Below are 110,061 nucleotides of genomic sequence, written 5' to 3' on the forward strand. Positions count from 1 at the left end.
TTCAGTTGGAAATCAAGGTCCCAGAGTCTGGAGGAAGAGTGGAGAGGCACAGAATCCATGTTGCTTGAAGTCCAGAGTGAAGTTTCCACAGTCAGTGATGATTTGGGCTGCCATGTCATCTGCTGGTGTTGGTCCACTGTGTTTTCTGAAGTCCACAGTCAATGCAGCCATCTACCAGGAAATTTTAGAGCACCTCATGCTTCCTTCTGCTGACAAGCTTTATGGAGATGCTGACTTCATTTTCCAGCAGGACTTGGCACCTGCCCACAGTTGGTTCAATGACCATGGTGGTTCTGTGCTTGATTGGCCAGCAAACTCACCTGACCTGAACCCCATAGAGAATCCATGGGGTATTCTCAAGAGGAAGATGAGAGACAGACCCAACAATGCAGATGACCTGAAGGCCGCTATCAAAGCAACCTGGGCTTCCATACCACCTCAGCAGTGCCACAAACTGATCACCTCCATGCCACGACGAATTGAGGCAGTAATTAAAGCAAAAGGAGCCCCTACCAAGTATTGAGTGCATATACAGTAAATTAACATACTTCCCAGAAGGCCAACAATTCACTAAAAATGTTTTTTTTATTGGTCTTATGAAGTATTCTAATTTGTTGAGATTTGGTGGGGTTTTGTTAAATGTGAGCCTAAACCATCACAATTAAAAGAACCAAAGACTTAAACTACTTCAGTCTACGTGCATTGATTTAATTCATACACGAGTTTCACAATTTGAGTTAAATTACTGAAATAAACTTTTCCACAACTTTCTAATTTATTGAGATGCACCTGTACTTTCCCTCCATGCAATTCGAAATACTTCTAGTTTTGTTTTCTTCCAGCTGCTCTCCATTTTCCAGTTGGCGCATTATACCATGGTGTCAGACTGATTTTCCTTAATCATCTTTAAGCGTAAAGGAGCTACTGTGCAGATGCAACTACAGTTACAATTTATTCACAAATTACAAAGTCTTTTGGAAACAAATGATTGCTTTTTGTGAGAAATAGACACAAAACGATCACTGTCTCCATCCACCTCAATGCTCATATCACAAGCACATTCACAAATTGCTGCCTGAAGAAGATTTGATTGTGAAATGCCATTGGTTCTAGTTTGTCTTGTGACCAATTAGGTCATGCTAAAGATTTATCTTTCAAATAAGATATGAATTTGTTAATGGACCAAGATCATTTTCAGTAATTTCACTCGGTTACTCACGTAAACATATTGCACGGCTTCAGAAGACCTGGAATGATGTTTGTAATAAATTGTTAATAAATACTTAAATGGAGGAACCCTGGTCATCTTTCTGCTGCTGTTTTTCAGTGCTAGTAGAAAGGTCTCTTTAGAAATCAGAATCAGAATCAGAAAGAGATTTTATTGCCAAGTGTGTTTGCACACACAAGGAATTTGTCTTGGTGTTATGAGCTTCCAGTACAGAAAGTACAAACATAGTGCAGACAACATATAATTAAGGTGATAAAGAACACTAATGAAGAGAATATACAATAATTAAGAATAACAATAGTAATAAAAATAAAAATATACAGAAAAGAGACTTGACCATAGACAGAACTGTGAATGTGCATGTGTCCTATGTACAGATGAAGGTTTGATGAGTTATTTACAGATGTACAGTACCGGGGTGTGTTATGTGTTGTTCAGGTGGGATACGGCCTGGGGGAAAAAACTGTTCTTGTGTCTGGCTGTTCTGGTGCTCAGTGATCTGTAGCGCCGGCCAGAGGGCAACAGTACAAAGAGAGAGTGAGCTGGGTGTGAGGGGTCCAGAGTGACTTTCTTAGCCCTTTTCCTCACTCTGGAGGTGTAAAGTTCTTGGAGGCTGGGCAGAGGGGCACCGATAATTCTCTCAGCAGTCCTAACTGTCCGTTGTAGTCTTCTGATGTCTGTTTTGGTAGCTGAACCAAACCAAACAGTTATAGAAGAACATAGGACAGACTCGATGATTGCAGAGTAGAACTGTTTCAGCAGCTCCTGAGGCAGGTTGAACTTCCTTAGCTGGCGGAGGAAATACAGCCTCTGCTGGGCCTTTTTCGCAATAGAGTCAATGTGATTGTCCCACTTCAGGTCCTGAGAGATGGTGGTGCCCAGGAATCTGAATGACTCCACTGCAGTCACAGTGCTGTTCATGATGGTGAGTGGGGGGAGAGCAGGGGGGTTTCTCCTGAAGTCCACTATCATCTCCACAGTTTTGAGTGTGTTCAGCTCCAGGTTGTTAAGACTGCACCAGACAGCCAGCTGCTCAACTTCCTGTCTGTAAGCAGACTCGTCACCGTCCTTGATGAGGCCTATGACTGTAGTGTCGTCCGCAAACTTCAGGAGCTTGACAGAGGGGTCCTTTGATGTGCAGTCATTCGTGTAGAGGGAGAAGAGCAGTGGGGAGAGAACGCAACCCTGAGGGGCGCCAGTGCTGATGGTGAGAGTCCTGGATGTGAGTTTGCCCAGCCTCACTAGCTGCTGCCTGTCTGTCAGGAAGCTGGTGATCCACTGACAGATGGAGGAGGGCACAGAGAGCTGTCTCAGTTTGTCTGAGAGAAGGTCAGGTATGATGGTATTGAAGGCCGAGCTGAAGTCCACAAATAAGATCCTTGCATAATTCCCAGGTTTGTCGAGGTGTTGCAGGATGTAATGCAGTCCCATATTGACAGCGTCATCCACAGACCTGTTTGCTCTATAGGCAAACTGAAGAGGATCTAGCAGGGGTCTAGTGATGTCCTTCAGGTAGGCCAGGACCAGTCTCTCAAGTGACTTCATGACCACAGACGTGAGTGCGACAGGTCTGTAGTCATTAAGTCCAGTGATTTTGGGCTTTTTGGGGACGGGAATGATGGTGGAGCGTTTGAAGCAGCGGGGAACTTCACACAGCTCCAGAGATCTGTTGAAGATTTGTGTAAAGATGGGGGCCAATTGGTCAGCACAGACTTTTAGACAGGCAGGTGAAATACCGTCTGGTCCTGAAGCTTTCCTAGATTTCTGTTTTCTGAAGACCCGGTTCACATCCTCTACACAGTCTTTAAACGCAGGTAGAATGGTGGGGGAGGGAGTAAGGGGGGTTGCAGGGGGGGAAGGTGAATGTGTGAAGTGCAGATCAGAGCGGGTGCCGGGTGTCAGTCTGGCCTTTTCAAATCTGCAGTAAAACACATTGAGATCGTCAGCCAGTTGTTGATTCTCTGCAGACTGTGGGGGTGGTGTCTTGTACATGGTGATGTTCCTCAGACCAGTCCATACCGACGCCGGATCGTTGGCTGAAAGTTCTTTTTTCAACTTCTCAGAGTAGTTCTTTTTAGCCACTCTGATCTCCTTTGTTAGTCTGTTCCTGGCCTGGTTATACAAGATTTTATCCCCACTTCTGTAAGCGTCTTCTTTGGCCTGACGAAGCTGTTTGAGTTTCCCAGTAAACCACGGTTTATCATTATTGAATAATAAGAATGTCCTGGTGGGGATGCATATATCCTCACAGAAACTGATATATGATGTTACAGTCTCTGTGAGTTCATCAAGATCGGTGGCAGCGGCTTCAAAAACAGTCCAATCAGTGAGGTCAAAACAAGCTTTTAAATCTTGCTCTGCTTCATTAGTCCATCTTTTAACAGTTCTTAATACGGGCTTAGAAGATTTGAGTTTTTGCCTATAGGTCGGTATGAGATGAACCAAACAGTGATCAGAGAGCCCCAGAGCTGCCCGTGGGACAGAGTGATATGCATCTTTAATTATTGTGTAACAATGATCCAATATATTACTGTCTCTGGTGGGACATGTAACGTGCTGTCTGTATTTTGGCAGTTCGCGGGAGAGATTTGCTTTATTAAAATCTCCAAGAATGATTAAAAAAGAGTCCGGGTACCTTTGCTCTGTTTCAGATATTTGTTCAGCCAGCTGTTGCATCGCGGCGCTCACGCACGCGTCCGGAGGCACGTACACATTCACGAGAATGAAGGAGGAAAACTCTCGGGGCGAATAGAATGGCTTACAGTTTATGAAGAAGGCCTCCAAATTAGGAGAACACATCTTCTTCAGAGTTGTTACATCTGAACACCAACCTTCATTTATGTAGAAACATAGTCGACCACCTCTCGTTTTCCCCGTTAGCTCCGTGATGCGGTCTGATCTGAACAGCTGATATCCCGGCAAATGAAGCATGTTATCCGGGATGTTTTCACTCAGCCAGGTTTCAGTGAAGCACAATGCAGCAGAGTTTGAAAAGTCCTTATTTGTGTGGGTGAGGAGAAGTAGTTCATCCATTTTGTTAGGAAGGGATCGGAGATTCGCTAGATGAATGCTTGGGAGCGCAGTTCGGAAGCCGCGTTCGCGGAGTTTAACCAGCACGCCGGCGCGCTTCCCTCTTTTCCGTCTGAGCGCGCATTTGACTAGGACCGCTGCCCCTCCGACCAAAACATCCAACAAAGCGTCTGAATAATCAAAAACCGGAAAAAAAATTGTCCGGTGTGTGTTGCCTTATGTCCAGTAGTTCGTCTCTGGTAAAACTGACAGTAGGAGAATGACTAAACACAGAACAAACAAACAAAAACAACAAAAGTACGGGAGCGTTCCACACCACAGCAGCCATACTCGGCGCCATCTTGAGAGAAGGAAAAAAAAAAAAACTGTCCCAAGTTATTGTAGCTGTGACATAAATTGCCTATTGCCTTTAAGCTGTTAGTGTCTTAAGGACTGTTCCACAGGTGCATGTGCAATAATTGTTTATGGTTCATTGAAAAAGCATTAAAAAGATTGTTTAAACCTTTACAAAACGATCTTTAAATACACGATCCTGAAAAAGGGTCTTTTTAAAAAAAAAAAAAAAAAAAGAAAGAAATTCTGTGGAGAATCATAATGAATGAAGAGTTATTTACATTATTTTATGTATTTCAACCATTTTAAATGTAACCAAGGTGATGGCTATAACTGCCCATAATGTCCTTAATTTCTTTTATGTTTATTGTAGACATCTGTGGAGAATGAATAATCTCACCAGCAACGCTAAGAGAGACTGTCCGACAACCAATTATATCAGGTCATAAGGAATTATGCTTTTCAGGGCTTCTTGTAGAGACTTTTAAGGGCTTGAGTTCACACATTGCCAGACCCAGATGATACAGTGAGACTAATTTGCGAGAATAAATTAGGGAGTTGCAGAGTATGATAAAGCGATATCAGTCATTTCTGCCCTGAATCAGAGGTATTATGTTCATGTCCTAAGGGAAAGCACATCTCACCATATTGTGGAGATATTACATATACATTACATTTACATTTCATTTAGCAGACGCTTTAATCCAAAGCGATTTACAAATGAGGACAATGGAAGCAATACAAATCAACAAAAGAGCAATGATACGCAAGAGCTATGACAAGTCTAAGTTAGCCTAACACAGTACACGTAGCAAGGTCTTTTTTATATATATATAATAAATAAAACAAAAACAGCAAGCTAATGTTAGAGGCCTTTTTTGCTTTTGTTAATTGTATAATAAATAAAAAGAAAACAAATAGAATACAAAAAGATTAGAAAAGCTAGTGTTGGTATTTTTCTTAGAATAGAATTAGAATAGAGAATTCTAGAGTTAGAGGGTCAAATAAAGATGGAAGAGATGTGTTTTTAGCCGATTCTTGAAGATGGCTAAGGACTCAGCTGCTTGGATTGAGTTGGGCAGGTCATTCCACCAGGAGGGAACATTTAATGTAAAATTCTGTGAAAGTGATTTTGTGCCTCTTTGGGATGAACAATAAAGCGTTGTTCACTTGCAGAACGCAAGCTTCTAGAGGGCACATAAGTCTGAAGTAATGAATTTAGGTAAAGGGGTGCAGAGCCAGTGGTGGTTTTGTAGGCAAACATCAATTCCTTGAATTTTATGCGAGCAGCTATTGATAGCCAGTGTAAATTGTGACGTGCAGTCTTTTTGGCTAATTAAAAATTAATCTTGCTGCCGCGTTCTGGATTAACTGTAAAGGTTTGTTAGAACTGGCTGGAAGACCTATCAAGAGAGCATTTCAATAAACCAGCCTGGACAGAACAAGAGCTTGAACAAGGAGTTGTGAAGCATGTTCTGAAAGAAAGGGCCTGATCTTTTTGTTGTTGAATAACACAAATCTGCAGGACCGGGCAGTCTTAGCAATGTGGTCTGAGAAAGTCAGCTGATCATCAATCATAACTCCAAGGTTTCTGGCTGTTTTTGAAGGAGTTATGGTGGATGTGCCTAACTATATATATCATAATATATATTATGAAATATGACAGGTTGGTGAATGATTTTACAGAAGAATTTGAAGGGGTGCTGCATGCTAGGAATCAGTCTGACCACTATCAGAGTGGTTTTGTCATTTCTTTATTAAAAGGGACATCCTTGGATGAGTTAGTGACTTTTTTGAGCGCTTCAGATAAGCATTTCAAGATTCAAGATTTTTATTCATACACAATTATGCAGAGTATAACCAGCAGTGAAATGTAAGTCAAGTCCACTCCAAAGACAGTGCAATTATATAGTATACAAATATTAAGAAAAAGAAAAGTAGAAAAAATTAAAGAATAAAACAAAATAAAAGATAAACAATATAAATATAAATGTGCAGGTCAGTATGTTGTTGACTTAAATAGTAATATAACAGGATTGTGCAAAAAAGTTGTACAGGGTATTTAAATAGCAGCAATATGAGGTAGAGAAAAATTATGAATAGCTTATTGATATAGTCATATTTACATGGAGTCAAGTGATGTTATGACACAGAGTTAGAGTTTAGGAGCCTGATGGCCTGGGGGAAGAAGCTCCTCCTAAGTCTCTCAGTTTTTGCCATCAGGCTACGGAAGCGCTTACCAGATGGAAGCAAAGTGAATAGACGGTTACCAGGGTGATTTGAGTCCTTGATGATTTTAACAGCTCTGTTTTTGCAGCGTTTGAGGTAGATGTCCTGCAGAGGGGGGAGAGCAGACCCTGAGATGCGCTCAGCTAAGCGCACAACTCTCTGTAGTGCTTTGCAGTCCTGATTGGAGCTGTTTCCATACCACACTGAGATGCACTGAGTCAATACACTTTCTATGGTCCCTGAATAGAAAGTTTTCAGGATTGCTGGTGAGACCCTGAATTTCCTCAGCTGTCGCAGATGGTACAGTCTTTGCCTGGCTTTCTTAACCTGTGTTTGGATATGTGTAGTCCAAGTCAGGTTCTCAGAGATGTTTACACCGAGCTACTTGAAGCTACTCACCCTCTCCACAGGGGTCCCACTGATCATAAGAGGAGTGTAGGGCTGCTGCTGTCTCTTCCTAAAGTCCATGATCAGCTCTTTAGTTTTGCTCACATTCAAAGAGAGACAGTTGTCCTGGCACCAAGATGTGAGTCTCTCTACCTGGTCCAAGTATGCGGTCTCATCATTGTTGGAGATGAGGCCCAGAACCACAGTATCATCAGCGAATTTGATAATAGATGTGGAGCTGTGAGAGGACACGCAGTCATGCGTGTAGAGAGAGTAAAGCAGGGGACTCAGGACACAGCCCTGTGGGGCTCCTACGTTCAGAATGATGAGTTTAAGATGAACTGGCCAACTTTCACCACTTGAGGTCTGCCGGTGAGGAAGTCTTGAATCCAGTCACAGAGTGAGGAGTTTAGGCCGAGGTCTGTGAGTTTAGATGCCAGCTCGATGGGGACTATAGTGTTGAAAGCTGAGCTATAGTCAATGAATGGCAGCCTTACATAATTCCCATTGTTGCTGTCCAAGTGTGTGAGGGAAGAGTGGAGAACGTGAGAGATGGCATCGTCAGAGGATCTGTTTGGGCGATAGGCAAACTGAAGAGGGTCCAAAGTATCAGGGATGGAGGAGCAGATGTGGCTCTTTACAAGTCTCTCAAAAACCTTCATGACTATTGATGTGAGGGCAACAGGGCGATAGTCATTCAGGCAAGAGGGTTTATTGTTCTTTGGCACAGGGATAATGACGGATTTTTTAAATGAGGTGGGAACCACGGAGGTAGCAAGGGACTCATTAAAGATGGAAGTGAACAAACCAGCGAGCTGATCAGCGCAGGACCTCAGAACACGGCTGGTTATCCCATCAGGTCCGGCTGCTTTCCTGACGTTCACTTTCTTTAGCGCCCTCCGAACCTCATCCTCCGACACGGTGATTACAGGATCATCGCTGCTCTGCCTGCTGCTTCCTGACGCGCTGGGCGGCAGAGACGCGCCGCCGCCGTTGCAATCGAAGCGGCTGTAGAAGATGTTTAACTTGTCGGCCAGCAACAGATCTGCTCTCACCTCCGCGGAGGATTTGTTTCCGAAGTCACAGATGGTCCTCAGTCCCTGCCACATCCGTCGAGAGTCATTGAGCTGGAAATGAGACTCAATTCTCTCTCTGTATCTGTGTTTAGCGGCTCTTACTGCGCGTCGGAGAGCATAGCACGATGCTTTGTACTCGCTCATATTCCCGGTCAGAAGAGCCTCATTGTAAGCGGCAGTGCGTGTGTTAACCGCAGCACAGATTGTTCTGTCCACCCACGGTTTCTGGTTGGAGAATGTCCTTATAGTTATTGTTTCTGTAGCTTGCTCGGTTAGCGTGTTTAAAAAGCTTAATGCTACATCCGTGAACTCGCTGACGTCAGAAGAACTCGCCTGGAACATGTCCCAGTCGACGTCATCAAGAGCCGCCTGCAGCATAGCCTCTCAGTGGGAGGACCAGCGCGTCACTACTCTCTGCACCGGGGGATCCTGAACGAGCCTTTGTTTACATTCCGGTGTGAGGAAAATGGCGGCATAGTCCGATTTGCCAAAAGCCGGTAGTGAGCGGGCTTTGTAGGCATCCTTGAACTGAGTGTAGCAGTGATCCAGTGTATTAGGTCCTCTAGTTGGACAGGATACATGTTGATGAAAGTTCGGCATGACCTGCCTGAGGTTAGCTTTGTTAAAGTCTCCCGCGATGATAAAGGCAGCGTCAGGATGTTTGTTAATGTGAAGCTTAGACAAAGCCAAGCCGGTGTCTGCCTGTGGTGGAATGTGCACAGCAGTAACAATGATCGATGAAAACCCCCGGGGCAGATAAAATGGGCGGCAAGTAATGGAAAGATGTTCCAGATGAGCAGAGCAGGAATGCGACAGACAGTTCCTGGGATCACACCATTTCTTGTTAATCATGAAACACACTCCTCCACCCCTGGATTTACCGGCCTCTGTTGTTCTGTCCATCCGTAAAACAGAGAAGTTATCACTTGGCATAACATCAGTGTCCGGGACCGAGGACGAAAGCCATGTTTCGGACAAACAAAGGATATTACAGTCCCTTATGTACTGTTGGAAACTAATCCTGGCTCTAAGATCGTTCATCTTATTCCCCAAGGATTGGACATTTGCGAGCAGAATGCTCGGAAGAGGAGGACTGTGAGCCCTTTTCCTGAGTCTCGAATCCCAGCGCGTTTCCCACAGTGTTTCTTGATCCGTCGCCTCAGGGGGTTATTGTGTATCTCCGCGGTCCGAAGAATCTCCAGGGGCCACGATGGATTCGTGGATGAAGTGTCCTGGAACAGGTTGGTATAGCGTTTTCCACTGTCCAAAAGTGTTTCTATGTTATAGGTGATCAGTGCCGACGTGAAATGTGTAAAAAGAGAAAGTAAAAGTAAGTAAAAAAGTAAATTAAAGCTAAATCTGAGCGGAGCGACCTGGACGGCATCAGAACACAGCGGTGCCATCTTGTTATGTGTCAAGATGTTATTTAGAGTCAAGCACAGCACACCTCAGCTTCTACACAGTTCCTACAGTAGAAAACAACAGGGTGAAAACATAAGAGTGTTCTCTCATGCTCTAACACAAGCTCACAGTCTGGTTCTGAAATGTTCCTGTAGCACTGTAGCTATTGGGAAGTGGCCATTAAGCGTTGATTTCATAGAAGTTGTCTGGGATCTTAGTCTTAAGGGGGAACTTCATAAATTTGTATGAAGCCACCCTAGCCTTCAACATGCAAGAACAAAAGGATGCCACCTTAGAAGATGTACTTAAAGTGGTAGCTGGACAAGGCAAAACAATTAGCGAGCTAACTGAAGCAAAAAAATAAATAAATGCTGGCTTGGCTGAGTTTGTGGTGTCACCAACCAATACCTGTTGGATAGTCGGTAGTCAGGTTGCACAATTACGGAGTAGTTATGGTACCATCTTTCTGGTGAAAATGACAATATTCTCTCCATGCCTGGTTGGCTGAGCTCATGACTACCTAGAGTGATGGAGTTTGAGGCAATGGAAAATAAAATTCTGAATTGTGACTTACTAGTTGAAGACATTTCTAGCCTTGAAAAACTGTGGTTTTGGTGTTGATGTGCAGTGCCCTTTTCCTCCAAACAATGCATTGTCCAACCACAAAAAAAAAAAAAAAAATCCAGATGTTTTTTCCAGATTTATTCTTGCCATTGTACTTCCATTAACTACAAGCTCTAAGCAAAAGAAACAAATCCCACATACAAAAAAAGGAAATTCTACTCATAATATTTTGTTCTAGCATTCCTTCAAATCAATGTTTTGTTTTTTTTTTTTTTTTTTTTTTTTACTTCCACTCAAAACAACGCACAAACAAATAATTTGGACTGCAAACAATCACATCAAATTGCACATTGGGAAGGGGTATAAATGGTTTGAGTTTTGTCTATTGCATAATGTCAAATAATCTGCCAGGAGCAAAGGTATTTGGAAATGAAAATAGAGGACACGGTTCGTTATTTAGCATTTTCTTGGTGTGGTGGAGACCCTATTTTTAAAGTGGAGAAGTGCCCACAGTGATACCAGAGGAGAGGGCACAAGTGCAAACTACTGATCCATGATGCTTTTTGCAGTGAGATACCAGAAGCTCATCCTGCAATAGTTCATCCTCCCAATCCATTAACTCAATGTAAGACAAAAATCATTAAGCATGCATTACTATTATTATTTTTTGGCTTTCTTTCATCAACACTGATCGCAATGATTAACCTGATATTAATAGAAATAGAAACTGTAGGACATATTATCATGTATTTTTATTTCATCCTCTGATCAGTTTTTTGTTCAGTCCATTATTTTTTTAAGCCAGTTTATCATTACCACGATATACTGTATATGTACTGGTGCTGAACTGCATTCAGACCTAAACTGACAAGATGATGTGGTATTGTTATATATGTTATATATGTTAAATTTGTCATTAAGACTAGCTTGTTTGAAACATCAAAATGTATAATATTTTATAGTATGCAATTGCACATGTGTAATCAAGTATTCATATTTTTGAGGGCGGGGGGGGGGGGGGGGGTGTAAATATGCATTATAATAAATAAAAATATAATGTTATATTATAAATATAAATAAAATATAATGCCTTTGATTTTAACATCTTTTTATTTTCTGTTTAAAAAAAAAATCTGAATGAAATCGATATCTTAATCCTACACCTGTTGTGGGATTGTGCTGATGTTTGCATAGTTTTGTGTTTTCTAATGTGGGTGGATGTGGCTTGATCACGTGTTTCTGTGATCCAGCAGGAATTTCCGTTAGACCATCACACTCTTGAGACAAAGTTTTCACTAAACATCCAGCACCCATCTGTCAGTATAGTGAAACCAAGAAAATATCAAGAGACTCCACTGTACCATTAATGTGCAGTAAAATGTAGTAAGTAACAGATTAGAGCTATTTAAATCCAGTTCAGTCAAATGCACTCTCTTTGAATTAAACTGCTGCATTTCTACATTTCTTACCCCAACCAAACTTTGACTCTAAACATATCATTTCCATCAATTGTAATATCTCCTTTCTAATGATAGTATTTATATTAATTAGTGGACTGTTCGCAGTGACCTTTTGAGTGCTAATGCTTGACTCTCATAGTGTCACATCTTATAACATCTCCATGTTATGCCACAGGCTCAGGGAGTATAGCTGCAGATAGGATGCAGACTGAACCAAGCATGCATCATCAGAGAAATATATGAAGCGGAAATCTGCGGAATGATGAAGTGCAGATAAAATGTGTAAGGAAATAAACAACTCTGTTTTTAGGGAAATGCAAGCTTTAAAATTAATTTGCAAAAATTAAATGAAATGTTGCTTTATTCCTGGACACACTTAATTAATGCAAAATCATTATTGTATAAAATCATTTTGTTTGGACAACTGATTAATGTACCCAAAAGAGCATGAAATAAAACCTTTTTAGAGAGAAACAAAAAAGAATGGTCCCACTTAATAAAAAAATATTAAGTTATACAATCTATTTGCAGAAGTGCTTTGAGTGTGGAAGTCATTATTTATTGACTAATAATCTTGCTTGACAGCTATAATGATGTTTTACTCTTACTGATTAGACATGATATAATAAACAGCAACTTGTGAAAATGTGTGATTTTTTCATATTTGGGTGACAAGCCCCCACCACAGACCTGTGACAGCACCATCCCCCTGCTGAACGAGCTGAATGCCTTCTTTGCTCGCTTTGAGGCACAAAACAGCACCACTGCACAGAAGACTCCACCTCCTCCCGGCGACCAGGTGATGACACTGTCCCCGGACAGTGTGAGAAGATCCCTCAGCAGGATCAATGCACGCAAAGCTCCGGGTCCAAGATTCAAGATTTTTATTTGTCACATACACAATTATACAGAGTATAACCAGCAGTGAAATGTAGGTCAGGTCCGCTCCAAGGACAGTGCAATTATAAAGTATACAAATATTAAGAAAAAGAAAAGTAGAAAAAATAAGAGAATAAAATAAAATAAAAGATAAAAAATATAAATATAAATGTGCAGGTCAGTACAGGTCAGTATGTTGTTGACTTAAATAGTAATAAGAGGAATGTGCAAAAGTTTGTCCAGGGTATTTAAATAGCAGCAATATGAGGTAGAGAAAAATTATGAATAGCTATTGATATGGTGATATTTACATGGAGTCATGTGATGTTATGACACAGAGTTAGAGTTTAGGAGCCTGATGGCCTGGGGGAAGAAGCTCCTCCTAACTGTGCGTTCACACCGCCGCCGGCGAGAGCGTCAAAAATCGCCCTGGCCGCCCTGACTGCGACGCTGTAGAAAAGATTCGTGGACGCCCTGACGCTCTGACGTAGATCGTATGCTCGTCTTGTATTTAAAGGAGCCGCAAAGGAAACAAGCAGGTTGATCTTGTGCAGACTGACCACAAGTAGGGTATAAGTTAACCTCATGAAATATTTTAAATGTGAAAGTGAGAAATTGATCGATGGAAAGTTAAAACTTAATTGTAGTTACATGTTTGCTAACCAAATAAACCAATTAAAAGCCATTTGTGTGGTGTGGATTTGTGTTCATGGTTAAGTGCTAGTCTAATTTCAACATTATAGGAGACATTTACTAGCCTTGGTCTTTAATTAACATTAATTTGTGTGCAGCCTACATTACAAACTGTCCAGATTGAAGTGTAGCCTTAATGCAATTGGTGTTTTTTTGAGCAAATAAATTGCATTCCCGCTGAAAAACAAACGTTATAGCGGGAAAATGTCCTCTATAATTTTTATTTATGTCCTGTACACAAACAGGGACACGTCAAATATTATCGGGAAACCCGCCACAGCAATAATTAATCTCTCTTCCATTTTGATTGGGAACTAATGTGGTCGGAACCAAAGTTTACAGGACTGCGTTCTCTGGAACCCTCTCAAGCGGAGGACATCTACATTCCGATTGGTTGCCGCCCAACCGCGTCATAGCTCATTACCATAAAGTTGACCTGATTTCAACTCTCCTCGACGCTCTCACCGTCCAAGACTCGCCGCGCCGCTCTCGCCGGAGCTCGCCGCCGGCTCACATTGAAAATGAATGACTTCCGGCCACTTTGACGCTCTCGCCGCCGGCGGTGTGAACGCACAGTTAGTCTCTCAGTTTTTGCCATCAGGCAACGGAAGCGCTTGCCAGATGGAAGCAAAGTGAATAGACGGTTACCAGGGTGATTTGAGTCCTTGATGATTTTGACAGCTCTACTTTTGCAGCGTTTGAGGTAGATGTCCTGCAGAGAGGGGAGAGCAGACCCTGAGATGCGCTCAGCTAAGCGCACAACTCTCTGTAGTGCTTTGCAGTCCTGATTGGAGCTGTTTCCATACCACACTGAGATGCACTGAGTCAATACACTTTCTATGGTCCCTGAATAGAAAGTTTTCAGGATTGCTGGTGAGACCCTGAATTTTCTCAGCTGTCGCAGATGGTACAGTCTTTGCCTGGCTTTCTTAACCTGTGTTTACATGTGTGTAGTCCAAGTCAGGTTCTCGGAGATGTTTACACCGAGGTACTTGAAGTTGCTCACCCTCTCCACAGGGGTCCCACTGATCATAAGAGGAGTGTAGGGCTGCTGCTGTCTCTTCCTAAAGTCCATGATCAGCTCTTTAGTTTTGCTCCCATTCAGAGAGAGACAGTTGTCCTAGCACCAAGATGCGAGTCTCTCTACCTCATCCAAGTATTCGGTCTCATCGTTGTTGGAGATGAGGCCCAGAACCACAGTATCATCAGCGAATTTGATAATAGATGTGGAGCTGTGAGAGGACATGCAGTCATGCGTGTAGAGAGAGTAGAGCAGGGGACTCAGGACACAGCCCTGTGGGGCTCCTACGTTGAGGGTGATGGAATTTGAGGTGAACTGGCCAACTTTCACCACTTGAGGTCTGCCGGTGAGGAAGTCTTGAATCCAGTCACAGAGTGAGGAGTTTAGGCCGAGGTCTGTGAGTTTAGAAGCCAGCTTGATGGGGACTATAGTGTTGAAAGCTGAGCTATAGTCAATGAATAGCAGCCTTACATAATTCCCATTGTTGCTGTCCAAGTGTGTGAGGGAAGAGTGGAGGACGTGAGAAATGGCATCGTCCGTAGATCTGTTTGTGCGATAGGCAAACTGAAGAGGGTCCAAAGTATCAGGTATGGAGGAGCAGATGTGGCTCTTTACAAGTCTCTCAAAAACCTTCATGACTATAGATGTGAGGGCAACTGGGCGATAGTCATTCAGGCAAGAGGGTTTATTGTTCTTTGGCACAGGGATAATGACGGATTTTTTGAATGAGGTGGGAACCACGGAGGTAGCAAGAGACTCATTAAAGATGGATGTGAACAAACCAGCGAGCTGATAGGCGCAGGACCTCAGAACACGGCCGGTTATCCCATCAGGTCTGGCTGCTTTCCTGACGTTCACTTTCTTTAGCGCCCTCCGAACCTCATCCTCCGACATGGTGATTACAGGATCATCGCTGCTCTGCCTGCTGCTTCCTGACGCGCTGGTCGGCAGAGACGCGCCGCCGCCGTTGCAATCGAAGCGGCCGAAGAAGGTGTTTAACTCGTCGGCCAGCAACGGATCTGCTCTCACCTCCGCGGAGGATTTGTTTCCAAAGGAAACAAAGGAAACTCAGTCCCTGCCACATCCGTCGATAGTCATTGAGCTGGAAATGAGACTCAATTCTCTCTCTGTATCTGTGTTTAGCGGCTCTTACTGCGCGTCGGAGAGCATAGCACGATGCTTTGTACTCGCTCATATTCCCGGTCAGAAGAGCCTCATTGTAAGTGGCAGTGCGTGTGTTAACCGCAGCACGGATTATTCTGTCCACCCACGGTTTCTGGTTGGGGAATGTCCTTATCGTTATTGTTTCTGTAGCTTGCTCGGTTAGCGTGTTTACAAAGCTTAATGCTACATCCGTGAACTCGCTGACGTCAGAAGAACTCGCCCAGAACATGTCCCAGTCGATGTCATCAAGAGCATAGCATAGCCTCTGAGTGGGAGGACCAACGCGTCACTACTCTCTGCACCGGAGGTTCCTGAACGAGCCTTTGTTTGTATCCCGGTGTTAGAAAAATGGCGGCATGGTCCGATTTGCCAAAAGCCGGTAGTGAGCGGGCTTTGTAGGCATTCTTAAACTGAGTGTAGCAGTGATCCAGTGTGTTTGGTCCTCTAGTTGGACAGGATACATGTTGATGAAAGTTCGGCATGACCTGCTTGAGGTTGGCTTTGTTAAAGTCCCCCACGATGATGAAGGCAGCATCAGGATGCTTGTTGATGTAGCCGCTGAGCACATCGTGAAGTGAATCCTGTGGTGAAATGTACACAGCAGTAACTATGATCGATGAAAACTCCCGGGGCAGATAAAATGGGTGGCAAATAATGGAAAGATGTTCCAGATGAGGCGAGCAGGAACGCGACAGAATGGAGATATTCCTGGGATCACACCATTTCTTGTTAATCATGAAACACACACCTCCACCCCTGGATTTACCGGCCTCTGCTGTTCTGTCCGTCCGAAAAACAGAGAAGTTCTCACTTGGCATTACAGCAGTGTCCGGGACCATGGACGAAAGCCATGTTTCTGACAAACAAAGGATGTTGCAGTCCCTTATGTCCCGTTGGAAACTAATCCTGGCTCTAAGATCGTCCATCTTATTTTCCAAGGATTGGACATTTGCGAGTAGAATGCTCGGGAGAGGAGGACAGTGAGCCCTTTTCCTGAGTCTCTCTCGAATTCCAGCGCGTTTCCCGTGGTGTTTCTTGATCCGGCGCCTCGGGGGGTTATTGTTCGTCTCCGCGTTCCGAAGAATCTCCAGAGTCCATGAAGGATTCCTGGATAAAGTGTCCTGAAACAGGTTGGTGTAGCGGTTTCCAATGTCCAAAAGTGTTTCTATGTTGTAGATGATCAGTGCCGACGTGAAATGTGTAAAAAGAGAAAGTAAAAGTAAGTAAAAAAGTAAGTTAAAGCAAAATCTCAGCGGAGCGGCCGAACGGCGTCCGAACACAGCGGCGCCATTTTATAACCGGGCAACATTCCTGGGCGTGTACTGAGAGACTGTGCAGTGGAACTCACTGATTTCTTCACAGACATTTTCAAAATCAGGCCATTGTCCCCACATGCTTCAAAGCTACCACCATCATTCCAGTCCCGAAGAAGTCATCTCCAATGACTACCGTCCAGTAGCACTCACTCCTATTCTCATTAAGTGCTTTGAACGGCTAGTCATGCACCACACCAAGTCTGTCCTCCCCCCCTCCTTGGACCCCTTCCAGTTTGCATATAGGTCCAACCGCTCGACTGATGATGCCATTGCCACTGCCCTCCACCCAGCCCTCACACATCTGGAGAAAAAAGACTCATATGTCAGGATGCTGTTCATAGACTTCAGTTCAACATTCAATACAATCATCCCTCAACAGCTCACTCACAAACTGGTCCAGCTGGGGCTCAACACCTCTCTGTGGAACTGGCTGTTGGACTTCCTGACCGGGAGACCTCAGGCAGTACGGGTCGGCATTAACACATCCAGCACGATCACACTGAACACTGGGGCCCCCCAAGGATGTGTGCTGAGCCCCCTCCTCTTCACTCTGCTGACCCATGACTGCACATCGTCACACAACTCCAACCTTTTCATTAAGTTTGCGGATGACACGACTGTGGTGGGTCTCATTAGCAACAGAGATGAGACAAACTACAGGAGTGAGGTGAGCCGCCTGGCCGGGTGGTGCAGTGACAACAATCTCTCTCTGAATGTGGAGAAGACGAAGGAGATTGTTGTTGACTTCAGGAGAGTAGACACTTAGCATGCCCCTCTGACCATCAACGGTGCGACTGTGGAGAAAGTGAGCAGCACCAAGTTCCTGGGTGTGCACATCACAGAGGACCTCTCCTGGACTAACAACACTGTAGCACTGGCCAAGAAAGCACAGCAGCGTCTCTACTTCCTCCGCAAACTTAGAAGAGCCAGAGCCCTGGCCCCCATCATGTGCACCTTCTACAGAGGCACCATCGAGAGCATCCTAACTAGCTGCATCACTGTGTGGTATGGCGCTTGCAACGCATCCTGCCGCAAGTCACTTCAACGCATAATGAGAGCAGCTGAGAAGATCGTTGGTGTCTCTCTCACCCGCACTCTGCCGTCTCACCCGCAAAGCCCTCCGCATTGCAGGTGATCCCACCCACCCGACACACAGCTTCTTCAGTCTGCTGCCATCAGGGAGGAGACTGCGGAGTCTCCTGACCAGCAGACTGAAGGACAGCTTCATACATCAGGCTGTCAGGAAGCTGAAGTCCCTCCCGTCCCCTCTTTTACCCCCCCCTTAAAACTGTGACCAGCACCTGTCACTTGTGCAGCATTGGACTGATCACTACCTCATCCAGCATTGACTGCAAACTACCTCTTCGGATAGTCTGATAAAAAGACTGTTCTCTTGTCACTTTAACAGACTGATAAGCTCTTCTTGCACTTTATATATATTATACACTCTATACATATACACATATATCTGCACAGTTTTGTTTTATTTAACTGGTTTGCACTCTATCTGCCATGTGCCTTATGCCACTTTATCTATCTCTTTCTTTATTTTTCTACAATGTCCTCATTTGTATATCTGTATAGTTGTATGTTCATATGTTTAAACTGTATTTATCTGTATTTGAACGTCTACTGTCAGTGTTTTAAATGTTAACTGTATGCACCAAGGGTTTGAGAGTAACGCAATTTCAATTCTCTGTGTGTATGTGCCGTACATGTGGAAGAATTGACAATAAAGCAGACTTGACTTGACTTGAGCTATTCCTTTAGGTAGTTGTGTGATCTTACAAATCATTAAAAAGACAAGTCGTGTAATGTACATGCACGGCTGTTTGACATTATCTATACCCACCAACATTCACACTTGGCAAGGCAAGGCAAGTTTATTAATATAGCACATTTCATACACAATGGTAATTCAAAGTGATTTACATAAAAGGAAGTCAAATAATCATACAAATATATAATCACAAAAATAAAAACATGGAATTAAATTGATTAAGCTAAGAATAGAAAATGGTTATACATAAAATACAGTGCAATCAGTTCGGATGTGGCACAGTGCTCATTCAGTAAATGCACAGCTAAACAGATGAGTTTTGAGTCTAGACTTCACAGACTTCGAAAGATACACACATCCTATACACGTGTGTGTGATGATTTGCACATATGAGAAGGAAGATTAGGACAGGTCATCACTGGAGGCACAGTGAATCAGAGCTGTGATGTAGTGAGATGCGTTCTATTCCCGTCTGTCATTGTGTTTTACATCTGCACTCACTGATGGGGGGATGACAGAGCTCGGACCACCCCTCCTCCATCCCTGCTGACGTCAGGGCACAGACCAGCAGTCTCTCCGCACCGAAGAAAGCTACACATATGGAAATAAAATATTCTTCAACTATGTGTTAGTTTTGTTCTTATTGTTATGATTTAAAATGTGTTTATTATGTGCAAATTAGATGGGCTCTTGAAATGCATTGTTAGATTAATTAGATGATTCTCTCCTGCATTCTGCAATTGCTTCAGTATCCCTCCTCCATCTCAACTCCACCCTCGAGTCTAGTTATTACTAAATTTGTTCAAGTAAGTCCAAGTCTTCACTTTGAACTCAGGTTGACTTTCAAGCTTGAGTCCTCCATTACAGACAGTAAGAAAAATATGTTTACCTTCTCTTCCAATTCAAGGATAATATATACATGCAAACTTCTGAAATACATACATATATCTGGGATTCAAAATATAAACCTGGAAATTAAAAAATGTAAAGCTTGTACACTGTTTTTAGGTAAATGGATAAAAGTTCAGTCAGGAAACTGAGTGATGTAATCTATGCTAGCAATAATATTGTATACTACATGGTGAAAAAACTGATTGGCTTCTGCTCACTGTGCAGCCAACGAGCTTTCTCAACATTTGAACACTGTGTTATTCAGTGTTCACTATAAATCAGTCAGACCGTGCAAACTCTTCTGAAAAGCGTGGCCATAACACAGTCAAATGATTGTCATGTTATTTAACCTTATTTCACCCTTTTACTATAAAAACCATATGCATTTAATAACCAAATAAAATATAAAATGGCAATATACAAAATAAAATTGTGCATGATTACCACAAATATTATTCCTTTTTTTTAATGTAGAGAGTAAGAGACAAGAGAGTGACAGCCAATAAGAACTGCTCATTATGAATGACGTCATTCTACGGTACTGCATGAACCTTCACCTAACATACTGAAGGGTCAGTAATTCATTCATATTGGTGAAATAAAATCTCTTATTTGCACTGTGGGAGTTTTACATATTCTGGAAAAGGAATGGAGAAAGCACTTTATCTTCAAATCGACTGCAAGGCAATATCAGTTTGATCTCTCATACAGTGTTCTTCTGAAAAGATTACCAATTGGCCTAAAGCAGTATCTGAAGCGAAAAAGTGTGATGGCACTGGCAAGTTGTGTGAGTTACCGGGCACAACACTACATTACGTATGTTATAAAGCACACATAACTAGTGAAAATGTGTTTCATAATGGTCTTTGGGGCAGTGCGTGCATCTTGGTTTTAGATCTTTTGTTTGTGCTCAGCCTTACTGGGGGATATCATATATGTCACGGTTGCCTACTGTGACAATACGAGGAACACGGAGAAGTGGATAAACTCAAAGTAAACGGTCTTAAACAATCCAAAACCGGGTAACACAAGACAGGAAGACTCACATGAAGCACAACATCGACGTTCAATACCGGACGCTGGACAATGGAAAACACAGGGTTAAGTAACAGAAACTAAACGAGGTAATAAATCAAACACAGGTGGAACTGAATTAATTAATTAACTAAATGGGGACAGGAACAGAACCAAATATGGGCATGTACAAGGATGAACTAAGTCAAGGGGAGCACATAGAGACAGAAAACACACACAGACAGTCCTTGGCCGTGACATTACCTCCACCTCCCAGAAGGCGCATCCACGCGCCACATAACATCTACTGGGGGGGGGGGGGGGGGCACTCTGGAGGCCCCTCAGGACAGGTTTACACGGGGAGGGCTGGGCTCTAGAGCAGGACCCGTTCCAGGAGGCCATGGCGGAGCAGGGAGCCATGGCGAAGCAGACAGTTAGGGGAGCCATGGGCGGAACAGGGAGCTCAGGAGGCCATGGCTGGGCGGCCTCCGTGGCCTTGGCCTCATCCTTCGGCCTGGCTGTATAACCACCCCAAAAAAAAAAAAAAATTAACCAGGGAAATCACGGTCTCTGAGGCCCTCTGTGGGCCCTCTGTGGGAACAGGAGCCCTCCTTGGTCTAGACGCAGGAACTGTGGCCCTCCCTGGGCCAGATGTAGGAACCACAGCAGTCTCTGAGCTGAACGTGAGAATAAGGGCCCTCTCGGGGCTAAATTCGGGAACTGGAGTCCTCTCTGGGCTAGATATGGGGACTGGAGTCCTCTCTGGGCTGGTTTCGGGGACTAGAGCCCTCACTGGGCTGGATTCAGGGACTGGAGCCCTCTCTGGGCTAAACTCGGGAACTGGAGCCCCCTCTAGGCTAAATTCGGGGACTGGAGCCCTCTCTGGGCTAGATCCGGGGACTGGAGCCCTCACTGGGCTGGATTTGGGGACTAGAGCCCTCTCTGGGCTGGATTCGGAATCTGAGGCCCTGGAGATCTCTGCGGGCTAGGGCGGAGAAGCGAGCGGTGACTTCCATGCCGTGGGGAAAAGAACAGGAAAACAAAAAACGAGGAAACAAAACCGAGGAGAAGGGGTGACGTGACACTTACAGTTTTAGGTCCGGTATTCTGTCACGGTTGCCTACTGTGACAAGATGAGGAGACGTGGATAAACTCAAAATAAACAGTCTTTAATAAACAATCCAAAACGGGGTAACACAAGACAGGAAGATTCACATGAAGCACAACATCGACGTTCAATACCGGACGCTGGACAATGGAAAACACAGGGCTTAAGTAACAGAAACTGAACGAGGTAATAAATCAAACACAGGTGGAACTGAATTAACTAACTGGGGACAGGAACACAACCAAATATGGGCATGCACAAAGATGAACTAAGTCAAGAGGAAAACACACACAGACAGTCCTTGGGCGTGACAATATATGTCTATCAGGTCTGCCAGAACCTAATTTCTTAACATTTTCGTATGTTTAAACTTTGGGAGTTGACTGAAATGACCTTAAGTTCAGTCAGAAAACTCTTCATGGCAAAAGGTATTTAACATGTAATCTGCTAGTAATCGTATTTTATACTGCACAGCACTTATTGGCCTCTGTTGCATCTGCAGCAAATGAACTCGTTTGTTGCAACATTTAAATAGTAGTTCAGTGTTTAATGTAAGCCAGACCTGCAGCATGCTCTCAGTTGCTCCTCCTTCCCCAGAACCACCAGTCTAGATCTGCTATGGGGATTACGCATATTATGCATGTTTATTTGGGCAGGAGCAGCATATCTAACGTGCTTATTAGAAGCATACCTTTGTATATCTTAGCAGTAGAAAGTCTCTGTGCTTGCTCTGCAGCATCAGCAGGAATAACAATGCTAGCATCAACATGTACAGCCAATAAAGTCCAAAGCCAAATACTGTAAATTAACATTAAAGTGTAAGTAAATGTGTGTCAGTGATAATTTTTGACCAAAGATCAGTTTTCATTGCTTCATTTGAAGCATACTTAGATGCTTGATTCTCAAATCATGCTGGATAATATGGATCACAGAGTGTTTTGTCTCTCTCAGTGAAGTAATAATACAAATCTAAGACAATCATAAAATCATTTTGATTTTTCAAAAACAAATTAGTTTTCTATTTAACTTTTCAATTGTATTTTGCTGATAATATTTGTAATGGACAAAATGGAAAATACAAGCATTTTCTAACTTTTAGTCCCAGCTGTATCTGTTGATGTCAGCTCCTCTATTCTGTGAGAGAAATAGCGCAGAATCTAGAGCACTGGTCCTATTCAGCACTGCGGTCTCTCTCTTGCATGCACATGCACACGCACACACACAGACATGGGTTAAGTGTGACTCGTCAGAGTCCATCACTCCCCATTACAGCCCAGTGGTCTGCTGCGTATGCTGTGTGCATGGCTGGACCCCAAAACAGAAAATGTCAAGTGTGATAAGAGTTATTGTATGTTCATATGCTGTGAAACTCTGCCTGGTCCAATCGCCCTCAGAACGCAACACAGCCTGTGGCCCTTGCTCAACTCTGCGGCTCTTTAGATGAACAGCTCGCTCCAAAACTATGAGCACAACTCCTTCGCAGGTTCTTTACATGCAGTGCCTCGAGCATGTGAAAATCAAGCTCTTTCTTTCTTTTCATTTCATTTATAAATGACACTGATAAAACTGCATTTTAAATACAATAATAGTGTTCAACCAATGAAATTACATTTTTATTAATGTCATATGATAACCCCTTCAGCCAATAAAATAAAAGGTTACACTTTATTCTGAGAGTCCACTTTAGACATTCTACTAACTATAAGTAACTTTGCAACTACATGTCAACTAATTCTCATTAAGTTGCAGCTACATGTCTACTAACTCTCAGATTATACTGTTAGGGTAGGTTTAGGGTTAGTAGAATAAGTTGACATATACTTGCAAAGTTTCTAATACTCAGTATGTTGTATGTTGTGGACCCATCAAAATAAAGTGTTAGAAGATATTAAATAGACAGTCTACTGATACTCTAAGGACTGCTAGTTGACATGTAGCTGCAAAGTTACTTACTGTTAGTAGAATGTCTAAAGTGGACTATCGAAATAAAGTGTTACGAAATAAAAAAAATATTTTTGCCATGGGCTTCACATTTATTTTCAGCAAGGATGTGGGACATGTTAGGCCACATGCTTTCAAGGCACAGAGAGTTCATTTTAGACTAGAAAATATATATAAATTTCAATAATATATATATATATATGTATGTATGTACAATGTATATCTATATACTGTATACAGTATATATATATATGTGTGTGTGTGTGTGTGTGTGTGTGTGTGTGCAAAGTCCTCTTATGGGATGCATATTTTCTGTGTAACTTATTGTTCAGTACTGAAAGGCAGTATAATGCATTTTATGCATGTGTTTTAGCTTGATGTTTGTATGTTTTTTGGAAGACAGAAAGGCAAATTTTTTTATTTGGAATTCCAAGAACAACAAAACAAAAACTTTCTATGCTTTTATAACAATACGACATATTTCATTACTTTCCAGAAGGTAAATTCGACTTTGAATTTGTCAAGTTTTGGACATTTTCTCATGTCAAATTAACAATTGTTCAAATCAAATATAGCAGCACAAAATGAAATAAAATACTAATTAAAAAAATAAAATCTTGGAAACACTAAGATTTAGTTTTATTACTTTTCAGATAGTGAAAATGCATTTGAATGTGTGTAAATTTGATCATTTATTCTTTAAATTGAGCTGCAGTGGATCAGCTGGTGAAAGTGCTCCCTAATGTACTCCCCAGTCTGCTCCCGCTTGTGATCAACAATAATGAAGCTAACTTTACATTATTAGTCCTAGAGTTGCAAATTTTTATATATTTTCTTAATCTAGTACCATTGTTAACATAACTTCATCCTATACATAACTAACCTAGGACCTTTAATCATAGCTTTCTATGTGGCTAACATGCAAAAACTGCATTGGATTGGGATTAAAAATTAATTTATGCAGAGGCGAAGGATGTCGGTTACCTAATTATCACCATGTGGGTGGTAAACAGATGAGATGGAGGCTGCTTCAGTCTCGTTTGCATCATCTCAATATATTTGGAAGTAAAGTCCACAAATATCTAGTGCAGTTGTTTCACTGCATTTTAGTTACATTTTGGTAACTGAATTGAACAAAATTAGCCTATACTTGTTTATGCAACTTTCCAGAGTTTGGGAGCTAGGTTGGAAAAAGATCTACCTCCTTTTGTGTACTCTGATGTTTCCTGTAATATATCAAAATATCAAGGAAAATTTGAATCCCCATTCTTGACCTATTAACAAGTAAAACGCACCCATAACAATCTTCAAAAAAATCTCTTGAATATCGAAAAACTGTTTAATATATTTATATATTCTTCTCTTAGACATCATAGATTAAACTGAGAGCAAATGGAGACTTGTGTTGAGCTCTTTGCTCACATTATTCTATCCAGTGAGGTGATTTCAGTAATCTCAGGCGACTCAAAAGACAGATCAGCATCTCAATCTATGCTCCAATATTCCAGTCTACAGTCAAGAGTTCTCATAGTGAACCCTCAATATGAAATATTTCTCAGCAAATTACCCAAACATTAATATGAGCTATGCTACTCCCATTATTTTTTATACTATATTTGTATCTATTTCTCTTAAGCAATTTTAGAAGAGCCATTTGAGACAAAGTTGATATTTAAAGCATAACTGACAACTGATTTTTTTCAAGTGTTCTTGAGCAATGGAATAGCAAGGCAATACAATTTTCCTATGTAGACATAGGATTCCTAATAAATATTTGGTACATGTATTAAAATTTTACTAATGACTTATGATAAAGATAAGTGATTATCCTTCAAGTATGAAAGTATGAAAGTTGCAATGCAGTTTCCCATGAATCACTTCATTTAGCTGAACCTGTTTTCATGCCATTCGATTGGGCTTATACCTATAAAGTTGTCCTAATGTTCATTTGCATTAACCTAAACAGAGAGTTGATGCCATCACTTTTTCACAGACACAGAGTTCTGCATGAGTTCTCTCTGTCTTTTGTTCTTTTCTTTCTTGTTTGTTGTTTTTTTATCCAGTATGCTTAGAATCGTTTAGTCTACTGGGTTCATTTAGCTAGAGGGGTCATACTCTGCCCAGACAGATATTATTTTAGTCCCCACATGCCTTTGAATGGACAGAAGCACAGACAGCATCTCATACAGCACACAAAAACCTAAATCACAGGCTGTTCCTCCTCGAAAAATGAATATAAATCCATAATAGTTATTTATTATAGTGAAAAATAAATTACAAACTCTTTGTCCTCATTAATTCATTATAATGCCATATCATTACCTTACTGTGCATTAAATGAGCGCACAACACTTTATTAGATGACTCACATTTTCTCAAACTATGTTGAGCACAAATTAAACTGTGCTACAATATACAATATCCTTGCTGTGAGATACTGCATGTGTTTTGAGCACAGCTGGGTGTTTATCTTGTTTGAATGCAGACGAAGCTGACGAGAGCAGAGTGTTCCTGCTGTACTGCGAGTCTTTGATGAGTGAATGGGAGAGTTATGTAACATCTTTAGCACACATGCCCGAGTGTGTGACTGCCAGAAGACGACGCAAAGAGATGTGAGAGGAGAAACATTGCTGCTTAGATTGGCAATGGGTCACTTTTCTTATTAGAAGTGTTCAGCGGAGCAGCACTAAGCAGCCTGCTGAATAGCGAACGTCTCTTAGAGCAGAGCCTGCACTGATCTGCTGATACTCTGACACTGAACATGTCATGTATTATCACAATGTTATCACAATTGCCTGATGGCACCACCAGGTTTCACTTGCATGTATCCTGTCAATGTATCATGTCAAAGGCAGAAGTACGGTGGCCCAGTAGTGCACAACACAACGCAATTAAAAAAGCATACATAAACTCACAACACAACGGAAACGCTCCTGGTCACTAGGGGGCAGTGTTGACAGTTAAACCCTGATAATGTTGCTGCACCAATTTGATCAGCGCTAAAATCTCAGGAGAACGCTTTACAGTGGTGTCACCAGCGATCTGCCTGACCTATCAGTCCTCCAAGTGGCACAAGTAAAATAAAAAATACCACAGTTATTAATATTTTACATAACTATTACACTGTATAAAAGTTTCTCAAATGTACGTGCTTATATTTACACGTTTAGATTATACTAGTGAGCAAGAAACCGTATTAAAGTATTTGCATTTACATTATATTATATTTAATTTACATTTTATATTCTAGTCTGTACAAATAAAACCAAATGAATCCATCCCAAGTGTTTTGTGTAAGGCCAGATCTCTCTGTGGAAGACCGACTGAAAGGTGGACCATGAAGAGCAGGAACTCATCGAAGGGCTGCAGAGACGGACACTGTCAAAATACATTTTAAATAATTATGATACATGCATGTAATGTGTGCATCAAAAAATAAAAATATATATAACATTTTCTTTCTCTGTCACAATATAATATCAATATTTACCATTGCATTGCTTGTTACTCCAACTTCACTCCTCGTTGTAGCTGTCCTTGCTCTGGTCACACGTACCATGCTGTAGGATGCATGTTCAATAACTCTTCAAAAGGTTCTACATCTCAAATCTAGATTGGATGAGACATGTTTTCAGAAAATACACACCACACAGTGTAATAACAATGCCAGTTAGTTTGCCTACACTGAACCTGAAGGTTACTTTCAAAATTGACATGCAAAACATGAACATTATTTAGAACATTTCTGTATGCCAATGAAGAAAGCAAGCCATATGGGTTTACAACGACATAAAGGTGAGTATATGATGACAGCTTTATTTTTATTTTTGGGTGAATCATCTGTTAACTCATTAACACGTGTTGCCCAGACCCACAGAAGAGCTTTTTAAACAAACAGGCACCCACAGCGACAAAGAAATTCACAATAGGCCTACATTGTGCTCGGTAATATAGTAAAGTATATGAGGGTTTAGATCTTACCTGAGTTTAACCACATGCTGTCGTCATTCCTGAAGTATCAGAAGTGATGTTAAAATCCTTACATCTACTAACATTACTCTGAATCCACTTACTGTTTCTTCATCCAGAGAAGTGTGAAAAACGGGACATGGAACTCTTCATTAAACAATTATATTACTCAAATCAAATCAAATCACTTTTATTGTCACATCACCACAGCACATGTGCCTTCGTGAGTGAAATTCTTGAGAGCGTGCTCCAGACAGTGCAGAAACAATTTACATATAGACATTACCATACATACGTACAGACTTATACAGATGACAATGTGTAATATACACATACATATACTCAGTACACACAGTGTACTATTAGACAGACATACAGTTACCGATACACATTATACACAGTATGTAGTACACATTCTACGTTATATACGCACAGTAATATGCAAAGATGCAGCAGATTATATATAAACCGGATGTGCAAATGTCATGAATGTGCATTGGATGGTATCCAGTGCTGGCAAAAAGATTGTTGTATTTGTGCAGTAGTGTACTGGTAGTCCAGTTTGAACTGTATGGAATTAAAGTGCAGTGCGTGGTATACTGTAAAGTTGGAGTGTGCTGTAGGGTGTATTAGTTTTGACTGTTCATTAGCCTGATAGCCTGAGGAAAAAAGCTCTCCCTCAGTCGGCTAGTGCGGGATCGGATGCTGCGGAGACGTCTTCCTGAGGGCAGCAGAGAGAGCAGTCTGTGGGACGGGTGGCTGGAGTCACTGATGATCCTCCGGGCTTTCTTTATACACCGCCTGGTGTAGATGTCCTGGAGGGAGGGAAGCTCACCTCCAACAATGTGACGGGCAGTTCGCACGACCCTTTGCAGAGCTTTGCGGTTGCCAGCAGTGCTGTTTCCAAACCAGGCGGTGATGCAGCCGGTCAGGATGCTCTCCACAGTGCAGGTGTAGAATGATCTGAGGATGCTGGGGCTCATTCCAAACTTCCTCAGCCGTCTCAGGAAGAAGAGGCGCTGGTGTGTCTTCTTCAGCACTGCATCTGTGTGAGCGGACCATGTGAGATCCTCAGTGATGTGAACACCGAGGAATTTGAAGCTGTTTACTCACTCCACAGGTGTCATGTCGATGGTGATGGGTGTGTGTTCTCTGCTCTGTCTCCTGAAATCCACCACCAGCTCCTTGGTCTTATCGATGTTGAGTGAGAGGTGGTTCTCTTGACACCATTTAGTCAGGGTTCTCACCTCCTCTCTGTAGGCCGTCTCATCATTGTCAGTAATCAGGCCTATCACCGTTGTGTCGTCAGCAAATTTGACGATGACGTTGGAGCTGTGTGTTGCTGTACAGTCATGTGTGTACAGGGAGTACAGGAGTGGGCTGAGGACGCAGCCCTGAGGAGCACCAGTGTTGAGGGTCAGCGGGGATGAAGTGTTGTTGCCCATTCTGACCACCTGACATCTGCCTGTCAGGAAGTCCAGGATCCAGCTGCACAGAGATCCGTTTAGTCCCAGAGTCTGGAGCTTCTCAACCAGTGTGGCAGGCACTATGGTATTAAATGCTGAGCTGTAGTTCACAAACAGCATTCTCACATAGGTGTTCTTATTTTCCAGGTGGGAGAGAGCAGTGTGCAGGGTGAAGGCAATAGCATCGTCTGTGGAACGGTTTCTGCGATATGCAAATTGTAGGGGATCCAGTGAGTCAGGCAGCACAGAGCAGATGTAGTCTCTGATGAGTTTCTCAAAGCACTTGCTGAAGATGGGTGTCAGAGCAATGGGCCTCCAGTCATTCAAGCATGTGATTTTATTTTTCTTTGGTATGGGCACAATGGTGGATTTTTTGAAGCATGAGGGAACCACAGACAGAGAGAGGGAAAGGTTAAAAATGTCTGTGAAAACCCCGGCCAGTTGGAATGCGCATGCTCGGAGCACACGGCCTGGGATGCCATCGGGACCCACAGCCTTGCGGATGTTCACCCGTCGGAAGGATCGGGTTACATCTGCGACGGAAAAGGAAAGTGCGCTCGCCTCTTCTGCTACAGCCGCGGGAGCGCGCTCTGTGTGGGCTGTGTTGTGAGCCTCGAAACGAGTATAAAAGTGATTAAGTTCGTCCGGTACAGAGGCGGCAATGTTCACAGTAGCTGGTTTATTCCCTCTGAAATCTGTGATGTTATTGATACCCTGCCACATGCTTCTTGCGTTGTTGGTTTTGAATTGTTCTTCAACTTTGTTTTTATATTGTCGTTTGGCAGCTTTGATTGATTTCCTGAGATCGTAACTGGCTTGTTTGCGATCGTCAGAGTTTCCGGATTTAAAGGCAGATGTCCGCGCTGACAAGGCTGCTCGAACATCGCTGTTAATCCACGGTTTTTGGTTGGGGTAGATGCGGATTGTTTTTGTCGGTACTACATCCTCTACACACTTCCTGATGAAACACGTTACAGTATCTGAGTACGCCTCTATGTCGTCATCAGACGCTGCCCGGAACATGTCCCAGTCCACGTGATCAAAACAGTCCTGTAGTATAGCGTCTGATTGGTCCGACCAGCATTGAATTGTCCTGAGGGCGGGTGCTTCTCGTTTCAGTTTCTGCCTATAAGCAGGCAGGAGCAGAACGGAAGTGTGATCCGATTTGCCGAAAGGTGGGCGGGGGAGCGATTTGTAGGCGTCCCGGAATGGAGAGTAGCAGTGGTCAAGTACACGATCACCACGCGTGTTGATGGTGATGTGTTGAAAGTATTTTGGAGCTATTGTTCTGAAGTTGGCTTTGTTGAAGTCCCCCGTAACAATAAACGCCGCGTCTGGGTACGCGGTTTCCTGCTCGCTTATATTCCCATGCAGTTCCTTGAGTGCCTGGTCTGTGTTGGCTTGAGGGGAAATGTAAACAGCTGTGATTATGATCGCTGTAAATTCCCTCGGTAGCCAGAATGGTCGACACAGAAGCATATGAAATTCCAGATCAGGGGAGCAGGAGGATTTAATAGAGTGTAGGTTCCTTTCATCACACCACGAGTTGTTGATAAAGAAACAGACGCCCCCACCTCTGCTTTTCCCTGTGAGCTCTTTCTGTCCGAGCGGTGCACGGAGAACCCCGTAAGCTCGATGGCTGAGTCTGGAACCACTGCAGACATCCAGGTTTCTGTGAGGCAAATAATGCAGCAGTCCCTTGTTTCCCGTTGGTATGAGATGCGTGCCCGCAGTTCACAGAGTTTGTTGTCCAGTGACTGAACGTTAGCCAGCAAAATAGTTGGGAGAGGAGGTCGGAGGGGACGGCGTCTGAGTCTGACAAGGACGCCGGCTCTCTTCCCCCTTTTCCGGCGGCGTTTCCTCGGTCGCGATCGTGCGGCCCAGACAAAGGGCTCTGATGCGGTGTCTGTAAACAAGGCGCCGGCGTTCAGGAACTCAAAGTCCGGTTTGCGTTGCGCGACGAAGGAACCAATGTTTAAAAGCGTGTGTCTATCGTAGACAGTTATACTGACAACATCTAACACGTGAAACAACAAAATAACAAATATTTGGATATTTGGATATAATATATGGATCCAAGAGTTTTCTTGGAGCTCGCAACACGGCTGCCATGCTCGGCGCCATCTTGGATATCGCCGATGTGCTATACTTACTGTGCTATACTTAATTTGTTATATTATAGCAATACGATGTATAAATGTTATTTTATATTAATTATTCATTGACAAAAGATTGCGGCATCGGAGCCTTTTATGTGCCCTGAGATTTAACCGGAAATACGTAGGCCACGTGACGTGCATAGTCTCCATTGCCCGTTTCTGCAGACCACTGCCCCCTAGTGGTCGGGAGCATTTGCGTTGTGTTGTGGCTAAATGTCGTTGTGTTGTGAGCTTATGTTTGCTTTTTTAATTGCGTTGTGTTGTGCACTACTGGGCCACCGTACAGAAGAATCAGTGAAAAGTTCATTTAATTTGAATTTAAAATGTACGTTTATTAAAAAAAAAAAAAGGTATTTATTATTCATAGGATTATTCATTTTTGGTGCATACACATAATGAGACAGAAGCATCATGCAATTTCAAACAGCAATCGACTGACCGCTGACTTTTATTGTATGGGGAAAAAAACAGAGTTTTCGAAATATCTTTTGTGTTTCACATAAGAACAAAAAATGCATACAGGTTTGGAATAACATGACTGTGAGTAAATGATCATTTTAATTTTTACTTGAACTATCCCTTTAAAAATAATTAAACGTAAAGCACTAAAAGATGATGAAGTTCATAGACACTTTAGTTTAGGGACCAATTTTCACTATTAACTAGCTGCTTTTTAGCATGCATATTACTGTCATATTGGCAGTTTATTATTACTTATAAAGCACATATTAAAACCTTATTCTGTATGAGCATATCTTAGATCCATTAATCCATACCAGGCCTAAACTTAACAAATTCCTTACAAAATATTAAGCAGCAAATTAGGAGTTTATAGAGGCAAAAGTTAATAGTTAAAGTCATAGTTAATAGTTAGTTAATAGATAAAATTGGTCCCCAAAATAAAGTGAGACCATTTCGTAATTATAGAAAGTAACTCAATAAATTCCCCGTATGTCATTTTATTATTGAGTTTTGTTTTGCAGGCATATGGTTTGATTTGGTGATTTTCAGCTATTTTTGTCTGGAGATCCTCTCAAGATCTGTCAGGTTGGATGGGGATCATCGGTAGTGTATCTGCAGAGATACTCGATCAGGGTCAAGTCAGGGCTCTGGCTGGGTCACTCGTCCCGACGCCACCCTTGCACTGTCTTGGATGAGCTTAGGGTCAATGGCCTGTTTAAAACACTTTCTGTCTATCTCTTCATCTCCCCATTTAGCTTTGTTCAGCTTCTCTTCTCTTTTGTAGTCTTTCACAGATGTGCTTAAACACAGTCCTGTCTCTGAGCTCTTCAGGCAGTTCTTCTGACCGCAAGCTTTAATGTGATACACTTTCAGCTGTTAGACTTTATATAGACAGGTATTTGCCTTTCCAAATCATGTTCAATCAAATGTATTTTTTTGTCTTTGTAATAAATTTACAAAGGCTACAGTGTAACAAAATATGAAGAAAAAAACAAATACTTTCTGGAATATACTCTATATATCAAAGGGGATATTTAATGCTTTTGATCTATAGTCCAAAACAGCCCTAGTAAACAAGTAATATATTTAAAATACATTTATTTCATACTAAGTATAGTTAAAATCTATTAACATATTTACTGACACACATTAAGTCTAAAATGTGTTTTAATGTCACTTTTGATTAGAATTGTATGATCTTTGAAAAATATCGGTCTTTAAATGCAAAATATTTAAAGTATACCTGCAATAGTTTCACTTTATCACAATCAAATATCCTAAGCATATCTTTAATCAGACTTCAGCACTACTTCTGCACAATTAAAGTGCATTAAGTACAAAATTAGTTGTTCCAATTTAGACTTTCAGTATACCAATTTAGTACAATCGCAGGGCATTTTATTAAGTACATAAATATAAAAATGTATTTGCAGTATACTTAGCATAAAATAAATATATTTCAAATACGTTTAAGCATATTGATTTCTCAATCAATGCATCTCGTATCAGTAAAATATTGCAGTCTGAGCAAACGGCCACTGCTGAAAGATCTGGCACAAGAGTGGATGGAGAATGACCGATAGGCAGAGACGCCTGGTGAAACCAACCCTGACGCTGAGACGGCCTGACAGCTTCTGTTTGTGTGCATGGCTAGACTGTGATCAGGACTGACCGCGTTGTCTCGTAGAGGTTATGCCATTGCCAGCAGTGCGGCTGACACAATGAATGAAGCTCCAGTTCCTCATCAGGTCAGTCTTCTTGCAAGAAGCCCACAACACGTCCCTGTCTACACCGACAAGGTTTGTGAACCTTTCCTTTTCATTTCTGGCAATGGTGACCAATGCTAGCTGTGGAAATGACGTGTTTAGCAATAGGGCACGGTACGCTGTCATCTGCAGGAGTCTGATCTTGCCAGCATGACTCAAGTTTTCCTGCAGGCCACAGTCCCACATTTGTGCATGTACTGCACTTACTTATAGGATCTATTTTAGACGCGCTTTCCCCTTAGGATGTGGCCACGTCCTCCTCAGAAGGGGGGTGTGCAAAATGCTGGATAATGCTGAAATAATCTACAAGCAATTATGCAAATCCAGGGGCGGTCTCACCCTGGAGATGATTAGATAATAAAGCTTTACATTCAAAACCATAGGCGATGCTCAAATTACAAGCATCATTCTTTTAGAGTAAACAGTGTGCATGATTTATCGCACAACAGTAACGTTTTTTTTCAGTGGTTTGCCACCCTGTATATGTGTGTGTGTGTGTGTGTGTGTTTAATGCATTGTCTAGATTTTATGCTGTATAAAGGCATTGGCCTGAATTTCACTGACCCAAAGTGTTGTTTCTGTTTAAAGCTTGTCTCCCCATGTCCTTTGCAGATATGTGCCAAAACCTGTCCCTTGTAATCTTGTAAAGAATCTTGTAAGGAAGTGAGAAAATGAGCAAATCTGCGGGCAATCCTCAGAGAGCACACTTCACAGGAAGACTTGTTTGGATCAGTTTTGATTCTGGAGCAGCTGAGGTCAGTTGAGTTTTGGGAAAGTGGATGGATGGATGGATGGAAATGAAAGATTTCAAAACTGAAAAAATGTATCAATATTTCAATATGTTTTCATTTTACAATATTTAATAGTAATAGTGACTAAGCATGTATTTTATATTTTATATATATATATATATATACATATACATATGTATATATGTGTGTGTGTATATATATAATATATATATTATATATAATAACATTATATATATGAACCACAAACCATGTAAATTAGCTATTCATTCATTCCATAATGTATAATTAGTAAACACTTTTGGATTTTGACAGAATGATCAAGCTCTGAATGAGGTGACACATCTTTAATATTTTGACAGAAGGAGTCAATACTGTGTCTATACTGACCTCTGCTGGCTCATTCGGGCACTATAGGGTGAATTGTGTAACCCAGTCAAATCTAATACAGGGTGCTTATCATTTCCTATTTGTACAGCCTAGTTTCCTTGTGTTCCTGGTGCTTCCTCTTAAGGCCTGTTTACATTGAATGCAAAACAAAGGGTCTACTCACACCAAGACTGACACAAATAAAAGCTAAACTATTGTATCAAAAAGAAATATACAACAAACGGTATCATGCGGTTTTGAAACCACAACAATGCAGTAGTGTACTTTTGTGCATCAAATTTTCTTTAATGTGAAAATCTCCAACGTCACCATACATTTATAACACGAGGGCAGCTTTTTTTTCTTTCACTCAAGTACATTTATTTATTTTAATTTTTTTACATTTATTCAAGTATGATTTTTACACAGTACTGACACTTTAACTTATAGTGCATTCATAAAGTACTCAGAAGCCTTAATTTTTTCACATTTTGATATGTTGCAGGCTTGTACCAAAATTCTTTGTTGCTTTTAACATCGGTCTACATTCCCTTATAGTGACTGTGAAGTATTCACTCCCTTTGCTATGACACTTTCATTAAATTAGCGCAGGTGCATTGAGTTTCTCTGAATCACCTTTGAGGCACAGCAGCCATAAGGTCTTCAATGGAAGAAGTTAGGAACAGCCAGGGCTGCGTTTCCCAAAAGCATTGTAAGCTTAAGTACATATGCGTCAGGTGGTTCTTTGCCTCTGTCATGACGAGAATACTTAACGATGCATGCATTAAATTACCAATGACAAGAACTCATCCCCCAATCTGCTGGAAAACACCAAGCTAACTGCTAAAAAAATATATATGAAAAATAGGGAACAAGCAATGTTTAAATTTGGTGATGGGAAAGAGATTTTGAGACTGGAGGGAGGCATCAGTACAACAGAATTTATGAGTTTATGATTGGTGTTTGGTGATGAGTTTTTGGCTCAAGGTCTGCATATAAAGTCACACCAGAGGAGTTCAGCTGGGATCAGGACTTGTCTTTCTGCAGACCAGTCAAGTTCTTCCACACTGACTCAATCAATCATGTCTTTCTGAACCGTGTCTTATACACAGAGACACTGTCATGTTAGAATAGAAAAGGTTCTGTCCAAACTGTTGCTATAAGATTAGAAGCACGCAATTCCCTAGAATATCATTATATGCTTTAACATTAAGATTTATACTCATAATGTTAAAGTAATACTTTTGGCAATATGTATTTTCAAGAAATTCTCAATGACGGAGTGCATAACTGGAAAAAATACTCTGTAGGTGCATTTTGAAACGTTTTAACTAATCCTCTTGTAATGAATGTCATTTCAGTTCTACTTTCCGAGTATGAATTATCATAAACTATAAAAGACAACAAAATTATAAGCACTGTAAAACTGCCACAAACCCAACTGACTGGCTTCTCTCCTATATGAATTCATGTGGGTCTCTACAGACCTTAAAGGTTTAATAGTGGGGGATACTGTGTGTAGCCTAATGTGCAATCATCAGGGAGCTGCTCTCAAAATGTGAGATCACGAATGCGTGCTCATGTTCTACTTTTTTTTTTGCACGCAGAGACACAAGAGACAACAGATTTACTAGATTTTTTACTAGGGTGAACGTGGTCATCAATAATTCTGTACTGATAATCTGCAGTCAGCAGCATACTGGTGCCTTCCACCCAAACTCTTCAGTGTCCTCCAGAGGAGTTGGGGTTTGCGGCCTTTCCCAACACCACCCTCACAGGTACAGCACCCTCCCAGCCAATCTTCCATTAAACAATGTAATTTAGTGGGCTTTCACACTGGACAGGTTTGCTACGGTCCGAGCCCCTGCAGCATTGGTTTGGTTTCACAATCACTTGATTTCAATGAAACCTGGGGCATTTGCATTCTTCTTACATCATCACAAACATGCAAAGCAAATTATAGTAAACAGAACAAAGCATAGATAGTAGCATAGATGTTTCATCCGCTGCCTTTGATATCCTATAATCCTGTGCATTCAATTCCATAATTGAATGCACAGGATTATAGACCAGAGGACGCTTGCCACCAGAGAACGCTTCCGCTTCCGGCACACACCCAGACTGAGATCACACATACACACACACACACAGAGGGCCTTGCCCTTTTCGCCTTTTTTGTTTAGTTTTTTTCTCCGTGATCCCGTTTGCCACTGAACCTGCTTTAACGACGACAGTGGGGCTTTGATTGCCTTATTCAAACGGGTTGGCGCGTTTGGTCGGGTTGTTAGTTAGTACGCTATACGGAACCGTTTGCCACTGAACCTGCTTTAACGACGACAGTGGGGCTTCGACTGCCTTATTCAAACGGCTTTTCTATAACATGTGAATATATCCACTATAGCGTTCTATAACAAATCCAATCAGAGCGCCTGTTTATCACTAGTTTTATTCTGATTCTCGAGTCTGCTATTAGCTTATAGCCCGTTAGCATCGGCAGCGTGGCAACCGCTAATCTCGCTTACATTGCAAATCCTCTATTCACACACATTACTATCGTTTCACTGTTACTTGCTTAAATGGCGGATTTGTGTCTACCTCTGAGTGCAGGTGAGGACACGTTCGAGCTGCATTCGGTGCAGCTGGAGCTGGAGGCCGTGGAGAAACAGATCCACGACCTGCTGGAGAAAAAGGCCCATCTGAAGGAACGGAGAGCTGCGCTGGAAACATCCCGGGCTGACGCTCACAAGTCCGGGGTAAGTATACAGCACGCTGCTAACACTCCCACCACCTCTACTCCGTGTGTTTCTCTGCACAGACCCTGTGCACCCAGGACTCGATCTTCCAAGATGTCCTTCACTCTGGCGCCGGGACACCACGGACCCTGGGTGCTGCAGCAGCGGAGGACGCGAGCCAGGCCTCGGGTGACGACTTCTCCCCTGTCTTCGAGATCTCCAGAAGGAACAAATTCGCCCCCCTCCGCGAGACAGAACGCGACGTTGTGATAGTTGGAGACTCCATTGTCCGGCACGTCCGTGCTACGCTAGCTGAAGGTAAAGTACACGCTTCTAACATCCCCACCACCTCTACTCCGTGTGTTTCTCTGCACAGACCCTGTGCACCCAGAACGCGATCTTCCCAGATGTCCTTCATCTCCACCCGGAACCGGTTCGCCCCCCTCTGCGAGACGGAACGCGATGCTGTGGTCGTGGGAAGCTCCATCGTCCGGCACGTCCGTGCTACGTCAGCTCCTCTCGGACAACATCTCCAGGACGCTACGCTCCATCTGACTAGTAAGCCAATTCTCAAATAACTGCTATGACGACTTTTGTTCTACCCACTTAAAAAATAGAAGTAATTGCGTTGTCCAATCTATACAGACTGTGTCTGTTCCCCGAATAGCGAGATCAAAATATAAATTCAATGCAGGATCAAGGAAAAATCTGACCGTGATTAAACCAGAAAAACGCAAAATAAATGAACAAAAAAAAATTTTTAAAACTTGGGCTCTTAAACATTAGATCACTCGCACCCAAAGCAGTTATTGTAAATGAAATGATCACAGATAATCATTTTGATGTACTCTGCCTGACTGAAACCTGGCTTAAACCAAATGAATATTTTGGTCTAAATGAGTCTACTCCACCAAGCTACTGTTATAAACATGAGCCCCGTCAGACTGGCCGTGGCGGCGGTGTGGCAACAATATATAGTGATATTCTCAATGTTACTCAGAAAACAGGATACAGGAGGTTTAACTCATTCGAACTACTTCTGCTTAATGTTACACTGTTAGATATGCAAAATAAATCTCTCCTATCTCTTGCTCTGGCTACTGTGTATAGACCGCCAGGGCCATATACAGATTTCCTAAAAGAATTTGCAGATTTCCTGTCATATCTATTGGTTAATGATGATAAACTGCTAATTGTCGGAGATTTTAACATTCACGTTGATAATACAAATGATGCGTTAGGACTTGCGTTTACTGACCTAATAAACTCTTTTGGAGTCAAGCAAAACGTCACCGGGCCCACTCATCGTTTTAATCATACGTTAGATTTAATTATATCGCATGGACTTGATCTTACCAATATAGATATCGTACTTCAAAGTGACGATGTTACTGATCATTTCCTTGTATCGTGCATGCTGCCTATTACTGATATTAGTTATATGGCTCCGCGTTATCGTCCGGGCAGAACTATTGTTCCAGCCACCAAAGACAGATTCACAAATAACCTGCCTGATTTATCTCAACTGCTCTGTGTACCCATAAATACACATGAACTAGAAGAAATAACTAGCAACATGGGCACTATCTTCTCTAATACATTAGAAGCTGTTGCCCCCCTCAAATTGAAAAAGGTTAGAGAAAAATGTACTGCGCCATGGTACAACAGTTATACCCATTCTCTCAAGAAAGAAACTCGTATTCTTGAGCGCAAATGTAGAAAAACTAAATTAGAAGTTTTTAGAATTACGTGGAAAAACAGTATGTCCAGCTATAGACAGGCTCTAAAAGCTGCCAGGGCAGAGCATATCCGCAAACTCATAGATAATAACCAAAACAATCCAAGGTTCTTATTTAGCACAGTGGCTAGACTAACAAATAAACAGACGCCACCCGATCTAAATATTCCCTCAAAGTTTAATAGTAATGATTTTATGAATTTCTTTACTGATAAAATAGATAACATCAGAAATACAATATCAAATGTAGATTCTACTGCGTCTAGTATTTCAGCTTCACTCATCGCACCCAAATAAAAACTGCAGTGCTTTACAACTATAGGACAGGAAGAGCTAAATAAACTTATCAGTGCATCTAAACCAACAACGTGTTTATTAGATCCTGTACCTACTAAACTACTGAAAGAGTTGTTACCTGTAGCAGAAGAACCGCTTCTCAATATTATTAACTCATCGTTATCTTTAGGTCACGTCCCAAAACCATTCAAGCTGGCGGTTATTAAGCCTCTTATTAAGAAACCACAACTAGATTCAAATGAACTGGCAAATTACAGACCCATTTCAAATCGTCTGTTTATGTCAAAAATGTTAGAAAAAGTTGTGTCTACTCAATTATGCTCCTTTTTGCAAAAAAATGATCTCTATGAAGAATTTCAATCAGGTTTCAGGCCCAATCATAGTACAGAAACTGCACTTGTTAAAATTACGAATGACTTACTACTTGCTTCAGATCAAGGCTGCACCTCATTGCTAGTATTACTTGATCTTAGTGCTGCGTTTGACACTATAGACCATAATATACTCATAGATCGATTACAAAACTATATTGGTATTCAAGGACAGGCTTTAAGATGGTTTAGATCCTACCTGTCCGATCACTACCACTTTGTTCATTTAAATGGGGAGTCATCTCAATTATCACCAGTAAAGTATGGAGTACCACAAGGATCTGTCCTAGGTCCTCTGCTATTTTCAATATACATGTTGCCCCTTGGAAATATTATTAGAAAACACGGGATAAGTTTTCATTGCTATGCTGATGATACTCAATTATATATCTCAACAAGACCAGATGAAACTTCTCAACTATCTAAGCTAATAGATTGTGTAAAAAGTGTAAAAGATTGGATGACCAATAATTTCCTCCTACTAAATTCAGATAAGACAGAGATATTACTTATTGGACCAAAAAACAGTACACAGAATCTCGTGGATTATAATTTGCAACTAGACGGATGTACTGTTACGTCCTCTAAAGTCAAAAATCTGGGTGTTATTTTAGACAGCAGCTTGTCCTTTGAAAATCATATTTCCCATGTTACAAAAACAGCATTCTTCCATCTTAGAAACATTGCCAAGCTTCGAAGCATGCTACCTGTTTCTGATGCAGAAAAGCTAGTTCATGCATTCATGACCTCTAGACTGGACTATTGTAATGCACTGCTAGCTGCTTGTCCTGCATCTTCAATAAACAAGCTACAGATAGTCCAAAATGCAGCGGCTAGAGTCCTTACCAGGTCAAGAAAATATGATCATATTACCCCAATTTTACAGTCTCTGCACTGGCTACCTATTCAGTTCCGTATCATTTACAAATTATTATTACTTGCCTATAAGGCCCTAAATGGTTTAGCACCTGCGTACCTAACCTGTCTTCTACCACGCTATAATCCAACCCGCTCTCTAAGGTCACAAAACTCTGGACTTTTGGTAGTACCTAGGATAGCAAAGTCCACTAAAGGAGGTAGAGCTTTTTCACATTTGGCTCCTAAACTCTGGAATAGCCTTCCTGATAACATTCGGGGTTCAGACACACTCTCTCTGTTTAAATCTAGATTAAAGACACATCTCTTTAGCCAAGCATACACATAATGCATTTTATAATCTTGTACTGCAGTTATATCTGATCAAATGTACATTATTATTATTCTTTAGCTTGGGTTGAGCAATTTATTTTTGCTTAGATGGAACAGAAGCTACGCTAATCATGTCTCTGCTTGTCTCTACGTTCCTGCCACGGGATTAGCATCCCGTGGTAGCCAGGAATTACAGAACTTCAGTCTGGATCCAACCATTACATGATCTGAGATGACCGAACACCTGAGATGGAGGATCAGCGCCGGGAGATGACGTATGTGGCCCTGATCGTAGGCAGAGGCCAAACACCTGGATGAACACCAGAGACAGATCCCCATTGAGGACCCCGCCACTTAGACAGCCATCGGAAAAGACCACTGGAACCAGCTGAGCCCATTCAATCTGACTTGCTGCAGTTTGGAACTGAACTGCTGGTTTGTTTGGTCAGAGGAGAATTGGCCCCCCGACTGAGCCTGGTTTCTCCCAAGGTTTTTTCTCCATTCTGTCTCTGATGGAGTTTTGGTTCCTTGCCGCTGTCGCCTCTGGCTTGCTTAGTTGGGGACGCTTCATTTCCAGCGATATCGCCGACCTTATTGCAAAGACACTATTTAAACTTATTGACACATTATTTTCCTTTTTTTGATATTGTGCAGTTGCTTTGACACAATTTGCATTGTAAAAAGCGCCATATAAATAAAGGTGACTTGACTTGACATAACAGTTGAGCTAAAAAGTCTGAAAGTTGCAACTGGTGGTCGGTTTGTGTGTAAATGTAGTTTTTTTACACATTTCTAGCAACAATTTAATATTAATTAAATATTCACTTAGGTATCACCAAAGCTCTATTTTGTTGCAGATTTTGAAACCATTATGTTGCCCTGAAGTCTGTCCAAAATTTTGTGTTTTGTGAGCAAATGCTTCCAGCAAAGTATTACCTGATAAGGCTTGCCTCACTTTTTGACACAGCCATGGTGTGTTTTTTATTATTATTATTAATTTGTTATTATGCACAGCAAAGTGAGCAATGCCTATGTTTACTGTATGCTCTCTTATGAAGAGAAAGTAGATTGCAAGCCATTCATTTGCCACTCTGAACGCTCACTCTCGTTCATATCCAAGGTAAATCATCAAACCCCTACGGGTGCGTTGTTGAAATAATGACATGGTCATCGACTAACAAGCACGCACAGCTTACGTTACTTCACAAACAAGTGCGCACCCATGTCCAAGTTGCTTTCTCTTGTGCAACTTATGACTACTTTTCATATTACATTCATTTTATTATTACAGCATTTGTGTGGGCTGTTCATGTAACGTTAATAAATGCTTCACCTGCTAAAAAATTACAGTTGGCATTTAAGAAGTTTCATTCATAGGTTATTAATAATACAGTGATGCCTTTAACGTAAACTTGCCTAAATGTAACATTTGTGTGTTATTACAATTCAAAATGCCATCCTATAAGAGGATTCTGTTATTGAGGCTAAATCTAATGTGAGTGCAGAAAAAAGTTCCAGAAAACAATATTATTTATTTTGAGGTGACTTTATTTGATGTAAAAAATATATGAAAATGGTCATTTTAAGAAGAAATAAAGTTACAAATCAAATTACATTAGTTTTTCTCTTTCTTTTTTTTCCAAATAAGTACAGCACTTGAATGTAACGGCACAGCCCGGGCCATTTCAAAATGAGTTATATTACCATTACATTTATTTATTTAAAAAATTTCATATAAATGGAATTTTAACCCATAGGATTAGTCATATTTCATATTAACCCATGTCAAACGGGACACTCATGAGACTTTGTTCAATTCACCACCAAACAGTTTTCAGTTTAGCATAGTAAGATGGCTCAACATATTTGCATGTATTGCATCTAAATGAATATTCGCCAGGTACATTACAAGGAAAAAAGAAGAGCATGCACAAGTTAATGACAGATAGTTTCCTATGATTAACTATATATATATCTATATATTCATCACGCACAGCGTAATGATTGTCATATTTTACATAATGAAAGTTGAACAAAGAGGGGAAAAAAAAGCAAGGAAATGAAATCATTTAGTGTGTATCCTGCATTATGACACCACACACAAACTCCTACCTAATTTAAACTTAGTTCTGGTTATTAAAAGTCGACTAATAATAATAATAACCTACAAATAACTCACTGAATGCAATAAGCTGGAGCACAGAGACAGTGGATACTCATGTTCAGGTCAATGTGCCATTTAATTAAATATATTCATTGGTATTGGTATACGCAAATCAGTGTTCACAGAATCATTTAGTCATGTATGGACCCTTTTTTATACATTTCCACAGCATGGTAGTTAACTATAGCAGGGTAAACCTACATGGGAAACAATAACACATTATTTAATGTTGTTGTTCCAACAGCAAATAAAAAAAAAGTTCCATAAAACTTTCCATAAAAGTGTATAACAAAGAAGTATTATGGCAATCCAAAGAGAGACAGATGCCAAATTTACAGCAGCTGTATTAGTAATCACAGCAGTGTTAACACTCTGCTAGATTTAGTTTTGTTGATCATTGCAGAAATGTGTCATGGCAGTCTGTGAAAAGGGTCCACAGAGCTGAAACTGAATCAAGCCAGATACTGCATGTGTCAGTGCCTTTCCAGAGGCCAAGCCAGCTGCTTACACATCTCATGAAACGGGTTAGAAAAATATAGAACACACTGTCCCAGCAGTTGCTTATCTTGATAATGTCAATGACAAAAATAAAGATAATCTGAGTGAAAATCGAAAACAGATACCAACTGTTACAGTTTTAAAGTCATGCACAGAACCTGGGAAGAGCTCAGGTTCTGTGCGCACATATGAATCATATAAATAGCATGATGTTCTTGACATAAAAAAAGAGTTATTTATAGCTCAATAAGCTGTCAGAAACTCAATGTAATACTCAATTTAGCGTGCACCCCAAGATGGAGCAAGATGCAGACAAGCAACGTATTTATACTTAATTCAGGAGCATATCTAACTGGTCAAATAATACAAACATATATCAAAATTAAGTCTTTAGCATTATTGAACTTAAGAGTCACTTTTAAAGCTTTAATAATGAATCTATGATTAACCCATATTACACAGTTTTTAACACAAATTTTGTAGTATTTATTACTTTAACACTACTGTTAGCTAGACCTATCATAGAAACTTTAAGCAGTGTTTATTTGATTTGTTTCTTTGTTCTGACTGTTTACTTATCTTCATTATTGTGATATACATCTTTATTCTCACTATATCACCCAGCCCTGGTCACGCATGCTTCAACAAGCTGAAACTGAATTCACATGATAGAAATTGTACGAATAGTATGCTGTTTCGAATTCTGAATGAATGGTTCTGGTCTTAAGTACACTTCTGGAGTGAGCTAACCTCACAGGGTTTATGTTTGTGGTTTAGTTTATCATTGACTCTCATGATTTGGTGTTGTACCGCCATTGCCTTTGGCTTTGATCTGTAACCAGGCATCCCCCAGTGCTTTAGTGAAGTGGTCATCAACTGAGCCTGTGATGCACACGGAGTTAGAGGCAGGCGCCGGCTCCTTATAGATCTTCCCAAGACTGCGGTGGAAATGCTCCTCAATCACAGGGTCATCACACACAGCGTTTGCTGATGAAGAGAAAACAAACAGACTCTATGAGTAACGATCATACGGTCATCCAGGCCCACACAGAACCAGTGCCACTGAACTCTGATATCACCAGTGAAGATCACTTGGAATCCACTCTGGAGTTGGTTTATTATTTACATTTTCTTAATGTTTAATGGGTATTTAAAAAAAAAATTTTCTTTTAAAATAATTTATATATTATGATGTTGTTTGGGCTGGGGATAATTTAAATGTGATATGCGATGACGTCACGATCGTGTTGCATTGTGGTCTATGGAGTGGCCTGAAGTGAGCATATGAAGCAAACTCGCTCCCTCTGTCAAAATCGAGGGATCAAGGGTCTGTCCATATAAGCTTCCCTCCTCCACTAAATGAAAATGAGCCTGTAGTTTACTCACCCTCGAGGCATCCTAGGTGTATATGACTTTCCTCTTTCAGACGAATCCAACTGGAGTTATATTAAAAATGGTCCTGGTTCTTCTATGCTCTATCATTGCAGTGAGTGGGTGCTTTTTGCTCTACAGTCCACAAGACGTCAAATAAAGTGCACGCATCTATAATAAAACGAGGCTCACACGGCTCCGGGGCGTGAATAAAGGCCTTCTGTAGCGAATCCATGCGTTTTTGTATGAAAAATAACCATAATGCAAACGTAATAAACACTTACTGCAATGATAGAGCATAGAAGAACCAGAACAATTTTTTATATAACTCCGATTGGATTTAATTTTCATTTTTGGGTGAACTAACCCTTTAACGAACTGGAACGCACTTCAGAATGGCAGCAGGGATTCCCCCGAGTGCGTGTCTAAAGTCACTTGCTTCATTTCGGAAGGAATCAGTTGAAGGAATGAATGACTCACTCAATAAGCTATTAATATTAATTGATATTAATCTATTAATTAATATTAATATTAATTAATCGACACCATGTAATTAATTCGAGTATGAATTTGAATCCCTTGACAGCTTTAATTGTACCATTTAGAAACAAGAATTCAATTTCTCACAAAATATTTCTATTTATTTTTTAATTAAGTAATTTAAAAGTTTTTTTTTTTTTAATAAGTAAGTCTGCCATAGCAATTTCATCAAAAATTCCATCAAACTCCCAACACTTGTAGCCAATCCTTAGTTCTGATAACCAGTTAGGAGCAGCAGATAATCAACCAACTACACACTTCTGATACCTCAAGGTGCTAGATTAGTAGACAGTACCTTTGGTCTTGTTGGTGGATCCAGATGTGCAGCTATTAGGGGACATGTGGCAACTGGAGAGACTGCAAGGGCGGTTGCTGGCAGGGGCACAGGTGATTACCGATGGACGATTCTGATATAAAATGAATGTAACTTATTTTGTTCTGTTTGGAAATATGACAATATATGCCAATGCACTGGAACACATTTAGCAACACATCCTGTATGAGTGAAACCACTGATGTAGTAACAAAGTAAAACAAAAAGGCACATGAATGCCTCAGATCGTATAAGTCTGACCTGCTGGCGACTTGTGCTGGATCCAGGAATTAGAAGCATGCTCCTAGGATCCAAGCTGTGTTTGGTCATCTCAACGGGTTGATCCACCGCAAAAATGGGGAAAGGTGCAAATACATGATGGTTATGAAGACCACTCAGAGATGTGTGACTATAATTCCATAACTCCTGACTTTCAGGGTCTCCATTCGAATTTCTCCTAAAAAATAACACAAGAAAAAAACATGCAAAATACATGTGGTGCGAAAAACTGATTGAACAATTCAAAACATGGGAAACTTTGCTGCACTGCAAATAACAGAACTGTAGCAGACATACAGATGTGATCCTAATAAGCATCTCATTTTGTTCATCTGCTCTTCATCAGAGTCTTTCTGATGATTCAGAGAGTTTTCATGGTGTTTTCTCTTGGTTGGGCTCGTGGGTGTACATCCTGAGTTAAGCACAGGAAGACTAGATGCTCTTGAATCATCTGTCAAGAAACCAGATTCAGATTAAGGCACAGGTATTGCTAATAATGCTAAACAAAGACAAAAGTTCCTCATCATGCTTGAATATGACTAGAATATCAGTGAATGCTTTAATTGGAAACAGACATATATTTTATTGCAAATCTCATACTTCAACATACCGTACTATTAAAATATTTATGACCAATTTACTGTCAATGGCATGATGTTATTTTTTTTCTATCTATTAGACACATTTGTTCTTATAAAGACTAAAAATGACTAAGACTAAATTCCGTATTAAATTCAAGGCATTATAAAAGCACCTGACTCTGCACCCCTTTACCTAAATTCAGTACTTCAGACGTATGCGCCTCTAGAGGCTTTCGTTCTCATTTGTAAGTCAAAAGCATCTGCTAAATAATTCAAATGTAAACTCAGAAATACACCTTTTTTAATGAAAATGTGTATTTTTTTAAGTACATTTTTAAATTTTGAGGGGACATAAAGTCTTGGCATAATATTGAAGAAAATTGTTTAATAATTTGACATTACGGCATACCAAGTTTATATCAGGATGAGAAATATACAGAAATGTACAAAATACATTTTACCCTGAACAAATAAAATGATTAAAATATGTGCTCTTACATGTATTTATTATGCAAGAAAAATGCTTTTACTTTATAAAGTCTTTGTGTGTGTCTAAGAAATGATCATATACTAGATGCAATTTGAACTAAATATTTAATTAATGGCAGCATGTTCGTTACTGTGCAGCATGGTACTGGATGATTAGTATTAATCCATACTCAAGTATTAATGGATGGCATTCCCACGACATTACTTCAGAAACTCAATATTAAATATGTATTGTGTTTAAGAGCTGTGAATGCAGTTACTTACCCTCATATGAATTACAATGCAGCCTGCTGATGTTATCGTTCATTTTATTGATCAAATTATTAATCAAGATATCCATTTTAACACAAGCATTTACATTTAAAGCATAAATCTAATCGGTTACTCCAGCTCGGCTGTTAGTAACGGTGTAAGGCTGGTCTTTCAGATGGGAAAACATAAGCAACATTACAATAGCTGAAAGTAAGATGTGGAAATAAAGATATAAAAAGTGTGCGTTGTTTTTAGCAAGCGGAGCTATTTTAGCTGTTAGCTGCTAGCCTGTCCGTCTAAAGTTTACTTTAGTGACTTAAATCCTAAATATTAAATCATACTCGTCAAGTTGTTTCTATGAATGGTAAATAAAGCAGTCAAACAGGTGGTGAGTAGCTGTTGTGTTACGATTGTAAAAGATAATAAGTAAAATGCTAACTCTGCTCGACAGGAGTCCGTGTGTTTCCCCGCAAGAAAAAAAACTTGATAGAATTATTCCAAACACTCAATATTTACTTATTACATTTACATTTGTCAAAAAGCGTGGTTGACTTATTTATATTTGGAGTTATATCTTACATTTTCTGTCACAATTGTAACACCAATTTCAATGAAAATATTAAAAATTGTTACGCAGTCATCAAAAACGCCTGCTATTGGCCGATCCTGACCAGCGCTGGAAAAAGATGCACGTACCACGTGACCGCGCTCCGAGAACATCTCGCGACATTTACTTGAGGGGCAATGATGAGATGATGTTTATTGTGTTGCTTGCTAGCTTTCGTGTTCATATTGTCATATTCATAATGTTAATTAATGTCTCTGAACTTATACATGAAGGACAGTTAGCCTATACTAATAAAATAGGCCTAACAATTAATGCTCCATTTCTCGCTCTCATTAAAGGCAACATGCCATACATTCTATATTTATAAAATAACTCCACATATTCATAAACAGTTTTGCTGAAGAAAAAAAAGATGGCACATGATGAAAGACATTTCTGATTGTTTTGTAGTTTTCAGGGGATGGTGCTAAAACCCGCACATTTTTTTTAAAGCAGCATATATAGCCCTCTTTATTAAGATGTATTTTGGTCGATGCATCACAAGAACCTCGCTAAATACATGTGTAAATGCAATTCAATTTTGATTGTCCCCTTTCAACCACTGGAGGTAGTAGACATTGACATTGCGTTTGTGGTGTAAACCCTCAAAATGTGTTTAAACAGCTGCAAAGGATCACCTACTCCAGGTGTTTCTAGGAAAACACCTACATTATTGTGGGAAAACGTGCCAAAACATGTATTATATGTTTGCCAATTGGAATCTGAAGAGAAATAAGTGACCAGGTTGGTGCATCATCCCTCAGTCTATCAAGATGTGTTAATAATAAATTAAGGTCACACTAAATATTCATAAGGAAATAAATAATAGTTCAAAAGTACTGCAACAGAAATCTCTTGCCTGCAAGAATCAGGGGTGAGCTGTGGTAAAGAATGCAGTAAATCATGTAGAATACACTGAAAGTTCAAGCAATATCTAGCTATATCTGCCAGAAAAACAAAATAGTAATTCTATAAGGGGAAGCTCATTTGCCCTGCTCAGGATTTTCCCACGCATGCACTGCAGGAATCCTTTTTATTGTGTATACTGTCTTGTCATGAAGGATGCGATCAGGCAGTCTAGCATGGGGGAGGGTAGAGAGAGCAAGCATCTCATGCAGGGATGCAGCAAGCGTCTGATTGGCTGCATATATATACGGCATCAGAGCTGGAGAAAGCAGAGAGGGGAGGAAACACTGCGACGCAAGGAGGGATCCCAGCATCTCACTTCGCTGGGTATTCAGTACTGAGCTTCCTCCGCTGGGCCAAATCCCCTGAATGCAGGCGCTTGACATCTCCACATCTATTTCCAAAGCAGCCCTCCTCCTCTAGTCTCTTTAGCCATGAACTACCTGCGCCGGCGTCTGTCGGACAGCACCTTTATCTCCAACCTGCCTAATGGCTATATGTCAGACCTGCAGAAACCAGATCCTCCTCAGCCTCCCCCTCCTGGACCAGCCTCGGGGCCGGCTCCGGTGTCCCCGGGCCAGGAGAGAAAACCCATCCAACCCCAGCCTCTGGGGACGGGATTCTTCAGCTCCATCACCAGTGTGGTGAAGCAGACAGCCGCCTCAGCAGGGCTGGTGGAGCAAACGGCTGTGCCCGCCTCGTCCAAGAGACACAAGCTCCTGCTGGTCATCGATGAACCACAGCAGGACTGGTAAGAGCAACGATTTTCACTTGAGCTCCTCGATAAGGTTGAGTTTTTTCCTAATCAGGCTGTATTTGGCTTCTCCCCTTGTTTTAATCCTTATCTGTTGAGTTATTTATTTAGTGCTATACGCTTAATCATTTAATTTAGTTTTGGTGCAAATATAAAAACAAGAAGATATAGTAAATGCACACTTTCATAATTGACTTCTTTCATTCACATGCTTCATGCTGTTTTTGGCTGGGAAAAGGCAACGCCATTACTGGATAAATCTTGGGTCTCACTGATCTACATGCCTAAAGTGTGTTTGATTTGTAATGATATTTCACTTACTCTCTTACTCACGCAAGATGACAAAGTACCACATAACACAGATTATTTAGAAAACAATAGTGAATTATTAACATGCATGTAAAGAATATGGGTGAATCTCAGGAATATCTGAAGCATTTCCAGACTTTAGAAAAATCAGGTGGACTCTGCAAATTGATGAAGATAATGCTTACACTCTTAAAAGGTGCTTAAAAGATTCTTCACAGCGATGCCAAGAACCATTTTTGGTTCCACATTCAGTCAAAGGTTCTTTAAAGAACCATCTCTTTCTTTCCTTTTTATAATCTGAAGAACCTTTTTTTGCCACAAAGAAGCTTTTGTGAAACAGAAGGGTTCTTCCGATGTTACAGGTTCTTTATGGAACCATTCAGACAAAAAAGGTTCTTCTATGGCATCGTGAAGCACCTTTATTTTTAAGAGTGTACATACTATTTCATATCTGTTCTATCCTCAATTTCCTTGGTCATTTGTTCAAAGGATTAGTGTGAGGAGTAAATGCATGCTAATTATCCTTTACATCTATATTAGTAATAGCATGCAGAAGAAATGGTCAAATATTGTTTAGTCTTGCAGAGTGCTGTTATTTTGTGCGGTAGAATGAAGATTTTTGTGATACATTATATGTCAAAGATATTATAGATATTACAGCATAATGTCAAAGACAATATGTTCAGAGACAGACAAACTGGCTGACTGATTGTTTTCTAGCTGCTTTGAGATGTCACATATCATATCATATTTTTATGGTTAGTGTAAATAATCCGGTCTGAATCAAAGCTCCCAAACCATGTAATAACATATAATGCAGATACAGATTAAAAAAAATACTATATTAAATACATTTTATGTTTAAATGTCTGTTATTAATATATTAAAAATATGGATTTTATTCAATTAAATCTTGTTGGTATGCGTATAGAAAATTATTTTATTAGAGAAATTGTTGAATAATGTGTAAATAAAATGCATGTGCTTAGTTGAGAATAATTTGGGATTAAATGAGTCACTAATATCCACAATAAGTGACCATTGGTTTACGTGTTTGCTCCACCAGTTTACAGTAATAACTCCTGTCTGAAGGAGGGCTGCTGTGTTATGTTTTTTGTGAAGATTAGACCATTTTAAGCCCTTTAACATCAATGCATTGAAATTAATAGGTGCAGTAAATTAACATTTTGTATTTGACATTATGATAATTAGATTAAACATTAAAATGCTTTCAACTTTCTTATATATTAGGATATAACCTAAACATTCGATCTATATACAGTATAATATACTGTCATTTAAACTGTGATGTTGTTAGCAATATAACCTTCACTACACAGTACCGTTTACTACACATTAATAGCGATTTTGACTTCATATGAGGTACTTGATTTAGTTTAAAGGTGGATCAGCAGTGTGCATCTGTTGCAGACCGACAGAGAAGCAATCAGTCGAGATTTCAGTCCGGCTCTGAAACCATAGTATCCGTCAGCAGAGGAACAATAGTGCGCTGCATGATACTGTTGGTGAAATGTGTAATTACTAACAAGACGGTTAAACTGCACTGGTCTGAATTATAGCTCTTCGTGTTACTAGCTCAGCAACCTACATCCAGTTTGGTGGCACTGCAGCTCTGTAATACAGCTAAATCCACCTATTTTCAACATATCTAGCATACCTTGACAGAATTTATTTTGTCATTGAAAATAAATGATCATAATCATTTACATTGTGTGTGTCCTGATATTCCCTACACATGTTGATCAGATGTCCCCACAAGGATAGCAATACCAGGAAATTTTTACCTTTTTTGAGGAAATAGGCTTATCTTGTTTTATGCAAGTGGAAAAATGTGTGTGAGGGGTAGGTTTAGGGTAAGGGGACAGAAAATACAGTTTGTACAGTAGAAAGACCATTATGTCTATAGAGAGTCCTGGTAAAACATGGAAACTAGTGTGTGTCTAACCTCAAATTGAAGAGAAAACATTCACATTGTAACAAGACAATTTAATCGAGGAATTCCTGAAATGTCACACGAACTACTTCAGGTGAAAAAATGAGCAAAAATGTTAATCACCATGGTAACTAGCCTACTGCACAATATGCCATCATCCTCGTGCCAACATTTAGGGCAAAAATACCACCTTCATCACTGGAGTATCCTATAAGAGATATCTTTGTACACTATTTGCCCTTAAAAGGTTCACAGAAGTACCTTAAGCATAGTAGTACTATATGCACCTTTAACGGCCCCAGTGACAAAAGCTTGTTATTTGTAGCACAGTTCTAAAGAGGTTTTTTTTTTTTTACCCAAATTATTGATGAATCTGAGAAAAATAATGAACTCACATATGATAAAGTACATTACTAAGTAATCTTAATTTCACTTAAGTATTTGTGTGAAATATGATTGCATTTCTGTATGATCAAATTTATTTCAATTTGGGTAATACTTTGAACAGAAAAATGTATATTGTAAATATAAATATATATTTAAATATATATCATAAACAGAGCGGGGTAGATTGTAGTCAGTTACTGATTACAGATTACACAATTAAAATTGTAGTTAGTAACGTAATGTAGGTTACTCATTTTAGGTCATGTATTCTGAGTACTTTTTAGATTACTCATAGTTTACTTTTTTACCAAACTTGTTTTGAATTTACCATTAAAAGTACCATATTGATGCAAAAAATAAAAATAAAATATATTCCTTGAAATATTTTTCTTTCTTTCTTTGTTTGTGAATATGGTCAAAGCTGAATGGTTTGACACACAGTAGGATTTTTAGAAAGGAAAATTTAAAAAAGGAAAAAAGAAGAATTAGGGACAATCAGTAAATGAAGAATAATGAGCATTTTAAAATATAAAATAATCTCATTACAAGTACCTAATTGGAATCTGAGTATGCTATCCTGATTACTTGTCATCAGTTACTACCAAGCTCTGATCGATTTTAAATCTTTTTATTCCTTCCCTTTTACTACAGGGCCAAAATCCTTAAAGGAAAAAAACTGAATGGAGATTATGCTATTAAAGTTGAACAGGTGAGGTTATGAAAGTCACAAGACAAATGAGATTAATCAAAGTATTCGTATTAGTTGAGTTCCTGATTGGTTGGTTTTGTTTTTCAGGCTGAGTTTGGAGACATCAGTGTTGTGGCTCATGCTAATGGATCATGTAACGTGGCTGTGCAGGTTCTGCAGAATGAAAACACAGCTGTCAGGTAAACTCACATATAAAAATCACCACAAGCTATTCGAATCGTACCGCTACCTTAATGTGCAATAACTATTGTCTAAAACTGTCAGATCTATCATGTTATTGTATTGTATTGTATAAGACCTGGCACAGCCTTACTTCCTGTTGCATGCACATGCTTTCAAGTGGCCAAGACCGTATGGGGAACAGGTGAGAACAATTAGTCAAACTAGACAAGGACTAAATGAGGGAGCGTGGTAAAGGAAAACAAGGAGGCAGGACAAGGGAAGCACATGGCCCAGAATACAGTGGTTACAATATAAAATACTATATTGAGTACACATTACTAAGAGTAAATTGACACTTAATGGGGCTGTACCTGTCACGGATCTGTCTGTTCTGCTCACTCGCCAATCACAATGCACGCCTGCACCTGGAATCACCTGAGCCTTGATTGAGCACACCTGCACGTCATTCAGACCTCATCATCCACTATAAAGACGCACACCTCACAGCACTCCATTGTCCGATCTCGTTTGTTTACGTTTATTTGAAACGTTGATACGAAGTGGACTGCTTACAATATCTCAGCGATTTACCTGCTACTTACCTCATTGTGTACTTGCCTCCAGTGTTCTCTCCAGCGTGTGTTCCCCAGTCTGTCTGCTCCAGTGTTCTGCTCCAGAATCCGCCTGTGTGAGGTGTGTGTCCTGCTCATAGTTCCAAGTATACCTATCATCAAGACAAGGATATTGAATCACTCCCTCGGCGCACTCCAAGCTGGTCTATCAAAGTATCTACTCACCGTATCAGTCAGCTTTGCTCCACTGTTTTGTAAATAAACATCTGTTATTGAACTAATCCTCTGTTTGAGTCTACTTCCGTAACAGAAGATCGGACCTATACCGAAGATGAGGTTGGAGATAGCCTCCATTAATGTGTGGCCCAGGGAAGAGGACAATCTTTCTGGAGGATGCACAATATTCCTCACGCTAATGGAGGGTTTCAGAGTCGGGCTGAATGAGGAATTCCAGATGTTGATGCCGTCAGGTGACCCCAGCTGGTGTTTGGCACAATATTTGAACTTCGCCCTGTGGATAGCTGTGTCCTCATACCTACTAGGGGAAAGGGAGGACCTACCAGCTCCAGATTCCAGCCCATCAGCCGTTCCTCATTCAAACCCATCTCGTTCAAGCCCTTCACCTTCCGTGATTCCCTCATGCCCGCCACCGTCCGAGGTCACCTCAGTTCAACCGTCGCCCGCGGCGAAGTCTATGCCGCTGTCATCCACGGAGAAACCAAGTCCGTAGGTGAATCAAGGCCTCCGTTCGCGGCACACTCAAGCCTGCCGGCTATCTCTCAAGTACCCCTAGGGTTATAGGTTGAGTATGAGGGGATATTGTGGAATCCTATTTCTGCTCCTCCAGTAACTGTTCTTCCTGTGCCTGCTCCTAGTCCGCGTTCTCCAGTGCCTGCCCCTTGTCAGCTCCCTCTAGTGCCCTACTCTCCAGGGTCAGTTCCCCTAGTGTCCGCGCCTCCAGAGCGCCCACCAGAGCCTTCTCCACCAGAGCGCCCACCAGAGTCTTCTCCTCCTGAGCGGCTCCCAGAGGGGAACTTCCCCAATCATTTTTTTTGGGGGGGGCTATATACCCCTGATCTGGATAACCTTAGTGGCTGTCGGGAAGACCTGGGACGAGGCCACTATGGTTCCTCCGTCTAGGCCTCCTGAAAAAATAATACGGCCATGGCTCCCCGAGTCGCCAGTCCCGTCATGGCCTCCTGAGTCCCCGGATCCGCCTTGGCCTCCCGAGTTTCCTGTCCCGCCTTGGCCTCCCGGGTCTCCTGTCCCGCCATGGCCGTCGGAGTCCCCAGACCGCCCTGGAGGCTTCCCCAGCGTCCCTGCCCTGCACCAGCCTCCAGGGCGCCCACCCCCTCTCCCCGGTGTTACTATTACGATGCGGGACGCGCCTTCCGGGAGGGGGAGGTAATGTCATGGATCTGTCTGTTCTGCTCACTCGCCAATCACAACGCACGCCTGCACCTGGAATCACCTGAGCCTTGATTGAGCACACCTGCACGTCATTCAGACCACATCATCCACTATAAAGACGAACACCTCACAGCACTCCATTGTCCGATCTCGTTTGTTTACGTTTATTTGAAACGTTGATACGAAGTGGACTGCTTACAATATCTCAGCGATTTACCTGCTACTTACCTCATTGTGTACTTGCCTCCAGTGTTCTCTCCAGCGTGTGTTCCCCAGTCTGTCTGCTCCAGTGTTCTGCTCCAGAATCCGCCTGTGTGAGGTGTGTGTCCTGCTCATAGTTCCAAGTATACCTATCATCAAGACAAGGATATTGAATCACTCCCTCAGCGCACTCCAAGCTGGTCTATCAAAGTATCTGCTCACCGTATCCAGTCAGCTTAGCTAACATTTATTTTTTTCATCTATAATAGCAAATAAAGTTATATTATTAAACTGGAAGGACAGAACTAATATCTCTATTACTCAATGGCTCCATTTGTTAGCAGACACTCTTACACTTGAGAAATTAACTTCCTCACTTAGGAATAAAATGCCCACTTTTGAAAAAATTATGGAGCCGCCTGCTAAAGTTTCTGGGCAGTTGAATCTGGTATAATATGAAAACTGCATATAACCAAATATATGGAAAAGTAGGTGTCTTGACACGCACTTTAGGTCCTGGTTAATGTGCATTACAATCATGTGTAGTCCCCTGTCTTGTACATGGTCCGTATGTACACGTTTGTCAGCCTTTCCTTCATGTTCTGTATTACCATCTACATAGGTAAATTTGTAGCAGTGTGAGAGATTTGTGTAATGTTTGTCATATGTTCTGTGTTTGAATCTTGTGCATTGTATCTCTGTCAAGTTGCAATATATGTGTATATATATATATATATATATATATATATATATATATATATATATATATATATATATATAAAAGGGAAGCACATGGCCAACATAAAGACAGAGACATGTGCTCAGACACAAAACAAATACAGAAACATTAAACAAAGACAAAACCGACAGAGCTGTCAGGACAGAGCCTTGACACCTTTGCTCTCTTCTTCTACGATCTGAGCTGATTCCACTTGTGCTACATAACCACTCCATTGAAAATTGGAGTATGAAATGCTTCTCTATTGTGGATAAAACCCACAGAGACACTGGGCACATGCACCAGCTGTCCGTTGGCACAGCGATTGGTCTCCGCTCCTCCTCATTTACTGGTGCCACAGTGGTCTATAGTATATCTCCCTGCTGGGGGGATGGAGAAGAAAACCCCCAGCGCTGCCCTCTGTCCCCTTGAGGTGAACAGCTCCTGTCCCTACAGAGCATAGGACTTTTTTCCCTTCGACCTGAGCTGGTTGGGCAATGACCGCAGTAATCATCCTCTCTTTGACTGCTGCGTGAAGTTTCACATGAGCAGACTGAAAAGGTCTAGCCCCAGTTCCCTCATATATCTTGAATATCCAGATAATCCTTAACAGGTACACTGTGAGATAAGGTTTGTCTCAGTGCCTTCATCTCTACAACACATGCCGGGACAGCTGGAACAAAGTGTTTAATCTGTGTGATGTTTCTAAATTTCTAATGTTTTCAACTGTTAATCATTTTCAAACATTTAAACACATTTATCCTTACAGGAGCACTCAACACCGATTACTATCAGACTTTCAAAATCTTGAATTAAGATTATAGTAACTGAACTTTAAAGCACAGCCACCACAAAATCAGAACTTTGAGATCATTCCGAGGGTAAATACAGATCATTAAAATCATAACAATAAATTGTTTAGTAGCTGTTTTTGAAATCAAATCTTTGCTTAGTTATGACAGGAAACACTGAAATCTGGCAATGCCTTGGGGGGAAAAAAAACAGTTAAACAGTTACACTGAAAACATAAAGCGTCTACATAAACCCAAATAGGAAATAAAACAGTTATCTAATAAGCATGTGTCCAATTCTCTGTCCTACACTCCTGAAACACTGGTGTCTCATATTTTAGAGCACTCAATGCAATTTATGAAAGAAATCAAATCAAATCTCTATGTGTGAAAAAAATCAGATGTAGCCCTCTTTGTAATCTTTAACATTTTCATAAGTAACTGTAATTTAATTTCAGTTTTTTTCTCAGTAAATGTAACTGATTACAGTTGCATTTACTTCGCAATTAAATTACGTAATTCTGTTACATGTCCCCAACACGTCACATTGCAAAGATGACTCAGAAGAATAGCTTTTATCTATGTGTGTGTGTGTGTGTGTGTGTGTGTGTGATCTATGCCCCTACAGGTCATTCAAGCCTGACTTTGTCCTGATCCGACAGCACGCTTACAGCATGACAGAGAATGAGGATTTCCGTAACTTAATCATCGGCCTGCAGTACGCCGGCATTCCCAGCATCAACTCCCTGGAGTCCATTTACAACCTCTGTGACAAGCCCTGGGCAGTAAGTTTGAGAATGGTCAATCTGACATGACATATCATTTGATAGATATCTGCTGCAAACTCATCTCTCCAAACGTATCTGCAGTTTGCATGTCTGATCAGCACATGCAAGAAACTTGGACAGGAGAAATTCCCATTAATTGAACAGACGTTCTATCCCAACTATAAAGAAATGGTAAGAGATCATTGCATGAACATTATCTTCCAATGATGACTGTATCTGCATAATTAAATAAACAAATACTCTGTTTGTGGGAAAACAAACCAGGTGACCATGCCGGCATTTCCAGTTGTGGTGAAAATTGGTCACGCTCACTCTGGTGTGGGGAAGGTAATGATTCAACTGAAACAATGAGCGTAAAAAGAAGCGATGCGTGCTCGTGTAGCTATGCTTGTAATCTAATTACATGTGTTGTTAAGGTGAAAGTGGAGAACCACACAAAGTTTCAGGACATAGCGAGTGTGGTGGCCATCACTCAGACCTACAGCACCTGTGAACCTTTCATCGAAGCCAAATACGACATGAGGATCCAGAAAATCGGAAATGATTACAAAGCTTACATGTGAGTCACAATGCTATTCTGTAGAGTTTCTGAACACATCTCAGATTTAGCTAAATGCTGTTCTTGACAGATGAAGAATGCTCCTCGTTTCATAGGAGGACGTCAGTCTCAGGTAACTGGAAGTCCAACACTGGCACTGCCATGGTGGAGCAGGTGGCTATGACCGACAGGTAACCCACACAACAATAGCACCATTTAAAGCATCTGCTCTCAGGTAAGCAAATATGCTTCAAGCATGACTAAGCAAGTTGCATTATTCTGCAGGTATAAGCTTTGGGTTGACACCTGCAGTGAAATATTTGGAGGCCTCGAAATTTGTGCTGTTAAAGCTATTCATGGAAAAGATGGAAAAGATTACATTACTGAGGTGTGTGCTATGCTTTTGCTAGTTGTATACATGTGACATATAGGGATGTTGTAGAGCTTAGATGTTTTGTAGGTTTTCTTCTACAAATTCAACAAATGTGTTGTATTCTCTATGTAATATTATACTAATAACGGTGGTAATTTCATTAGGTAATGGGTTCGTCTATGCCACTGGAGGGGGAACATCAGGCCGAAGACCAGCAGCTAATAGCAGACATGGTCATTGCCAAAATGAATCATGTTATGGCACAAAATCCCAAAAGACTAATGGCTATTCAACCAAGAAAGGTAGATAATGTATATCACATTGTAAACACACACACAGACCTAACTTAACAAAATAAGGCAGCATTTTACCTTTAATATTTGTTTGATTTTCAAAGCAAGCATGCCAGCAGCTCAGATGGTAAAACTAAATCAATGTTGTGAAGGTCACTATAAGAATGATTTTCTGGTGAATTAATTACTACAAAAACAAACAAACAAATCAAATGTAATTTTTACATAAAATAATTTAGTTCAGGCAAGAACTTAAAACAAAGAGTAAATTCTACAGTCAAACCAAAAATTATTCAGACACCAGATATAATTTTTGATATATTTTTACTAGTGGGTGCAGAACACTGTAGTTCATTTATATAAGTGATGATAGCAAAATAAAGTAAACTGTGACATATTATACCCAAAAAAATCTTCATACACTGGAATACTAGTAAAATTGATTAAAAAACAATTGGCACCAAAAATTATTCAGACACTTTTTTTTTTTTTTTTTGAAGTGTTTTTCTTTAATTGCTAATGTGACCTTTTCACACCACAGACTGAACTAAATGAAGCATTGCTTGGTGATTGGTCGAGCTAAATTGGTTTTATCTAATTGTGTGCTTAAACTTACCAGCTGACAGCTATTCAACCCAATTCATTACATACCTTTCTCTCAAAGTTATCTGACTTTATCAAGATCAATTTGTTCTGACACAGTTTAACTCTGAGTTCTTGTCATATTGTATTACTATTTTCTGTAGCGAATAAACTATGACAATTTGAGAAATGTTGAAGGTATCTGAATAAATGTTGGTTTGACTGTATATTAGTACTCAATTTAACCTTATAGAAATGATAGTTTGAACTTATAAGTATGTCTTACTTGGAATTGTTTGTTATGTTTAAAGGATTCTTTAAGTGAATGTCAAAGTTATGATCTGGTTGTTCCCATCATGCACTGGGGCATGAGTAATCAATTAGCTTAACTTTTTCACTCTTTTCGAGTTGTATTTACACTGTTTAATGGTTGCTTTTGCTGTTTTGTGGCATCTGGAGTTCATTTTCTACTCAAAATGACCCATTCATACTCAGACTGTTCACTGATCGTTACCATCATTGTGTGTTGTGTCCCAAGTATTGAGGACTCGGTGTTCATTTGGGTAATAACTATATTGAGTATATTTATTATTTAAAGAAAGGATAAAAAGCTATCTACCTGCTTACTTACATGTTTGTAGATGAACCACATAGCGTGTTTTTTTTTCTTTTCAGTGCTGAATTTTTTGAGTAAAGTTTATTAACCATGACTGTGAAATGTATTTGAGTATTGCAGATTAAACTTAAAATAATTCAGTAGAAATGAGTCCTTAAACTCTAACTGGCCGTGTTAAATTGACTTATTTCCTTTGCTAGTTTTACCTAATTTAAGTAGATTTTACTTAATTCAATACTTAAATTTGATTTAAAAATATGCATGCACCTGTGTGAGTTTTACTTGTTTTGTTTGTTTGTTGTTGTTGTTTTTTATCATGAGTGTATGAGCAGATGTGCTTGTTTCTTTCAGAATGCTGTTGACAAGGATGCGGTGGTTGAAGTAAAGAACGCCCCACCACAGAAAGCTCCTCCACAAGGCTGCTTGCAGTACATTCTTGACTGTAATGGTGTTGCAGTGGGACCAAAATTAGTGCAGGCAAACTAACATAATCGTGAAAGCTCGAAGCATTTAAGCTCCTGACAGGTTGTGCTCAAACATTCAGACAGTGACCTGAGGTGCAAGGGAACAAATAATCTTAGTTTGGGGCTGATCTGTACTTCAGTCTGTACTGTGTAACTTTCACTGTTCTGCGCTTGTGATGGTTGCTTTGTTTCTATGTGAAGCGGTTGTCTCTTCAGGGTTGTTTTGTGGTGATACAGCAGATTGTGCCTAGTGTTCAGTGCCACTCTTTCCTTGTACTTAGTTTTTTCTTGTCTCATGTCTTGTGTTATGTTTTAGTAAATGGTGTTCAAAGAGTTACAGTGTGTGTGTGTGTGTGAGTGTGTGTGTACCTTGTATTCGCTACATTATGGGGATCAAATGTTCCCACTAGTATAATAATACCAGTACATTTTGTCCTTGTGGGGACATTTTTTGGACCCCATGAGGGAAACAGCTTATAAATAATACACAGCGTTTTTTGAAAAAGTAAAAATGCAGAAAGTTGTGTGTGTGAGGGTTAGGGTAATGGCATAGGAAATACAGTTTGTACAATATAAAAACTATTACGTCTATGGAATGAACCCATAAAACATGAAAACCAGTATGTGTGTATGTGTGTGTGAATGGTTGTATACATACATGAATGGAGACTATAAAATATAAATGAACATTTAATTGCATGATCAAATGTGTGTGTGTCATTGTGTGTTGAAAAGTAAGGTGTGTATTTTCTTTTGTGACATCACTGTTGAAATAATATATACGATACTGTATGCACTTCTAGTATTGTGAATGTGTTATAAAATATGGTGAAATGTATTTGCCACAATGGATGAAAGCTATATTACTAACCATCAATCTTTTTTTTTTTCTTGTTACTAATATTATTGCATAAATGCGATTAAATAAACAATAAGCAATAAAAATAAAACTCTTGAACAAACAATGAAGCAGTTAAGTGAATGTGCTTAACCTTCAGACAATGTTGACTGTCAACCTTAAGAGTTCAAAATAAAATTATATTGTTTAATTTCTCTTCATTTATATTAAATATGCAAACCTTGTCACCAAACTTTGGGATCTAAACCCCCAATTTAAGAAAACTCTTTAAATATCACAAAATAACAAAATGTGTCAAATTTTGAGATGTTTTAATGAATTTACGATATATATAATATTTATGGAAAAAGATGGTAACACTTTATTTTACAAAGTCTTTGTTACACAATCTAAGCAGGATTCAAACCAGGGTCATCCAACATGGGAGACAGGTGCGCTATAGTTGTTGTTCAGCCCTGTTCCTGGAGGAACTTGCAGTCTTGAAGTCTCTTCTAATGAGCTGATGACCTCGATCAGGTGTGTATGATTAAGAAGATATGTGAGATGTGCACTGTTGGGGGACTCCAGGAACTGGGTTGAAAACCCCTGCACTATAAAACCATTTAAACTGAAATTTGAAGATGGGTTTCCCAGGTATCAGAATATCACACTTCATCATCAAGATGTTTCACAACTGTCTACATAGCAAGCACTTGAAACATTAATCGTTAGACATAACGGGATTGTACGGGATTGTACAAGCTCCCTGTCAGAGCCTTTTCAACATGCAAGCATCCATTATCTCTTTAATCATACATTGCAGATCTGCGTGTGTTACAAAAAAATTATTTCTGAAACTGTGGAGGAAATGGAAGTATCCTTCAAGCGTTGTGTTCAAATGTGGTAAAACGCCTAAAGCAGTGGAAATGGCTAAGGATGAAGAACGGTGTATTGTACCGTCAAGGCCATCCTTCACAGGGTGGTGAGCAGTTTCTTCTGCTCTTGCTTCCAGCATCTCTGGAGTCCAGCATGACTATCAGGGAATGGACCCTCATGTCTGAGGAAATAAACAGATGAACTGATGGTGCCAATAATGTGTTTTCGAAATACACATTTAAGGCTGTCTACCTAGGACCAGAAAGCATCTACCGTGGCAAAGGTGCTGGATGAGCGGTTTTACAAGTTTTGTCTTCCCATTCCCATTTGCTCTAAGCAGGAAAGGAACCTTGAATCCACCCTTATTCAACAGTTGTGTGAGTTGTATGGCATTGCATGTGGTCGGATCACCTCAGTCCATCTGAGTGGAAATGGTCAATGCAAAAGGTGTAGCTGCACATCTGCTGCACACTCTACTTTCTTGCTAAATTTGGGCTATATACTTCCTCAAGAGGTTTTCCTATAAGTCCCCACCAGTCTAGTGAATCACCACATTTGGGCAAGATCCACTATTGCCAGTTTACTTTTTCTTGGGCAGAATTGAGTCCACTAGATTTCTGATCATCAAGGCAGACAGGCCCGAAGGTGGAAGAAAAAAATACTGTCTTCAACTGAACTACGTTCTTTACTGGAAATTCTTTGTATTAAGTTTCAATACATACCAAGATGAGGATCATAACCTGTTTAATTTATAGGCCCTCTTATGCTAAAATGGTAGAAGGGAGGCACTCATTAAACATGACTAGCATTATATGTACATATCCGTTCCATCAACAGGAAAAAGCAGATGTGTCTACCACTGAAATGGCTTTAGAGACACTAATGATTTGTTAGCAACTTTTCTATCATTCTTCTTTTTTTTTTTTTTTTTTTCAGAGCCACTTTTGACTCTGTTGATCACTCTCTGTTATTCACCCGTCGTCAAATTGGTGTCCCAGCAACTGCTTTAATTTTGTTCAGATCTTATATATCAAGGCAGTTTGTCTCTCTGGGTGGATATAGATCTGAAATGGGTACAGGTCATTTTGGTGTCCCTCAGGGTTCAATTCTGGGCCCCCTTAGTATGTACATTTTTTTTTTCTTTTTGTCAGCTTTTAAAATCACTCTTTCTTAATTACCATTTTTTTATGCAATGACACTAAGATTTACATTAATTAGAAATTTTACATTAATTAGAAATTTGAAACCACACACATTGGTATTGGTGGTTTATTGGGACTCTCCATAGGCGTAATGGGTTTTTATACTGTATAAACTGTATTTGCTATCACCCTACACCTAAACCTACCCCTTACAGAAAACTTTATGCATTTTTAGATTTTCAAAAAAACAAAAAAAACAATTTAGTATGTTTCTTTAAGCCTTCTTAATTACAGGGACATGGGCAGTGTCCTCATAAACACATTCACATTGTAATACCTCTGTCATACCCATGTCATTATACAAATTTGTGTCCTCATAAACCACATAAACATGCACACACACACACACACACACACACACACAAAAGCTCTAAGCACCCATTCTAATTCTGAAAGGCTATATTCATGGAGTAGAGAAGAATTGTGCCAGATTAAGCCTGCTTTTTTGGGGGGGCAGATTCATGTTAAAATAAAAACCTACACTAACTGGATCACATATTACAAATTTAAAAGCTAATTCAACTCAAGTAGCTCATTCAGTGGGTGCCCAAGGCTCGTTGATGCATATGGGGAGCAAAGGTTAGCCTGTCTGATCTGATCACACAGAAGACCTAGCCTACTGTAGATAAAATGGATGAAAAACTTGCAACATACATTTAATGCTGGCCACATAGAAAGATGCCAAAACACAGTGCATCACAGTTTTCTGTGTATGGGGCTGCCTAACTACAGACCAGTCAGAGTCCCATGATGACCCTGTCCACCATTGGGCACATGAGCATCATAACTGGACCACAGAACTATGGAAGAAGTTTTCTTTTAGATCAAGTGGATTGTCGGGCGCATGTGTTGTTTACCCAAGCTGAATCTAACATTCGTCTTGTACATTCTTTACATCACTGCATCCACAGATCTGTTCATAGTTTTAACCAAATATGTTGCTTACAACAGAACATCTAGTGTTGATATTCATTATAATATTTTCTGACTTTACACAAAATATGCTGTTTACACCCTTAATTAGTGGCTGTTTGCAGTCTTTTGTGCTTGTCCTAAGCAGCTACTAAATGTTGACAAATATCCTCCAAGTCCAGTAATTAAAAAAATATATATATGTTTGCTCACATTTCCTCCGTTTTTACTCACAGTGGTTGTATGATAATGATCTTTGACCACTTCACATGCTACTCTCAAAACTCTGACAGCAGTCGTTTATGCTCTAGGAAATAACATGCGTTATAAAGAATCAGTGGTACATAAACCTTTGAAAAAGATAATTATGTACAGTAACAGTCATTATTTTGTAATGTGTAATACAGTGCCTTGCAAAAGTATTCATACCCCTTCATTTTTTTCCATGTATTCTTATGTTGCAGCTTTATGCTAAACTGCATTATATTACTTTTCAATACTCATCAATCTACATTTCATACACCATAATGACAATTAGTATTTGGATACTTGGAATTGAGGTTCATCAGACCAGAAAATCTTGTTTCTCACAGTCTGAGAGTGAAATTGGAATGCTACTGAGCTAAACTGTGTCACAGAAAAGGGTATGAATACTCAAGCAATTATTAAATATTTTGCTTTGTCATTATGGTGTATGAAGTGTAGACTGATGTGGGGGAAAAATATAATTTAAAGCAGTTTAACATAACGCAACACAACATAATGTAAAAAAAAAATGAAGGGGTACGAATACTTTTGCAAGGCACTGTATTTTATGTTGTGTTTCTTTAAGGCAGCACTAGAAAAAAAACTTAAATTGTACAATTAACACAGCAAAGGAAGACACACAATGATAGCACAGGGTATTTAACTTAATTTTATTAAAATAGTTGATTAACAATATGTACTCAGTCAATAACACCTTCAAAGTACTTGACATCACAAAATAGAGCTCAAATTGTGTAAGACTATGTGGCATCTTAATAATGAACAGCGTTCAGTGACAGCTCAATACTGACTAAATCATGAAGCTCTTTTTGTGTATATTTACACACTATCACCTTTTTAGCATTGACGGCAATATCTCTTCAGACACATAAAACTGAGGGCTTGTTTACTTATTATCTCATTATCAAAGTGCATCTGTCACTGGCTTGCAAACACAGGAAACAGCCTTCATTTCTGAGATCAACATCAGCTATGAATGGAGCTCTTCAGCTGAAATTTCAAGAGATCCCTTCTTATTCTGGTTTCCAACTGGTTTCAGTCATTCAGTTTATCAGACACAAATTCTATAAATGGCCTTGTAGCAGCACAAAACAGTAGTATTTGGCTTCTAAAAGACGGGCAGCTTCATGGAGTTGAGCGTGAAGGAGTTGATGTCTTCACTCTGTGACGCTCTGTGCAGCGAGGGTTCAGAGGCGCTGCGGTTGATTTTGGGCAGCGAATGCTGCAGCAGCTCAATGGAGGACAGGATCTGTGGACACAGACGAGAAGTGAAGTGTGTGTTATTACTCCATCTGCCAGGGCTCTCTTATTTACATTTTCTGTAGCCAATCAGAATTCAACAGTGCTGTGATAAACCATTTTAATGCATTAAGTGGAGGTAAAGAAACACCCAATGTGAACAGAGTGCATTAAAATCGTGTATTAAAATTTGACTGGACGGACAAAAGGAAGTTAATTTATAGTTAGTTACTTTATCTAAGTGTCCCTAGATGTAGAATTCTAAATAAAGTAGTGCAGTAATATTGCATAATTTTAATACATTTAAACGAATGAGAAAAAGAAAGATATTGGGTGTATGTGTGTGCGCGTAAAATACCTATCTATACTAATAAGCTTAGTCCAAATCCTATTTGTATGCATATCTGATTGGAATCCAATCACATTTAGCAAGTGTGAATGGTTAAATATTTTTACAAATACATTTAAATAAATTACATGCTGAAAAACATAAGCAGCAACTCTATAACATCACTGATTCCCTTCCAGGAACTTCGAGCTGCGTCGAAACGCATATGGGAACGCCTTCAGCGTGACCAGGCTCTGAATATGATGTGTAATCAGTCAAACAAGGGCGAGGCGTCACAGGTGGGGTGACGTCACGACCAGGAAGTATAAAAGCACGTGCGGCGTCAGCTTTTTGTCATTCAGCGAAGCGCTCTGTGTTTGTCAGTCTTATTTACTGTTGTTTGTCCTAGTTTTAAGTGGAAAGCATTCAGTATCATGCCAAAGCCAAGGGCAAGCTTAGGGGTGAAGCTTTCAGACCACGTTTTAAGTCATGTGTGCATCCTTGCCCTCGCTATATCACGAGCGAGGACACACACGATTTGTGCGTGGTCTGGCTGGGTGCGGAGCACGCAGAATCGGTCTCCGCACCCGGAGGGCTCTCTTCGAGAAGGGAGCCTTCGCGAGCTCCCCACGCGGTGCCGGTCCCGCTCCTGCCGAGGCAGAGCGGCGGCTGCACTCGTGGGGCTCGCAGGCTGATCTGGCTGGCGAGTGTGAGACAGGCATGTCCTTATCTCCTCCCGTATCCGCCAGATCTGGCGCCCCGTCTCTCGGTGTGGAAGCGGTCTCTTCCCCCGGGACGAGGGCTCAATGCTTCGTCTCTCTTCCTCTGAGGAGGTTTCACCGCCTCTGTCACCCCAATATGATATAACTATGAGCTTTGTAAGCTGCAGTGTTTGCACAAGCACAAAGAGACAAACAAGCCGGTACCGCTTCTGCCGTAAAAAAGAGAGAAAAAAAGGCAGAGCGGCGGCAGCGCTCGCGGGGCTTGCAGAGAGAGAAAAAAAATAAAGAAAAAGGCTGATCTGGCTGGCGAGAGTCAGACGGGCATGTCCCTATCTCCTCCCGCGCCTGATCTGGCGCCCCGTCTCTCGGTTTGGAAGTGGTCTCTTCCCCCCGAGACGAGGGCTCAACGCTTCGTCTCTCTTCCTCCAAGGAGGTTGACGTGACGAGCGTTGACGAGGTTTCGCCGCCTCTCTCGCCCCAGTGTGAGGAGCTACTTCTACACAGGAGCCTTCCGTTTTCCCCGATCTCCTCACCGAGGTGTCGAGATCACGGGTGAAATCTTTTCGTCCCGGCCATTCGTTCCCGCGGGAACTGAATGAGCGCGGGAATGCGGCGATGCCGCGGGTTGAACAGACGCTTGCGAGCTATCTGTCTCCCTCTATGGCATCGCCTTTGAAGGCTCTTGCTCTGCTTACAACATCTTTGGTGGGCAGAGGGTATGCGCGCTCTCTAAACTCAGGTGGCTGCTGGGCGGGCGCAGCCTCCTCCGCATACCAGCTCCTCGCGCAAAAGGTCCTGACGGGCGAGCCCCAGGACCGTGGAGGGCGACCCCTACCCGCTTCTCTGAACCCAGAGGTCAGTCTCGAGAGACTGATTCCCTTAGAAGATCATTGGGCAGCGAGCTGCCGAATGTGTCTCTTTGGGTCCTGCCTTGCAGGGTCTGGTTCGTTCAGAGGTCGTGACGGGTGAGCCCCAGGACTACGGAGGACGACCCCTACTGGGGTGGAGCGGCTTACACTGCGGCACACGGTGACCGTCTCCCCTTGGTGCCCTCCGGGGATTTGTCTGTCAACCCTGCAGTTCCAGGGCACAGCAGGTCCCAGCAAGTATTACTCTCAGGTTCTTCCGCCTGTGATTTCAGCGGGCCTGAGAAACTCGCCTCGGCCACCAGATTACGTGTCTCCTGCCGGTGCGCCGCAGCGAGGCAGCGGTCTGGCCGCTTCTCTAACACCAGAGGTCAGTCTCGAGAGACCGATTCCCTTAGTAGATCGTTTGGCAGCCTGGCAGCGACTGCCGAATGTGTCTCTTTGGGTCCTGCGGACGGTAGAGGCTGGCTATTCCATCCAGTTCGATGGGCCACCTCCGCTGTTTAACGGGGTCTGTGTGACTACGGTCCGCCCCGAGCAGGCTCTGGTCTTGGAACAGGAAGTCGATACTTTGCTGAGGAAGGAAGCCATCGAGTTGGTTCCTCCTCACGAAGTCCACGCCGGCTGCTACAGCCTGTACTTCCTTGTTCCAAAGAAGGATGGGGGGCTGAGGCCCATACTGGATTTGAGTTTTCTAAACCGCTCAGCCAGAAAGCTGAAGTTCAAGATGCTCACTGTCAGGCAGATCGTGTCTCAAATCAGGTCCGAGGACTGATTTGTCACGACAGACCTCAAAGATGTCTATTTCCATGTACCCATCCTCCTCACAGGGAGTTCCTGAGGTTCGCTTTCGGGGGCAAAGCGTATCAGTATCGGGTTCTTCCCCTCGGCCTAGCACTCTCACCCCGCACTTTCACCAAGTGTGTGGATGCGGCACTGGTCCCGTTGCGACTGCAGGGCATCCGCATACTCAATTATATCGACGATTGGTCGATCCTCGCTCAATTAGAGCGGGCGGCGATTCGGCATCGAGGTGTCGTTCTCGCCCACATGAAAGATTTGGGGGGGTTAAGACTAAACGCCAAGGAAAGTGTGCTTTCTCCAGCTCAGAGAACCACTTATCCAGGTGTAGTGTGGGATTCGACCACGATGCAGGCTCGTTTGACCCCTGCTCGGATCGAGTCGACCCTCACGGCAGTCGAGAGAGTGTGAGAAGGCCAGCCATTCACTGTCAAGCAGTTTCAGAGACTGCTTGGGCTCATGGCAGCTGCGTCCAGCGTGATTCCTTCTGGCCTGCTGTACATGAGGCCCCTACAGTGGTGGCTCAAGACCAAGGGGGTCTCCCTGAGGGAAGACTCGCTCCGCGCTGTCAAAGTGTCACGCCGCTGTCCGTGCCTTAGACATGTGAAGGAATCCTTGGTTCTTGTCCCGGGGCCCGGTGCTGGGAGCTCCTTGTCGCCGCGTCTCGCTAGCGACGGACGCTTCCCTCACCGGTTGGGGTGCGGTCATGAGTGGCCACCCTGCCCGCGGTGTGTGGAGTGGTCGCCACCTGACGTGGCATATCAACCAGCTAGAGATCCTAGCTGTGTTCCGTGCGCTCAAGCACTTCCTCCCAGACCTAAGAGATCACCACGTGCGGGTGCGCACCGACAGCACAGCAGTGGTCTCTTACATCAACCACCAAGGAGGTCTGCGGTCGCGCCCCTTGTATAAGCTGGCACACCAGATCCTTGTGTGGTCCCAGGGCAAGCTCCTATCACTGAGAGCTGTGCACATTCCTGGGCATCTTTATGTGGGAGCAGGCGTCCTGTCGAGACAGGGGCCGAGGCCCGGGGTATGGATGCTTCACCCTGAGGGGTGAAGCAGATGTGGAAGGTTTTGGCCAGGCACAGGTGGACCTCTTCGCCACTCGAGAGTCAGCGCAATGTCCCCTCTGGTTCCTCCAGCTCCTCCGGAACTGGACGCTATGGTACAGACGTGGCCGAGGCTCCGTCTGTACGCCTTCCCCCCGATCGCTCTGCTCCCGGGAGTTCTGGCGAGAGTGCGCCGGGACGAGGTCTTCATGCTTGATGCTTTTATACTTCCTGGTCGTGACGTCACCCCGCCCGTGATGCCTCGCCCCTTGTTTGCCTGATTACAAATCATATTCAGAGCCTGGTCACGCTGAAGGCGCTCCCATATGCGTTTTGACGCAGCGTCTCGTTCCCTTCAGGGAACCATGGTTAAATACGTAACCTGAGACGTTTTGCTTCATGTATGTTCAGTTAGATAATCTGTTAAAGGAAAGCAAACACACCTGTGGGAAAAGCGGCCTCTCGTCCTTGGACTTCTTGATACTATCAGACACCAGTCTCTTCATGGCTTTAGGACAACTCTTATAGAGCTTACTGAGGTCAGGAGACAGATATCCCCGACCAACCATGTAAATGATCTGAATGAAACAGATAAAAGGTTAAGAAAGCACAGGGAACCACTGTAAATACATGCAATTAAATATTTAGTATTAACTACACAACAGCGCAAGTCTTTTATAGTGGGACTTGTTTAAATAATAGCTAACTGTCTTCAATAGACTAAACTTTCTCATAATCTTAACATAATAATGATGAATCACAAAATCTGCCAAAAGCACACCCAGGTCACATTTGGATCAAAAACCAAACAAAATAATTATAATAATGATAAGAAGAAGCATAATTCTATTCATTGATTATATTCTATTTTGTTTATTTATTTATTTTCATGACAATAGGAGCTGGAGATTTTCGTGAGATTCACCCAACTACTGAGGCGAAATGACACAGAATGAACACACCTACCCACACACACACACCCACACACACACACCCACCCACACACACACACACACACACACACCCAACCACACACACACACCCAACCACACACACACACACACACACACCCACACACACACCCAACCACACACACACACACACACACACACCACACACATACACAGGCTTTTGCTTCACTATCTTAGTGAAGAGATTTCATAGACTTTCATTGATTTTCTATCAAGTTAATGATATTTTCTCTATCATCTCTATATTTTCTTCATTTAACCCTAAACACACTCCTCACAGAAACGTGTAGAAGACTAGATTTAAAAAACAAACATCTTTTGGCTGATTTATAAGCCTTTTAACTTAGGGGGGGGCCAGTCAAATGCCCTCACTAGCGGGTTGGCAAAGTATTTCACAATATATGCAAGGACATTTGGTCCTCAGAAGTATAGTCATATACAAGTAGACTCACACTCACACACAGGGCAGAGGTTAGGGGGTGAGTCCAGAGCGTGGTCTGGAGTCTCTGGGGCCCGGATTAGTTTATGTGTCTAAATTTAGTCCCGAGGCGCTACAAAACACGCCTGGGGTCAGACTGGGAGAGATACAGCATGCATGTTCACAAATACAGTTTGTCATGCTGGATAAACCATTAGCCTCAGATTAGCCTCTTGCTTACTGAAAGGCTTGTCATGCATTCGCTATATGTTGCCCACTACAACTGCAGATAAATGTAATATATTTCAAGTGAACTATTAAAATCCTAGTATAGCATTAATAATTTGGGTAAACCATGTGCCTTGACTAAGAGCAGCTTGTTTTGCAGCCCTTCAGGTTTTGTGTTACCTGATCTCGGTTCGCTATCTGTGAGTAGGGCAGCTCCCCTGTCATTAATTCAAACAGCACAATACCATAAGAATACACATCTGATTGGAAACTGTACGGGTTGTTGTCCTGCATCCGGATCACCTCAGGAGCCTGAGGGGTTAAGAGCATAAATGTGGGTAAAGCTCAATGACAGATGCTTGTTCAGAATGAAGCGGGGTTTTGAGCAATGCACTAACCATCCATAAAATAGATCCCGAGGTTTGCTCCACCTGTTGAGAACCGCTCCACCTGGCCTTCACAGTGGCCAATCCAAAATCTCCGATCTTCACTGTCAGGCCTTCATGTAAGAAGATGTCTGTGCTTGAGTTAAAGTCCAGCAAGGACCTGTCAACTGTGCTGCTCCTTCTAGCCAAAAATAGCTCACTTAGACAGCAAGATGAAAGCAGCTTATATTTTCATGCATAAAGACTCTTTTATACTGGCTGCAAGAAATATCAGGCATGATACAACAAGGAATGTTATTTCCCAAATTAAATGGCTGTTAGATTCACTGCAGTTCAAATTCAAAATCTTGTTTCTCCCGCATCCTCCTCCTTAGACTCGACGCTCACACGGGTTGTCAGATTGAAGACACAAAACATGAATGAACGCAACTGACAATGGAAGAAGACGAGCCTTACACCTTAAATTGATGAGTTGATTTATCCGCATTTTAATAAGCCTCTGTTCATAGCGCTTTTCAGGCTTTTTAGGTTGGGTAGAATCAGGGGTGTCATGCACTCATGATTTTTGAAGGGGCACGTGTGTGTGTGTGTGTGTGTGGGGGGGGGGGGGGGGGGGGTCGAGCTTGTCATGTGACACACAGCAGCCACAATAGCACTGTATAGGCTTATGTTTTTGTTTTGTTTTTATTCGAAATATTTCCAAACGTGTTGATTATATCAGGAATTATCTTGATTCTCAAATATGTGTAAGTACATGCGTTTTGCACCTTTATAGATTGTTATTTGATCAATAGCCTAAATGGTGATGAGCAAAGTAGACTAATAGTGTAATCTATTAACTACCCATAAAAACCCAACTTTTTACTTAAGTACCAGATATGGTTGTCATGCCATAACATATTTTTAATACGACCGACTTTGTATTTAATGTGAATTTAATAACAATATTGTAAGTTACTAATTATAACACTTTCATTTTACAGAGAGCAACGAACATTTACATCATCAAAGAACATTTTCATTCAGTCTAGCCAGAGTTCAGGCACTCTCAAAAACTCCCATTATAATCACTGAAGCTGTTTACACTGTGAAATGAATATCTTACTTACATTCATATGCACATCTGCACTTTGTTGTTTCTGATGAGAGAATTCGCCAGATAATTCAGTCAGTGAGCAAGTGAACAAAACACCGCGTTTCAGTGATGACTCATCTGAACGTCTCTGATTGGCTATTGCATTCATAAGCACAATGCAGTGTCTGTCTTTGGCTCAGTGCCAGCCAGCAAACAAAGATTTGAATTTAGCAGCTGATGCTGTGAACGATCTAATAACGCCAGTGTGATTGTATCAAATATAACAAATATTATTTGGCTATTTTTTGTCTACTTGGGTCAGAAATCTGAGGGGGCTCACTTTGAATGGCCATGACACCTCTGGGTAGAATCAGTGATCTCTGGCCCAGATTGTTTGATGGCTTTCATGGCTGCAATATGCTCTGTTTTTCAACAAACAGAGTCAGTAATGGAAGTAATGTTCATCTGCAAGTGACTCAATCATTATTTTTATACATGTATAGAAATTAGAAATAAGGGCCTTCCTTAAACTGTTGCACAGAACTCTATGCATTAAGATTTATCTCCACTGGAATTACTGGAAGCTTTTACCATTACGGTGTACAATAGGCATCAGATGTTTCATGAATGGATAGTGGACAGAGACTAAATGCTAACGGCTAAACCTATCCCATCTGCCTTTAAACCTCTAAACAACAGAATGAAATTAGAGGTCTCATAAAAGGATACTGTTTGATTTCATGTCGCGGTGGATGATGTTTTTTGCGTGCAGATAGCTGTGAGAAAAAAAACATGATAAATTATTATTGAGACATATACAATAAAGTTATACACACTGAATGAAAACACCTCCATCAGTCGCAGGATGTGAAACTCACTCCATGCCCTGAGCGGTCTGTCTGGCGATATCTATCAGCTGAAGCATCTGGAAGTTGGTCTCTTGCACATGGAGGTGTTTGTAGAGACTGCTGCCTTCACACCACTGCGTCACAATCGCAAGATTCTCTTTTGTCATGTAGCCCATGAACAACAGGATGTTGACATGTCTGGTTTTCCTGTTGGCAGCAAAAAGACAACAAAAATTCAGATGCATCAAGCGCAAACATACTACTCATGCAGGGCAACAGGGGTGGGCGATATGACCGAAATCTTAAAGGGATAGTTCACCCAAAAATGGAAATTTTGTGTTTATCTGCTTACCCCCAGGGCATCCAAGATGTAGGTGACGTTGTTTCTTCAGTAGAACACAAACAAAGATTTTTAACTCAAACCGTTGCAGTCTGTCAGTCAATGGGACTCACGGCTTTGAGAGAAAAAAAAATATACACAGACAAAACCAAATTAAACCCTGAGGCTCCTGACGATACACTGAGGTCTAAAGACACGAATAGATTGATCTGTGCAAGAAACTGAACAGTATTTATATGTTTTTTTTACCTCTGATCCACCACACGGTCCAACTGTCCTGAGCGCGTTCACAACAGCCGGTGCCTGATGCGTCTTCTTCTTCTTCTTGCTTTACGGCGGATCGTGGACTTATAAGTGCATTACTGCCACCTATTTCTCAAATGGACCACTGACACTCTATCTACAATCTCAATTAGGAGTGTCAATGGTCCATTTGAGAGGTGGCGGTAAAGCAAGAAGAATAAGAAGACGCGTCAGGCACCGGCTGTTGTGAACGCGCTCAGGACAGTTGGACCGTGTGGTGAATCGGAGGTAAAATGATATAAATACTATTCAGTTTCTTGCACAGACCGATCGTTTCGTGTCTTTAGATCTCAATGTATCATCAAGAGCCGCAGGGTTTAATTTGATTTTGTCTGTGTATGTTTTTTTTTTTCTCTCAAAGCTGTGGGTACCATTGACTGCCATTATATGACTGACAGACTGCAACGGTTTGAGTTAAAAATCTTCGTTTGTGTTCTACTGAAGAAACAACGTCACCTACATCTTAGATGCCCTGTGGGTAAGCAGATAAACATAAAATTAACATTTTTGGGTGAACTATCCCTTTAAATCATAGTACAGATGTGGCCTTTTTATGTGCTTAAAAGACACTTTTCTCCAGTGCATAGCTACATGTTAGTGTTATTTTAAACACTCTGTTAATGTTACAAATTTAATGTCACATGTCATATTTCCATTTCGCAAAACAGTGACAACAGCAACCAAGTCATTGTTAAATTTTAAAGACGTGTGCAGCTCTCTTGTAAATGATCTGATTCCCCCTGGGTAATCATTAGCTAGCTAACCAGCATAATGTATTTTAAATATATTATAAAAAAAAAAAAAAGACAAATAAACTCTCAACTGTGATTTAAAAAGTCTGAATTACAGGATATAAACTCAATGGCCAAAGTCTAATTCTGAGGAAAAAAGACTGACTTCTGAAAGAAAGACTGACTGGTAATTCTGACTGTATTTCTCTCTGACTTTATAACTTGCAGTTGTGATTTTATATCTCACAATTCTGAGATAAAATTCAGAATTGCAAGACAAAGTCACAGTTAACTGTGATATATTTCATTCAGTGGCAGAAATGGGCTTCCATACATATGCACTTAGAAGCATATATAAAATAACGCAATCACTGAACAGCATATAAATGAAAACTGCCTAATGTTACTGAATGAAATATTAGACAAGGAAGTGGTTTAGGACTGTGATGGTGGAGGTGTTGATGGACTCGATCCATTAAATTTTTCTGAAAATAGTCAAAAGGGCCTTTCGCACTGCTTTAGTTCCAGAACTAAAAGTACAGTACTAAAGTACTGGGACGATTTTGCGCGAACTATTTCCCAGTACCATTTAAAGGGTTGCATTCGCACCGACAGTGGGTACTAAGAAGTGACGTAAGCCGGTCGACAGCGACGTCATTTGTACGCGGCGTTCAACAATGTAAACAAAGAAGAACAACGTTAACAACAGGAGGCCAGAGGATGCTGTGATCAGAGCTGTGTTTTTGTTGTCTCGTGGGTTTCACAATAATGGACAGGGAATTTCGACATATACGTCAAGTGACTGAAAGAACGGAAAGGAGGACTAGACAATGACATCTCTGAATTCAATAACGAAATGCCTTTAACTGAAAATTGAGTGTTTAATCTTATTATTATACATTACTGACACTCTATCCTCCAATTTGATACTGTTAAGTGCTTTGACACAATCTGTATTGTTAAAAGAGCTATATAAATAAAGCTGACTTGACTTGACTAAGAATCTCCAACGACAATTTGCAGTGTTACATTTCATTGAGGCTGATAGAAGCACAAAACGCCGTAAATAAAGTCTTCAGGTAAATGCCATTTATAAATGTTCTCAGTATGATACAATGTCTACACAGTATATATTTACACCGTGTTTTAAATCATGGCGAGTGAGGGCGTTTTCATACGCGTTTAGCCAATAAGCATACACTTACGTCACGGATAAGTAAAGTAAAGTCGTGACGTATTGTCAAGTATGGTGACCCATACTCGAAATTGGTGCTCTGCCTTTAACCCATCCAAGTGCACACACACAGCAGTGAGTAGTGAACAAATCCACACACACACACACACACACACACACACACCGTGAACACACACCCGGAGCAGTGGGCAGCCATGCTGCAGCGCCCGGGGAGCAGTTGGGGGTTCGGTGTCTTGCTCAAGGGCACCTCAGTCGTGGTATTGAGGGTGGAGAGAGCGCTGGACATTCACTCCCCCCACCTACAATTCCTGCCGGCCGGGGGCTCGAACTCGCAACCTTTCGATTACGAGTCCGACTCTCTAACCATTAGGCCAGACTTCCCAGGATAGTTCCTAGAACTGTTTTAGACCTTACTCTGAAGTAGGGGCTTCTTCTTCTTCTTCTTCTTCTTGGTTTTTAACGGCGGCTGGCAACCAACGAAAATAGGTGCATTACCGCCACTGAAGTAGGAGCTAATTTAGTTCCTCCAAACGCAGCTCCTGGAACTAAAACCGTTCCTAGTTCCCGCAGTGCGAACACGCCAAAAAGTGGGTAGTTTCCACAATTAGTTTGGGTACTATGAAAAGGTTCCTGCGGTGCGAAAGGCCCTGAAAATGTTAGCGGTGTCTGGCAAATAAAAAACAAAAAAAAACACAGGTGGCAAAAGATTTAAGGGCCTATACTGCAACTGTTAATACTGTGATTGTAAATATTGTTCTCTTTAATAAATACATTTTCTTTAATTAGACTCATCTAGTTCAGCGTATTTCAGGCAGACCACGGCGTGCCTGAAGCATCAGCTGACGCTCAGCTGATCGTAACTCCTCCCACTATAATTAAATAAGATATATAAGTGAATCCGTACTCACACTTGCCAGAGTCTGTCGCACAGACATATGCCTACCCTCCTCCATCCCCAGCTCCTCCTTATGCAGATACATGATCATCACTTAACTGCTCACCCAAGGAGATATATCATCTATCCAGCTCACCATGCTCAATTTGCCCAAATTTATTCACAGTACTATATTACTTTGCATGGAATACATACTGTAACTATTGCATATAAAAATATGTGGCAATTGCTTAGACTTCAGGGGGGTTCAAACCTCAGTAAGGTTTGCCTGTGGATAGCTCAAAATCTGAACCTCTCAAGCCTGCTGCCAAAAATAATGTTCAGGACCTCTACACTAATCTTAATCAGAGTGGTCCTGACTGAATAATGGTTTAGGTTGTATTGGAATATATGAAGCTAAAAAAAGCCTGGCTTTATCCTAATATTAGATTCAGAGAACCACACTCAATTCGTGCATGGTAGCCTAATGTTTGCTCCTTATCTGTCTAGTCTTTTCACTCCATTATTTGTTGATTTCTGGTCTTTGTTTTCACCATATATCAGTGATCAAATGCACATGAAACACATGTAAAATATTATTTAGCACTAAATCATGAACATGCACTTGCTGGAGATCTTTCCCTTCCACGCACATTCTCAAAGGCCACATCTGTACAAGCAATTTTATACATCATATATGACTGTATAATTTTTCGTAAAAATGTTATCCTAAAAATGGTCATATGTTGCCTAACCACATAGCATTATATATTTTTCTATTTAAATGAAATGTTGTTTATTAATATTTTGGAAGTCGATGGACAATTACTCTCCTGTGTGTGACAGTAAGTAACATTGTTCTGGCATTAAATTCAATTCACTTAACTGGATAGTCATTAAACCACTAAATGAGTACATTGGGACAGTATATTAATTGCTGGGTGAATTACTGTAATATGACAGGCTGCAATATTGCTTGGAAAATATAAAAATGTATATTCTGCCTACACTAGATCCACGCAGCATGCCTCTGCAGGTAAAAAAAAAATTGTTGCCCATCAACAAACAAATCCGGCAACAAACTGCTCTAAAACATCACCCCTTTTAAACTGGGGACAGTGGCCTGTTGACAATCAGTCTCAACATCTCACCTAAGAACCGCCACCTCATTGCGGAAGGCTTCAAACTGCTCCGGTGTTGGGTTGGTGACTTTTAATATCTTCACAGCCACATCACCTACAGCGTGTTAAAGCACAAGTTAACCGGGTCATAACTTGTTATCAGTGACAGCTAGGTTTAACTGAAGCTGGCAGGGTTAACCACTACTTACCATGCCATTTCCCTTTGTATACGGTTCCAAAGGAGCCCGAGCCAATCCTGTTCAGCAGCATGACCTCGTTAGCTTCAATCTCCCAGTAATAGCTTGAGTCTCTCTTATCCCTTGGCCGCTAAAAAACAGTAACTAATGTTAAGCACCTAATGATGTGGGTGAACAAATCAAAAAACCTTTCAAGACCATTATTTTTATTGTTATTAACATTCTTTCACAACAATTGCACACATTTTCTGGTAACACTTTACAATAAGGTCCCATTAGTTACTATCAGTTAATGCACTACATTACATTAACAAAGAGCAATAGATTTGTTACAGCTAATGTCTTTGCTAATGTAATGATAGTTAATAAAAGTACAACAGTTCATTTTTAGTTCAAGTTATCTCAGGTCCATAATATTAATACATCCATAATCCATAATATTAATAAATACAACTTTTGATTTTATGAACACATTAGTAAATGTTGAAATTTACACTGACTAAGATTAATAAACACTTTATCCCCGGTTTCACAGACAAGGCTTAAGCCTAGTCCTAGACTAAAATGTAAGGCTGAGCTGTTTCAACTGAAATAAACTTGCAATGACCGATCATAAAATATATCAATGCCTTTGTCCCAGCGCGACGACAAAAAAACAATAAAACCCATTATAAACGAGGCATTTGTTGCATCCAGTGGGGACATAATTACTGATTATAATGACTCATACTGTCTTTTTACAGGCATTACCATGTCTGCATTTGTGATCGGAGAAACGACAAACAACAAGCGCTACTCTACACTGCTCAAAACTGGCATTTGAATCATCAGTGGCAAATTCTTTAAATATGAAAACGTACAGGCTCAGAAGCGTCAGACTGTCCTTTCAGTTGTAATTGTCCCACTTTATAGAAACAGTCTTTGTGTAAGCCAGCATTGTAGACTACTCTTCCAGCTGCAGGAAATAGTCCTCCGTAAAATGCGCTGCACACACTCCAATATTTGGGTTGAACTGTTCTGGAACAGTGTTGTAAATACAACTTAACCACTGATTTCTAGTTGTGTGCTCTTTTGGAAGCCCAAACAAAGTACTTTCACTCTCACAACGAAACACAGCGTCTCCAGGACAAGGCGCCGGCGGCAGCAACAATACCACAGCATGATTAATAGTCCCGCCTTCTTTTTTTGCGTAAACTTTCGGGCGGTGTTATAAAAAATCTCTCCACACTCCACAGTGTTTAAATGAGCTGTTTTAGGAAGGCGTGCATAAGTCTTAACTTTTATAAAGAATATCTCTTTGGGTTTGAGAATTTAGTCTTTGTAACTTCAGGAATCTTATCTATGCACAAACAGCTTGTAACACTCCAAAGAGAAAGGAAAACTTGAAATCGCATCATATGACCCCTTTAATGTTGTGTCCTGAATGCTTTGTCTTCTATTCTAAAGATTGCTCCCTAAAATGTATAGACACCCTAACTACAATGTTTCAATGCCTTTAGTTAGACTTGATGACTGCAGCACAACAACAGCACATTCTCAATAACGAGTCCTGCTGAAGACGGACTCGATTCTCCTGGGCTTAGCATCCGAGTCTCCTACAATACTGCTTTACTAATGACCAAACAGAATTAGGACGGAGCTTCACAAAGCTTACAATTTTGAATTTCTCCTGAGGGTTAAGGGATGGTGCCCGCTCTCTCTGGGCCGGGGTGGGTATGTATGGTTGATTCCAGCCTGTAGGGCTCTGATTTGGAGAACTGCTAGCTGTAGAGAGATGGTTAAAAAAAAACATTAACCTGATCCATATGGACTGTATGCCCTAATTAAACTACAGCAAACACATTTTTTTATTGCATCCACATGAATATGTTTTGATGATTTATTCTTACCTGAGCTGTGAATACGTATGGCGTCCTACATGAAAAGCAAACAGAAAAAAAATTAAGAAATTACAGAATTGCTCATCAATCTTTTCACTCTAAGGCACACTGCAAGACAGAAGCACATTTTGCACATTTTATACTAGTGCTGTCAAATGATTAATCATGATTAATCATTTGAAAAAAAAAGTTTTTGTTTGCATAATGTACAAATGTATCTCACAATAGTGAGTACACCCCTCATATTTCGGCAATCATTTTAGTATATCTTTTCAAGGGACAATACTATAGAAATGCAACTTGGATATATTTTAGAGTAGTCAATGTGAAACTTGTATAGCAGTATTCAACATGGCACCTCATGGCAAAGAACTCTCTGAGGATTTGAGAATTAGAATTGTTGCTCTCCCCAAAGATGGCCTAGGCTATAAGAAGTCCGGTAATAGCCTGGAACTGAGTTACAGTACAGTGGCCACTGTCATACAGAGGCTTTCCAAGACGGGTTTCACTCAGAACAGGCCTCGCAAGGGTCGATCGAAGAAGTTGAGTCCTTGTGCTGTACTTCAGGTGCAGAAGCTGGCTAAAAAAAACAGACGCATGAGTGCAGTCAGCATTGCTTTAGAGGTTGCAGAAGTGGAAGTTCAGCTTGTCAGTGCTCAGACCATACGCCACACACTGCAACAAGACGGTTTGCATGGCCATCGTCCCAGAAGGAAGCCTCTTCTGAAGCTGGCTCACAAAAAAGCCTGCAAACAGTTTGCTGAAGACAACCTGGCCATGAGCATGAATTACTGGAACCATGTCCAGTGGTCTGATGAGTCTAAGGTAAACTCGTTTGGCTCAGATGGTGTCCAGCATGTGTGGCAATGCCCTGGTGAGGAGTACCAAGAAAATTTTGCCTTGCCTACAGTCAAGCATGGTGGTGGTAGCATCATGGTCTAGGGCTGCATGAGTGCTGCTGGTACAGGGGAGCTGCGGTTCCTTGAGGGACACATGGATTCCAACATGTACTGTGACTTTCTGAAGCAGAAGATGATGCCCTCCCTTCAGAAACTGTTTTCCAACATAACCACCACAAACACACCGTCAAGATGACACTGCCTTGCTGATGAAGCTGAAGGTGAAGGTGATGGAGTGGCCAAGTATATCTCCAGACCTGAACTCTAATGAGCACATGTGGGGCATCCTCAAGCAGAAGGTGGAGAAGCACCATGTGTCTAACATCCAGCAGCTCCGTGATGGAGGAGTGGAAGAGGATGCCAGCAACAACCTGTACAGCTCTGGTGAACTCCATGAAGGATTAAGGCAGTGCTAGATAACAATGGTGTCCCTACAAAATATTGACACTTGGATACAGTTTTGACAAGTTCATTTGAACAATAATGGCTATATGTTGAGTTATTTTTAGAAGACAGTAAATTTGTACTTCTATACAAGCTGCACATTGACTACTCTAAAATATATGCAAGTTTCATTTGTGTGGTATTGTTCTTTGAGAAGATATACTAAAATTTGCGCTGAAATGTGAGGACTCACTTTTGTGAGATACTGTATGTGTGTTCTGTGTATATTTATTATGTATGTATACAGTGGTGTGAAAAAGTGTTGGCCCCTTTCCTGATTTTTTATTTTTTTGCATGTTTGTCACACTTTAATGTTTCAGATCATCAAACAAATTTAAATATTAATCCAAATATTAATCAAAGATAACACAAGTAATCCCCCCCCGTTAAAACATGACTGTGGTTCATCACACCTGAGTTCTTTAGCCACACCTGTTCGCAATCAAGAAATCACTTAAACAGGACCTGCCTGACAAAGTGAAGTAGACCAAAAGATCCTCAAAAGCTACACATCATGTTGAGATCCAAAGAAATTCAGGAACAAATGAGAAAGAAAGTAATTGAGATCTATCAGTCTGGAAAAGATTATAAAGCCATTTCTAAAGCTTTGGGACTCCAGCGAACCACAGTGAGAACCATTATCCACAAATGGAGAAAACATGAAACAGTGGTGAACCTTCCCAGGAGTGGCCGGCCGACCAAAATTACCCCAAGAGCACAGCGACGACTCATCCAAGAGGTCACAAAAGACCCCACAACAACATCTAAAGAACTGCAGGCCTCACTTGCCTCAGTTAAGGTCAGTGTTCATGACTCCACCATAAGAAAGAGACTGGGCAAAAATGGCCTGCATGGCAGAGTTCCAAGAAGAAAACCGCTGCTGAGCAAAAAGAGCATAAAGGCTCTTCTTAGTTTTGCCAGAAAACATCTTGATGATCCCCAAGACTTTTGGGAAAATACTATGTGTACTGATGAGACAAAAGTTGAACTTTTTGGAAGGTGTGTGTCCCATTACATCTGGTGTAAAAGTAACACAGCATTTCAGAAAAAGAACATCATAGCAACAGTAAAATATGGTGGTGGTAGTGTGATGGTCTGGGGCTGTTTTGCTGCTTCAGGACCTGGAAGACTTGCTGTGATAAATTAACCATGAATTCAGCTGTCTACCAAAAAATCCTGAAGGATGTCCGGCCATCTGTTCGTGACCTCAAGCTGAAGCGAACTTGGGTTCTGCAGCAGGACAATGATCCAAAACACACCAGCAAATCCACCTCTGAATGGCTGAAGAAAAATAAAATGAAGACGTTGGCGTGACCTAGTCAAAGTCCTGACCTGAATCATATTGAGATGCTGTGACATGACCTTAAAAAGGCGGTTCATGCTCGAAAACCCTCCAATGTGGCTGAATTACAACAATTCTGCCAAGATGAGTGGCCAAAATTCCTCCACAGCGCTGTAACGGACTCATTGCAAGTTATCACAAACGCTTGATTGCAGTTGTTGCTGCTAAGGGTGGCCCAACCAGTTATTAGGTTTAGGGGGCAAACACTTTTTCACACAGGGCCATGTGGGTTTGGATTTTGTTTTCCCTTCATAATAAAAAACTTCATTCAAAAACTGCATGTTATCTTTGATTAATATTTAAATTAGTTTGATGATCTGAAACATTAAAGTGTGACAAACATGCAAAAAAAATAAAAATCAGGAAGGGCGCCAACACTTTTTCACATCACTGTAAATACACATGCAGTATATATTTAGAAAATATTTATATTCATATAATTTATATTATAAAAAATATATTTAATACATTAACTATTTTTTTTCTAAAATATATACATGCATATGTGTGTATTTATATACACATAATAAATATACACATTACACACACATATATCATGTAAACAAAAACGTTTATTTTGGATGCAATTAATTGTTTTAAAGCACTATTTTATACAATTTTCTGTAGTCTTGCTTATGTTATGATGTGCACTGTACACAACTAATCACAAACTAGACCATTCTCTACTGTATTTACGATCCTGTAATTCCTATCTTAATGTTCCAGAGAGTTGATTCTTGACAACAAGCAACACCAAGAAAGGGCTTGTGGTCATACACGCACAGAACAGAAGCATGAGGAGAAAGTTTAAGAGTTTGCTTAGACACAAACCACTTTGATGGTTTGACTGATCGGTTTCTTTTTAGATCCCACTTCCCATTGTCTCACACTCTTTCCTCTCACAGTGTCATAGGATGTTGCTCATAGCTGCTGTCTTGCTGATCAAGATTGAAACACTTAAAAAATGAGTCCACTAAATTTCAAACAAGTTTAAAATTTAGAGCAACGTAACGTAATTTATTGAAGTGCTGTGAGGGGCACATACAGTGACTTTTGTATGGTCTATAGTGCACTGTAAAAAAAAGATTGTGATTTTAACAGTAAAAGACTTATACAGTAAAAACCTTTAAATTGGTTAATGGTAAGCTCCCCGACTATAAACCGTGAAAAACTGTATTTGACATTACATGTAATTTTACGACAGTACACATTGTGTCTACTGGACCTACAAAAACTGCACAAAATAGGGAAATGTAAAGGTTCCAAAACTATATTTAAAAAAAATTAAGTTTATTTAAACTTGTTTGCTGCTTTTGAATTAAAGGTTTCTCTTTTTACCTAATTTTCATTTTTAATGCATGCAAATAATAAATGCATCTACAAAATGTAAACATGTTCATGTTTTATATTAGTTATTTCTATTATCACATTTTAGTGATAGGATTTTAAAATAAAAATATATATATATATTTTAAAATAAAAACGAAAAATTGTACAACCATCCCGATCTCAGACTTAGTGGAACAGTTCAAATAAAGGCTCATCGTTTACCCCCATGTCATTCTCAATCTGTATGCATTTTAAGGAACATCAGAACCCACTGACGTTTAGCACACGGAAACACTGAGACATTTTTAAAACTTCCTTCTTCTGTGGAACACAAAATTAGATACATACAAGGGTGACTAAATAATGCTTGGGTGAACTGTCCCTTGTAAATTTGAAAGAGTAACAAGCTTTGAATTGAAGAGTAGGCTTTATTGCAACATGGAAAAAACTAATAATTAAGCACAGCAGCTTATAGACTGGCTCAGCCCCTCCACACCAAATGCAGGCTGCATCCACACACGTGCAAACTGCTGTCCTCTCAGGCAGTGAAGAAAAGTATCTATATGTAAAGCCACTACCTTACACCTGGGCAGCGAGGCAACAAGACAGCTGCACTCTGTTTTAAGCACAGCCTCACTGAAGAGAACAATACCTACTCTTCTCTTCAGACCAATCTGCTGAGGGCACCAGGAGCTCGGAGACGTGTCGAGCTACTCCCCGGCGTGGTACAACAACATGGCAGTGAAGAGAAAAAGGAACAAGGGGAATGACAGAGAGAGGAGAACGGCAAATCTGACAGTTTATAAAATGTATTTTATGAAGCTTGTGGAGATCAGATAGACTACAAGTAAGTAAGATTTGAAAGAATTCTCTTCTGCTCCCCAAGCCTGCATTTATTTGATCCAAAATACAGCAAAAGCAGTAATAATGTGAAACATGTTTACTATTTAAAATAACTGTTTTCTATTCGAATATGAAATGTAATTTATTTCTGTGATCAAAGCTGTATTTTCAGCATCATTTCTCCAGTCTTCAGTGTCACATGATGCTTCAGAAATCATAATAATATACTGATTTACTGCTCAACAAACATTTATTATTAATATTATTATTATCAATATTTAAAACAGTTTTTTTTCAGGATTCTTTGATGAACAGAGAGACCCAAGATCAGCATTTACATACCATTCAGCTTTCAACATAATAATGAATATTTTTGAGCAGCAAGTCAGAATAAGAATGATTTCTGAAGCATCATGTGACACTGAAGAGTGGAGTAATGATGCTGGAAATACAGCTTTGATCACAGGAATAAATTACATTTCATATTCGAATAGAAAACAGTTATTTTAAATAGTGACAATATTCTAAATTTGTACTGCTTTTGCTGTATTTTGGATCAAATAAATGAAGGCTTGGTGAACAGAAGGGAATTCTTGAAAAAAAACAAAAAAATCTGACTTCAAAAACGTTTGACTGGCAGTGTAAGTGGAGATCAAGAAAGGATAGGATAGAGAATGTCAAGACTAAATGTCTTCATGACTGAAATAAGCGAGAGGAGCAGGGGATTGTTAGGTGGAGTTTACCTGGATCTGGCTGCAGTCGACAGCCACTGTGGTGCAGACGTTGGGAGTGGAGGTGGAGCGCAGTCTCTGCGTCAGAGCCGCTCCAGACGGGGGGTAAGCGCTGGTGAAATTGAAGACGTGAGGGTTTGAATGTCTGTGCACACAGCTAATGGAAACATGTGACAAATGAACACATCTCAGACTACAGCATATAAACTGACAATTTTATGTAAAAAAAGACTTGCTGTATCTAGAGACTAGATTTGGGGGTGGTGGGGGGACTTGTATAATAATCTGAAACTGCATTTCTTGCCCATTTTGTGATGATTTTATATACAGAAAGCGATCAAAGATTCCCAGCGTCCCAATCTGCATACTATCAACCCTTTCTGCCCTAAATAGTATTGAAAATTACTAATATCACATAGATAATTTCTGGAGCAGTCAGTTCAAGATCAGAGCGAATCTATCAGTAATTTAATTTCTGCATTTTTGCCAAAACTCTCGTTATAATCAATGACACAGTTTACACTGCACTCTTAAAAATAAAGGCTCCAAAGGGTGTTTGCAGTCATGCCATTGAGACATTTTTGGTTCCCCAAAGAACCTTTCAGTGAACAGTTCCTAAAAGAACCAGTTTGAAGAACATTTTAAAAATCTAAACAACCTTTTTCGACTATAAAGAAACTTTTCTGCATTTGACAGGTTCCATGGATGTTCAAGGTTCTTCAGAGAACCATTGATGCCAATAAAGAACCTTTATATTTAAGAGTGTGCTCAATGAGTCTCGTATCTACGTCATGTTTTCACTGTGTTAGTTATGATGATACTATTGGTGTGAGATTGCAGAAATCTTGTCAGCAGACATGGGTTTCTATGGGAGTGGGGCTACAGTGCAGCATAAGTATATAAGTTCTCAAGAGAGTTCCACATGCAGTGCTTGTTTCATATGCAAAGATGTTAGCAATGGGCGTTTCCATTGAAGTCACAAATCAGACTTGTAACAGAGCGTTCAAATCAGGCTAAATTCAGGTTAGAGAGAGCTCAGGTCCCTTCTTCAAAGTAAGTCTATTGTACATTTTTCCGTTTTAATTTTCCTATCCATCAGACAAAAACATCAATCTGGTTGCCTGTGGAAGTAATAGGACATCTCTCAAACAAGTATTATTAAACAAAGTATTATGGATGTATGCAACCGAGCAAACAATGTGTTTGTAAATCCAGAAGAGTGTTTTTGGTCCATTACACATTTACAGAAAGCAGCTGATACCTGCTAGGGATCCTCGTCAGGGATTCCCTCATTCTCCGAGAGGTAAGTGCAGGTAGAGATGGAGTCCCACCTTCACCAGGAGTCGGAAACAATCTGTCAAATGCATAGCAGTCAGCCTTTCACATCAAGCATGCATTCTGGAATAATCCTGCTCACTTCGTTTTTTCCCACCATATGAAATATTCAAGCTTGAAACACTACCTGAATGTGAAGTATTTTTGTTAGTCCACAGTCAGTGAACCACCAACCAACTACACTTACTGAGAGCAGGCTGCACATTATGAGTCCGTCAGTCTATTTAATGGTTTATTCATCCGTTACTATGATGAAAAATCTGAATTATTAACACTGGGCCTTTTGCAGCGAATACTAATGTGACAATTTGCAGTTGATCTGATCTGATCATTTGTGACCCTGGACCACAAAACCAGTCATAAGGGTCAATTTTTTGAAATTGAGATTTATACATCATCTGAAAGCTGAATAAATAAGCTTTTCCATTGATGTATGGTTTGTTTTGGACAGGACGAGATACAACTATTTGAAAATCTGGAATCTGAGGGTGCAAAAAAATCTAAATATTGAGAAAATCACCTTTAAAGTTGTTCAAATGAAGTTCTTAGCAATGCATATTACTCATCAAATATGAAGTTTTGATATATTTACGGAAGAAAATTTACAAAATATCTTCATGGAACATGATCTTTACTTAATATCCTAATTATTTTTGGCATAAAAGAAAAATTGATAATTTTGACCCATGCCATGTATTGTTGGCTATTGCTACAAATATACCCCAGAGACTTCAGACTGGTTTTGTGCTCCAGGGTCACATATTATGTAAATAATTAGAATTAGTTTTTTTGATTGTGCAAACCCTATTTTTAAGTTGTCAGATATATTCAGTGACTATAAGAAACACTCACAGAAGTTGTCTGATGTTGGTCCAGTCGACACACATTGTGGGCACTTTTGTGCTGCAGTGCTCGTGGAACTTGTAGCCACATGTTTGGCAACGGAAACCATTTAACAGGAACTTCTGGCATATGTCGCAGAAAGCCAATTTCAGAAATGTTTTTCTAACCTGAAAATTAAATAAATACCAGATTCAGGACTCTTTTGATGTTAACTGTGAAAAGAAATGTTCAAGATAGCAGCACTTACAAAATTGTGTGTAGTTAAGGGAACATGGTCCAAAACCTCCACTAGAAGTTCCTCCCCAATGAGTGAGGAAGAGTCTGTGTTCCAGTCCATACGAGACTTCTTGCTGCAAACATAAACGTAAGTTAGCTCAGGACATCAAGCAAAAACTGTGTGAGCAGCACTCTGTACTCGCCCACTGAGTGCTTGTTTCTGCCCCACTCTGAAGGCCAATATATACGGTATTACATCAGTGCTAAGGTATGTACACTGGGAGAAAAAGCTGAGAAAACTTCAGCAGATTTTTGAGTCTTCTCAACTTATTTTTTAGCAGATTTTTGAGTTCTCAACTTTTTGTTGTATAAACTGAATACAACAAGTTGAGAAAACTCAAAAATCTGCGGAAGCTGGTTGCCTTAAGTTTTCTCAGCTTTTTTTTTTTTTACAGTGTATATATGCAGTGAGAGTGATGCAAATTACATCATCAGCACATTCCGTACCATTTAATACAATTGCAATGTAAAGTAGATCTTGTTAAGTTAATTGGAATCAATATCATGTTAATATCGTATTGGACATATCTTCGGTCAACCTCTAATTCTTCATTGATTGTTAAAAGTCAATGTGATTCTGATGCTGCATTTAGTGAGAGCCAGCAAATGTGTGTGACAGCGTTTGTTTTCTCCAGTAAATACTAGGGGTGTAACAATACATGATTCGGTTTTCTGATCTCACGATGCAATACTCTAATGCTTTAAACTTATAGCCATAATAAAGATGTTGTAGTTGTGTTATAATAATAAAACATGATATAAGTGTTAAAAATGCTAAATTGGTATTACATCAGTGGTACACTTGATCCTGATCCCCAGTGCACAGGGCAATGGAGACAGCAGCATGACACAGAGTCCTATCTGCTTAAATGGGGAAATCCTGTAATCCCAAAAACTGCTTGCCACACTCAGTTAAATAACATATCTCAAATCTGCAACAGAATGTGACATAAACAGTCCTATACATTTTATTAGATTTTTTTCTTATTCTCAAATAGTTTTCCATTGATGTATGGTTTGGTAGGATAGGACAATATTTGGCTGAGATACAACTATTTGAAAATCTGGAAGTTAAAGTTGTTCAAATGAAGTTCTTAGCAATGCATATTACTCGTCAAAAATAAAGTTTTGATATATTTATGGTAAGAAACTTGGAACATGGAAAAAGGAACATGATCTTTACTTAATATCCAAATGATTTTTGGCATAAAAGAAAAATGGATCATTTTGACCCATACAATGTATTGTTGGCTATTGCTACAAATATACCTGTGCTACTTATTTTTTGTGCTCCAGGGTCACATATATGTGTGCATCTTAGTATTTCTGAAGTCTTTGTTTTGCATGCACTGAAGAAAGATCTGTGCTCTGTTCGTACGGATGATTTTGCATGTTTTCTGTGTGATCCGACCTTCTCTGTCCCGGATGGAGACTGAAGACAGCGCAGCACTCCGGCTGGAGCCCTCGAACCTTCAGCGCTTTGATCAGACAGCTGTGGAGCGTCATGCCTGGCCGCACATTCACCTTCAGGACGAGCGTGCACATCATTTCAAAGAGCAACAACACACCAGACAATCAATGGTTTAAACCACATTTCATTTTCACTTCCTTTAGACAATAATATTTGCGAGATTCTTCTGTAAAGCAAACTTGACTGCCTGCTATAATGAGCTCTTCCAAAGAAAGAAGTGGTCGGCAGTCTACAACATTCATTCCAACAAACTCTGAATATTACTTATGTTTGTTTGAGACAGATTACAGTTGAAAGGAAATTATTACTATGTCTTAAAACGTCATGACTGTAATAACCACAGTTTTGACTGGCAACTCTTTAGTTAAAGGACCAACTCTCACTAGTTGCTTATTAGCATGCATAGTAGCTGTTTATCAGTACTTTCAAGCAGGGGTGCACATAAGTGGTACGTAGATGCGCATACGCCACCAAATAAAGAAAATGCGCTGTGTAAATAAGTTCATTTGCGTACCGACATGGTTGACAGCTGTTAATGCACAATTACCATTTTAGATGCACAAACTGTACTTTATAAGATTTCTATTCGACCTGAAAGCATACATCTAGGCTTTCCGCTGACCTTTCATTCACTGACGCTGTTCAGTCGGCAGCACATAAACTAACTTGCCGGCAACCCACCAAAATAAAAGCTTGCTGATTTTAAGTTTGAAAATGATGAAAATTCATATTTGAATTTTTTTTTTTTCCATATTTATCATTTTATTTTTAACTTTACTATAAAATAATAGCATTTTTACTTAATACTCACCTTATTGTCACACTTTATTATTTTGTTTATTATTTTATAAAAAAAAAAAAACTAAAATAAAGTGGAATAAAATTATTATCACTATTATTAATTTATTTTTATAGTTATATTGAATGGGTCACACTATGTGCAGTGTGAGGACCAAACCAAATCTTATGAGAAAACTTTTAAAGCTTATAAAGCACATATTAATACCTTATTCTGCATGATATAGCTCCTAATAAACTTGAATTGAATTATCATATTTTAGATCCCTTAATCCCATTCACTAAAAAAAAAAGATTTTATGATACTGTTGCGATACAGTTAATTGTACTGTAATATTTAAACAATTAATTTTAATTTAACACCATTGTATTACATTTCTTGTTCAAACACAGTTGCATTGTGGTGAACTGACTTGAAACAGTTATGCTTTGGTTCAACTAAATGTTTTCAGGTTCAAAAGGTCAAAATAGCATTTGGTGCTTGTTCAGTTTACTTAAATCAAGTTAACCTAACACAATCATTTTCAACCACATTACTTAATCCTTTTGAGTTAAGATACATAAATGATTTTAGTTGTGTTGAAGTATCATTATATAATCAGGATTTCCACTTCCCATCATGCTTTGCACGGGGCTGGACAGGGAGAGTAAATGTTCAAATAAAATGTTATTTTATGCATCTTTTCTCAAGATGATACAATTGGGATACATATTAATGTTTAATGCTCTTTTATGTTTGTATTTAAAAGAGTTTCTGGTATGCTAGTGTTTTTGGGGGTTACATCATGGTGAAGTGTAGCACATGTGCTTGGGTTGAGGACCTGCTAACAAGAATTAAAGTTGTTTTAATAATAATAATAATAAACTAGTTGGGGCATGCCATGGATGTACCAACCATCTTCTGGCTAACTCCTAACAATAAGAGAACAATAAGGACAGTTTATTGTGGACTTTAGGATGAACTTGATTGATTCAAGTTATCTGGACATGGTTGTTTACTTAATTCAGTTTAGTTCATCATACATTATGTATTTGAGTAGAGATAACATGTTTCTGTTATGTCGAACCACCTTACTGACTATTAATAAGCAGCCAATTAGCAGTTTATTGAGGCAAAAGTTATAGTTAATAGTGAGAACTGGTATACAAACTAAAGTGAGCTTTTGACCGTACTCTTCTGTGTAGTATTTTTCATTTGCACTACTCAATGTTTAGTACACAGCACCAGTAAGCAGTGGTCTGCTTAGCTTTTCTAAGATTTGTGAAATTTGACTGCAGTTCTTTCTGCTTCTCTACATGAAGTGCAGTCTGGCTCGCTCACCACGGTCCGCTGCTGGTTGGGCAGGAAGACTCGGATGGTGCTGCTGGTTCTGGACTCGTCTGAGGAGCGGCGCACTCCTCGGATCACAGGAGACACACATGAGCTCACGAACACAGACTCCTTCATTCCCAGACCGTTGGTGACGGATCGCCACGCTCCCTGAAGCTGATCCATTATAATAGCCTCTAGCACTCACGTCTGGAAAAACCACAAACAAAGAGGACGGCAGCCTGTACCATGATGCTGGCTGAACAAACTCAGGGTTAGCTTTGAGTTGACAAAACCAAACCAATTCAATCAGGTACTATGACACTGACCATCAGCTTTCTCTGTAAGCTCAAGCTATGATCCTGAGCTTATGGACAAACGTGACATTAGTAGCAGACAATATGGATATACGGATATGTATCCCATAAAAGACCGAGAAACAACGACTCGCTTGAGATTCACCTCTCTCTCCTGATTATGAGATGATGACCGATGATGATGAAGATGTTTGACTGAAAATGCATCTATACAGCAAGAAGACGAGTTATCCATGAGAAAAGGCAACTAAAAGAAAACATCTTGCTATGTAGTGCAAGTGAAAGTTGTGACCGTAGTTTATAGAGTTGATAATATACGTAGGTATACAGAGACTTGTAAATGTAACCTTAAATCTTTTTTCATTTTTGAGTCACTTTTTAAAGCTTTATATTTATTTATAATTTATTTTTTAAAAGCTAATTTTTTAGATTCCACAGGACTAGCCTATTATTTGCGTAATATACTGGGAGAGTGTAAACTGGCTTCATGGTACAGGCCCAAGGATGTTATTCGTAACTATAATACGATAAATCATCTTCAGCATGGCATGACAATACTACTACTAACATTACTCAACTGTTCGAACTGTGTGTAAAAGGCACCAAATAAAAGCATTAGATCTTACACTTCTACATTTGATCAAGTCAATAGTCTGTTAAGCAGCTTTAAAGAACTGGTCCATAAATAACAGTATAACAAGTATGATTAATGCTACGAGGTTGCAAACAATCTTAAAAACCAAGTATTAGTTTTTGGATGATAAAATCGTATTAGTGTCAGTATTTTGAATCTGTGTATTAGGTCTATACCTGATGCTGTTTCTAAACTTAATCAAACAACCACAAAAAGAGAGAATCACTTTTGCAGTTTTTCAGTGCAATTTTAATTAATACAATGAAGACTATGCTGTTTATTTGTTTTTACTACAGCTTCTGTAACATCTCTTAGAAATATCTGAAGTACATTTATTACTACTTATTAATTTTAGTGCTGATTAATCGCATCCAAAATAAGTTTTTGTTTACATATGTGTGTGTACTGTGTGTATTTATTATGTGTACATAAATACATGCACATGCATGTACATATTTCAGAAAAATATGTTGTTTATATATTAAATATATTTATATACATATTTAAATATAATATAAATTATATGAAATATATACATGTACATATTTTCTAAATATATGCTGTATGTGTGTATATTTATTTATATATAGTTAATTATTTACACACACACACATATATATATATATTACATATATCATGTAAACAAGATGTTTATTTTGGATGTGATTAATCGCTTGACAGCACTACTAATGCTATATTTGTTCTTATTTTATTACTGAATCCCTTTAATCATGTTAGCACGTTATATTAGCAGGCTTTGCTGTGCAAAAGAGAAGTGTGAAATTTAGAAAGAGAGCGAGAGAGAGCTGGGTCAAAAACAACCAAATGTATTTAATGAAAGACCATTTTGTTTTCACCCAATTGGGGAATTAACATCCCTTATTCCATTAAAATATCTTACCTGTGCTGTGGGGTTTTACACAACTGTAACCCGTATTGACAGCTTCTCTCAACTATAGAAACTTTCTTGAATTTGGCTAATTGTGTCATAATAATGAAACACACACACACACACAGGCAGTTAATGTAATCCGGAAAACTTAACCTTAGCTGTCAAAATCCAATCGTGAGTTTAGCTGAAGCACGTGTTGCATTGAACAGTAACGGTATTGTTTCTGTCATCAGAGTCTGCTCGCTTAATAAACCGCTCTTCGACTGTATAACGCTTCTGTTTGAAGATCAAAACACACTCAATCCGTCGGTAATGTCACGGGAAAGGGTGTAAACTTCATGGAAAATAACTAAAACTCAAATAACTATCTTTACTATCAGGGAAATCATTTCTTATTGTTATAAACGTATAAAGAGATTGTTTACACTGTTGAGCAGCTAACGTTACTTATTACCTCTGCGGCCCTTATTTCTTTCCTACATTTAAACCTATCAAATCAAGCAGCAAACTCTACAAACACTTCACAAGACAGTTATAATTTTATAATCACCAGACGAAAAACAGAGAAGCATTACAAACACAAAACTCATAACGCATTTCAAGAAGCGATAAGCGCTCACCAGAGAAAGTTTGAAGATTTCAGCTCCGCCATAACCTGAAGAAACGACCGTGACGTCACACTCGCACACACACACACACACACACACAGGGAGAGAGAGAGGGAGAGAGAGAGAGACTCACACACACACACACACACACAGAGAGAGAGAGAGAGAGAGAGAGAGAGAGAGACTCACACACACACACACACACAGAGAGAGAGAGACTCACACACACACAGAGAGAGAGAGAGAGAGAGAGAGACTCACACACACACACACAGAGAGAGAGAGAGAGAGAGAGAGACTCACACACACACACACAGAGAGCGAGAGAGAGACTCCCACACACACAGAGAGAGAGAGAGACTCCCCCCCCCCCACACACACACACAGAGAGAGAGACTCCCACACACACACACACACACAGAGAGAGAGAGAGAGAGAGAGAGACTCACACACACACAGAGAGAGAGAGAGAGAGAGACTCCCACACACACAGAGAGAGAGAGAGACTCCCACACACACACACACACACACACACACACACACACAGAGAGAGAGAGAGACTCCCACTCACACACACACACAGAGAGAGAGAGACTCTCTCACACACACACACACATGTTGGTTTCTGTGGTTTATTGGGACTCTCCATAGGCGTAATGGTTTTTATTCTGAACAAACTGTGTGTGCTATTGCCCTACACCAACCCTACACCTAAACTTAGCCCTCACAGGAGACTTTGTGCATTTTTAGATCTTCAAACAAACACCATTTAGTATGTTTTTTAAGCCTTTTGAATTACGGGGACATAGGCAGTGTCCTCATAAACCACCTTCATATTGTAATACCTCTGTCATACCCATGTCATTATACACATTTGTGTCCTCATAAACCACATAAACATGCACAGCATAAATGGCTGCCCACTGCTCCGGGTGTGTGTGCACGGTGTGTGTGTGTTCACTGCTGTGTGTGTGTGTGCACGGTGTGTGTGTGTTCACTGCTCCGGGTGTGTGTTCACGGTGTGTGTGTGTTCACTGCTGTGTGTGTGCACTTTGGATGGGTTAAATGCAGAGCACGAATATGGGTCACCATACTTGGCAGTAAGTCACTTCACTTCACTAGTTTCCCTGTAGGGGTTGCTCTATGAATTCGTTAACTGAGACGTAGAGATTAGGAGAAGGAAAAAACTACTTATCAGCTGGTACGCACGAGTATGTTCATGGGTTTCAAAAGGATTTCATATTGATGTCGATCGAGAAGTTATTTCTACAAACTCTGACAGTTTTTTTTATTGCCTGATTCCACCCTGTGACATGATCAACTGTGAGCTTTTGTGAGCTATGGCGAGCCAGACCCTGTGATTCTGTGAACGGCCTGCTGCCGATGTTCAACTTGGACCAGTCTGCATCGTGGGATTCTTTTCAATTACAGCTAAGCTGTTACTTCATACACACACTACCCGGGTAGCAGGATAAAACAAGGCCTTATACATACATTCATCTTACATTACACACACACCAACTTGCAAAGGAACCAGGAGGACTTTTGGACATTTTCTTTTTTTTCTTCTTCTCTTTCTTTGCTTCCTCGGACCTGTTATGCACAACCTAGACTAAATATCGAATTTTTTCCCATTTCAGCAGTGTTGTGTTGGGACAATACAGCAAAATATTCATTTGTTCTTCTATTATTAGTTTTTTTTTGTTTTGTTATATGTGCAATAAATGTGCTGGCTGTTAGCTGCTTCATACCATTTGGCCCAAATTTCATTTTTATCCTCCCAAGAGTCGAAGCTAGCCCTCTATCTATTCAGAGTGATATAACACAGTGTTATACTGACAACTTTTGCCGTGTTACAAATATAATAGAGTAATATGGTTTAATATAATCTAGATGTGCTGGAAACATCAGATCAGGGCAGATTGAGTGTTTTCTCTTCTATGGTGACAGGCAGACAAACACACAGCAGTTCTTGTGTTCTCCTAACAGATATAGCAGTTTCTCCTGGTTTGAAAGAGGTTTAAATTAAAGAGTTTAAAATTTAAAGAGTTCTCTCTCTCTCTCGTTCTATCTCTCAATTCAATTCAATTCAGTTAGCTTTATTGGCATGACAAAAGCACGTTATGCATTGCCAAAGCATGCATAGGAGAATAGAACACATACAACAGTGTAATTTGGAACAATATAGCAATTGGAATGACATTTGAACAAGTAATATTAAAATAATGACATTAAAACCTATGGATACATATATGATATAGTAAAGGTTGTGTAACAAGATTATTTATGTATTTATCTAATAGACTGAATAACTGAAATCGGCATTATCTACAGTCATGTGGTTGCTTTGGTGTGAGTTATATATATTTACTGGATATTGGTTTCTTGGCTGTGGCTGTCCCTCAGGAGTTGGCAGGCTGCTATAAATCTTCCCGTTATATTTGCACATTCAGATTTTTCACCAAGAATGAAGGTGAGTTTTTCAGTTGGGGTGCAATTATTAAATTGGGGAAATATTTAGTTTATTTTGGGATAGTAGTGGTTTCTGATGTTTAGGTATTTTGGGCACTCTGTGAGGAAGTGCAGCTCTGCTTCGATCTCTGCCAGACTGCAGTGGAAGCAGATTCTCTCCTCACGGGAGAGCCATATCTGTCTGCACCGGCCCGTCTCTACGGCCCGTCTCTACGGAGTCTGTACATCCTCAATGTTTTCCTGAGTTTCACATCAGTCACTGTGCTCAGGTAGCTTGCCATGGTGTACTCTCGATTTAGAGCTGAATAACACTCTAATTTGTGTTGGGTTTTGATGGTGTTTGTCCAGTGGGTGATGCACTTGTGTTTTGATGATCTGTGTGGGCCGAATGGTTGAGAGTGTGTGTGAGTCCTGAGTCAGTCTCAGCACCAGCTGAAGGAGGGGACTCTTTGTGGGATTCAGCTCTTGGTGTTTCAGGGCTTTATAATGGTATGTGCTGGGGTCGCTTGTTTTTAGGTGTTTACAGAATTTCAGGGCTCTTTTTTGAATGTTTAGAAGAAGAGGGTATTGGCCTAATTCTGCCCTGCATCCATTGTTTGATGTTTTTCTTTGGATTTTGAGTATTCTTTTACAGAAATCTAGATGTAGAGTTTCAACTGGATGTTTATCCCAATTTTCAAAGTCATATTTTATAGATAGACCCCACACCTCACTGCCATATAATGCAATTGGTTCAAATATTGCTTTGAAAAGTTTGAGCCAGATTTGGATTGGGATGTCAATTTTAATTGATCTTTTTATGGCGTAGAAAGCCCTTTGAGCTTTCTCTTTGAATTCCTTCACAGCCAAAGTAAAGTTACCTGTTGAGGTGATTTTTATGCCAGGGTAAGTCTTTGTGGTTTCAGTGGTTCTGTGTGATAGTGTGTGTTAGTCCCTGAGGTCTGGAGCGTTTCTGGAAGATCATGACGTTAGTTTTTTTGGGGTTTGACTGTCAGGGCCCAGGTCTGACAGTAATCCTCCAGCAGATTCAGGCTGTCCTGAAGCCCCTCTTTAGTGGGTGACAGGAGACCCAGGTCGTCTGAATAAAGAAGACACTTTATTTCTGTGTCATGTACAGTGAAACCTTGAGTAGGAGACTGCTCTAGTGTATTGGCCAATTGATTATCCAATCTGATACTGTTAAGTGCTTTGACACAATCTGTATTGTTAAAAGCGCTATATAAATAAAGGTGACTTGATTGATGTAAATGTTGAAGAGAGTGGGGCTTAAACTGCATCCCTGTCTCACTCCACGTCTCTGAAGAAAATATTCTGTTCTTTGGTTTCTAATTTTGACAGCACATTGACTGGTTGTGTACATTGTCTTGATCAAATCCTAGAATTTCCCCCCTATTCCACTGTCAGTTAGTTTCAGATATAATCCATCATGCCAGATTGAGTCAAATGCTTTCTTGAAATCTATAAAACAAGCAAAAATATTTATTTTGTTTTGATGTACATATTTATCAATTAGTGTTTGTAATGTAAAAATGTGATCAGCAGTTTGACATTTTGGAAGGAATCCAATTTGACATTTACTCAAGGCATTGTGTTTCATAAGGAAGTCTAACAGTCTTGCGTTTAAGATGCTACAGAAAACCTTCCCCAGGGTACTGTTTGTCAGTCCTCTGTCGTTTGTGTCATGCGTTCCTGCCTCTTGTGTCCTTATTGTTACAATGAGAGGACAGGACGACAGAATCACAAGTGAAGGTAGGTTTAATGATCAACAGAGGTAATGGTAACTGGTAAGTGATGACAGAATCTGGAGCCGCTGAACGAACAGGTTGTTGATCTTTGGTTTCCTTCTTGCAGGAGAAGAGAGGGATTAGGAGAATGTGACAGACACACACCGCAGACTTGGGGTTTATCCGGAAACGCTCTCGGAACGGATGTCACTGGAGCTGGGTCTGGAGGTTGCCTAGGAGCGAGCAGAACAGGTAAGTTTCTTAGGTAGGTACTGCACTATGACTGAGCGTAGTGAGTTAGTCCTCTTCGTAGAAACGAGACTGGACGACTGGTGTTGGGCGGTGTGTGTCTTTATACTGCGTGGGTAATGAGAAGGGAAATGAGTGACAGGTGTGCATGATCATTATTCTGGTGAGGGTGAGCGCTGTGATTGGGTAGCAGAACCTGGCAGATCTGTAACATTACCCCCCTCTCCACGGCCCGCTCCCGAGGGCCGAAGACCCCGACGCCGTGGCGGTCTACCTCTTCCCCTAGGGGCAGGACGATCTGGGTGGTTAGAGTGGAATTCTTCGAGTAGCACTGGGTCCAGCACATCATCCCTGGGGATCCAGGACCTCTCCTCAGGACCATATCCTTCCCAGTCTATGAGGTACTCTAACCTGCCGCCTCGGCGTCGGGAGTTCAAGATCTCCTTGATCTGATAGACCGTTCCATCCTCCAATACCAGCGGGAGAGGGGGTTCTTCCTCGGGACCAGGTTCTGCAGGGGGAGAAACAGGAGGGTGAAACGGTTTTAGCAGTGACACGTGGAAGACGGGGTGAATTCTATACTGTGAGGGGAGCTGGAGCTGGTAAGTGACTGGATTGATTTGTCTGATTATGGGAAAGGGACCAACAAATCTGGGACTGAGTTTCTTGCAGGGTAGACGTAACCTGATGTCCCTAGTTGACAGCCAGACCTTCTGCCCTGGATGATACACGGGAGCCTTGGAGCGGCGGAGGTCGGCTGTCAACTTACGTCTACTCACTGCGCGCTGGAGGTGGTGATGAGCGTTGTCCCAGACCCTCTCGCTCTCCCGGAACCAGTGATCCACGGCAGGTAAGTCTGAAGGTTCGCCTGACCAGGGAAACATGGGAGGTTGGAAACCAAGTATGCACTGAAATGGGGTTATACCTGTAGTAGGCTGGCGCAGGGAATTCTGGGCATACTCAGCCCAACCGATGAACTGGTTCCAGGAGTTCTGGTGGCCATGGCAGAAGGTTCGGAGGAACCGGGCTACTTCCTGGATCTTCCTCTCCGTCTGCCCGTTCGTCTGTGGATGGTAACCGGAAGACAGACTGATGGTCACACCCAGGAGCTTGAAGAAAGTTCTCCATACACGGGACACGAACTGTGGACCTCTGTCTGAGACTATATCTTCCGGGATCCCAAAATATCTGAACACATGATTAAACATTAGTTCTGCAGTTTCCATGGCTGTCGGAAGGGCCTTAAGTGGGAGTAATCGGCAAGCCTTAGAGAACCGGTCTACAATCACCAAGATACAGGTGTTCCCGTCCGATGGTGGTAAGTCCGTGACAAAGTCAACTCCTAGGTGTGACCACGGTCGGTTGGGAACGGGCAGAGGAAGTAGCTTACCGGCTGGCAGATGTCGGGGAGATTTGGACATGGCACATTCCTTACATCCCTGGACGAATCTACTCACATCCTTGGCCATGTTGGGCCACCAGAAGCGCTCTCGTAGCAGCGAGAGGGTGTTGTTGGTCCCTGGGTGACCAGTGCCAAGGGAAGAGTGAACTGACTGAATGATCTGTGAGCGTTGGTTTCTGGGAACAAATTGTGTACCTGGTGGGCAGCCCGGCGGAATGTTGGAGGAGACATTGGAGGAGGTAAAGCTAGGAGAGGTCCACTGGATGGGGCAGACAAAAAGAGATTCTGGGAGGACTGATTCTGGAACTTCATCGTATTCTTCGTGGGATTCGAATTGTCGGGAAAGAGCGTCTGCCGCTGTATTCTTGGAACTGGGTCTATAGGAAATGGAAAAGTTGAAACGGGTGAAAAACAGAGCCCATCTGGCTTGCCGGGGGTTTAATCTTTTGGCTTCTCTGAGATATTGGAGGTTTTTATGATCGGTGAGGACTAGGAACGGATGTTGGGCTCCCTCCAACCAATGTCTCCACTCCTCCAAAGCGAGCTTGATGGCTAGAAGTTCTCGGTTGCCAATATCATAGTTCCTCTCCGCCGGGCTGAGTTTACGGGAGAAGAAGGCACATGGATGGAGTCGTGGTGGAGTCCCCTGTCTCTGGGACAATATGGCACCCACTCCTGACGTGGAGGCATCGACTTCAACCACAAACTGTTTCTCTGGGTCTGGATGTACGAGGATGGGAGCTCGGGTGAAAGCATCCTTCAATTCTTGGAATGCATTGGTAGCGGCTACTGTCCAGGAGAGGGATTTGGGCTTTCCCTTCAACAGGTTGGTTAGGGGACTGGCTATGGAACTGTAATTGTGAATAAACCGGCGATAGAAATTGGCGAAGCCTAGAAAGCGTTGAAGTCTCTTTACCGTGTCAGGAGTGGGCCATTCTCGGATTGCCGTAACCTTCCCCTCGTCCATCTGAATACCACCGTGGCTGATGTTATAGCCGAGGAATTGCACTGAGGGTCGATGGAACAGACACTTCTCCGCCTTAAGGAACAGGTTGAACTCCCTCAGGCGTTGTAGGACCTCCGCAACGTGGCGACGATGTTCGGCCATACTCAGGGAGTAAATCAGAATATCATCAATGTACACTAGTACAAACTTATGGAGAAACTCCCGGAGCACCTCGTGCATGAAATCTTGGAATACGGAGGGGGCGTTGACGAGCCCATAGGGCATAACGAGATATTCATAGTGGCCTGTGGGCGTGACGAAGGCGGTCTTCCATTCGTCCCCCTCACGTATTCTGACAAGATTGTAGGCGCTGCGGAGGTCTAACTTAGTGAACACGGTGGCACCTCGCAGATGTTCCAGAGCAGCTGGGACGAGGGGAAGCGGATATCTGAACTTGACAGTGATTCGGTTCAAGGCTCGGTAATCAATGCAAGGTCTGAGTCCTCCATCCTTCTTTGCGACAAAGAAGAAACTGGAGGAGGCAGGAGAGGTGGAAGGGCGAATGTATCCCTGCTTTAAGGCTTCCCCGATGTACTCCTCCTTCTGCTCTGGGATGGATAGAGGATATATTTTACCACGAGGCACTGGTTCACCCGGAAGGAGGTCAATGGCGCAATCCCAGGGTCAGTGAGGTGGTAACTGTGCGGCTTTCCGGGGACAGAAGACATCTTTGAATTCATCATAACCAGGAGGAATTTCGGTGGATAGTTTCTCTGGGGGACTCTCTACGGAGGTGGTAAGTAACTTCAGGATCTCTGCGGCTGGTCTTGTTGGTCTAGGTATATGTGGAAAACACTCGGGAAAACATGACTCACCCCACTTAATGATCTCGCCCGTTCTCCATGAAATGATGGGATTGTGTTGAACTAACCAGGGTCGCCCTAAGATGATGTCCGTAGTAGCATCTTCGAGCACCAATAATCTTATATACTCTACATGGAGTAAACCTAATTTAAGGCATACGGGAGTAGACCATCTGTTCACTAACTTACGGCTTACCGCCTTGCCCGTCACCGATTGGATCTGGTAGTTCCTTGGGGTGATGGAGGTAGTGAGGCCGAGTTGTCTGCAGAGACTGCCCGAAATGAAGTTCCCCGCCGACCCTGAGTCGAGGAGGGCAACGACTGGAACGGAGAAAGTGGTACCCATAAGAAGGGCCTCAGTGGTTAAAGGCTTGAGATTAGGGATCTCGGAATTCAAGGCACTCACCAAAAGGCGAGTTGGTCTTACTGGGCAGGTGACTCGGAGGTGCCCCTTCTCTCCACAGTACAGGCAGAGTCCATGGGCATATCGGCGTGCCCTTTCTTGGGAGGAGAGACGAGAATTATCAACATTCATAGGTTCAGGAATGGATTCTGGTGGGTTCGGTGTGACGGGGAAATAGGAGCCATGACCCGGGTTGAGTTCAGACAGACACGTCTTCATGCGTGTGGCACATCGGATGGAGTGTTGAATTAAGCCCTCTAATCCCAGGGCATCATCAAAGGCGGCAAGTTGTAGACGGAGGTGAGGTGCCAAACCTTGCCGGTAGGCGGTTAACAGGGCTCGCTCGTTCCATCCGCTGGCCGCGGCTAGGGTTCTGAACTGTAAGGAATAGTCTTGGATATTGTTATTGCCTTGGCGTAACTGATAAAGTTGATCACAGACAGAGGAATCATAAGCGGGTTTACCGAACACATCTCTGAAGTGTTGGATGAAGGCTTGGGAGGATTGGGTAACACTGCCTCCTTGTGTCCATATGGTGCTAGCCCACTGCAGAGCTCTACCCTGGAGATGCTGGATAATGAACGCAATCTTGGCCTTCTCAGTGGAAAACAAGTGGGGCTGCATCTCGAACGCCAGGTCGCATTGTAGCAGGAAACCATTGCAATCTTCCGCCGAACCAGCGTAGGGCGCTGGTCGGACTGTCGAGTGGTTCGTGGGCAGCGAAGAAGAGATTGCGGAAGCACCTGGGCTGGAAGAGACCGCTGCTGGAGCGAGTGTTTGTTTTAAAATGTCAACCAGGTCCTGGAATGCGTCCGGATTGCTCATGCTGTTGATCGTTGATGTTATGGTCCAGTCTTCTGTTACAATGAGAGGACAGGACGACAGAATCACAAGTGAAGGTAGGTTTAATGATCAACAGAGGTAATGGTAACTGGTAAGTGATGACAGAATCTGGAGCCGCTGAACGAACAGGTTGTTGATCTTTGGTTTCCTTCTTGCAGGAGAAGAGAGGGATTAGGAGAATGTGACAGACACACACCGCAGACTTGGGGTTTATCCGGAAACGCTCTCGGAATGGATGTCACTGGAGCTGGGTCTGGAGGTTGCCTAGGAGCGAGCAGAACAGGTAAGTAATCAACAGGTAAGTTTCTTAGGTAGGTACTGCACTATGACTGAGCGTAGTGAGTTAGTCCTCTTCGTAGAAACGAGACTGGACGACTGGTGTTGGGCGGTGTGTGTCTTTATACTGCGTGGGTAATGAGAAGGGAAATGAGTGACAGGTGTGCATGATCAGTATTCTGGTGAGGGTGAGCGCTGTGATTGGGTAGCAGAACCTGGCAGATCTGTAACACTTATTTGGTTTGTTTCCTGTCCTCGTCTAGTGTGATTATTGGTTAATTCTTGTCTAGCCGTGTTTGTTTAATTGTCTGATTTACCTGAGTATATTAGTCCTGTCTGTTCTGTTAGATTTCGTCTGGTCTACTTGTTACTCCCCGGTGTTCCTGTCTGTGTCTGCCTTGCCTTGTCCTGATGTCGACATTAAAGAGTATTGTTTGAGTTTACGTCCTCATCTGCATGTCCTTGATCCTCCCTGCTGTATGCACCGTGACACTGTTCACACAGATGCCTCGGTAGTTGTTGGGGTCTAGTTTGTCTTCGTTCTTGTAGATGGGGCTGATTCCAGATCTCAGGGAAGAACCCAACACACGGAGCATCATTGAAGAGTTTCAGGATGGCCAGTTTGAAGCTTTGCTCTGTGTGTTTCAGCATCTCGTTCAGAATGCCGTCAACACCGCAGGCTTTCTTGGGCTCGAGGACCTGTAATTTGACTTCCAATTCTTTCATTGTTATGGGGAGATCTAAAGGGTTTTGGTTTGTTTTGATTGATTTTTCCAAGATGTCTAGTTTTTTAATTATTTTGTTTTGATCAGAGTTTTGAGTTTCAGTTGAGCTATATAATTTTCGGAAGTGATTTTTCCATAACTCTCCATCTTGTATAGCTAGATCTTCTTGATTTGTATAGCACTTTCCATTTATCCCAAAATTAGTTTGAATCTAGTGATTTTTCGATTTCTTCAAACTGGTCCTGCAGAAATTGGGTTTTTTTCCTCCGGAGTGTGGCTTTGTATTGCCTTAGAGCCTCGCAGTAATGAAGACGGAGGTCCTGGTTTTCTGGTTGATGGTGTTTATGGTTATGGTAGGAAAAAATGTGTTATTGCCGGTAATGAATCTGGTGCCTTGTGATTCTATGAAATCTAATTTGTCACCGGTTCTAGATTTGAAGTCACCCATAAGCAGCAAATTTCCCTGGGCCTGGAAATGGCCGATTTCTTGCTCTATGTTTTGAAAAGATTCTTCTTGGAAATAGGGAGACTCGAGGGGTGGTATGTATATGGCAAACAGGAAGACGGGCTGAGATGTTGATATGATGCCTTTTTTGATTTTCAGCCACATGTGGTACTGTTCTCTTTTGACTAACTCTATGGATAGTTCAGATTTAGTCCAGATTATCATGCCTCCTGACTCTCTTCCCTGTGTGGTGGATTTGAATTTGACTGAAGATAATATAATTTCTCTGTATCCTGAGGGACAGCCAGTGGACTCATAAACTAAGTGTCCCCAACTGAGCAAGCCAGGCGACAGCGGCAAGGAACCAAAACTCCCTCTGTGACAGAATGGAGAAGTTTTGGTTCCTTGCCGCTGTCGCCTGGCTTGCTCAGTTGGGGACACTTCATTTCTAGTGATTCTCACTGCACAGAGAGTGTGTGTGTGTGTGCATTTTTGTGACAAATGAGGACATACATTTGTATAATGACACCGGTATGACAGATATTACAAGGTGAAGGTGACATTTCAGGACATTGACCCATGTCCCCACTTTTCAAAACGCTTATAAATCATAAAGAGTGAGGTTTTTCTTGGGAAAGGTGTGTGTGTGTGTGTGTGTGTGTGAGAGAGAAACCTACTGTATGTGAGAGAATCCTACTGTATGTGTCACATGATTCTGTATCATATTACAGTATTACTGTACTAACTACTATACAAAAATGGGTAGTGCTATGAAGTATATGTAAAGGAATACCATTGTGATGTTACAGTGCTGTGTACAGTTTGAAAGTACAGTATGTGAAAAAGAACCTAACCAATGACATCTTGTGGTGGCGAAATGTATTCAACAATATCAACAGGGTCAGTATTTCTACACTAAGTCGAATCCTACAGAAACATAACTTCAGAATGAAGCAGCTGTACAGGGTGCCATTTGAGAGGAACAGTGTCCGGGTCAAGGATCTGCGCCATGATTATGTGCAGGTATGTGTCACTTTACTTTACATACTATATACTGTGATGTGGGAATGAGGGTTTATGCTGCCTTGCCTGTAGCTTGTAGTTTTTGTGTATACTGACCCAACCCAGCCCCTACGTGTGTGAAAATATAGACATTGTAGTTACTGTATGTGTTTTCAGTAACACTATTCAATATTTTCTGTTCTGGATTTTTGATGCCGGCGCACTGCCACATGAGTTCATCTATGTGGATGAGGCAGGCTTCAATCTGGCCAAAACCAGGCGTCGGGGCCATAACGTAGTTGGACAAAGGGCTGTTGTAAATGTCCTTGGGCAGCGTGGGGGAAATATCACCTTGTGTGCTGCAATTAGTGTCCAAGGAATCCAGCATCACCATGCCACTCTAGGTCCCTATAATACAGGACAGATCATTACATTTCTAGATGCACTGCATGCAGTTGTGCAGGACAGACCACAGCAGCCCAGGTTTGTTGTCATCTGGGATAATGTTAGTTTCCACTGGGCTGCTGTGGTCCGTAGTTGGTTCAACAACCATAACCATTTCACACTTTTATACCTGCCCCCTTACAGCCCCTTTCTAAATGCAATCGAGGAATTATTTTCTGCGTGGCAGTGGAAAGTATATGATCGGCAACCACACGCCTGCATGACTCTTCTGCAAGCAATGGAAGAGGCATGCGGAGACATTGAGGTGGGATCAATCCAAGGGTGGATTTGGCACACGAGGCGATATTTTCCCTGATGCCTAGCCCGCGAGGACATCGCCTGTGATGTTGACGAGGTCTTGTGGCCAGATCCGAACAGAAGGCGGGATCCATAAGCCCCCCAGCCCCCCAACACACACACACACACACACACAAAACAAGTATATTATCCAGTAATTGTTTTGTTTTTTTACTTTTGTTTTGTTGCTAAATTTGATGATTTGTGATTCTATTTTTCTTTATTTCTGTAAGAATGTTTGTTTTTTGTAAAAACTCTTGTTTGATTACTGCAGAAATTCTACTTTTGAGTTTTACAGAAGAATGAGCCTGAGAAAATGACAATAAAACTAGAAACACAAAGACTGCAGTGTTTTATATAAAGCCCATCAGTGTGTTGCTGGTGATCTGAAAGAGTAATTCAAATGGTGCTTGTGTGTATGGTTTTGTTGCAAGACTTTCATTTTTAGAAAGGAGTGTTATGCTTTGATTGCAGTGTTTCATTTCGGCATAGATGTTGTTCATCTCCAAGTGCTATGTCTGATTGGCTTGTGTGTAGAGTTTTGACATAATGAGCCAAATTCTGCAAAAAGTGTAATAAATAAAATCCATCTAAATATATGAAAAGATAAAGTCAGTTTCAAGTTAATCATGTTTAACATGAATGGTTAATACATATTTAGCAGCTAGTGCAGCTGTGTTATCATCTTCAAGTAAGAAGGGCATTTTCTCAGTATCACCAAGTTCAGTAAATGATGGGATCAGGGCTTAAAATCTGGGAAGAAATGTTTCCCTCACATTGTGATATTTAGGACAAATCAGCAGAAAGTGTTTCTCGTCCTCTATTTGCTGTAGATCAGTGTCTACAGATCCTCTGCTCTCGCTCTGTCCATGTTTGTCTGTGTCTTCCTCTCTCTATTTCTAAATCATGCTTACTTCATCTGTATTTGGAGAGGATTTGTCTTGCTTTAAATGGTTTAATCAATTAATAATCTGCAAATTTAGTGGTTCTGTTTAGGGTAGAGTAGCATTGGAGTTTTTTTTTTTAAGGTCAAAGTGTATTTTTAGAGATTCATCATGAGTGTCTTTTAGATTTTTGTCAATTTCATTAATAATGGTTTTGGGGTTGAAGCTGTAGTCAGCGAGGAGCTGGGTTTTATGGACTGGCTGAAGAGCGAGTGTGTTTAGAGGATGAGATTCTGCTGAGGTTTCATTGGCGAGGAGGGCTTTATATTGGATTGAATCAGGATCAGATCGATGGACGTGATGCCAGACCTGAACACATCTCTTCTGGATCTCTATCTTCAGTGGATATAAGCCTAATTCAGCTCTGCAGGCATCATTGGACGAATGGACCCCTAAAATGTTTTTGATCATTTCTAGTTGTAGTTTTTCTATTGAAGTTTTATCCCAATTTTTTTTATTTATTATTGGTCCCCAAATTTCACTCCCGTACAGTTGAATTTGTTTAATGATTGCGTGATATAAATTAATCCATGTTTTAATTGGTCATTTTAATTGGCCAAACCATGATTTGATGGCATAAAATGCCCTCCGGGTCTTCTCATTCAAGGCCGCAGGGCACTGCACGCCATACGAACAAAATTATTCAAAATAGACAACCCCATCAGAATCTGGATAAAGATTTAGTGTCATACTTCCTATTGCCCTGTATTGAAGCGAGATCTGGGGACCAGCGAGTAACTACAGCCATAAAGATTGGCACAAACACCCTTTAGAAGCTCTTGAGAAGTTTAAAGTAAATATATGTTTTATATTTCTGTTTTTTTGTTGACTTCTAAGTTCCAATCATGGCAGTATTTAGTTAAAATGTCAAGGTTGTTCTGGAGACCTTCTGGTGTTTTAGATAGAATTAGCAAGTCGTCTGCATACAGTAAATATTTGTCTTCTGTGTGGAATAATTGTAGTCCTGGACTGTCTGATTGGTCCAGTAGATCTGCCAATTCATATGTTGAATAAAGTCGGCTGAGGCAGCAGCCCTGTCTCACTCCTCGCTGTTGAGAAAAATAGTACATTTATTTTGGTTTTACATGTTTTTAATTGTGTGAGGCTTTCTCTGCCATCTCATGCATTGCCTTGGCTGTACCTTCATTTAAACTATGGAGGTCATTCACACACACACTAACAGATATAGCAGTTTCTCCTGGTTTGAAAGAGTTTTAAATGAAAGAGTTTAAAATTTAAATTTAAAGAGTTTTCTCTCTCTCACACACACACACAAACACACACACCCTCTCTCTCTCTCATACACACACGCTGCCTCTCTCTCTCTCTCGCTCTCTCTCTCTTACACACACACACACACACACACGTTGGTTTTTGTGGTTTATGGGGACTCTCCATAGGCGTAATGGTTTTTATACTGAACAAACTGTGTGTGCTATTGCCCTACACCAACCCTACACCTAAACTTAGCCTCACAGGAGACTTTGTGCATTTTTAGATCTTCAAAAAAACACCATTTAGTATGTTTTTTAAGCCTTTTGAATTACGGGGACATAGGCAGTGTCCTCATAAACCACCTTCATATTGTAATACCTCTGTCATACCCATGTCATTATACACATTTGTGTCCTCATAAACCACATAAACATACCCACACACACACACACACACCTTCTCTCTCTCTCTCTCTCTCTCTCACACACACACACACACACACACACACTCTGCCTCTCTCGCTCTCTCTCATACCCACACACATACACACCCTCTCTCTCTCACACAAACACACACACACACACACACACACACTCTGCCTCTCTCGCTCTCTCTCATACCCACACACACACACACCCTCTCTCTCTCACACAAACACACACACACACTCAGGGAAGTCGTGGCCTAATGGTTAGAGAGTCGGACTTGTAATCCAAAGGTTGCAGGTTCGAGTCTCGGGCTGGCAGGGATTGTAGGTGGGGGTAGTGAATGTCCAGCACTCTCTCCACCCTCAATACCACGACTGAGGTGCCCTTGAGCAAGACACCGAACCCCCAACTGCTCCCCGGGCGCCACAGCATAAATGCTGCCCACTGCTCCGGGTGTGTGTTCACGGTGTGTGTGTGTGTTCACTGCTGTGTGTGTGTGTTCACTGCTGTGTGTGTGTGTGTGTGTGTGTGTGTGTGTTTGTGTGAGAGAGAGAGGGTGTGTGTGTGTGTGTTCACTGCTGTGTGTGTGTGTGTTCACTGCTGTGTGTGTGTGTGTTCACTGCTGTGTGTGTGTGTGTGTGTGTGTTCACTGCTGTGTGTGTGCACGATGGATGGGTTAAATGCAGAGCACGAATTCCGAGTATGGGTCACCATACTTGGCTGAATGTCACTTCACTTCACTCTGCCTCTCTCGCTCTCTCTCATACCCACACACACACACACACCCTCTCTCTCTCACACAAACACACACACACACACACACACACACACACACACGCACGCTGCCTCTCTGTCTCTCTCTCTCATACCCACACACACACACACACACACCCTCTCTCTCATACCCCCACACACACACACACCCTCTCTCTCATACACACACACACACCCTCTCTCTCATACACACACACACTCTCTCTCTCATACACACACACACAGTGGCGTAGCAAGCTTTTCAGAAGTGCGGGGGATGGATGTGGTTTGTTTGTTCACAATAAAAACGATGACTACAATGACAGAAAGGTACAAAAGGTATAACATACAAGATATAAAAAGCTTCCCATTTAAATGAGTGATACTAGAAAAGTATAAAAACACACTCGGAACACACAGAAAATAAGTCAAAACTCTGTTGTGAAAATACACCACAGTAGACTTGCTGAAGAATCAGAATCAGTAA

At 41.1% G+C, this 110,061-nt stretch overlaps 3 protein-coding genes and 1 long non-coding RNA gene across 9 annotated transcripts; 2 read left to right on the forward strand and 2 right to left on the reverse strand.

Moving 5' to 3' along the window:
• The first annotated feature begins 33,195 nt into the window (after positions 1–33,195).
• LOC306859444 lies at positions 33,196–42,392 on the forward strand. Its single transcript, XR_013783302.1, has 5 exons — positions 33,196–33,370; positions 33,950–34,092; positions 36,144–36,233; positions 37,063–37,745; positions 40,952–42,392. It is a non-coding gene; the product is annotated as an uncharacterized lncRNA (long non-coding RNA).
• LOC306859442 (transcription cofactor vestigial-like protein 4) lies at positions 42,320–47,946 on the reverse strand. The gene is made up of 5 exons (XM_079400462.1): positions 47,281–47,946; positions 46,244–46,397; positions 45,929–46,124; positions 45,650–45,761; positions 42,320–44,430 (listed from the first exon to the last, which is right to left on the reverse strand). Exons 1-5 carry the CDS (start codon positions 47,354–47,356, stop codon positions 44,225–44,227), a joined length of 744 nt encoding a protein of 247 aa, XP_079256588.1. The 5' UTR covers positions 47,357–47,946; the 3' UTR covers positions 42,320–44,224.
• A 1,105-nt stretch (positions 47,947–49,051) lies between these two features.
• On the forward strand, positions 49,052–61,450 carry LOC306859428 (synapsin-2-like). Its single transcript, XM_079400446.1, has 11 exons — positions 49,052–49,532; positions 52,837–52,894; positions 52,982–53,073; positions 57,377–57,533; positions 57,618–57,707; positions 57,801–57,863; positions 57,953–58,095; positions 58,191–58,265; positions 58,360–58,462; positions 58,612–58,749; positions 60,290–61,450. Exons 1-11 carry the CDS (start codon positions 49,216–49,218, stop codon positions 60,422–60,424), a joined length of 1,371 nt encoding a protein of 456 aa, XP_079256572.1. The 5' UTR covers positions 49,052–49,215; the 3' UTR covers positions 60,425–61,450.
• Positions 61,451–65,122: 3,672 nt separating this feature from the next.
• Positions 65,123–94,480, reverse strand: raf1a (Raf-1 proto-oncogene, serine/threonine kinase a). Of its 6 annotated transcripts, none has more exons than XM_079401190.1 (18): positions 94,156–94,349; positions 91,705–91,902; positions 89,526–89,638; positions 88,086–88,188; positions 87,848–88,005; positions 86,922–87,014; positions 85,673–85,817; positions 84,743–84,796; positions 80,082–80,106; positions 79,847–79,956; positions 78,205–78,322; positions 78,026–78,110; positions 73,462–73,638; positions 73,313–73,359; positions 71,521–71,639; positions 71,303–71,434; positions 69,949–70,083; positions 65,123–65,746 (listed from the first exon to the last, which is right to left on the reverse strand). In XM_079401190.1, exons 2-18 carry the CDS (start codon positions 91,876–91,878, stop codon positions 65,606–65,608), a joined length of 1,929 nt encoding a protein of 642 aa, XP_079257316.1. In that variant the 5' UTR covers positions 91,879–91,902; positions 94,156–94,349; the 3' UTR covers positions 65,123–65,605. The 6 variants fall into 6 exon arrangements, with proteins under 6 accessions (XP_079257316.1, XP_079257318.1, XP_079257317.1 ...); XM_079401192.1 differs by having other exon boundaries at positions 65,127–65,746; positions 85,673–85,772; positions 94,156–94,465; XM_079401191.1 differs by lacking the exon at positions 94,156–94,349 and adding an exon at positions 92,155–92,270 and having other exon boundaries at positions 65,127–65,746.
• Between the last annotated feature and the right edge of the window lie 15,581 nt (positions 94,481–110,061).

Source organism: Barbus barbus (assembly GCF_936440315.1).
Source record: "Barbus barbus genome assembly, chromosome: 40".
Lineage (NCBI taxonomy): Eukaryota > Metazoa > Chordata > Actinopteri > Cypriniformes > Cyprinidae > Barbus > Barbus barbus.

Coding starts and splice junctions, on each gene's coding strand:
- LOC306859442 (XM_079400462.1), bottom strand. CDS start 47,356: ATGGATATCTTGATTAATAATTTGATCAATAAAATGAACGATAACATC. Junction 46,398..47,280: donor GCATTGTAATTCATATGAGG/GTAAGTAACTGC, acceptor GTTTCTTGACAG/ATGATTCAAGAGCATCTAGT. Junction 46,125..46,243: donor TGCTTATTAGGATCACATCT/GTATGTCTGCTA, acceptor GTTATTTTTTAG/GAGAAATTCGAATGGAGACC.
- LOC306859428 (XM_079400446.1), top strand. CDS start 49,216: ATGAACTACCTGCGCCGGCGTCTGTCGGACAGCACCTTTATCTCCAAC. Junction 49,533..52,836: donor GATGAACCACAGCAGGACTG/GTAAGAGCAACG, acceptor CTTTTACTACAG/GGCCAAAATCCTTAAAGGAA. Junction 58,750..60,289: donor TGGCTATTCAACCAAGAAAG/GTAGATAATGTA, acceptor TGTTTCTTTCAG/AATGCTGTTGACAAGGATGC.
- raf1a (XM_079401190.1), bottom strand. CDS start 91,878: ATGGATCAGCTTCAGGGAGCGTGGCGATCCGTCACCAACGGTCTGGGA. Junction 79,957..80,081: donor CATACGTATTCACAGCTCAG/GTAAGAATAAAT, acceptor ATCTCTCTACAG/CTAGCAGTTCTCCAAATCAG. Junction 78,323..79,846: donor CTCAGGAGAAATTCAAAATT/GTAAGCTTTGTG, acceptor ACTGTTTTTTAG/CGGCCAAGGGATAAGAGAGA.